The 124,337-nt window shown below is 45.2% G+C and overlaps 1 protein-coding gene and 1 pseudogene across 2 annotated transcripts; one reads left to right on the top strand and one right to left on the bottom strand.

The window, feature by feature from the left end:
* Positions 1–11,640: 11,640 nt before the first annotated feature.
* On the bottom strand, positions 11,641–39,397 carry SLC1A4 (solute carrier family 1 member 4). 2 transcript variants are annotated; one of them, XM_037527495.2, is made up of 9 exons: positions 39,381–39,397; positions 38,291–38,863; positions 27,729–27,771; positions 26,404–26,466; positions 24,893–25,059; positions 19,814–20,047; positions 17,623–17,817; positions 17,214–17,348; positions 11,641–14,439 (listed from the first exon to the last, which is right to left on the bottom strand). In XM_037527495.2, the coding sequence occupies exons 2-9, from the start codon at positions 38,815–38,817 to the stop codon at positions 14,205–14,207; spliced, it is 1,599 nt and encodes a 532-aa protein (XP_037383392.1). In that variant the 5' UTR covers positions 38,818–38,863; positions 39,381–39,397; the 3' UTR covers positions 11,641–14,204. The 2 variants fall into 2 exon arrangements, with proteins under 2 accessions (XP_037383392.1, XP_054557639.1); XM_054701664.1 differs by lacking the exon at positions 39,381–39,397 and adding an exon at positions 28,017–28,132 and having other exon boundaries at positions 38,291–38,315.
* Positions 39,398–64,156: 24,759 nt separating this feature from the next.
* On the top strand, positions 64,157–122,624 carry LOC119258561 (GTP-binding nuclear protein Ran-like; annotated as a pseudogene).
* Positions 122,625–124,337: the final 1,713 nt, after the last annotated feature.

Genomic DNA, 124,337 nt, shown 5'->3' with positions numbered 1-124,337 from the left:
CTGAGTGTAGTTTGAAACTCATACCTGAGTTCCAAGTGGCTGAGATTGCCAGAAATCTGGCTGCTGAATTAAGTGGTTCTATTATATATTAAAATGTATTTTTGCAGCCACACATAATTGCTGTTAATTTGAACCACAGGAAGAACAAAAGTAGTAAATTGATAAAGAAGTTCTATTTCTACTTCTAATATGAGGAATAGTCCTTGATTTCCTTAAGTAGAAGAACCATGTCTTCGTTGTAGCTACCAGTGGATGAAAGCTACCTGTGAAATTCCAGGCTACTTGTTGAAATTTTCATGAAGGAAAATGAGTATTTTCACTGAAACAAAGAATTAGGCAAATTGAGTGGAAGGAAAAAACAATTCAGAATCTTAATTTAATTGGTTCTTCCTACTAACATTTATGAAACACAGTTAAGTATTCAATGTCAATAGGCTCTTGGAAACTGACTTTAAGCTTATACAACAAAACCAATTTTACCACAGCGTTGTTGGTATAAAGAACAGATAAATTCCTATGACATACTTCTGGTCACAAAAACATCACTAAATTTCCAAATAAAGAGGGCCTCCCTGGTGGTGCAAGGGGTTAAGATGCAACCTATGAAGCTGTCCACAGCCTCTGCCGCATGAGTTCAATACCAGGCCGGCCAGGGAGCTACCCACATGGTGCAGCAGACCTCTCCTGTCTTGCCTGCTGCTCCCCTCAGCAGTGTATTTCGGTCAATCTGCCTGTTCTATTCCCCACTCCATCTCTGGTGAATCCTCTCACCCTCCACACCTCTGGCCTGTACCCCAGTTCTGTATACATAAATAAATAAATCTTTTTAAAAAAGAGCCAAAACACTTCTAATATTAATCGATTTGTATTCATTCATCCATCCATTCATTATTTCCAGTTCAGGGTCTCGGTGCATGGAGCCAATCTCAGAAATGGGCGAATGCAGGACCATGCCTGGACTGGCCATCCTCTATCCCCGGGATATCCTCCATCCCAGGGACACTCCACACATACCCACTCACTCACTCACACAGGGAAAATTTAGACCAACAAACCTACCATGCAGACCTCTGGGAGGAAACCAAATGTAGGGTAAGGTAAAAAAGTATCAGGCTTTTCTGCCCTCCCAACATTAGGATGGATGACGGAATCCTGCAGTCCTGAATGTGTGCCTGATGGCGGGCACCTGGAGTAGGGTGTGGGCATGCGTAAGTGGGCACACCTGAGCTGAGAGACTGAGCTTATAAGGGTGGCGTTACGGGGACACCAATAGAGCAGAGAAGCGAGAGAATGAGAGCGAAAGAGAAGCAGAGACCGCCAGAGAACCCAGAAAGAGTGAAGACTTGCTGGGGCTGGGAGGTCTGCCAGTAAAATCCCAATAAAAGCCTGCAAAAGCCACCGAGGGCTCCAGGACTCTCCTCCTTTACCCCGTCTGCTCGGGTCATAGAGAACCTGCACTGTGCCCTTCCTGCCCTTACACCAAAGAACTAGACAAACCCAGGCCGACCTGGGGTGAAGGTGTGAACTCAGGCAGACAGTGGCACCAGCAGGGGTGTCTTTTTTCCCTCCTCAAGGTTGTAACTAAATTATGTCCATCAAAACAGCGTAGTTAGAGGCCCTGCTGTGTAACTTATGTGCAACCTTAAAATGCACTTAATTAGCTCTCATGAAATATAGCTTTGCTCAGGCACAAAACCTTAGTCATCCTAGATTCCTCCTGGTGGGTCCTTCAATCCTGCTGGCACCAACTTCCAAAGCTGCCCAGAAACCAGTTTTGTCAGCACCTTCACACTGTTACTCCCCAATCCAAATCCCCACTTTTTTTAAAGATTTATTTATGCATACAAGAGCTGGGGTACAGGCAAGAGGTGTGGGGGGTGAGAGGATTCACCAGAGACAGAGTGGGGAGCAGAACAGGTGGATTGACTGAAATACACTGCTGAGGGGAGCAGCAGGTGAGACAGGAGAGGTCTGCTGCACCATGTGGGTAGCTCCCTGGCCAGTCTGGTATTGAACCCGTGCCTCAGAGGCTGTGGACAGCTTCAAAGTCTGCATCTTAATCCCTTGTGCCTCCAGGGAGCCCCCGCAAGCTCCCACTTTCCCTTTGCTCAGCTTTAAGTTTCTATCTCTTTAGTTCCTGGTTCTGCCATTGCCTGTTCTCTATGCAGTAGTCAGAGGGATTATTTATCAGAAGTCAGTCTCATCGTCTCTTCCCTGCTCGGTTCCCTCCAGCGGTCGGCAAGGGACACCACCAGCCTTTGTCAGGGTCTACTTGTCCACACAACCCTGCCCTGGCCTACCTCTCAGAATTCATTACTCTCCCTCAGCCACGCTTCATCTAGGCTGCTTTTGCTTCTCCTTAAACAAATGATAAATATTTGTTGAATGAATGTATGACTTCTACAGTAACAATAATTACAGCGAATAACAATTAGCACCAGCTGTTTTGCTTATCCAACCCATGGAAGTGCTCTTTCTCTTTTACCTAATTGATTGAAATTGGTGGTTCTCAGACTACCTGGTATCAGAATCACCTGCAGGGCTTGTTAAAACTCAGGTGACTGGGCTGCTCCTCTAGAGATTCTGATTCAGGGGGCCTGCCCTGGTGGCGCAGCGGTTGAAGTGCTGGGCTGGGAAGGTGCCCACAGCCTCTGCAGCGCCGGTTAGATCCCCAGCCACCGGCAAGGGTCCCACATGGCGCGCAGACCTCTCCTGCAGACCTCTCCTACCACGCCCGCTGCTCCCCTCAGCAGTGTATTTCATCAGTCTGCCTGTTCTGTTCCCCGCTCTGGCTCTGGTGAATTCTCTCACCCTCCCACGTTTCTGACTGTACCCAGTGCCTGTATAAATAAATAAATAAATAAATAAATAAATAAATAAATAAATAAATAAATAAACAAACAAACAAACAAATAAATCTTTAGAGTTTCTGACTCAGTAAGTCCATGGTGGGCCTAAAAACGTGCATTTCTATTAAGTTCCTAAGTCTTGCTGATACTGTGGCTGCATATTCCAGCCTGGAAGGCCAATGGAGTGTTCTGAGCAGAAATTTGGCAATTTTTTTCCTGTGTTCCTGTCTGCTCTGTGGGTGAAAATATTTATTATGGAAATATTGAAACCTTCATGTTCTGACTCCTAGCCACAGGGTGGCCCCCTAGATCCAGTAATGATGCCATTGACCACAGTGGAAAACACCTTTTTTTGGAGAAGTTCCAAACCTTTTCTCTTTACCAGAGAATTTAGCTGTAGGACCAGTAGTCTGCTGTTTACAAGAGGCTGCTTCATGGGGCTTGCTGGTGGTTTCCTCAGCAATGTTTCTGTGATCTGCTGGAAGTCACTACTGTCACTCAGATGGACATGAACAGAGGAAAGTGGGTTTGTAAGTGCCAGAAGACATTATGTCAGAAGAATGGAGATTTCACTGTTGCCACATTGGATAACATCCACCTCTGTGCAGCTCATGGCACCCTGCATAGCACTGAGGAACCCCTCTGTAACAGCAGGAAGGGGCACAGTGCAGGTTCTCTATGACCCGAGCAGACGAGCAGACGGAGTGAAGGAGGGGAGTCCTGGAGCCCTCGGTGGCTTTTGCAGGCTTTTATTGGGATTTACCAGGTACACAGCAGGCAGGGGTGCTGGGGGGCCGGGAGGCTGGCAGGCCTCCCAGCCCCCAGCAAGTCTTCACTCTTTCTGGACTCTCTGGTGTTCTCTGCTTCTCTGCTCTCTGCTCTACTTGTGGTTCTTGTTCTCCTGGTTCTGCTCCTGCTGGAGTCTCCATGATGCTGCCCTTATAAGCCCAGTCTTAGCCCAGGTGAATCCCATCTACCTATGCCCACACCTTACTCTAGGTGCCCGCCATCAGGCATGCATTCGGGACCACAGGGTTCCATCATCTATCCTAATGGCGGGAGGGCAGAAAAGCCTGATACTTTTTTGCTTACCCTACACCCTCACAGCCCCCTCACAGCCCCATGTAATACGGAAGGCTATTCCGTATTGTGGTGAGGAGAAGGGGCCTTCCCTTCAGCTGCAGGCTGCCCTTCCCTTGGGTCTTCCCCAAGTGTGGGAGAAACAATGGGAGTTAAGAGCCTGGGCCTGCTGGCTCTCGGGGGATATGGCATTGGTACCTGAGGAGGGGCTTGGCTTGCAACTGGTGGGCCAGTGGGGTGAGTGCTGGGAGGACGCTGGGGCCAGGGAAGCAGCATGAGTGGACTTGATGACCAGCTCCTCCCTCCTCACCCCTGCATACCTGTTCTCCTGCTTCTTTCTTTGTAAAGTGAAACCTGATTTCATACATTAATGACATCTGCAAAATGCATCCAAGTAAGAATGTGCAAAAGTTAAAAAGAGCCTTCTATATTACGAGTATTACAAGGGGTGTTTCCATCCTCAGACAATCTTTATAAACAAGATTATAAAATTCCTAATGACACTTTAAACATTACAGTTTTTATTAGCTGTTTGAATGTGTTCTTTACATAGGGATAAGCTCTTGATCTTTTTTCCCCAATAAGGGTCTTATTGAGGTTGCAGATGGACTGTTTTGGGTATTACTGGTAAGTTTCATGTTTGCCTCAGTTTTATTAAATTTGTGAGACCTACAATTCTTATCATAAGTGTCTTTAGTTTCATTTCTCTATTTTCTATTCTCTTGCAAGAAAAAAAGAGAATAAGGCAAATGCAATAAAATGCTCAAATAGCTATAAAGCAAATATTATTGAACAAAGATGATGACACCACAGAAACAGATCCCCTGGCTGGTGGGCTGCAGAACCTGAGAGGGCTTGAAGCGTTCATTCTTCATGAAAGTCTGCATTTGTCATAGAACAGGCAGTTAGGGGAATCCAGACCTTGTCTGGACTAGGGGTGTGTGTCTTGGAAATGAGAGCTGTGGCAGAGCCTGCACAGGGGCCACTCCAGGCCCATTCTGACCTCTACCTTCATGAGTCATCCAGCTGAAAAACCAGAAAACACTTTCCTTGAAACTCTGCCAAGCAGAAGGTGCTCTTGGGAAGGGGAAGTGAGGAATTAGGGTAGTGTTACAATAAGAGGTCAGGTCGCAGTAGCTGGGGGGAGAGGGTGTCCCTTTGCCCAGCTCCTGGTGTCCCTGGTGGGCAGCAGCAGTGGAACTTCTCTTAGAAAATTTCTAGAGTTCTAGAAGAACTCATAGTTGCATTGTTCTTGGCTACCAGCAGCACACTTAGTTTCCTGTCCTCGGCAATTCTGTATACTCCATAATAGTGCCCCGTAATCCACACTTTGTGTAATTACAGACTGAGTTCTGTTGTCTGCAGCTTGGAATCCTCACCAAGAGATGACTGTCCAAATCAAAGCACTCCGGCCTGGGCTGGCGAGATATGTTGATTTTCTTTGACTCCCCTGGTGTCATGACAGAGCTCCCCTTACACTTTCTTCCACTTTTTACCATTGATCTCTTCCTGTCGTGGACTTTGATGTTGTTAGCTGGAGGGGTTCCAGCACCCCCTACCTGACTCCTGGTTTGGGCCCTCTCTTTCTTCAGCCACTTCCCTGAAGGTTCATTTTGACAGCCAGCCTGACCCTCTTTCTTGGCACTTTTGTGCCACCTCCACTACTGTCACCTGCACGTTACATCACAGCTATTACCATGAGAACACAAACACAGGGGAAGCAAACATTGACTTACATGGCTCAAAACGAAAAAGGAAAGCATGTGCACTCATTCATCAGAACTTACGGTACAGCACGCTGAGAGCTCTCTCCTAGAGGGCGTGTCATATCTCCCCAACTGCTGGTGATTGTTAAAAGAAAAAGAACAAAATCTATAATTCTCTTCTCCAGTGCTGGAATTGCTCATGTGAACAGCACTATTAGTTTAGCATAGAATAATACTATATGTAATATTCTTTCGTTTTACAAAAAGGCAGGTGGCAGGAAGTCGAATATAGGATCTGAAAGCTCCGTACAGATGCTTCATGCAAATTGCACTAAATAGACTGCGAGAGAAGGCACCTGTGCTGAAAAACCCAAGTGGCTACGATGCCAGCACCAGTTCCACTATGTGTATGTAGGGGGTAGGGGGGCTTCAATTACACCACCAAGCAGCTCTCCAGCACCAGCGAGCTGTCCTGCTATTCGACTCAACTCTGACAGGACATCCAATCCCACAGCTTATGGACTGACCACAAGCTGCCCACTGTTTCAGGAGCCAATCACAAATCCAGGTTGTTACCTGTGCTTCTCACCAACTGCCTATAAATCGGGGGGGGGGGGGGGCAACTGGCCAAGTTGCTGGCTCCTAGACTGGAGTGTCACACTTAGCCCCTGGCCATTGCCGACAGTGAAGCCCCAACATGACCAGAGTGGTCTTGGGCCAGGGGAAGATGTGGCCACTGGGCAGGGAGGCTGGTGCTGATAGTGGAGAGGGGACCAGGGCCAGGATGCCGTGTGACTCTCATGGACCTTTGTCACTTTTGCTTTCATGGGACTTTCCTCCATGAAAACATTTTAAAGATTGTATTTTTTTAAATTTTCTTTTTATTTATATATTTTTATATCATCATTCATTTTAAAAAAAGATTTATTGATTTATGCATACAAGAACTGGGGTACAGGCAGAGATGTGGGGGGTGAGAAGATTCACCAGAGACACAGTGGGGATCAGAACAGGCAGACTGACTGAAATACACTGCTGAGAGGTCTGCTACTCCATGTGGGTAGCTCCCTGGCTGGCTGGGGATTGATCTCGTCGTGCAGAGGCTGCGGATAGATTCACAGTACTGTGCTTAACTGCTTGCACCACCAGGGAGGCTCCATTGTTCATTTTTAAACAATATTTGCTTCCCCCCCTTAAAATTGTATTTTATAACTGAGTTTGTATTGAGACAAATATAATCCAGGCTAGATTATATTCTTGTCTGCTGATTTTAAAATATTTTTCAGGGTCCCTAAAAATTTTATGGGCCCTAGGTATAGTGTTTACTGAGTTTGATGAGTCAGTTCAGCCTGACAAGACAGAGGGAGACACTTCCAGTTGGTCTCCGTGGTTCTCCGTGCTAGAGCAGGCCCTGAGACCACACCAAATGTCGGGCTGGATTTGGCCTGCGCGCTGTGATTGGCTGACTCCTGCTTTCTAACACCAAGATGCTAAGAGAATTCCTGATGGCCCTAGGACTCCCAAGAAAAGACAGTCACCCAAAATGACTGGTCACTGCTACAAAGAGGTCATCTGCCAGGTCCTGCAAACTGCACCCTTTCCATTCCCCTCCCCCCCCAGGAAATATTACTCAAGGAAAAGTAGATAAAGTATACGTGGACAACTTAATGAATTATCACAAAGCATATCAAGAAGTAGAACATTGTCAGCATTTTTAAAGGCTCTGTTTGCCTCCCCCAATCCACCCTGCAAATCACACCTTCTGTCCACTTGAAAGAGGCCACTAAATTGATTTCCCAGCCTATAGATCCATCTTACTGGTATGAGTGGAGCATTACCACACAGCATTGCATTCTCTGGTGTCTGGACTCTCTCAGTCCTGGCTGCTGCCAGGATTCTGTTTCTGAAAGGCCCGAAGGTAGTGACTGCACCCAGCATTGTGGGGACTCTTCTGTCATGAGATTGTTCTCTTTTTTTTTTTTTTTTGTTTGTTTGTTTTGTTTTTATTTATTTATTTGTTTGTTTTTTGTTTATACAAGCACTGGGTACAGTCAGAAGCGCGGGAGGGTGAGAGAATTCACCAGAGCCAGAGCGGGGAGCAGAGCAGGCAGAAGGACCGAAGTACACTGCTGGGGGGAGCAGCGGGCGGCAGGAGAGGTCTGCGCGCCATGTAGGACCCTCCTCCGGTGGCCGGGGAGCAGCCGGGGATCGAACCGGCGCCGCAGAGGCCGCGGGCAGCTTCGCAACCCAGCGCTCAACCGCTGCGCCACCGGGGAGGCCCCATGAGATTGTTCTCTTATAAGAACCTGACTGGAGGTGAGGCGGGCCTGTGGGCTGTTCAGCCCACTCACCCAGGGTGCTGTATGGATTAGAGAGATTAAAAGTACTTAGGGGCCTCTCTGGTGGTGCAAGGGGTTAAGTCTTAGCACTATGAAGTCATCAGCAGCCATTGCAGCAAGATTTTGATCCCTGGCCAGGCAGGTGACCCACATGGCACAGACCTCTCCTGTCTTGCCTGCTGCTCCCCTCAGCAGCGTATTTCAGTAGATCTTCCTGTTATGCTCCCCACTCTGTCTCTGGTGAAACCTCTCACCATCCTCCCTCCTCCCCCGACCTCTGTCCTACACCTCAGCTCTTGCATGCATAAATGGATAAAATAAATTTAAAAAGAAAGTACCTGAAAGCTACAGAGTGCCTGGTGGCAGACTCAGATGCCCGACAGGCACATTAACAACTGGGAGAACCAACCTGCCAGTGAAGTTGATTTAGGACCTTACCCCTATTGCTTCTGAGACTCATTAGCCAACATAATAAACAGGCCAAAAAATTTTACAGGGTAGACCTATTCAAATGCTTTGAATGTGAATAAAATCTTTTTTGGGGGGGTAAGATTTTTTTCCCCCTCAAATTTTATTCTTTATTTTTTTTAAGATTTATTTATTATGCATACAAGAGCTGGAGTACAGGCCAGAGGTGTCGGGGGTGGGGTGGGGTGGGGTGAGAGGATTCACCAGAGACAGAGTGGGGAACAGAACAGCCAGATCGACCGAAGTACACTGCTGAGAGGAGCAGCGGGCAAGTCAAGAGAGGTCTGCTGTGCCAGGTGGATTGCTCCCTGGCCGGGGATCGAACTTGTGCTGCAGAGGCTGCAGACAGCTTCACAGGCTGTGTCTTAATCCTTGCGCCACCAGAGAGGCCCCCAACCTCAAATTTTATTAATGAATAAAATCTTTTGATGAAAACTTACCTCAAGTTCAAGATTGTTATGTATCATTGTGAAGCCAGAGCACTCACAATTCCAGGGAGTATCATTTATACAGAATCTGATGGAACTGCAAGCTGCAAGCTGAAATGTTGACAGAAGCAGTAGCCTGAGTCCCGACAACTTTTTAACTAAGCATGCCATTTAAAAATATAGACCTCTATCAGTCATACATGTTTGGGGAAGTGGTTCTTTATATAAGTTAATTGTTTTGGTTAATTCATTAATCAGAAATTCTTTTGTCCCAACAGGCTAAAATGACTGAGTCTGTATTTGATAATTAAGAGGGTCTTATAGGCTCCTTTGGGTACATGGTGGGGAGAATGACATGTAATTGGGAAGTGGGCAATGAATACATTTTGAACATCAATTCTTTTTATCTGAATATGTCCACAAAGGAAATATCTATTTCTCTATATAGCAAAAGTCCAGAATAGGCAAATCCAAACAGACAGAACATCTCTGTCCAGAGACAGAAAGTGGATTAGTGGTTGTTAAAGGTTATGGGTTTCTTTTTGGGATGATGAAAATCATCTAGAATTTGTGATGGCTGCACAACTCTGAAGAGATTTAAAACACCACTGAATCGTACACTGAAAAGGATTAATTTTATGGTATGCAGATTATAAATACTCAAAAAGCCCTTTTTTTTTAAATGAAGAGTCACTAAATCTTTACTGTCCTCAGGACACCCCTGAAACTTTTTTCCCAAGAAGGAACACTTTTGAGCTTTATGCATGGTTTATCTCCACAGCAGAGCTTGGAGACAGTTGTGTTTTGAGTCTTAGGGAAAGTTTATCTGTTCCAAATCACCCTAAGAATCTCCAGCTTATCTATTATCTGTCTCATGTCTTGCTCCAAATAATCCTAGATCTTCTAGAAATCCAATCCAACACTTTTTATATGCTGCTCCTGAGACAAAAAATGCAGGCTTGAGATTATGATTTGAGACATTTCATGATAATCGGTTCCAACTCTTTGACAATAAAAGTGAGGACTCACGACTGTCTGCCTTTGAGAGGGGAAAGTCTTTCAAAAGACTTCAGATCTTTGCTCCTGCTGTACACTCATTCACCCCTCACTCAATCACTGAAAACCCCAAGTAAAGGGGTCCACATATTGGGGGGCAGACCAGAGCCCTCATCCCTAGCCTGCCTTTTCCCTCCTGAGTATGATGAATATGCAGTCAAACTTGGGCCAGGAGAAAGAATTCCTGACTAGAATACAGGGAATTCTTGCTGGGAGATATCAGCCTCCAGAGCTGCAAAGCAGAGGGATGTAACTGAATCGAGGAGAGTATGCTTGGACATCTCCCTTTGTGAAAAGGGGGCATCTGAGTACAACTGCTAACTGACAATTGTTTACAAGGCCTGTTTTCAAATGTTTGTGGAACTAATGCTCAAAATATGCATAGTCGGTATTATATAGGCACGGATCACAGGGGCCCAGGAGGGCAATAGATTCTCTACTCCAAGGGAGATAAAGGTAAAACACGGCCTCTGTGCTTAGATGCAAAGGGACACAACAGGTGGGTTGGGAACCTTTCTTGCCCGCTGTCTGACTTGAGAGCCATCACTGACGAGCACCCGCCATATGCCAGCTTTTGGAGTTTTATGTGTGGAGCTTTATGTGTTAACTCTTCTCCTCTTTACGACAGCTCCTGCCGTTGGTGCAATTATCACCCCCATTTTAATGAGGAGCCTGAGACGACAAGGGGTTATCGTGCCAGGGCTCACACAGCAGGCAAGCAGCAGAGCCAGGAGATGGAGCAGCCAGCGCGGCCTCCTGCTCACCCCGGGGTTTATGCCACTTGGCTAAACTGGAACTGGGGTGGGCTCGGGTCACCCAGCAGCTCCCGCTCTTTCAGCTTTCCTGGGAAAAGGAAAAATTCTTTCATGGAATTGTTCCTTTAGATTTGGCTTCATTGAAAAGCTCAATTGCTGATTACTAACCTCAGCCTCCAAACACTCTCCACCATAGAGAAACAGGGCAGCCACATTCCAGGGTGATAATCCAAGTTATCATTATTAACAGGCTCCATCAGTCCCTTCACCTGTGCAAACTCTTCATCCCTTTGAACCTTGGCCAGAAATTAAAACCATTTTCACATGATACAAATTGGTGGAAATGTCCAGGTCAGAATGGGGACCTATTTCTTCAGAGGCCCCAGGGCCAGAAATCAAAGCTTCCAGTGTGAGCTTGTAGGGTAATCCTATTATGAGAGACTTCTAGATTCCTTAAGTGCACTGTAATGTGGTATCTCTGAAAACATGATTATATAAAAGAAAGGGCTGGGTGTGGTGATGGTATAGGCCTAGGCAACTGCCTTTTGCAGGAACTTTCTCAGTAATTCTACAGGCTGGGCATTCTTCCAGCCTGGCTCTCAGCTTACAGTGGGTGCTCAGCTGAAGCCTGTTCACTTAGTTGTTCTAACAAGACTTAGTTAGCTCTCTGGAGGTATGTGCAAAATCACTCAGGAGCCCTGTTGATGTTGAATGGGAGAAGCCTTGAAGCAGCAATGTGTTCACCAGCCTGTAGCGTGCCTGGGCCACAGAAGCTTCCATGATGCTCCATAGCAGCTGGGCCCAAGGGCCCACCCTGCATCAGGGGGTCATGCAGCTAAAAGCTGCAGGAAAACAAACAAGTTCATCCTCTGCAGGCCTCCTTTAAAAAAGCGATGGCTCCATCTGTAAATGCCACTTTAAAGCCAAGAAAGGAACAAAAGAACACACAGAGTCTAGTAGAAATACTGTATTTGTTTTTTAGGACAGCTGTTTTAAGGCAAGTATCACACATTCAAAACAGTGAGAGATGAACAGTATTTATGACAACACTCAGAAGAGAATGGCGGGGGCGCGGACGTCTTCAGAAATGAGGAAGTGGGGTTTTCCCAGCCACATCCCTCCTGGTCTCACTCCCCATGGACTGGACAACAGGGAGAAAGCCGGCACCTCTTCCCCCGCTCACCGACCGGGTTAGGGGGTCATCCATTGTGGGGACTTGGGTGAGAAGCTCCCTTCTCCAGATCACAGCACCCTCCTTACTGTATTTCCAGTTCCAAGATAGGCAATGCATAGTCCCTGGGTCCTACTGTCCAGCCCTCAACTAAGTTCCACATTTTGTGAAATTCATCCTTATACACAGGAAAATCAGGATGCCAAAGCCACACAACTAAGCAGAGGCTTAGTTCACCTCTGCTCAAACTCAAACTGCTTGAACTGGAGCTAAAAATAATGTACATAAATATATACATATATAAGCATTCATATATACCATATATATGTGGAAAGAAAGATATACTGAATTCTAAAAAGTAGTGAATGGTCATTTGCAGTTTGGAGTCAGACAATGATTGTTTCCTCTTTGAAAATGAAGGGCATGAGCCATGTGCTCTTGCCAGGAGAGACCCTCCAGGACCCTCAGCTCCAGTCCCTGTCACTCCTGGCTTTGTGGGAGATGGAAGTGGCTGAGCTGGGTTAGAAAGGGCTGCAGGGAGCCCAACCTCCCCCTGACCCAGTAGCTCTTCCCACACATTCTGCTCGGGCACACGGAGGGGCTTGACCTGCTCTGTCCTGCCTGCCATTCTCGTTCAGTGGGACACACACTACAATGGGGTGGTCCCCTTCTGCAGGGTCTGGGTGGCAGCAACCTCATGGAGACAGGGGAAAAATGCATGAGTGAGTCTCAAAGCTTAGGAGGCTTTAGTGGCCAGCGGCGGGGCAGTAGAAAATGCCAGGGAACCACAGGAAAGTCAGATATCCGGAAACGCTGTGGAAGGTGGGGTAGTTAATTCATGAAAACCTGAAGGACATCAGGAAGAGGCCGCACGGATGCTGTGGAAAGACTACAAAGAGAACAAGTGGCACGATGGGAGTCGCTAGAGCTCACGGAGAACAAAGCCCTGCTCACAAAAGCTGTCTCCACCAGGGGAACGAGGCCTCTATGACAAGGAATCACTTCGGTAAAAAATATAAGAACATAGCGGTGTCAGCACTTCATATCCAAGAAATGAAAAGGTGGTTTTCTCAGATTCACTCAGTCCGCCTCACCAAATCCCTCTGAGGTAGGTAAGAGGCAGGTGACATCAGTCCCAATTTACAAATGGGGTAAAGTGAGGCCTCAGGACTTGCTGCCTGCAGGTCACCACAGACACACGCCAAAGGCCACAGGGGAAACTGCGGCCATGAGCCTCCTCGGTCGTCCCTGTCAGTGCCACAGCCGTCTTCTCTATAAAGCGCGCTGTTACAGATTCCAAGCGCGCCAGCAGGTATCTGGAGGAAGGTGGCCATCTGGCTTATCATTTTAAACTCTGATTACTGCAGGAAAGGAAAACAGGTCCACGGAAATAGCCAAAGGTCTGGGGACCCAGGTGCCCCACGAGTGGCTTGTGGTTTTTAAATTGTGTTTAGTTTTGCCACCTTTTCTTAAAGGGAGGGTCTAGTTAAAGCGATATCTTGATCAATCAACAAGGGCCCTGACTGTGATGACCACCATATCCCCCTCCCTGGAGAAGGCAGCCCCACTCTGGCCTATTGCCAAGTCAGCATGGATGGGGATCAAGTTGCAGTGTTGCCAGAGGCCTCGGTCACCGGAGCAGAAAGCTTCCCCAGGATGGGGACTAGAAGGGGACTAATTTTGTGTGTCATGTCCCTACTAGGGTGCTTCCCTCCCCGAGCAGGCTGCACTTATCCCTCCTATCTTTGACCTCAGAATTTAAATGTTTACTGAGTGCCACTGACCAAGAACCCGGCATTGCTGACACCATCTGGAGTACATCTAACTTGACAATGTGCAGTGCCAGGTCGATGAACCAGCAGCCAGCCTACTTGAAGCATAAACTCTAAATATCTCGAGTTCTGCCTCAGCGAATTCCAGCTAAGGCTAAGAATTTTGGAATTCTTCCAATTACTTTGGCTCGTGAAACAATGTGACAGATAACTGCAAACCCCAGGTTTGCCGGGAAAGCACCCAATGCAGAGCTGACCCGGTGCAATGAAGAATACACCTGCATTTTTCCAAGCTTTAACCACCAGGTCCTGTGAGCCTGTTATTTCCCAAGCCTTGGCAGTAGGTTCCCAAACAGCCCTGGTGCACACGCAGTTGCACCTGGCATGGGTCAAGCCAAATGTCAGAGTGTCCTTGTTCTCAGTAACCAGTTCCTGCCGGGAAGCCCAATGCCGGTGCCGAGAAGGAGTTCTCAAGGCAGTAACTGGGCCAAAGCATTGCTCAGGAGGCTTAAGTCGGTAAGGCTGTGCCTGGTCTCACAAGGTAGGTGCTCCTAGCAGGCAAGCCTGAAGCCCAGGCCCTTCACAGAACCGACTCCTTGGATTCCAGTTCTGGGACACTGGCTGCAGGCCCGGCGGGGTTCGGGTGTGTCACCAAGGGGGATGTCTCCTCCTCTGACTTGCAGTTGGGGACAGCCTCCACCTTCACCTCGCTCAGCTCCTGCTCCCCTTTCTTCATTGCCTTCTGATTCAGGTGGTGGAGAATGCCGGCCCCCAGGGCATCCCCTTCCACATTCACCACCGTGGTGGTTCGGTCCCTGGTGGGAAACAAAAGGGCAGTGTTTTCCTGATGCTACAGGAGCTACTTCAAAAGGGGTGTACAGTGGTGGGGACAGGCTGAACTGCCTGGGAAGTGGTGACCCTGACCTGCTGCTTCCTAGCAAGTGGGCTGCTGAGGGCCTTAAGGCCTTATGTTACTCTAAACTGATTTTCTCTAAGTAGAGTTTATTTTTATGAAAGTAATAGACCTTCATTGTATGAAATTTGGAATTAAGTATAAAGAAGGTAATGAAAGTCACCTACCCACACTCTGTAAGTGTTAACATTTTGCTTAGTTTCCTTCCATTCACTTTTTTTAAAAATTAATTTATTTATTTATACAAGCACTGGGTACAGTCAGAAGTGCGGGAGGGTGAGAGAATTCACCAAAGCCAGAGCGGGGAACAGAACAGGCAGACTGACGAAATACACCGCTGAGGGGAACAGCAGGTGCAGCAGGAGAGGTCTGCTGCTCCATGTGGGACCCTCGCCGGTGGCCGGGGATTGAACCGGCGCTGCAGAGGCTGCGGGCGGCCTCGCAACCCAGCGCTCAACCGCTGCACCACAGGGGAGGCCCCCAGTCACCTTTCTTTTTAAGATTTATTTATTTATCCATATAAGAGCTGAGGTGCAGGTGAGGGCGGGGGAGGGGTGAAGGAGAGAGGATTCACCAGAGACAGAACGGGGCACAGAACAGGCAGACTGACTAAAGTACACTGCTGAGGGGAGCAGTGGGTGAGACAGGAGAGGTCTGCTGCGCCAAGTGGGTAGCTCCCTAGCCTCAGATGGACTCAGGCCCTAGTCATGATAGCGCTGATACTTAACCCCTAGGCCACCAGGGAGGCCCCCATGTCATCTTTCAAGGCCTGTATTTTATGTGTAATATACACAATCATATAAAATAACGTAAAACTGAGAAGATAATATAGACATGGCTTTGTGTCCATCTTTTCTTCCACTCAACATTACACTCTGAGCGTTTCCCTTCTTCTTCTCCTGAATCTCTAATGAATGTCGATTTGCATATGCTTTTTTGTTAGCCAACACCAGCTTTTGGAAAAATAGCACTGTCCTTCCCAGAGTCTTGTCTTCCCATAGATTAGCCCAAAAATCATTGCTCATTTGAGCTCAGGGGAAGCACTATGTTCATTTTGAAAAGTTTGGGGTCGGGGGCGCTTACCTGAGGGCACTGGAATCAGGGCCTTCTTATCTTCTTGAAACCCCAGACCCCTAACCCATCACTTAGCTTGGGATATATACCCCACATATTGCCTCATTGTTTTTGTAATCTACTTCTTTGTAGACTCCCCACATATATTTACCTAAATTTGTTATCCTTTATGATTGGCCTGGTATTAATTTGATTATTCCACTAATCTGAAAAGAACCTAGAGGCATGGGGGAGGGCTGCTTGTGTGACTTCGGTCTCTGCTGGGAAGGTCACCCTGGGGGCTGCTTCCCTCTTGCGGGCTGAGCACCTCTTATCAGATGGCCGACTTCCCATGTAGGGGAGACACCTGGGCAAGGAGGAAGAGTGGGCTTTGACACTGCTTTGGTTTTGTCCAACATTGGAGAGGCCTCCCTGGTGATGCAAGGGTTAAGTGTCAGCACTATGAAGCTATCCGCAGCCCTACAGCATGAGTTTGATCCCAGGCCAGGGAGTTGATCCACATGGCACAGCAGACCTCTCCTATCTCGTCCACTGCTCCCCTCAGCAGTGTATTTCAGCCAATCCACCTGTTCTGCTCCCCACTCTGTCTCAGGTGAATCCTCTCAACCCCTTAGCCTACACCCCCAGCTCTTGTATGCACAAATAAATCAATCTTTAAAAAATAATAATAAAGGTTGGAAACCACCATTCCAAGCCAGTGGGAGAGTCAGAAGGCCAGGCCAGGCTCCAGTGCTTAGGTCATCTCATACCTCTGACTACCTGGTAGGAGTAATTTTTTTCATAAGTATCGACTAAATGCTTTCCCATGTGCTTGTAGTTCTTTTATGTGCTGTGTATGTGATAACTGATTTCATCTCCACTACAGCTCTGGTCCATGTTCTATTATTATTCTCACTGGACAGATGCACAGATATAAGCACAGCACAGTTCATATCACACATCTGGTAAGTGGCAGGATTTGGATCCAGGCATCTTGATTTCTTATCCACATGCTCTGTTGTCCCAACATGAGTACCTTGGCTGATCTTCCCTCTAAAACAGGTGTTGTTTATACCTAAAAAAAGTATCATGTGACTCAAGAAATAAACACCAGGAAGCGTGGAGCTGGTGATCTGGATCACACCTCTTTCCCAGCTTTTCACCTGGCCCCTGCCCAAGACATCACACTAGCTGGGGTTATCTCTCCTTTTGCAGAAACCACCTTTTGGATATTTCCAAGCAAGGAAATCATTCCTGAAGGCTCACTGCTCCAACGGCTTTACTCCTATGCAGTCAACAATCTCCACAGACCCTTGTGTGCTCCCACTCCACTCCCACCTTCCGCCCCTTAAGCCTGTACCGGGGGCCCGGTCTGGGTCTTGGGCCTGATTTCTGATGCTATAAGCAAGTTTTTGGTCATCGTTATTCATGTTTGTTCATGGGTCTTTGACTCTGATAGGGTTTAATTTTCCTTCCTCTAAATCTTGTCTTGCCAACTTGACTCTAGAATCCTTCACAAGGCAGGGGACATACTTTACATTTCCCCGCATGCCCCAGACATAGCAAAGCTCCTAGGAGACTCTATAGACCTTTTTTTCAGTGACAATAGGACTTGCTACTTACACAATCCAGTCCACGGCCAAGATCAGAGAAAGGTCATGTGTGGGCAGCCCAATGGCCTCCAGGATAATGGCGATGGTGAGGACCCCTCCAGAGGGCACTCCGGCTGCTCCAACACTGGATGCTGTGGCTGTCACTCTAGGAAGTGGCAAAGCAGGTCAACCATCAGACAGAGCATGGAGTGGGCACACAGACATGCAAAATATGGCAGCCATGGTGTGCTAATGAAAAGCCACATAACCCTAGATTCTGCCAGCTGATTTGTCCTCTCCAAGCAATGAACTCAGGCCATTCTTATTTTCAACCAAGTCAAGGTAAAATTGGTTTTCAGGAGATGTTTCAAAGTAAATCACAAGAAAAGCCTGAAGTTTGAATGTAGACCTAGAGATAAAAGAAGGAATACAGAACTTACAGAATTGTGAAGATCTGCCCTGCGTTCAGCTCCACGTTGTTGAGCTGAGCGATGAACACTGCGGCCACACACTGGAAAATGGCCGCTCCATCCATGTTCACGGTGGCCCCAATGGGAAGAATGAACCTGCTGATCCTCTTGTCTACACCATTGTTTTCTTCAATGCACTTCATCATCGAGGGAAGAGTTGCTGAGCTAGAAATGGAAATCAGCAGCCAGACAGGCTGACACATTTCTCAGAATGCTCTACGGCCAGTCCACCCTCATATGGCCCATCTCATCCGATACCACTCAGATCAGACTCGGACAGTTTTCAGCAGGATCCTACCTTCTGACTTTCTCTTCTTGAAATAAGAAAAAAAATCAGAATTTTTTCGAAGTTTCTGTCACAACATAGGGTTTTGCCAACTCCTAAAGTATTCAAAATGTGACTCCCCAGATAGACCTGCTTTTGTCAATTCCAAATATCTTCATAGTGCCTCTTGGTGCATAATGTTCTCAAGAGAGGGCCTCCCTGGAGGTGCAGCGGGTTGAGCGCAGCGCTGTGAAGCTGTCCGCAGTTTCTGCAGCACGGGTTTGATTCCCAGCCGGCCAGGGAGATTCCACATGGCATAGCAGACCTCTCCTGTCTTGCCTGCTGCTCCTCTCAGCAGTCTTTTCGGTCTGTCTGCCTGTTCTGCTCCCTACTCTATCTCTGGTGAATCCTCTCACCCTCCCAAGCCTCTGGCCAGTACCCCAGCTATTGCATAAATAAAAAATAAATCTTAAAAAAAAAAAAAAACAACATTGTAATTAAAAAAAATGTTCTTAAGAGAACAAAGATCTGTTTACTCTGTGTGTATCTCTTCACTCTTTTTAAAAATTTATTATTTTTTAATTTTTGCTAGAAGATCTGGGATGTAGGCCAGAGGTGGGAGAGGGGAGTGGGGGAGGGTGAGAGGATTCACCAGAGACAGAGTGGGAAGCAGAACAGGCAGATGTACTTAAATACATTGCTGAGGGGAACAGTGGGTGAGTCAGGAGAGGCCTGCTGCGCCATATGTGGGTTAGCTCCTTGGCTGGGGATCGAACTCAGGCTACAGTGGTGATAGCACTGAGACTTAACCCCTAGGCCACCAGGGAGGCCCCTGCATCTCTCTTCTCTTGAATATTTCCCCCCCACAAAGTAAAAAGCAAACTACAATTTTTAAAATTTAGGCATGGTTTAATTTAATTAAACCATGAGAGTGCAGGGCACTCATCTGGGAGGGTGGTGATGCTGGGGCTGGGAAACACAGGCCCTTCCTGACATAGAATTCAGTGGGCTTCTTCATCTCTCCGTAGGATGACCCCGAGGAATGAGAGGATGGGAGAATGCCAGGTCCAAGAAGCAGAAGTGGCTCTGAGAGCTTGAAAAAGTAAATGTGAACACAGACACCTGCATGAGCAGGGCATGCTCACTCTAGCTGGCTCTGCAGAAGGTGGCTGGCACAGTTAGAAGTAGGTTTGTTTCCATCTATGCCAGAGAAACTTCCCTGATTCTCTTTAGCACCACTACCTTGTCCAAATAATCATTCAGGATGAGAGGAAACATGCAGTGGAGACATAAAAACTAAACATGTGAATGAAACAATATACTGTCATCCTTTGAAAGTTTTCTAGCAAATAATTGGAAAGCCATGATTTTTGAAGGAATGCCAATGAGTGACCAGGCGCATCTTTTGTGCTAAATTACATAATCCTATTATACTCTGGATGCCTACAGAGCTGAGCACAAATCCCTCATCACAGTGCCTTGCTCTTATTTTCTAATTCACACATCCAAAAGAATTGGGCAGGAATCATTCTAGAAACTTCCTGAAATGCATTTTTACTGAGGTGACTACCGTTTTTTACTTAAGCAATGTTTTTACTAATTCTGGTGAGGACCCACAGGTAGACCAATCAAAGGTGTCACTGACCTCTAAGAAGTAAGAAGAAAAAGGAAATGAGGCAACCTCAATAGATCCAGGGATGAAATAGAAGGCCACCCTACAAATTCACATTTGTAAGAGCTGTGGAGGTGGTAGTATAAAAAAATGAGGTGAGTGTTCTAGATTTAGTGTTCTAGAAATAAAATATGCCAAGATGCAGGCTGTGCTCTACCATTACACTCACTTGGTTCTATATTAATGGGGTTCAGAGCAGTGCAGGGTGCCCGAAACCTACTCACCTGGAACAGGTGGCAAACGCTGTTGCAAACGGTGTGAGAAGACCCAGGAGGAACCTGAATGGGTTTTTTCGTGTGAACACAAAATAAATAAGAGGCAGCACAATTCCTCCATGAATGAAATGGCCCAATATAGATGCGAAGATATATTTCCCCAGGCTGGTCACCAGCACGATGATGTCCTTCATTTCCACAATCTTGCTTCCAACGAGGAACATGATGCCCACAGGCACGTACCTAGGGCACAAGCGCAGGGCACTCATCAGGAAGGGGGGTTATGCTAGGGCTGGAAGACACAGGCCCTTCCTGACACAGAACTCTGGGACCTTCAATGTGGTGGCCTTCATCTCTGGTTAGGATGATCCCGAGGAATAAGAGGAGGTGGTAAATCAGGCCCATTTTACAGGTTGTGAAACTGAGTAAAAAGAATGGGATCACCCACTGTGGACAGTGGGATCAGTACTAGAACCCAGACCTTCCCCCCAGAATAGATTCCCTTCACAACAGATGAATGCCACCACCCATGACCGCTGCCAGGTGGAAAGCCAAGGGACTTCTCAAGATCAGAGCCTCTGGGACTCGAGTTTGACTTTCAGCTTTGCTCAGGCTTATCCTGAGAACTTAGAAACACAAAAGGCTAAACACCCACTTCTCACAACTGCTGTGATACAGAACTGAGCCAAAGCTGGAACTTCTGTGAAGTTTTAAATTCTTTGTGGTTTGGAAAACATGATTCCGTGGGAAAAAGTCATTAACAATGGCACTCTGGGAACACTTCTGGAGCGTGAAGATTTTTTTAATGGCAGAATGGGAAGTAGGAAGGGAAGGTATGAACTGTGGGATCTACAAAGAACTAAAGTCTATTGCTTTGAATTTAATGTAAATTGAGGAAGGGTGTAAAAAGTTATGACTTCATTTGTAAAATTTAATTATAGAGATAATAATGTCACATAACTCAAATTTCAAAGGTGAATAGTATAAAGCCTCCCAAGCTCTGGTTTCCTTCCATGCAGACAGTTAATGTCACTGGTTTGAATTTTCTTTCCAGAGATGATCTAAGCAGTATTATTAAATTAAAATCCCATAGTAATACATGGATACAACCTCCTCTCAAAAATGGAAACATTATCTATTAGGACAAAATTCCCCTTAGGCACCATCCTCAAGCCAGACCCTGCCTCAGATAACCACTGATACTTCCTACGCCCACAGGTACAGAGGCTCGCATGTAAATCTGGGCTTATTTTTAACATGATGTTGTGTCTTTGAGATTTTCTTATCAATACATAGAAATATACCTTGTTATGTTTTTTTCCCCTGTGATATAACATGCATCACATAAAATTTACCATTTTGACCATTTTTAAGTGTACAGTTTAGTGGCATTAAGCACATTCACGGTTGTGCAGGTATCTCCACCATCGTCTGCAGAACTTGCCCTCATCTCATACTGAAACTGTGCTCAAACAATCACCTCTTTCTCTCCCCCCACACCGCCCCAGCTCCTGGGGTCCATGGTTCTCCCTTCTGTCTCTATGGATTTGACTGCTGTTGCCTGCTTATCAGTGGAATATACAACACCTGTCCCTTTGTGTCTGGCTTGTCTCACTGAGTGTGATGTCTGCACGTCATCCATGCAGTGGCAGCAGGTATCAGATTTCATCCTTCTTCAAGCTGAGTGATAATCCACTATATGTGTGCACCACATTTGGTTTGTCCTTTCCTTTTTTGATGAACATAAGTTATTTCCATCTTTATCTCATGCTTTCTAAATATCATCCTCAGAACAAAGCACTGGAAGTTAATTTGCCACTGGACTTTTGATGGGGCCTTAAATCATTTCCAGGTTTTCATCATTGGAAACGCTGCAAATTGGCTCTCTGTGGCCCTGGCCTGCGCTCTCTAGGTAGAGGCACCGAGGAGTTACGGGTGTGCATAAGTGAAACTTTAGTAGATGCCAAGAATTGTTGCTAAAGTAGCTATTCCAATTTGCATTTCACCTGCATTCTAGGAGAATAAGCCTTTCTCTGTTCTAGTGGTACTTAACCAGGGATGATTTTACCTTTGGCAAGGTCTAGAGATATTTTTTTGTTTTTTATTTATTTACTTATTCATTCATTCATTTTAAAGATTTATTTATTTATGTATACAAGAACTGGGGTACAGGCCAGAGGTGCGGGGGGGTGAGAGGATTCACCAGAGACAGAGTGGGGAACAGAGCAGGCAGATTGACTAAAACACACTGCTAAAGGGTCAGTGGGCAAGATTGGAGAGGCCTGCTGCACCATGTGGGTAGTTCCCTGGCTGGGTATCGGCTGCGGATAGCTTCACAGTGCTGTGCTTAACCCCTTGTGCCACCAGGGAGGCCCATTTCTGGTTTAAATTTAAATTAAATCTAACTTAAATAAATATGTCCTCTTTTTTTTTGGGGGGGGGTTCATTGGCATCTAGTGGTGGGAGGCCAGGGATGACAGCTCCCACAACAAAGAGTGATCCAGCCAAAATGTCAATACTGCTAGAGAAACTCACCCTCACCTGTCAATGTCTGATAAAACTGGGCTTGTCATTTTCCTGATTCTAATAAGCTGGGCATTCCTTAAAATGCTTACTGGTCTTGTGGCTTTCCTCTTCTATGAAATGCCTGCTCACATATATGTCTGTTTTCTAATACTCAGTCTCTTTTCTTTTTCAGTAATCACAACTCTCTACACTAGTGTTTCTCAAATGGTCTTAGGTAGAAGACCAATTTATTTCTCTTTAGTTGATTATGGACCAATATTCTTCTAAAAGACAATAAAAAATAATATATAAGAAAAATGCTCAGTTCACAATGAGGTGCTTGGCTCATGCAACAATATCAAATGGGGAAAAAAAGGTTTTAAATACTCATTCTCAATTTTCCTATAAATCTTGTTGCTTGAACTGTTTGTGAACTGGTACTAGTCCTTTGGATCCTGATGCTTCCAGATTGTTCGTGTGTGTACCCACATATACTAACTATATGTAAATATATATTAATTTTTTCAATAAGTGTATTATCTTTTGACTTTGTTCAAGGCACATTTTGCATAAAAACATTTTATAATATATTGGTATAGTCAAACTAAGCATCTTTCTATGCCTTTTACTTTTGTATTTTGCTTAGGAAGATTTTCCCTAATCCTATATTTTCTTCTAAAACTTTTAGAGGACTCCCTTCTGTTTCTTCCTTTCTCCCTAGATAGTTTAATGCATGGGTTGTGACCATGGGTTTTACTGGAATATACCGTCACTCATTCATTTTCAGGTTGTCTATGGCTGCTTTTGTCCTTTGATGACAGAGGTGGGTGGTTGCAATAGACACCACTCATAAAATTTATGAGGGATTAGTACCACCTGTATTTAATCCATCAAGAAGTCATTTTTGTGTTTAGTAGAGGGTAGATAGGTGCTTTGATCTTAGTGTAGGAAATCAGAAGGAAAAAAAGCAGGAAGAACTACTCTGAAGATTCCTTACTACGCTTCATGGATTTCCTTTAACCAGAAGGCATTTTAAACCCTAGTACTGTGTGAGAAGCACTTTCTGGACCACATTTCCCCCATTGTACTTAGACACTCAGTAGGTGTGCCTTACCGAACACCTGTCTGTGCATAATAAGTACATAAAGTTGAAGAAGTGACTGCAAATTGGTTTTCAGATTGAAATAAATGTTCTAACACAGGAACATCACTTTCTTGCACACAGTGTTTCCTGTAATCTAAACTTCAAGAGGGATTTAGACTGAGAAAAAAAAAAAAAAAAAAACCCAGGAAAAGAACTTGACATGTGGTGGAAACACTTCTTCATGAAAATATTTCTCTCCCCAGAACAACAACAGTCAAATGAAGTGTCATGTTTGCGAAGACAAAGTCAGACTCTGCAATTCTTGGTTGAGCAAGAAAATTTTTTTGAATAAGATAAACCCTTCCAGTGGAGGCTCTGAACTTAGCCTCCCACTTAATTTCAAACTTTCCTCCCAAGTCCCAGGTTATTTGCCCAGCTGCCATGCCAATGCCATCTAAGAGAGAGAAGTTCTGGGAGACCTAAGGGTTCACAATGAGGAAAATACTTTGCGCATGAGAGGATAAACTAGTTTCTCAACAACAAATGTGTGGAAGCTAAGACCCACAAGGTTTGGCATGAGTAAAACAAAAGGGTAAAACTTTGTGAGGGATTAGCACTGAAATTGGTTTTATTTCTGAAAAGTTACTTTGAGGGATCTGGTCAAATTTTTACCTTTTAGCAGGAAATCAATCTAATAGTTTATATTTTAACAATTACCCCTTCATTGATATTACAAAGAAAGCTTTATGTGTAAAGGAAAAAAAAAAAACCCTTCCAAATTTATATATGCATTGGGTGAAGATGGATTTGATCTCCTGTTATGAACTACTCTATAGTAAGTGGCCTGTTTGGAGCTTGAAGTCTATCATTTTTTTTTAAAGATTTATTTATTCATGCATACAAGAACTGGGGTACAGGCCAGATACATGGGAGGGTGAGAGGATTCACCAGAGACAGAGTGGGGACAGAACAGGCAGACTGATGAAATACACTGCTGAGGAGAGCAGCGGGGGTGACAAGAGAGATCTGCCGTGCCATGTGGGATTCTCGCCGGCCGGCTGGGATGGAACCAGCGCTGCAGAGGCTGCGGACAGCTTCACAGCACTGCACTCAACTGCCTGCGCCACCAGGGGAGGCCCCTGAAGTCTATCATTTTAAGATAACTTAGTCTTATTTATGCAGCAAATAGTAATCTGATGGTAATACACTGCCCCCAAGATGACATAATGTATGGGATGATGGGCAGAACCTGTAAATATATCAATGGTAACAGGACCAGAGGGGTCACTTTAGGCACCAAGGGAGGTGATTATGGTCTGTGCCTGATTCTCTGAGGTGCTGAAATCAGGAGAAACTGTCTCCACCTCTACTATTCCTGTACTTGACTGGCCGAGGAGTGTCAACCACATAAAAAGCACTGGGCCAGGTGGTGACACAGAAGGGCACACTTTTTGAATGGCAGGAGCAGCAAGAAGGGAGCAGGCAATGAGGACACTCACCACATAATCCAGGACACTAGCACCATCGTCGCCTCATTGAGGCCATTGAAGAAGCGGATGAGCTCTTCTCCTTCAGAGCCCAGTTTCTTTAGGGCCACTCCCAACACCAAGGCAAAAAGAACCAATCCTAAAATGTTCATTCCTTCAATCTCAGTTCCAAAAGGGATCTGCAGGATCAGAGAGCACAGAGGGTCTAGGTTTACAACAGATGAGTCAGAACACAGATGCATTTCTGCCTCCACCAGACCGAAACACCCCTAGGGTGGGAAATGGTTCCTATTTTGTTTAACCCTCAGTGATTTCACAAAGGGTAGGAAGCCAAAGGGGAGATGAAGTTCACAAACATGGAAATCAACAAACAAGAATTCATCTAATTGTTCACTCTAAAAGCTGTTCAAAACTGGCACAGATTGAAGCATGAAGCAGTGAGCTCCCTGTCCTTGGATATATTCAAGCAGACGTTGAACAATCTCTTCAAAGGGCTGCTTTTAAAAGAAGAGCTAGTTGGTGAAAATTTCCTTTAGATAGAGTTGATGATTATATTGTACTGTGCTTCCTAAACGTGAAAAAGTTTTTTGTGGCTAGGTAACATCCTAGCTGACTAATTTCTCAAAAGATTTTCAGGATCAACATGGATATTTTCGGGATGTTTTTTCTTAAATCACTGGTTTAAACTGTATAGATAGACTATATCCTTTATTTTTTCTGGCAATGCTAAATCTCACTGCTGCAAGCATGCATTAGAGAGAATCTTTGTCCATCAAAACACATTATGAAATTCTGAGTGGGAAAATATGTTAGTATGGTAAAAACATATTTTTACTGTACAAATGAGCTCAAGTCCCAGCTCTGATATTAAATAACTGCTCTGAGCTTCAGGTTATTCATCCTTAGGATGAAGTGAATTTGACTAAATTAGTAGCTTTCTATTTTTTTTAAAATAGCACTTTTCTTTAAACAAAGAAAGGTTAGTAGAACTCAGAGTCCCTCAGCCCTGGGGATCGAGCGGCATAAATGTGTGTGCGGAGGAAGGGAGACACACCTCCTTCTTCCCGTGACAGTTCTGCAGCTGGAATGAACAGGCTGTGAGGTCCCTCATTCCACCCCCAGCTCTATCACAAAGGCTGGAACCCAGCCCAGGGCACAATAGGAATTGGGGAAAAAAAAAAAATGTGTGACAAAATGAATGCTGTGGTGAGGAAAGTTCCTAAAACAAGTCCTATGTGGTGGAGTCTGTGAAGTCATCTATTAGTTATATTTTCAGATAGCAGAAGGGGTGTGATAATCTATTTTTGAAGAAAGGAGACTTTAGTTCCCAACTGGTTAAACAAATCTGCTGAAGATTCCAGCGCTACAGATGCTAGCATTTGGCTATGTTGGTAAATAATCAAGGGAGCAGTCCTAACCTATGGGCTTCAAACCCCAAAGATTTCAACCCTGCTGAGAAAAAAACTAGAAACACTGCTGACTTTGTAAGTATTTTTCACAAGTGATCTTATAAAAACCTTTACCTTTTCGTGGGTTATGTTTCCAGAGCTCGTGTTGTAGGTTTCCTCTTTATAATCCGTTGCGTACTGTGAACAAGAGAAAGAAAAAGCCACAGTTAGTTTTCAGGTGAAGACCAAGATGCTGAGAGGACTTCTGGGCCTCTGGCTGCTCTGTCATCATTCCCTGTAGATGTCCTGGTCTCTTTTCACTGGACTGGCCTGACAAGACACTCTGAGGACTGTATAAAAGTTACATTAAGTCCCAGGCAGCATACATTCCCAGAAGCCTCTGGATTATTTAGAGAATTTCCTTGCGTCCCTTGAGCAATGGTTTGGAGGTCTGCACAATTTCCTGCTGAGATTTTGCTATTTAAAACAGCTGAAAGTTCTTATTACTTGGAGAACCTTGGTATAAATTCCATAAATACTAAAGTTCACTTTTTAGTGTGTCATTTTACTTTCATTTTTCTCCTACCTCATATAAGCCACAGCTGTGCTTATCTGCTGATTTTTCAAAAAACGAGAGAAGTTGTAAGTAAAAACAGAAAAGTCTGCTTGAAAAGCCAATCAGATTAATCCACGTAATCCAAATATTTCAATTCCTTCTCTGTGTAAAGCATGGCCATAAGGATATTACTGGTAGCATTCCTAAAATTAAGGGGAAACCAGAACAATGTGGATGTCCATCAGCAACTGACTGATAGAGTTAGGGTGCACTCACACAATGCGATACAGCCAAATGTTATGCAGAAGGGTATTTACCATCACAAGAAAATGTTTACAACACACTGTCTTCAAAAAGAGCAAGGTATACGACATTCTGTGTAGTGAGTGTACATCCTACCAATATGTGTGGCACAATTACATCACATGCATGTGCACTGTGCATAGAAAAAACATCTGAAGGATGCAGACCAAATATCAGTGGGTAGCTCCAGGCAGTGATTACAGATAATTTTTAATTTTTTTCCATTTTATGTATTATAATGTTTCTGCAATGAGCATGTATTACCTTTACAATCAGAAAAAAAAGGAGAGATAAATGTATTTTTAAAAAATTCTGAAATATTTAAGAGATCACTAAAATATGATTTGGGGCTATTCTCAGATGATATGAAAAGGTGGTTAAAACCAGTGGGATCAGAGGGCTATTTTAGAAAATATTTTTATGGGGTTTTTTGTTTGCTTGTTTGTTTTGATCCTATAAAGATTTAGACCAATGTTACCAATTTTGTTAACAAACTCTCCTTCTTTGTTTCACCTTATCTAACTCTGTAGCAGTTATTTGTACACCGCCCCCACCAACACCCCTCACCAAAGTCTCATTATTTTAGCAAAGCTCATCTTACCGTGCGGAAAGCTGCGACTACCAGATTGGAGGGAAACAGGTTTCTGTTGGAAAAGAAAGCATTTCATCAGCATTCTTAAAATTCAGTATTCAAAGTGTCCGCTCTAAGATGCCATCTGACAACCCAACACAGTGTTCCCTCCCTCCATCCCCAGAAGTTTCTGCCAATTTCAGCTTGATCCAAGCACCCAGCTGCTGGACCACAACAGGTATTTTGGGTGCACTGGACTTTTATCCTCATCTCCCTATGTCATGCTTTGATGTTTAGACTTAATTTTGTCCAACTCACCCATCACTTTCCTTTCCCTTAGAGGTTAAGCCCCACCCAGCGCTTTTCATGGGACAGTAGTGCTGCCCACTAGTAGAATCTAAGGGAGTATTTTTGTTGTCACAATCGGGGCGTTTCTGGAATTAGGAGAGTATGTGTAAGAAGAGCCAGGTCCCAGCCATTCGTGTTGCTGAAAGTGGCAAAGTCCTGTACAGTAAACTGTCTCAGGGCCTGCATGCTTCATACCTGCAGATGAAAACATTATTTGTAATTACCAAAGCCTAGACTAACTCCAAAATGATGTATTTTTTGCATGATTTGTACACTGAATTTTCCAGGAATGCAATTCCTGTAAAATGTGGGATGATTTTTGGTCTATTTCATTCATAATGTTTCCAAGAATTGTTCATTCTGGGAAATCATATCACCAATGGCAAACGGTGGGACCTTAATTTCACACAGCAGTATCAAGCGTCAGCCTGTATTACAGCTGTCTATTGATGGTAAATCTAAATTCATAAGTAAGTGCCTAGCCAGCTTGTTTTAGGGCAGTTACAGACTGAAGTACACTATTATTGTAAATTATTCTCCTTTTGTCTTTTGTATTACATTTATGTAATATTGATATCTTGAAATTATGTGAGCAGGTAAATTCTATTTATGGATTTCATCTCAGGGTGAAGGATATTATAAAATATTTGTTATAAAAGGAAAACAATAAAGCTGATTAAGTTAAGCTAAGTTTTGAAACCAAAATCTATTCATGCGATCAGTTTTTATTGAGGGTCATCTTTGGGTCAAACTGTGCAGGATGCTGCTCTTGATATGTAAGAAATTTCCACTGACAATCTATTTGTTCTACCCACTTTCTATAAGAAGAATAAATCTAGAAGAGTAAAAAAAACTCTGGATTACCCTCTACAATTTGTGCCAAATTTATTCACTATTTCTTGCTTCCGTGGTTGAGTCGGTCGCCTAGCATTAGAATCACCCAGCAACTATTTGCACTGTATTCAGTCTCAGAGGCTGGCACATCTAACTGCAGACCAACTTGGCAGGCAGAGCCTACAATGGCTTCCTGCCTACCAAGAGACCATCTTTGTGTAATACTCTCCCCTTGAGGGGGTGGAACCTATAACTTCCTTTCTAGATGGTAAAACACAGCAAAAGTGATGGGCTATCTCTTCTATGATTTGTTACATAAAGTTGTGGCTTCCATTTTGCTAGGAGACTCTACTGAGTCTGGGCTTGTGGGTTAGATGAAACAAGCTGCCATGTTGGAAAGGGTCAGATATGGCAAGAAACTGAGGGGGCCTCTGGCCAACAGCCAATTGGGAACTGAGACTCCCAGTCTAAACTTCGGGGAATTGAATTCTACTACCTACCAAGTGACCTAAGAAGTGAATCCATCCCCAGTTCCACCTTTGGATAGGACCCCAGGTGTAGCCCACACCTAGACTGCAGCCTTGCCAGGGACTCTTGGGACAGAACATCTAGCAAAGCCAAACTAGGATTCCTGACCCATAGATACTATGAGATAATAAATGTGTGTGACTTTTGCTGCTAGACTGGTGGTAATTTGTTCTACAACAACTGATAACTAATACTGCAGTCAACAGGGTTAATGAGATGCAAAAGTGATTTCATTGGACTACTTTGGGTGCTTCCACAAGACAGCCAGCATATAGAAATGGTAACACAGCATTTTCCAAACTTACTTGTCTATGAAATCTGAATTTCTTTTAACAAACCGAGAGAATATCAGCATTTACATGCCTGCATGTCAGCAGACAAAATGTAGAATTAACAATTACAACTTCAGTTGAATTAACCATTGCAAAATGGTGATCAAAAATTTGATTCCTGTCACAAACACATTTAGTTAAAAAAAAAAAAGTAGAAACAGACTAGCAGTTTGTATGGGCAGTTCTTTAGCATAAATGAACGGTGACTTACATTTGCCTATTATTTCCATTACAAAGCACCTTTCTTACATATTTCAGTCTCTCAGGGTAGTCCATTTCCATTTACTATACTAGTTAGAAGCAGAAATAGGCCCTGAGCCCAGATTTCCCTGTGCTACATGTAGCATGTGCCAACTCTCAGTAGCTCCCAGACTGAACTGGCCACTGACTTCTTTCCCTAAGAAGTTAGGGAAGTTAGGGAAAGAGCTGGGTTTGAAGCCCTCCAACTTCCCGTGGGAGCAATTTGCCCTGCAAATACCTCACATCCTTCAGGCTTAGTGGTTTCCTTTGTTGGTTCAAGCACAGCCTTGAAAGGAGCTCTCTTCCAAAGAGCACCTGTTATTTATTTAAATCCTTCAATTTGGCCTGCCTCGTCTCTTTAATATGAGCAGTAATCCAGTACGGTCTCACCCAGGATGGACCCTGACCCTAACCCTAACTAGACCAAACATTATCTAGTCTGCAAAATTCACTGGGAACAGTGGGTAGGTACAGACAATACTTGAGGCAAAATGGCAACTTCTACCCCCCCAAAAAAAAAATCGTTTCTCAGAAGAATGCAATGTGTTCTGGCAGTTTCTTATAAAGTTAAAAACAGACACTTACTATGTGAACCAACTCCACTCCTAGATCTTTATCCAAGTGAAATAAAAATATATGATTGTAAAAAATGACGTGTATACATAACAGAATTATTCAGTGACCCAAAACTCAAATTCAAATGGATAAACAGCTTCTGATAAATCTACACAATGGAATCCTGTCTGGCAGTGAAAAGGAACCAACCACTACACATCACAGATCTTTTCAACAACACTGTACTAAGCAAAAGAAGTCAAAGCAAAACACATGCTGAATGATTCCAGCGATAGCACACTCTAGAAAAAGCAAAACTAATTCATAGTGATAGGAGGCAAAACTTTCTATCCAAAGCTGCCTGGGGCCAGGGGTGGAAGATGGGGATTGGCAAGAAAGGTTACCAGAAATATTTCATCTAAATTGTGTGATAGTTACATGAGTTATTGTTTGTAAATTACCTCAAGATTATTATAAAGGTTAAAAAAGGATACAACAGGGCCTCCCTGGTGGTGCAAGGGGTTAAGCACTGCACTATGAAGCAATCTGCAGCCCCTGCAGCACGAGTTCGATCCCCGGCTGGCCAGAGAGAAACCCACATAGTGCAGCAGACCTCTCCTGTCTCGCTCGCTGCTCCCCTCTGCAGTGTATTTCAGTCAGTCTGCCTATTCTGTTCCCCACTCTGTCTCTGGTGAATTCTCTCAACCCCTCTTCCCCCCGCATCTCTGCCCTGTACCCCAGCTCTTGTATGCATAAATAAATAAACCTTAAAAAAAAAAAAAAAGGATACAACACTAACTACAAAGATTTTACCACAAAAAACATGGTGCTGAAGCTCAGGCACCCACAGAAAACATACTCCTTTCTCTTGGATCCTCTGATTGCCAAAGACCAGGGGCAATGCAGACCCCTCCAGCTCATACCGAGAGGCAAGATGAGGCTGCAGTACCAAGGCAGAATGTTTCTCTGCACTCTTCATGGACCGTGCCTGGAAAGTCATGGCCATAACCAAGGTCGTGTAGGTTTTCTCTTATATTATCTTCTGGGAGATTTATAGCTGTGTATTTTAGGCCTGTGATCCATTCTCAGTTAATTTTTGTGAAGACTGGTCTTGTCTAGATTCATATTTTTGCATGTGATTGTCCAGCTGTTCCAGTACCATTTGTTGAAAAGATTATCATTGTTCCATTGTATTGTCTTTGCTGTTTGTCAAAGATCATTGACTATATTCCCCAGGGTCTATTTCTAGGCTTTCTCCCCTCCATTAATCTGTCATTCTTCTCCCAATACCACACCATCTTGATTACTGGAGCTTTATAACAGTTTTACAGTTGGGTATGGTCAGTCCTCCGACTTTGTGTTTTTTGCTCTCTGCACTCTTACCCCTCTCTATAAACAAATATGGCTTTTAAATGCAGATGCTGCAGTGAACTCTGGCTTCTTCTCACTCCTGAGCTCTCCTGTATGCAGGGATCAGTTGCTCAGCATACAAGCTTTGGCCCCAGAGCCCTGTCTTCAGGCACTTTTCTCAACTCTGTCATATTCATGCAGCAACTTTATAGGCTTCAAAATGAGGAACCTTTGAATTGGAAGGAAATTTAAAAGTGATCGAGTTCAACCCTATCATTTAGTACATGGGGACACCAGGGCTACATCTTGCATGCAAGCTCCATCCAGCACTGTCCAGTAGAACTTTCTATATCAGTGCTGTCCAATATGGTAGTCATGAACACTGGAAATATCAGTAGTGCTACTGAGAAGCTGAACTTTTAATTTAATTTTTTTAAAGATTTAATTTACTTATGCATACAAGAGCTGGGGTACAGACCAGAGGTGCGGGGTGGGGGGTGGGGGGGCGGTAAGAGGATTCACCAGACAAGAGTGGGGAACAGAACAGGCAGACTGACCGAAATACACTGCTGAGGGGAGCAGCGAGCAAGACAGGAGAGGTCTGCTGCACCATATAGGTTGCTCCCTGGCTGGCCAGGTATCGAACCTGTGCTGCAGAGGCTGTGGTTTTCTTCATAGTGCAGTACTTAACCCCCTGTGCCACCAGGGAGGCCCCCGAACTTTTAATTTTATTTATATTAAATTAATTAAACTAAATAGGTGCTGGACGAGTGTCAGTGCAGATATACAGTTTTGAGATGCAGAGTCTGGAAATCAGTAGGAGCAAATGGCTTTCTTGTGCTCTCCTCTGCATAGCACTCACTGGGGAGTTAGGGTATTTCTCAAATATTTTCTTTTTCTGTTATTTGAGCCTAAGAAATTTACTTGAATTATCTAATACCTCATGCACATTAGACCAAAATTTTTCAAACATGAGTAGACCATGAAATCAATTTATTGGCACTAAATCAGCACTTTATAAAAGATGTAATACACTAGACAGAATGGAAAAATATCAGCGTGTGTCACATTAAAAATGTCTTGTGGGGTTTCAGGTTGTCTATATGGGGTGGATTTGTGTGGCTGCCACAATTCCAACTTTATTTCTAATGGTGGGTTGAAGTAAAAAACATTCACAAAACTGCTAAGACTGTACTATTAAATTCAGAGACCCATGTCAGACCAAACTTGTAGAGAATGAATGGCCCAGCATTTCAAGTGCTGTTAGAATCTTTGGATATATGACTCATAACAAATATAAAAGCTGGTATACACCAAGGTCCAACTGTGGAAAGCAGGACTCCTTTTTGGGGTGCTGTACAAAGGCATGCAGTTCACACACTGAGAAACTTCAAAAATGTTCCTTCTATATACACCTGGTGCTGTTTGTTCTTCTGATCCCATTGTCAAGGGTGGGGTGCATTTCCCTGTGCTATATGAGAAGAATGTAAAACAATTTACTTCTGCTTAGGTATATTTTTTGTTCCAGAAGTATTTCCTTTTATTTAAGTTTTAAAATTCTTTACCAAATTTATGAAAATTTCAAAGGCTCTGCAACAGGATATGGGATGGTATGTATACCTGATAAATATTTATCATCCCTGGTGTTTATTATTACAGAGTCAGTTAACAAGGATATGCCCCTTCAGATCTTGGTACCCCCTACCAGGCAGGGGGCAAAAGAAAGACTGGGAGTAGTAGGTTCACACTATGATGACAGTGGTGGGGGGTGGCTAGTAATCTACTCACTTTTTAAAGCCCACATCCAATTTTAGAAAGGTCAATGCTGAGCCTCTGGGGTGAGACTTTTGGAGAAATAAGCTAAGAGCACTACTCATTCTCTGCATTAAGTAGCCTTCACCTGTCCCTGAGAGGCAGACTACACCAGAATATTAACAAGAGATGCAAATATCAATTCATTTAATCCTCATGACATCTCTAGGTGGTAGATACTATTATTAGCCTCACCTACAGATAAGGAAACCGAGGCACAGAGAGACTAAATGATTTGTCCGTATTATTAGTAAATGTTAGAGCCGGATTCAAACCTAAATTGTTTGCTCTTAATCATGAAGTGTCTGAACTAGTTAAGGTGTTTCCCTGAGTAGTAGAAAGAATGGTGTCAAGTTAAAACATTTTTTCAAAATTACATTGTTTAAGTGTGGTTGTTTTCCTTTAGTGTCCAGTTAGGTTGAGAGTCTCCATTAATTCAAATCCTTGTTAGACTTGCTAAGTCTTCACCTTCAAACAACCTGCCACGTTTTTTAAACTCAGATTTAATTTAAGAAGTTTTACTACCTTCACTGTGATCTAGGGGCAAACATTAGATCTCAGTCTCTCATAAGTTTCCTTGCAGACAGCAAAGAAATGTTTTCTTTGCAGCTTGTGAGGCATCCTATTCACGGCCAGTCCTTCACACAAGCTTTACATCTCACCCTGCGAATGGAAGGCTTGTAGCACTGCCCGCTGTTGAGAAAATGAGCACAACCACAAACAAAGCTTAGAAAACTGGCAAGAGGTAAAATCTCATTTGTGGCTGCCAGGCACATGGCAGCGCCCTTCTGGAAAGACAGTGGCCCGGCGGCATTCTTCTGGCTGCCAGTGCAGACAGGAGCTGGGTCCAGGAGCTGCCTCTACCTGCCTCCTTGCAGATAAGCCTCTGCTTCTCCATTGGAAAACTACAAATTTAGCACCCAGAGGAATGATGGAAGCCAGATAACTCAATCCTTATCACGTATAGCTGCAGAAAACTGAGGTCAACTTTGGGTTTGTGAGGATTTCTCCCCATTTTAGAATGGAAGACTCTTCTGTTTAGTTTCCATTTTCCAAATTTCTCCTAGCGTTGATTCTATTAGTTGAAAACATAGTCACTTCTCACTTCTTTTTCGCTAGGTCCATGTGTTTCCCAACCAACCTAAGGACAGCCTCCACTTCCAGTCACCTCGAGCTTTTCCTGTTTACTTTTACTTCTTTCAGACTATGAAAAGAGGGCCATCTCCATTAGCTCATGTAAACTGGAAAAAATCCAATAGCTCTAGGATATTGCTCCACATATAACAAGAACAAGCATATAGCGGGCCAATCCTGTTCTAAGAGCTTTATAGACATAACTCATTTAACTCTGCAAACAGTCCTTTCATGCTGGTAATATGAAGACCCCCACTATAAAGAGGAGGAAACCAGGGCACAGCAGGTTACAGACACACCCTAGGATCCACAGCCAGTAACCATTGTCAGGGACCAAGAAGGTCCACAATGACTGGGTTCCTGATCACTTGTTTCTGTCTCTTTGGTGCCCAAATGATTTCACTTCAGATGAAAAGTCACAACTCAAAACTCAATCACTTGGGTCACTCCCAGGTCTGAGAGTTCTGTACTGTCCCAGGCTCCCAGGCATAGAGCTCGGGCTGCTGGGGAGAAGACTGACTCTGACCTGCGAGTTGCTATCAACAGGCACACTTCTCAGCGCTCCAAAGCCTCTGCTAGCGGCACCACACACCCACTCCCTGCCTACTTTATTTCTAGTGCATTGTGTTAGGAAATCAAACCTCTTGGCAACGGCATTCTGAATTTTCTAAAAGACATGACAAACACCTATTGGCTTCATTTCTCCCTGACTTGTAGTTGGAATAAAAATAAACAGGAAATCATGGCACAGAGATCCTGGAGGCGTTCTGGGGCACTCCACCACCGGACATGCCATGGACTTCAACAAAACCTTGGCAATAACTGCACTAAGTCATCAGAAGTCCCCACTCCTTCCAGGTGTTGATGTTCTGGGCAGTTACCAGGAGAGGGTCTGCTGGGTAGTTAGTTGGTCTTCACCGGCAGAGTTTCATTTCACGTGTCCACAAGCAGAAAGGACGGGGCCCTGCTTTGCCAGAGAATATGCTCAGACCCACATAAAACTGGCATCCATCAGGTTTCTCTGAAGAAAGCAATTCAAAAATTTTTACTCACAGATTCCCCAAACCCAAGAAGAATTTTCATGTGGCTTAGGACTCAAGTTTCCTCTCACAAGCTGCTCAACGTGAAAGCCACGTCTAAGCAGCGGCCCACGTGCCTTTCTCGACTGGAGGAGCTCAGCTTCTCTGTGAGAGAAGTGGGGATCTGCCCTGACACCACCATACTCTTCCCGGTTCCTCTTTTGGCCCAGAGCAAACATTTATTTCATTTTATTTTGTAATCATCCTTGTTTATTTTTTCACAATATAGGATTTGTCCCCTCAGGTGTAGTCACGACAGTTTCCCCACCACTGAAGTGCCCACAGTCAACTCCACTCCACCTGGCTCTCTGTCCCTCCTGGAACATACCCCCCTCACCCCAGCAAATATTGCTGAGACTGTTGGACTAGAACGGCAGCACAGCTTCAATGCTATGGCATAAGGAGGGAAGTGTGAGAGAAATAGGACTCTTAACTATGGGACATGAAACCATGGTTCTTCTAACCCATCTTTTGATGACTACTCTGTAACCTGAGAAAATCACTTGAACTGTGCCTCAAATTCTTCAGGCACAAAATAGGATCATTCTACCTGCCCTCGCTTTATTCAGGAGCTGCTGGGTTCAGTGAGGTCAGCCGCTGGAAGCATTATTCTCAACAAGCCACAGCAAAGTCCTTTCATCCTCTCCTATATCTTCAGCAAGTCCCTGAAAAGTCTGCACCGACACTGGTGCAGATGGTGGGTCACCATTCACCTCAGAAGCAGATGAAAGGGTGTGGAGCAAAAGTTAGAAAGCCATGATCTGGAAATAAAATATCCCTTCTGGGGCTGGTGGTAATAAGGTAATTCCCACCTTACAAAAGTTGCCTGCTATTTTTTTGACACTACCTTCCTCTTTTGGACTGCTGAGCCTCCCTATGGGGTACTAACAGATCAGTGCTGGGCACCCACACTCCTCAATGGACCACTGATCTCTGCAAAAAATTATCCTATAACCCCATATTCACCTTCCCTCCAGGGGAGAACTGACCAATATATTGCTATTGCTAACTGGTATAATAAGGCAAAGATACTCTTAACTTCAGTAAACTTTTTTCTTAAACACCCACCTAAAAGTTAGTACTCAAACTTTAAGATCTCTAAAGACTGCAAACACCAAGCTGCCAGACAATAAACAGGCTGTAAGTTCATCAAAGTCCTAGTAGGTCACCTCCACCTGCCTTTTTGGTAAGATATTTTGGTAAAAAAAAAATGTATTTTTCATCCTTCTCATCTCATCTAAGATTCTTTTCAATCTGAATGCCTTGGACTGTTTTTGCTGTTTTAGCAGATTTAAATGAGCACTCTCCTAAGAGGCAGACGATCATCATATTTTCCAGAGAGAGAAATGGAAACAGCAGGAAGGCAAGTCACTTTGCCCAGGGTCCGTGGTTTTTCACAGCATCAACAACAAGGAGCTTTGCTTCAGCCAACCATGACAAAACATATCTTCCAAGGTTCCAAAAGCAGCACAACCAGCATTTGGAGGGGGAGCCAGCTGACCACCCCATTCATCTGAGCCTGGCTGGGTCAGAAAATACTTCCAAGCTGCAGTTTCCCTATCTGCGAACCTGGGATAATGGAGAAACCAACAGAGCCTGCAGCTTCAACCAGTCCTCAGAAAGCTATACTACCTCTCATGGGATGAAGCACAACTTGTTTAAAGTGACAAAAGCAGGCAATGCTAAATGAAGCCACTTCTCTTTCCCTTCCCTCCAGAACTCGCTTTCCCCAAAATAAAGCCACTGAAACTCAGAACAGGCGACAGTGGTCCTGACTCTGGGGTGGGCAACAACCTGCCTTAGGTCCCCAGGAGAAGCACGTTTCTGGGCAATGGATCCGAACAACTAACCCTAGGCTTGTTATTCTTGGATCTACTAGTACCTCTTGAGAAAACAGACAGCTTCTTGCAGCCTGATGGCTGAAAGAGCAAAGGCCATCCAGCTATAATATAGTAAGAGCAAAGGCCATCCAGGACAGTGAAACAGGCAACGTTTAGCTGATGTTCCCAGAACTAAAGTAGAGAATGGCTGTAACATTTTTACTCCAGAGAGCATACCCTGAGTGTCAGGAGTAAAGTACAGGTGAGAAGACTGGCCTTTTCCTAACACACTCCCACCTGAGGGTTGGACCGGTTCTAGCTAAAAGTTGAGGCCCGGCTCCTTCAGCTTGTCGCGTGCGCACCGACTGATGTTTGCAAAGGTGTGGTTAGCATGCAGACTCCAGACAGTATCTTGATATTTAAGAAATGTTAAGCGCCACGAGCAGCCGATTAAGAATGAATGCTCTTAGGTGCACATGAGGTCGTGCGTGTGTGTAAACCAAGGAGCATTAGAGAGCGGGCATCTCCCATGTGCCCTCCGTGAGGTGGGGGAGCATTACCTGATCAGGTCGAGGAAAGAGTCGACTGTCTCTTTGGGCACCGGAGGAGGCCCCGACTGGTCCAGCCCCAGGTCGCTGGACTGAAGACTCTGCGCGCCAGACCCGGGCTTGATGATGAACGCCAACGCAACCGCGAGGGCCGAGGCGCCCAGCGTGGTGAGGCCGAAGTAGGCGACCGCGATGCCTCCCAGGCGCCCCAGAGAACTGGCGTCGAGGGAGGCGGCGCCGGACACCAGGCTGCAGACCACCAGCGGCAGGATGATCATGCGCAGCATGCGAAGCAGCATCTCGCCGGGAAAGGCCAGGTAGGTGACCTGCGTGCGACTCAGGCCGAACCCGCGCAGCGCGGCGCCCAGCCCCGCGCCCGCTATCACTCCGGACACGGTGAGCAGCACCAGCGCGTTGCGCCGCAGGAAGCTGGTGCAGCGGCGCGCGCGCCCCGCCGCGGTCCCCGGAGCGCCAGGCCCAGCCGCGGGCCCCGCCTGGACGCTGTCTAGGTAGCCGTTGGTCTCGCCGCTCTTCTCCATGGCGCTGACTCGGCTAATCGCTGGAAGGAGGCTGGGGACTTGGGCTCTGGGGAAAGACCAGGCTCTCAATGAATGGATCGGGCGGAGACGGCGAGGCCAGCCGCGGAGCAGGCGGGTTCCGAGAACCCACGCGCCGGGGCCGCGGCCAGGGCACCGGGCAGGTGCGGCGAGGACGAGGAGAGGCGCGGGGCTGCGGGCTGCACCGCCAGGCGGAGTGGCTCGCGCCGCGCCCAGTCTCCCCGAGGCGGCGGGGCTGGGGATGATGCAACGAGCGAGCGGCCGGGAGAGCGCGGGCCGGAGGAGGGAGGGCGGGAGGGGGCCGCCCCGCCCCCTCAACCCGCCGCCCCGCCCCCGCGGCTCCGCCCAATCAGCGCCCGCGAGCCGCCGGCGCCGCGCGCCCCTCGCCTCCGCCCCGGACCTCAGGAGCGGGGGAGGGGCGGTCGAGTGGGGCGCCGCCGGGAGCCCTGAACCCCGCGCCCGCAGCCTCCCGGCCCCGCTGACGCGCCCGGCTCCCGGGGACCGCGGGGGACGCGGCCAGCCGGACGGGCTGGGCTCGCTGGCACCTGCCGGGGCCGCTCGGGCCGGCCGGGGGCTGGGGCGAAGGGCCGGCAGAATTTGGAACGCTCCAGAGTTCCTCGTCCAGGGGGAGGGGAGGGTTTCCTTCAGGCTGGCTTTCGGCCCCGGGTCGGCCGTGGAGCTCTCGCGAAGGGGCGGCGCGTGGCGAGGGGGTCTAGAATCCAGCTCCTGCCGCGTTCTTCTCCCGCGTAAAATCCCCTCTTTCGGGAGTCTGTAGACTTGCGAGTGATAAGGCGCTCCAGGGTGCCCAGCCCCTGCGCTGCCGTCTCAGAGGATGAGATGTGCATGGATGAATGAGTGAATGGATTTGAAGCTTTATCACGTGCTCACTAAGGCCTCTGACAAGACTTCACCCATTAGTGAAACGAAGTCTGTGGTGACACCCAATCCAGCGAGCGCCAGGCCCTGCTGCTGTGTGGACCAGGGCGTTCCCGGCGCCTGGCTTGGGGCCCTGGGATAAGCCCTGGATGACATAGCCACTGTCTATGGCATGGGGGCTGAAGGCGCAAACTCTTCTAGAAGAAACAGAAGCCAATTACCACCACTTCCAGCTGCGTTCCTATTAGGCAACCTCTCACCACCGGACTTGAAATTCTTTCATGTCCCGAACCCCAGCCCCACGCAGGAAAACAGCGTGGACAGTCGTCTAATCAGCTGGTTCCTTAATGTTCACATTCGATTTTTTTTTCCTTGACATCTGCTCTGGTCAGGTGGATATAAGAGAAACCTCTGCAGTGTTTTCAGTCTTGTCACATTTATTAGATTTCTGTATCTCCTTATTCTGCCTTTGAAAGGGATTGTTCTTTTAAGACTTCTGTGAAAGGGGAATCTTACCTGTGGTTAGTCTGAATTAAGGAAAGAGTCAATTTACTATAGATTTCTTGCTGAAGGGGAGTCATCTTAAAACAAGTCATGACACATATTTGTGCAACTCAAAATGCCTTCATAAGCAACTTTGAGGAGCTGTCCAAATTTTGATAGAGTGAGGATTTTGTAGGTTGAAGCCAACCAGCCAATGGTTGGAGTTTGTTGTGTTTTGAGGGGAAGTAAGGTGAAGAGCTGTATATATTTTAATCTGGTTTTACTTTATTTTTCTGTGTGCATTGAAGAAAGTATTTTCTACACTTTTTTTTTTTTTGCCAACTAGCCACTCCCTTTGTTTTGATTGCACTTTTATGCAAAAGACTCAAATCATGCTCCAGAAATGAATTTCCAATTGCCTGCTTTTCTTATCCACCTGGATATCCTGCAGGCATCCCAGCTCAACATGTTCAAAATTGAATTCTTGATTGCCTTCCTCAGGTCTGCTGTTCGGATTCTCATATTTCTGTTACCAACATGATTAACCGCCTAGTCGCCTCTGCTTGAACTTTCCAAGTGATGGTTGCTTTTTCCTTCTCAAGTGTTTTCTCTCATCTGATCAATTGACATGTCCTAAAGACACACCTTTTGCAATATTTATTATATCCACCCCACCCATCCATTCTCACTGCTACCAATTCTTATTTCTTCATTTCTTGACTATCCAAATGTTCTCCTAATTAGTCTTTCCACTTTCAATACTCCTCTTATTCCAACCATCCTGTATTTTGCCTTGCCTTAGGCCAATCTTCCTAATGATAAATACACATGCTAGGATTAGATTCAACTTCCATGGGGGGGGGGGGGCAGGGGGAACCAATGCCCTTTCCTTTTAAAAGCACTTCCTAAAAGTTGCACACACTATTTCCTTTATATGTCATTCATCAGAATTGGGCCCGTGATCAGAGCTGGCTGGGAGAGAAGTGAGGAAATGTAATCTTTATTTTGTATAGGCATATGCCTAGTTAAAAATATCAGGGTTTCTATTACTAAAGAAGCAGGAAAGATGAAATTAAATATTAGAGGACAACTTCATATCACTCCTGTTGAAAAACTTAGAGTGGCTCTCATTGAAACAAAAATATGCTTTTCATTCTGCCGTTCAATACCTACCAAGATCTGGCATCAGTTCATTCTCTAGCCTTGTTTCTCTATCCATGCATTGAAAACAAGACTGTGTGCTGCTCCCACATTTTCTTGCCTCTTCCAGTCCCAGTTCAAATAACCCTTCTCTCCCAAAGCCTTTCTAAATTCCTCTTGCTTCGCTCTGCTTGTTGCCCGTGGCTTTTGGTGCTGTTACTGCGCACTGCACATCCGTGTTAATAGTCAGCCCTCAAGTGGGAATGGGGGACTCCCTGCATTACTGGCATTTTCATTGGTCATACGTGTGGTCTGAGTTGGACAGCAGTGTTTGGGGGTGCCTTATGCTATGCCAAATGCATCTGTCACTGAACTCCCAAAACCTCTTCAAAAGAAGGAGTTGGTTTCTTGCGACTGTTTTCCGGGGATGGGCTGCTGTCTACCTGTTCTACCTGCTGCAGTCAGGACAGCCGATGGAGTTCTCTGCCATTAACGAAGACTTGGAGTGTAAATGAATTTGCAGTGGGGGGAGGCTGGGAGAGTGCCATCGAGAGCAGCTCTGCCTTTCACTCTCCCAGCCCAAGCTTTTATTGAAGTTTTGAACAAAGGAACAAGTAAATAGCACACAAATGTGTTCTTGCTTGTACAGATTAATAAGTTACTGCTGAAAACAAGTTTTCCTGGTTAGTGGGGAACATGCGCACAGGCCAGCACATCCTCAGAGAACAGGATTCAATTCTGGGAAGAAGTTCTGTTTGCAGAACTTCTAACGTCCTGGAACTCATCTGCAGAGTAAACAGGTATTCTCCAAAAACTCCAGCTCCCTTTAGGGCAGCAGGCTCCCAACATCTACCTACATGTGAGGTAAATCAGGAAACCGTTTTCTTGACTGCTCCTGGCCTTCTCCATCACTGATAAAGAGTTTAATTTTTCTGCCTTCTTTTCCCCCCCTCTCCTTTCTGTTTAAAATCCTCTCCTTTTGTGCTTCCACTATGTTTATCTTTGTCTCTTCAATATTTTATACAACTTCTGCTTGTAAGTATTTCATACAAAAAATAATAGATTCCTGTATTTTGGCACCTGCCCCCATAACACCTTTTTCTGTTATCTTGGGTTCTGGATGCATAGATGCCAAATTATACAAATATCTTTATCTAATTTCATCTTTCCTGCTTCTTTAGTAATAGAAGCACTGATTTTTTTTTTAAGTACGCATATGCTTGTATAAAATAAAGATTACCTTTCCTAACTTCTCTCCCAGCCAGCTGTGGTCATGGGCCCAATTCTGGTGAATGACATGCAAAGGAAACATACAAAGGAAAGTGTGTACAACTTTAAGGAAGTGCTTTTAAAAAGAAAGGTCATTGCTCTTTCTACCCCCTGCCTGATGGCAGTTGAATCTGGCATCACTCACCATCTCTACCACCATCTGATGCGTGACTCTCTCAGTAGGTTGGAGTATGGCTCAGCAATACTCCCTTCTTCCTCCCACCTGAGTGGGAGTGTGCACCCTTTGACTTTGAGCTTGACAATGTGACCGACTTGGCCAGTGGAATAAATGGATGTGAAGTGAGCAGAGGTGCCAACATGTTTTTGTAGAGTTACGTTTAGATTTTATATACATGGCACCCAAATGCTCCAAGTAGATGGTGTTCCTAGCACCGGAATAAGTGACATATGAGTATGTCTGAATCCAGCCTGTAGCCTTTAACAAGCTCAGATGCTTCCCTGGGCACCCTGAAGAACACCCTGGGCAAGGCACAAACCTGCAAATGAAAATAATTAATGCTGTTGTTGAAACCCACCTGAGTTTTGAAGTCATATGTTATCCTGTATTATGATGACAATAGCTGAGTAATACAATTTTTCTCTGTTTCAGTTATCTATTATTGCATAACAAACTACTCCAAAATGTAGCAGCAGAAAGTCAGAACCATTTTCTTATGATCATGATTTTATAGGCCAGAAATTCAGACAAAACACAGCAGGGGGTCTTATCCCTGCTCTTTATAATGAGAGCCTTATTCTGGAGCTGGGTTGGATTATCAGCTGGGATAGCTCAACTGGGGCACAGGCCTGCAGCCTAGATTCTGGCTGTTTGCCGGGATTCTTGGTTCTTTTCCACATGTATTTACTGAGGCTGGAATGTTCAACATGATTTTTTTATACACATAACTGGTGCTAGGCTAGTGTGGCTGGGACAGCTGGGGCTGGCTGGGCATCCATCTCCCTCTTTCTCGGTATGTCTGCTTGGGCTTCCTCACAGCATGGCAATCTCAGTGTAGACGAACATCTTATAGAGTGGTGGACTTTCCTCAGGGTGAGTATTGTAAGGAATCTAGAAGTTGCAAGACTTCTAACTAGTCTCAAAAGTTCCAGAACACCCCTCCTGTCACATTCTGCTAGTGGAGCAGTCACAAAGTCCAAATCAAATCCATGGGAGGAGTATGAGTCTATAGCTCTGAAAGAGAAGAATTGCCAAGAACTTGCACCCCTCTTTAATCCATAGGAACAGCTTGGTGGGTTGGTGTACATGCAGTCTACACCAGAGTAGCACGTGTAAGTCACAGCCACTTGAAGTGCCCTTGCTCTCATGGTCCTTTGGACAGCTCTGTTAGAAAGTTTCTTTTGTCCTCATTTAGTCATGTTCTTATAGCCGTGACATACCAGTAGTGGAGAAGAGTCAGTTTCCCTCGTTAAAGCAGTGCTATGGATATGTTACCTACAAAGTGATAAGAATGGTGTTTTTCTTGTCTTATCAAATTGATTGCTTAGCACACCTGTTAAACTTATGTATCAGTGAATAGTTTGCATTATACACGCATGCTCTCTTCTGCCAGTTGAGGATTTCTTGGTTCTACCTTTGCATCTGATGCTGGTTCTGTATTTTCCACATTACTTTGCAACAGGGTGGTCCCCAGGAAAAGGGGAGGTTCCCTGCCCCACCCAAGGGAGGGTGGAGCTGAGCAGGAAGAGGAAAAGCTGCAGAAGAGACGGAGGAAGGAAGCAGGATGGAGAAGGAGACCTGGAGGAGGCGCATGGAGCCTAGAGACATGTGAAGAAACTGCGCTTGTCTTTTGGTCATGGACTGGGTGACACAGATGTGGGTGAGACCCGTGGGGAGGTGACAATGGCAGCTTTTATCTTGATGTTGATTTTGCTCTTTTCCTTCCGGGCTTGTCCGGTTGTTTGTGACCCTTTTCTGTGGGTCCCCACTGGAAGATGCTTTAGACTTGTAGCAGGCTTTGGGGCCTTGCTCTGGGCCAATCCCATATGGATGGACTTTTACCCATGAGGGGACGGGTAACTTTGGGTGCTTCATTTAGAAACTAGACTTTTTGCCTTACCTGTGTTGTTTCCTAGTTTAATTAAAGTTCCTTCCCATTAGAGTCTCATATGTTTTGTGTTGATGAGGCGAATGGCAGAACCCATTTAGAATAGGCAGGTTTGCGGGGTTTGGGCTGACCCTCTCCCTGTCCTATAACAACTTCACTAGAATTGTAGTGGTATTGTTATAGGACAGGGAGAGGGGCAGCCCAAGCCCCGCAAACCTGCCTATTCTAAATGGGTTCTGCCATCCGCCGCATCAATACAAAACATAGGAGACTTTAATGGGAAGGAACTTTAATTAAACTAGGAAACAATACAGGTAAGGCAAAGAGTCTAGTTTCTAAATCAAGCACCCAAAGTTACCCATCCCCTTGTGGGTAAAAGTCCATCCATATGGGATCGGCCCAGAACAAGGCCCCAAAGTCTACCACAAGTCTAAAACATCTTCCAGTGGGGACCCACAGAAAAGGGTCACAAACAACTGGACAAGCCCGGAAGGAAAAGAGCAAAATCAACATCAAGATAAAAGCTGCCATGGTCACCTCCCCACGGGTCTCACCCACATCTGTGTCACCCAGTCCACGACCAAAAGACAAGCGCAGTTTCTTCACGTGTCTCTAGGCTCCATGCGCCTCCTCCAGGTCTCCTTCTGGCTCCATCCTGCTTCCTTCCTTCCTTAGTCTCTTCCTGCAGCTTCTTCTCTTGCTGCTCAGCTCCACCCTCCCTTGGGTGGGGCAGGGAACCTCCCCCTTTCCTGGGGACCACCCTGTTGCAGTATCACTAGATCACACAGCCATGGACGGACTGCAAAAGGAAAGCTGTATCCTAATCTCTGGCAAATTTGGATCCTAGAGTACTTCCTTACCTTTACTGAGAGACACTAGATAGTTTACCTACTAATAATTATATTTAAAAAGGTTAAACTTCAGTTTAATTCTCCCTATGTCAGCAAAATACAACTGATATTTTAAAAAGAATTTTTAAAAAGAATATTTGCTTTTCAGATAGGTTAGATTACTTAGCAAACAGAGGACACAAGGCAAAAATCTGTATTAATAAGTTCTTTTTCTTCCACAATTGACAACCCACATGGCATGCTAGAATCAAAGTACTGGTGAGTTTTGAAGCTGTAACCATCCTTTAGGTTCTCTGCAGCATTATCCCTACCCACCACAAAAGAAAAAGGGGGGCTTAAAGATGCCCCTAGAACCACAAGGTCAGCCCTAGATAAACAATGTGTGTCAATACTAAAAGGGAATTTGGTCAGGGTAGGAGTCAAAGGCAGGATGAACCTGAGATACAATGTCTGTTTCCATGGTTTAGAGAATAACAAAAGCTGTGTTAGCTGATAATTTCTTCTTAGAGAGGATGGAGAAATAGGAACATTAAAACAGATGTGTTAAAAGATGGGGATATCAATTAATTTGGGGTCTGTGTTTTGTGGGGAAGGGTTTTAAGGGTAGGGATTTAATCCAACAATACAACCAGAATGTTTACTGAATTGCTTACCTGAGGTTCTGCTACTCCTAAGCAGCCTATTCGGCCACCATTTTGTCACCTAAACAAGGTCAAAGTGTTCTGGCCAGTTAGGAACAGGAGCCCAACCCTTAAGCCCTTCAAATCAAACAAGAGCACAAAGCTGGATCACACTGGGAAGGTTATGCATCACAAGGTATGTCCAAAATGCCCAGGGGGCTGAGGACTGATGCATAACATGTGCATAAGGAGGTATGTCCGCAATGCCCAGGGGGCTGAGGAACGATGCATAACGCATACTCCCGACTTATACATCGCGAGGTATGACCGGGAATGCCCCGGGGGGCAGAGGACCAATGTATGACAAGGGACCCCAGAAGCTGATCACTGGAGCACCTTGTTGATAAGATTAGAACCATGGCTGGGGATTAGGGTGTATCATCAAGTAGATTAGAAGCGCCTGGAGGGCAGACTCACAGTCCCTAATCTTCTACACCCTTTCCCTTTCTTTAATCTCCTTAATGTCCTTACAACCAATTACATGTGTAAATAAAAGGGCCAGGATCTTGCCCTTCAGCAGCATCCTGCATTGTGCAGCCTGCTCCATGATTCCCATTTGTCAGTGTGGTGTTGTCCGACACAACACTTACCGAGAGAAAATCATCCTGAGAAGTCCAGAGAGGGAACTATGAATCACTTAGGGGAGCTGTTGAAAATGCACATCCTTGACTGGAACCTACATTTGAACAGGTTATCTCCCTCTTGCACCTCATCAGACCCCAGATCAGTCAATAGAAGAGTAATTTACAAGATAATTGAATCAACAACATTTAGAATTAAAGAGAGGTCCAAGGTAAGGGCTGGGCCTAGGACTTCAAAGGCTGTAAATCAAGATCTTACTGAGTGCAATGTTAAGATGGAGAAGCAGGTGGGTTAGATGGGAGGGCCATTGAATTGAGTAGGGAAGAAATGACTACCAGTTAGAATGAGTTCTAGTTCTCCTAAGAAAGTATTATACCTGGCCCCAAAATTCACTGAAGCCTGTCTGGGGAACAGCTTTGGACTCCTGAAAAGATAACTAAGCTTACAAGTAGAACTCGTGGTTTCCCAAATGGACGCCCAGTAGAGTCATCTAGAGTTTAAAAAGGACAGATCTCAGGACTCCAACCTTGGAAATTTTGTTTTTTGTAGCCCTGGGGTAGGACCCAGGCATCTATATATTTTTTATTCTTCCAGTTGGTAGATGAATGAGATATAACAACCAAATCAATGGAATCTGGTTCAAAAGAAAATGAAAAAATAATTTTGAGAACAACAGGGAAAAGTCACATGAACTGACTGTTGAATATAGTATTAAATTTCTTTGGCATGACAACAGTGTTCTGGCAATAGGATAATGGCCTCGTTCTTGGGAGACTATAGAGTAGTATTTAGGGGTGGATTGTGGTGCCTGCACACCACTTGGATGGCTTGGCGAAAGAAAATTGTGTAGAGCGGACCTTCCCTGTGGCACAGGGGTTAAAGACACAGCACTATGAAGGTATCCGCAGCCACTGCAGCACGAGTTCAATCCCTGGCCAGGGAGCTAACCCACATGACTCAGCAGACCTCTCCTGTCTCGCCTGCTGCTCCCCTCAGCAGTGTATTTCAGTACATCTTCCTGTTCTGCCCCCCACTTTGTTTCCGGTGAATCTTCTCACACCCCACACCTTTGGCCTACACCCCAGTTCTTGTGTGCATAAATAAATAAATCTTTAAAAAAAAAAAAAGGAAAATGTGTGGAAACATGAAGAGAATGATGCTGTGGGGGAGGCAAGATTTAGTGGCTAGCAAAGCTAGATAATGAGTATACAGGTGTTCACTGCTTTGTTCTTGAGACTTTGCTGTAGTAAAAATTTCATCAACAATAGTAAATTTATTTTTTACAATAGAGAATAAATGGTGGGAGAAAGATTCCATCATTGATTTTGTTGCACAACAGATTTGTGTGACCTTAATGGAAAGGTGAGAGTTAAGGGAAATTGGAGAAGTGAGCTAGAACTGTGCTCTCTGCTCATTCCCCCGCTAGACATGCACAATAAATGATGCTTACTTGCAATGCCTGATAAATGATGCTAAGCTTAGGTGTAATTGCTGGCTGTCTACCTGGAACATACAGAATCTCCCACCCACTCCCCTTACAAAAGAATGTCGACCTGCAAGCAAGTGATGTTATTATAGCGATGACTTTGAATTCAAATGTATTTATAAACAGTGTCCCAACTTCTGTACTTCCGTGTGGAGAGGGTTTGGAAACTCAATAAGTCACTCTGATATTCAGAAAAAGTAGATTGCTTGCTAGCTGTAACTAATTTTTGTCATGCGCAGTCATGACTCTGGATCATTAGGGGGAGGAGAAAATGGCTTTAACTTGACAGTGACTCTATTGAAAGTAGTTTCCAGTTTAAATAGTCTCCTATGGATAATTCAGTCTTTTCATAAACACTCAGCATTTCAGGTTTCCTGTCTGTGAATAAGTAACCCTGAAAATTTTTGAGATGTTTAAATTTTTTTGAAAAACCCAGAAAGAGTTGTCTTCACTATTAAGAAAAATGCGTGGGAGAAATCGAATACTGTCCAAAAATTAACAATGATGTAAGAAAAGAAATACTTCATCTAAAAATAAACTAAAAAAAAAAATAATAACTTGCCGCAAAGAAAACAAAAAGTAAAAACTCAGGGACAGTCTTTACTTCTCCCTGAGTCTTGACGCTCTCTCATTTTGCTTTTTAGGGCCCTCTAACTCTGAATCTGAGCTCAGCCATATGGATATAGCTGACCCAATGCAAGCAGATGTTTGAAATAGGTTTGCACATTGGCCCTGTCTCTGGTGCCCATGCCACTGCCATCAGAACAAGTGTGGGCTGGGCTGATGGAAGATGAGACATGTGGGATGTAACTGAGCCCCTGTCATCACAGCAGAGGTCATCCTAGATCAATTATCAGCTAGATAGGGGAGCAAGCCTAGCCAAGAACAACAAATATTATATACGATAGAGATTTTGTGGTTCTTTTTTTTTTTTTTCCTGTGTTATTCCAAGTCCTCTAAGAAGCAGCTACCAAGAGGGATAAAATGTACACTGATTTTATTAGGGAAAATACCTATGTGAGAGAAAATAAAGAGGGGGCTACAAGCTCAGAGAGCTGTCAGAAGGCAATGCAAGTCTGACTCCAAGTGAAGGGAGAGGGAGGAAGGTTAGGGAAAATATATTAGACTTCTATGCAGTCCAAGGAAGGCTCAGCAGGGCTACTGGGAATCTCTAGTTAAAGTCAGCTGCCAGAGGAGTATGGAGACTTCCAGGAACAGGTTTGCTTGGTATCCCCACTATGCTCAGCCATTGGCTGGGAGTAGTGTGTGGGAAGTGTGACCTTGGTGCAAACATGGCAGTGGATTGCAGAGCACACTAATTGGCCAATTAGACTAGTAAGCCTACAAGGTTTTTCTCTCATGGCACCACAATTACACAGTGTTATTGAGGTAAGACTTATATGATAGAGACATGGAGACTCTACTTACTATAGAAGGCAATTTTTAATATGGGTGGTACAGTCTCCTGGGGGGCATTTTAAAAGTGTCTTGGGGTGTGGACTCCCTGGTGGTATAAAGGGTTAAGCATCAGCACTATGAAGCAATGGACAGCTACTACAGCATGAGTTCGATCCCGGCCAGGGAACTAGCCCTCATGGCACAGCAGACCTCACCTGTCTCACCCGCTGCTCCCCTCAGCAGTGTATTTCAGTAGATCTTCCTGTTCTGCTCCCCACTCTCTCTCTGGTGAAGCCTCTTACCTCTCCCCCTACCCACTGCACCTCTGGTCTGTACCCCAGTTCCTGTATGCATAAATAATAAATCTTTTTAAAAAAATTTTAAAAAGTATTTGGGGGCATTTCTTAGTTGTCATGATTGAGGGGGTGCTACTGGCATTTAGTGGGCATGAGCAAAAGACACCAAATATCCTGCAATACACTGGACCATCCTGCACAATAAATCATCCATGTCCTTCACAGATTTTCAGTGTCCTATAGGATATCTACAATAACCTGTTTTAAATGACCTGAACCAAGAATCTAATTTTGTTTTACATAGAAACAATTTTTTTGGGGCCTAATAACAATAATCACTGCTTTTCTAAAATGACAATTGTTGTGGATGTTGACACAAGATTGCTTTGTTTCAAGCTGCTAAGTGTTGGTTACCCATATTAGGAAATCATGCCACAAAGTAACACAACTTGAGGTATTTGAATCGTCAATATATTGATCTAGGATAGTCTACATTTATGACTGTGGCCACCCCGTGTAATGTGCAAATATTTGATTATTTCGTTATATCCCCCATGTGGTCATTCCCAGGTATTGACTCACAATGAAACAAACTATTTTATTATATTGGTTCCCTGAAATTATGTACTAGGTAGGCTTATTTATGAATTTCATTTTAGGATGAAAAGAGGTACTAGATCTGATATGGATAAGAACCACTCCTATAGACTGAGAGTCAAAAAATAGAAGGATTAAAAAAGAGAAGGGAAATGTATAGCCATGTTCATAGCAACATTATTCACAATAGTCATAAAAAGGAGATGCAACCCAGTATCCATTGACAAACGAATAAATAAACAAAATAAGGTATATGTACTATTATTTTATAGTCACACAATATACTACACACACACCAAAATATTTAAAAAATTCTGCCATAATGCACAACATGGCTGAATCTTGAAAACATTATGCCAAGTGAAATAAATCAGTTGTAAGACCAGAGACTGCAGAAAGAAGCTAGAAGCTGGAGCAAGAGCTAAAGCCCTCCTTTCCTTACTTCTGCCCTCCTATTTCGCACCTGGAAGCTGCTAGCCAGGACTATGGGCGATATGGCTCAGCAAAGACCAAATGATTCCACCTAGACAAGGTACTAGAGTAAGCAAATTTGTCGAGACAGAAAGTAGATAGCTGGTTGCCAGGTACTGGGGGAAAAGAGAATTGAGAACTATTTGGTTAACGAACACAGTGTTCCAGTTTTTGCAAGATAAAAAGAATTCTGGAGGTTGGTTGCATATTAATGTGAATCTACTTGACATTACTGAGCTGTGAGCTTAAAAATGACTAACATAGTAAATTTTATGTTTTGTTTTTTACCACAATTAAAAATAAAATTTTAAAGGTTAAAATGGTATATTGTATGGTACAAATATTTTGCCCATAGAGTGTGTGGGAGAAAGAGAGATGAGAATATATTTTAGCTTAGGTCAGATTGTGAGTAAAATGTAAATGGACACTAGTATGTATTAGTGTCCATCAATGTTATATTGAAACTCAGTACATATAAATGTGATGCATATATTAAAATTGATTTCATATTAAAATCAATATGAACTCATATTAAAATTAACAGACATTATATGACACAGAGGAATTGGAAACTCAAAAAATATCTGACACCAGAACAAGATTAAAAAAAAAAAAACTTATAGAAGTTGGGCGACTTCATCACCTTTGTGCCGTTTACCCACCTACTATGATTGCCCACTCTGGGCTACCCTTCTCCGCTCTGCGATATTGGGGCTGAGCCATATTGCCCATAGTCCTGGCTAGCAGCTTCCAAGTGGGAAATAGGAGGGCAGAAGTAAGGAGAGGAGGGCTTTAGCTCTAGCCCCAGCTTCTAGCTTCTTTCTGCTGTCTCTGAGCCAAGCTGTCACATCCCTCGGGCCTGCCAACATCTTCGGGCCTCACCTTCCTCAGCTGAGTGCTCCCACCAGTGGTGCTCCAGGGAACTGATCACAAGAGCTGTGAGGGTCTGGGCCTTGGCCCTGCACCTCCCTCCTAAAAATCCTCATTTGTAGCAGTACCACCTCCTCTCCTCAGCTCGCCAGCCCAGTGGTGCTCTTTTGGTTATTGCTTTCTGGTTTATCTCATGACTCTTCGCTTGCTCCACACCCCACATTTGCACACCTCTCATCTAATATCTTAAAATCAACTACCTGTATTATATGTTTTTGCTGGAAATTCCTAGTGTGATTTTTTTTCCTCACTGGATCCTAACTAGTGACTCTTTTCAAGATACACCACATGTAGCCGTCAGTAAAGCAGCCAGGTACTGGAGCTGCCTCCTCCATGTTTCTAGAGAATGAATCTGGCATGGATCTCCAGAGCAGCTACATTTTGATATGTAATTTTGTTTTCCACTAAAAGGAAACAGGGATCCATGGAGATTAAATGACTGGGGCAAAGTAATTAGAAGTGGGTTAAACAACCGTGTTGGTATGAAAAAGCAGAAATGCTTGCAAAGATCTCTGGGGTTCCCATTGGCCGGATTGTGACAACTTAAACAGTGGAAAAAGAAAAAAATGTTCTGTGCAAAACCTCATTATCACGCTCAAAAAAGCAACTAAAATGTAGTACATTTGATGAAAGGTAATTTAGAGATTCAAATAGTGCTTTTAGAAAATGTTCTTTCTGCTAATGCAAACTTGTATACCACAGTCAGTTAATACCTAAATACCATCAGTAGAAACTTGGCAACAGCCATTCAACTTAGCCCAACAAATACTTGGGACAAGATTATCCTGGAAAGAGAAGTCTGATCCTGTGTCCCAGTCCTAACAGTCATCCATATATTCAGTAATCAACCAATTATCTTAGTAACTGTTTAGTGGGTGCCTATTATGTGCACTTTTCATGGCACCTGAGAAACAACAGTGAAGAAAAATAGTCATAAAAAGATCTTTCTTCATGAAGCTTACATTTTGCCTAAGAGAGGTCAGTACACAATAGGCCACCTGAGTAGGCTATATTCTAGGCTAGAGGGTGATGAAAGCTATGGAAATTAGAAAAAGTAGACCAGGATTAGGAGATGTAGAGGGGCGCAGTTTTGCAAGACGAAATAGCTAAGCTTCATTGTGAAAGTGAGATTTGAGCAATAGCTTAGAGGAGATGAGGTTAACCAAGTGGGTATCTGGGAAAAGACTATTCCAGGCACAGAGAATATAGTTATAACTGAAACCCTATCTTGGAAATGTACTTGGTTTGTTTAAGGAATAATAAGTGGGCAGTGTCACTGGAGTGAAATGGGTCAAGGGGACAATAGCAGGAACTATGGTTGGAGACTTATCAAGGAAACCACATCACGCAGGTCATTACAGTGTGTAGGTCATTGTGAAGACTTCAGCTTTTATGGTGAGTAACATGAAGAGTTGCCGCGGGGCTGGGGAGAGGGGAAGTATGACTTGGCTGGTTTAATTGACCCACTGTGTAAGACTGTATGGAGGCATTATGGTAGAATAGAGCAGCGAGACCTAGTAGGGGGCTGTTGCAATTATCCCAGTGAGAGATGGCAGTCACTTAAGTCAGGATGGTGAAATAGGAGGTGGTGGAAAATGGTGGCATACTGAATATATTTTGAAGATAGCTAAAAATATTTGCTAATGAATTGGCTGTGAGAGAAACAAGAGACAAGGAAGACTCTGTGCCTGAAATGAAAAGCAAGAAATGGATATTCAGTTGAGATGGTTTGTTGAACTGTGGAAAGGTATAGAATAGTGATTTCTTGGGCCTCCATGGTGGCTCAAGGGGTTAAGCACCTCACTATGAAGCAATCTGAATTCTCTGCAGCACGAGTTCAATCCCCGCCTGGCCAGGGAGCATCCCACATGGTGCAGCAGACCTTTCCTGGCTCGCCCTCTGCTCCCCTCAGCAGTTTACTTCAATCAATCTGCCTGTTCTGTTTCCCATTCTGTCTCTGGTGAATCCTCTCACCCCCTGCATCTCTGGCCTGTACCCCAACTCTTGTGTGCATAAATAAATCTTTTTTAAAAAATTACAAAAAGAATAGTGATTTCTTGATTGATGTGGCACATGGAGTGAGGAGTCAGTCTATGGTTATATCCTTCCCTGCTACTTATTAGCTGTGTGATCTTGGGCAAGTAACTTAGCATTTCTGTGCCTTGTTTACTAATATAAAATTGAGTTACCAACCTCATTGCATTGCTGAGAATTGAAGGAGTTATATACATAAAATAATTCTCACAAATGCAGATACTTTATAAGTTTAATAGATGTTAACTAATAATTATATGATATGCTTTTATTTATGTGGTCTAGTATAAAAACTTAAACTAGTCAATATATCAAAATAAAGAAGAAAAACAACACCAACAAATTCCAATTCAATCCAAGAGAAAGACTTTGAACTCTTATCCTTGAAATATCTGAAGATTGCAAGGAAGGATCCAGCAAACTCTTGCAGTGTAACTGAGGGGTGGGTTACACATTAGACATTTCTGATAAACTCATCAGGTATAATTCCTTGTTTTCTTTTTCCTCTTCTTGTACTTTGACTTGGCTTTCTAGAACTTTTACTGCTTCTGAGAGTGCTGGGGAGTGAGATACCACCCCCAGAGAGGCCTGTGCTGAAGAGAGGGGGCTGGATCATGAAAGCTCATCACCAGGGACAGGAAGAGGACTCGGCAGCTGACCTTGGCCCTTGGCGAGCCTCCCCTGTGGGTTGGTATGTTGCAGGAGTCAGCTGGTCATCCTCACTTCTCTCCAACCTGCTCCCTCCTCCCGCACTGAGGGCCAGCGTGAAGGTCACACCTTTCTCTCTCTCTCTGTCTCTCTCATTTGCATTCTCTCCGTGTTTAGGTTGCCCAAGTCCAAGCAACTGGGGACATGAGCTGTTATAATCTGGAACTTAACAGGTTTCTGTCTAGACACAAAAGGCAGAGGGATCCCATTTAGCAGTACACGAGGTTGAATGTGCATAGGAGCCAAGGTCAGCATCAATAACGACAAGCCACATTGATAACACGTGCCCTTAAATGATATGATGAGGATGGCACATCACTTCTATGGATTTCCTCCCTCCAAACTTTGCAGTACAGCAGAGGGTCTCTGTCTAATCATGACAAGCGCAACAAACAAATTCCAGTAGAGAGGCTTTCTACAAAATACTTAACCAGTACTTCTCAAAACTGCCAAGGTCATCAAAACAAGGAAAATGTGGAAATTGCACAACCAAAAGGGGCCTAAAGAGACAGGTTGACTCTGTGTAGTGTTGTGCCCTGGGTGAGATCATGAACAAAAAAAAAAGTCATTAGGTAAAAGGAACTCTAAATAAAGGATCGCTATTGGTTCATTAATTGTGACAAATGGACAAAAATAAGATAATGGGGAAGAGGGTGGTGGTATTTGGGAGCTTTCTTTGTTGTCTTCACAATTTTTCTGGAAATCTGAGACCATTCTAAGATTAAAAGTTTACTTTTTAACTCTGCATGGGAGAGGTATCAAGGCAACACCTTGATCTGTTAAGCATGCAAAGACACTTAGAACCCCGACTATATGCAGGATTAGGGATTGGAGAGCCTAGAGCAGAGGAAATGGGCCCAGTGAACCCTGGCAGAGTTTATAGTCCAGTGAGAAGGACTTTGTACATGTCTGCATTTCTCTTAATGAACACGACCTAAAATCTGCTTTTGTTATGAATAAAAGAGTACAACAGAGAGCTAAATAAGAGTGATAAATAGCAGGTTGTCCTTATGAATATAAACCCAGATTTCCTAGGCTACATCAACACCCTATTCTTGGACTACGGTGTTGACACATTTTTTAGGTAAGACTGGAGATAGATCTGTTTAGGACAGTGTTTCCAAATTTAACTTTAACTTTGATCATGAATTGCTTTAAAAGTGATAAGTATCGCCAGGGCCTCCCGGGTGGCGTAGCAGGTTGAGTGCTGCGCTGTGAAGCTGTCCTCAACCTCTGCAGCATGGGTTCGATTCCTGGCCAGCCAGGGAGAAGCACACATGGCGTGGCAGACCTCTCCTGCCTCACCCACTGCTCCCCTCAACAGTGTCTTCGGTCCATCTGTTCTGCTCCCCGCTCTCTCTGGTGAATTCTCTCACCCTCCCCGCCTCTGACCTGTACCCCAGTTCTTGTATAAATAAATAAATCTTTAAAAAAAAAAAGTGATAAGTATCAACGGGACACCAAGTATCCACTATAAGGCAAATTGGTATTCTTATTCTTATTATCATTATTATTATTTTCGAGTTAAAATAATTTTAATTTTTTTCATTAAATGTAGTGCTTTTTCCTACATCATTGTTAATTTTTGGAGATGATGTGATTTGTGAGTTGGGATTACAAAAAGCGAGAGTAAAGTATCTTACAGATAAAATTCTTTAAGGTAGAAAAATGATAGCAAAACATCTTTTCATTTTATATGTTCTTGTAAGAACTTTAAAATGGTATTTATATGTTTTGTGTCTTTCATATATTTGTTTTACAATATTTTGAGTCTTTTTACAATCATCTGTCTCTGTATTAGAAATAGCCTTGCTGTGAATGGAAGAGACACTGCCCCAGCCTATGTGTCCGTGTGTGGTGAAAGGCCCCTGTGTCCAGATACTTTGGATCACAGAGGACAAGGGATAGAGGTGTAAGCTCAGGTGATATTTGTGTCCACTTAAGTCAGGCTACTCCAAATAATGTTCATTGTTTCATCTTAGGCAATATACATCTAGTTTTTTTTTTTCTTTTATAAAGTTAAAGCTCAGGGGCCCTCCCTGGTAGCCCAAGGTGTAAGTCTCAGCACTACCACCGCTAGGGCCTGAGTCCCTCTCCCCAGGGAGGTGACCCACATAAGGCACAGCAGACCTCTCCTGTCTTGCCCGCTGCTCCCCTCACCGGGAGTATTGCAGTAGATCCACCGGTTCTGCTCCTCACTCTGTCTCTGGTGAATCCTCTCACCTCCTGCACCTCTGGCCTACACCCCAGTTCTTCTATGAATTAAATAAATAAATATATATATTTTTTTTTAAAAAGGAAAGTTACAGCTCAGAGTGCTTATCTTCACTTTAAAGTATTCTAAATTTCATTGATTCAGATACTACTTAGTACCCCAGTACCCTTCTTTTCATTTAAATCTTTCTTATTTTAGCCATAGAGCAAAATAGAACAGTTAGTGGTATGAGTCCTTAATATTGAAAAAATATTGTTTAATATCCAAGATATATGCTCAAGTTATATGTCAAAATATGTGACAGTTTTGGTAATCAGTCAGTAGACAGTGCACCAGGATGTATAAGATTGCATCTGACTGCCTGTAAGAGGAATCTGACAACAATTTAACTATGTAGGATTTTCCCCCTATAACAAGAAATTTGAAGGGGAGCCGATTAGGGCTTATGCAGTGACTCTATGATATTATCAGGGACTTAACTTCATCTGGCTCCTTGGTGTACAATCACAACATGTGTCTTTTGTCCTGTGTTTCAGGCAGGAGCAAGGACAAAAAAGCAAAACATGCAATAAGCACCTAAGTCTTCCCTTACACCAGGAAAACAGTTTTCTAGAAACCCATTTAGTAAAGATCTCTGTACATATCTTAGACCCAGCCTCCTGTTACAGCCATTTCCCATGCTGCAGGAGCCCAGAAAAATCAACTCTTGTAGCTGGGCCTTGGGCACCCTGAACAAAATCATATTTATTAATGGCAGCCAAGATAGAAAAAAGAAATGCCTCTAATATCTGTTCCTTTTTTGAAAGCAAGGAAAATCTTCCTAGAAACACTCTTACAGACTTCTCTCACACTTCCTTTGCACGCCAATCCAATCCAGGTCTTTGCCTAAATGGTCACTTAGAAACCCAGGAATGAGGCAATGGATGTGCTCAGAGCAATCCAGAACCATCCCTCTGCTGGGAGGAGGAATAAGACCAAGTGGTGGGAGGAAGCTACCAGGTGAGGGTGAGTTGCAGCTGATGGGCAAGCAACCAGTAGAGTCTGCCAAAGCTAGGTAGTGCCTCAAATGTCATCGGTTTTTATTAGGGAATTGGAGACTCTCTCAAATGGTGTTTCAGCTATATTACGGTTTATGGGTTTAGCTTGATGGGGTACTGGGGTTTTCTTTTAAAAATTACTTTGGTTTGGTTGTTGCTTCTTTAAAATAAACAACATCCACTAATTAGTAGCAGAAGCTTTCTAAGCCTCAGTTTCTTTGACTGTAAAATGGGCCTACTAACCTGTCCTTTAAGGGTGCTGGGAGGACTACAGTGAGGCGCAAAAGCACTTACAACAGCTCCCGGCACTTTGTGAGCATTGTATAAATATTTGCCTTTCTTGTTTTTGATACAATTCCAAAATAAATTATCTGTTTTTCCTAAGTTGCACTTATTCAGATACAAAAAGCAGATTACAAAGTGTATTAACATCTTGTTGCTTTAAAGTTCATTCTGAAAGATGGTGGGCAGATAAGAACCATTTCACAAATGCCCAGAGAATGAGTGCTGCTGGGGCCAATTGTGGGTGGCCTGATTCGGCCCTTCTACTTTGCCTCCACATGTTTTCCATCTTATTTTTTTCTTAATAAAAAGACTCACTATAGAGTGCTCATCATAAAAGGGTGGACTGTGGTAGACTGAATATCTCCGAGTCTCAATCCCCAGAATCTGTGACTATATCAAGAGAAAATCAAGTAGCAGATGGACTTAGATTGCTAATTGACTCATCTCATAATTGGGAGATTATCCTGGATTATGGGGGGGTAGTGTGATCACAGGGGGCCCTCTGACCCTAGAAGACCTAGGGTCAAAGAGGGGTGATTTGAGCCAGGTCATTGCTGACTTGGGTGGAGAGTAGAAACAGGTCTGTGCACACCTCTAGAGACTGCAAAAGGCTAGAAGATGGAGTCTCGCCTTAAACCCGCAAAAGGGACACAGTCCTGCCAGTGGATTTCAGCTCAGTGAGGACCTGTTTCAGTCTTTTGACCTCCAGTACTGTAGGATAATAAGTTTTTGTTATTTTAAGGCACTGAATTTGTGGTAATTTGTTCCAGCAGCAATAGGAAACTAACACAGGGAAAGAATGTAATTTCAGCTGAGATAAAATGACATTTAGGAACCTCAGACATCCCTTCATGTCAAACTTTGCACACAAAAAGGTAAATACTAAACGGGTTCAAACTTCACTTCTACATCAGGATCCAAGGAATCTGTCATGATGTTGCCAATTGGGTGGGTTCTGTGTTCAAACTACTGAGGAATAACCACCGACACACCGGATAGAAGGTTAGCAAGCTCAGGTTTATTGCAAAAAACTCCTGAGGCAGGAGGGGATCTTGGGAGGAGCCTATTACTGTGAGGGTAGGTTTCCTTTTTTTTTTCCCCCCAAATTTTGTCTTTTTTTTTTTTTTTTAAAGATTTATTTATTTATTTATACAAGCACTGGTACAGTCAGAAGCGTGGGAAGGTGAGAGTTTTCACCAGAGCCAGAGGGGGGAGCAGAGCAGGCAGAAGGACTGAAGTACACTGCTGAGGGGAGCAGCGGGCAGCAGCAAAGATCTGCGCACCATGTGGGACCCTCACCTGGTGGCCGGGGATAGAACCGGCACTGCAGAGTCTGCAGGCAGCTTCGCAGCCCAGCGCTCAACTGCTGCGCCACCAGGGGAGGCCCAGGTTTACTTTTATAATCTCTCTTGAGGACTTCCCCCATTCTGGTGCTTTTCCACTACCCCCTTTGCCACATTGCCCCACTTTGGCCCCCAGAGGTGTGAAGCCACCACAAGCTACTGGGTGCCTCTATGTGCCTCTTGTGGTTACCAGCCTCTGCCTGCTAGCTCAGTGGCTAGCAGCCTTTGCCTGTCAGCTTTCTGCTCCTCAGGCACCCAGCCTCAGTTTGCTATCTTAGAACAAGCCCTGGCCAGCCAGCTTGCAGCCGGCTCTTGCAGGCCAGCCCTCTAGCCAGCTAGCGCTCTACTCCCTCAGTGGTCCTGAGAATACATGGACAATGAAGGGAAATCAAACAGGATGCCACCATTTTATTGGAACATGGAGAGGAGTAAAAGTATTAGCTCGGCAACTTAAAGAAAGCAGAAAAGAATAATGGGTGGGTGTCAGAAAGGAGGAAATGGTGAAACAGTAAACATAAACAAAAAAGGGAAAACTATCTCTGGCCAAACAGTATCCTGGGCCATTCCGTGTAAGGGAAAATAGCCCTGCCAGTCTCCTCTCCTAAGCAGATGCCATCTACTTTTGAGAAAGCATAATTAAGATGGGAAGAAAATAGGTGAGATACTTTAGGGAAAAATCATCCAAAATGATTGAATTTTCTTTTTGAGATTTAGGGCTTTCCAGGGACTGAACTTGATTATCCACATTACATTTGACATCAGTCCCCTCTGGAAATGTGAGGCAGATGAACCACGGCCCTGCAGGGTTGGGGTTGTGGTTCCATGCCTCAGTGGTTTCAAGCCCTTGCGGCATCAAGTCCTTGCTGCAACCCGACTGCTCTAGGCTCCGTGGGCCTTCCAGACACTTGTGTGGCCACCAGGTCAAGGCAGATGGAAGTCTTCCCAGTGGTGGGGAATGAAGAGAAATCTTCACATTTTGTTCCTTTCAAATAAAGCATTATCATTAATAATATCAGAATTCTTTGATGATGGGGTGTGATTCCAAGTGAAGTATTATGGTTTCTTACTTAGCAACTACAAAATGCTGACAGTGCTTTTAGCTAAATAGATTCTGTATTCTATTGTTGATATTATGGTTCTTAGTCCCTCTGAGGAATTGCTGCTGATCCATCTCTTAGTATATTTTTCAACTATCTAATTATTATTTAAGAAGATTTGAATAAATGTCCATCTTAACCTATTTTTCTTTGCTATTTAGCATCTTGCCATATTCATTATTTCATGTTAACATGGAGTCCCTAAAATAAATCTTAACCATTTTTTCAACATGCCCAACATATTACAGTTATTAATAATGATGACTAGCTCTCACTGAGTCTTTAAAATGTACACGGTCCTGAGTTTTATATGACTTTATATCTATGTGATAAACACCTTTATGACCACCATTTTACAGATGAGAAAACAGAATCTTAGAGATTAATTAATGAGATGAATCTTGGAGATTAATCAAAATAATTCATTAATTGGACATTAATGAACTTGTTTAAATCACAGAAAACCACAGCCCATAGCCAAATCTAGCCTCGCTGATTACAGCCAGCCAGCCCTGTGTCCCTTCTCTCTTCTGGTCTGCCAGCCTGGCTGCTGGCCCCCTCGCCACTGTCCAGGGCCCGCTGACCACTACCTACTTGTGGGGACTCTATTCTTTGTAATTGCTGACAACAATCAGTAGAATCACATCCCAGAAGTTGGTGAATGAGCAAGTCACCCTCAACTCCAACAAGGTGTCCCGGGGGACAAAACCAGATGGGTCTGGGAGAAATCTCTAGGCATGCTGGCCCTGGCCCCTTCTGTTTTGGTGACAGGCCTGTGTCCTGTGGGCATCTCTGCTGTGCAGTATGAAGTATGCCCCCTATTGGGTCTGGGAGGGCGCAGTATGTCTAATTCAGAGGTAAGGCTTCATAACCCACTGGGCCATATTTAACAGTTTTATAGATAGTAAGAGTGACACTTTCATTTCTCCCTGTCACATTCCTGTGTCTGCATCATGAATAGTTCAAAAATCAGAAGGGAAAAAAGCAGATTCTTTTTCTGATTTCCTAAAATCCCAATAATCCCCATCTATGTGTCAGAAATGTACCCCATCATTTAAGGCCCAGACCAAGTGCCATTTTGAGTATCCCCCGAGACCTGATGTGATCTGTCCTTGTGCCAGCCTCTCGCTGTCCTTCCTTGTCTTCCTTTCAGTCCCTTGTCAAATTCGGTTTCATTGCTAGCTGTGTACTAATTATACTTCATAGCTACATAGCATAAGTAGCTCTCAGCTTTTATGGTTGGGCTCTAAAACAATCTAAACTTCCCTTTTACTTTCTAACCAACAACCCCAAATGCTGGTTATGATTCCAAATTCACACTCTCTTGCATCAGTTGACAAAATGAGCGTTTCTAGCCACCTCACAGCAGAGTTGCCAGCTGCTCTGTGCTGCAGCTTCATCATTTTTGTCAGAATGACATTTGGGGGACAATTCTTTTAAATATTCTATTCTATTTGCAGTGATTACAAAACACATATAAAATGGAAAAATAAAAATGTTCATTCTCATGACAAAAAAGTGAAGCGCTCAAATTTGATTCATTTAAGGTAACAGTAGAAATTGTTAGACTTGCTGAATATTAGAGATATTTAGACTGGAGTTGACTACCTGTTTCATTTATGGTAATTGACTTTTGTATTTAACTGAGAAGGAAAAGAATAAAAAATGTGTAAAAGGAAAAGAAAAAAATGTATAATATGGTGTATGAGTCAGGATTCTCCAGAGAAACAGAACAAATAGAATGTGTACATATATGTATAAATAGAGAGATTTATTTTAAGGAATTCACTTATGAGATAAAGATTGGTAAATCCAAAATTTGCATAAGCCCAAATATGAGGGCTGGTGGGCTTGAGGCCCAGGAAGACATTCAAGTATGAAGACCATCTGCTGGCAGAATTCCCTAATGCTCCAGGAAGAGCAATCATTTGTTATACTCAGCCCTTCAACTGTTGCATGAGGCCTACCATTATTTTGGCAAGCAATCTGCTTTATTTAATGTTGACAGATTTCATTGTTAATGTCACCTAACAAGACCTTCACAGAAAAATCCAGAATAATATATGACTATGTATCTGGGCACGGTGGCCCATTCAAGTTGACACACTGATCATCACACATGGTAGAAATAGATCTTCAAAATTATGTTCAGAAGGGAGAGGATATTATATTTTTTAAATCTCTGGAAATGTTTAAATATTATTTGTGCATGTTATTTAGAAATCCTTGAAAGTATAAAAAGTTTGTGTATTTTAGGGCCTCCCCGGTGGCGCAGTGGTTGAACGCTGGGTTGCAAACCTGCCCGCAGGCTCCGCAGTGCCGGTTCAATCCCCGGCCACCGGGCGAGGGTCCCACATGGCGTGCAGACCTCTCCTGCCACCTGCTGCTCCCCTCATCAGCGTACTTCAGTCAGTCTACCGGTTTTGCTCCCCGCTCTGGTGAATTCGCTCACCCTCCCGCACTTCTGACTGTACCCAGTGCTTGTATAAATAAATAAATCTTTAAAAAAATAAATAAAAAGTTTTTGTATTTTAATATAGTTTTTAGAAGCAAAAAAATTTTTTATTTATTTATTTATTTTATTTATTTATACAAGCACTGGGTACAGTCAGAAGCGTGGGAGGGTGAGAGAATTCACCAGAGCCAGAGCGGGGAGCAGAGCAGGCAGAAGGACCAGAGTACACTGCTGAGGGGAGCAGCGGGCGGCAGGAGAGGTCTGCGCGCCATGTGGGACCCTCCTCCGGTGGCCGGGGAGCAGCCGGTTATCAAACCGGTGCTGCACAGCCTGCGGGCTGCTTCGCAAGCCAGCGCTCAACCGCTGCTCCACCGGGGAGGCCCTAGAAGCAAAAAATTAAGGAACTCCCTTTGGACTCTTTGAGGGAAGATGTTAGATAAAATGGGGTTTCTATGGATATAGATCGAGGCATGAAACTATATGTGATGTTCAGCATAAGGGCATTAAATCAAAATAATTGTCAACAAATTTTATCAAACAATAGGCAAACACTAAGTTACTGAAATCCTTAAGTAACCATGATTTTTTCCCCTAAATTCTAATATTATGAGGAAGAAACAAGTCAACAGACAGTAAACTGTTCATTAGGAATATTACTAAATTGAATGACCCCCAAAGTCATCTCACAGTGCTGGCATATAGCTCTGCCTTCACTGAAGCTCATAAACTGTGATGCCCAACCTTTTCATCATGACGGACCCTGACTAAGAAGATGGTGATTGTGATAAAACAGAGAAGTTGTGGGAATAGATAGGGGCGATCTTTGTAGAACAATGTGCTTGTGCTTAATGCCACAGATCTGTGCAGTTAAAAATGGCTAAAATGGGTGGTGAGAGACACACCCTGCTCTTGCCCTGACCCCCTCCAGTATTCAGATGTTGACTGCATCCTGGGCATTTGAAATGAGCTTCTACTATCTTTCCAGCAGATAGCTTGAAGACAGTTCTGAAAATAATATCACAATGACTACCCAAGGAGAACCCCAAGTTCAGTTCAAACTTGTGTCGGTTGGTGATGATGAACCGGAAAAACTACATTTGAGAAATACCAATTAGCTGATTTATTGGAGAACTACCTGGGTGCTGAGGCCCATCTCCTCGTGTTCCATACCAACGGAGGACCTATGAAGTTCAATGTATGGGATGCAGTTAGTTAGGCTTTCAGTGGACTGAGACATGGCTATAAGAGCCCAGCCCATTGTACCATTGTAGTGTTTAATGTGACATTGAGAGTTACTTATAAGAATGTGCTAACTGGCATAGAGATCTGGTAGGAGTATGTGAAAACACCTCGTTGTGTTATGTGACAACAGAGTAGATGTTAAGGACAGGAAACTTAGGTATGAATTTGTGTATTTCTTTATGTATTTCTGCCAAAAGTAACTACAACTTTGAAAACCCTTTCCTCTGGCTTGCTAGAAAACTAGCCAGAGACCCTAACTTGGAGTTCATTGCCATGCCTGGTCTTTTTTTTTTTTTTTTTTTTAAGATTTAATTATTTATGCGTACAAGAACTGGGGTACAGGCCAAAGGTGTGGGGGTGAGGGGGTTGTTGTTGGTGGTGGTGAGAAGATTCACCAGAGACAGAGTGGGGAACAAAACAGGCAGACTAATTGAAATACACTGCTGAGGGGAGCAGAGGGCGAGACAGGAGAGGTGGGTTAGCTCCCTGGCTGGGATGGAACTCATGCTGCAGTGGCTGTGGATAGCTTCATAGTGCTGAGACTTAGCCCCTTGTGTCACCAAGGAGGCCCTGTTTGCCACTGGATTATATAGCTAAGCAGCACATGTGTTTAGTCTTTGGGATGCTGAAGGAGATGAATGGACTTTGGAGTGAATGTGACAATTAAAAAAAAATCTTCAATTTTGGAACTTGCATATTTAACTATTTTGGATCACATTTGATTCTTGAGTTTCATATATAAAACTGCTATAGTTACATCACAAGATTCAGTGAAATCTTGTTAGTTACTACAGTTGCCTTTTCCTTTAGAATTCCTTTTCATTTAGCATCAGAAGAAGACTGTGTTTCAAATTAAAAAAATGACTAAAATGCTAAATATTATATGTGTTTTACCACAATTAAACAAAAAATAAATGGTGAGTCATGAGTTTTGATAGTTTGGTATACATTTAATCCAGGTACATGACAGAGTTACAACTCTTTAGTTTCAAATTATACAACCAGCGAGAGCCAGCTTGAGCAAGAGGGAGATAGATAATGGTACCAGGGTTTATCTCAGAACCCCAGGGCAGAAACAATAAGAGATCACAGGGAAGACTAGAATTAGAAACTTGGGCCCCCCTGGTGGCACAAGGGGTTGAGATGCAACTTATGAGCCTGTCCGTGGCCTCTGCAGCATGAGTTTGAAAACCCACCGGGGAACTACCAACATGGCGAGCAGACCGCTCCTGACTCACCTGCTGCTCCCCTCAGCAGTGTATTTCAGTCAATCTGCCTGTTCTGCTCCCCACTCTGTCTCTGGTGGATCCTCTCGCTCCCCCCCACCTCTCACCTGTACCCCAGTTCTTGTATGCATAAATAAATATATTTTAAGGGGAAAAAAAAGAAACTCGGAGGCTCCTCCTTGTCTCTGTGACTCTACTACATCCTCATTCTCTCAACCGCTTGGTTCCTCTTGTCTTTCTAGTCCATGGGGTGGACTAAGATCACTGCCTTCATTTCTCCACAGCTCGCAAGTTCATTTGGCATGTGACTCCCATGTCAAGAATAACTTGCAGTATCCCACTGCCCATCCGATATTCCCAAGGAAAGGAAGCAGACAGGCACAACTAGGTCAGGTGGCCTCCCCTGGTCTAATCATCCCTGGTGAAGGGATGGTACAAATATGGCCAGTTCAGAGTGGTTGTGCATATCTCTCCAACATCTTAATGTTTGGGTGTATCCATTCCACTAAACCAGATAATGTTCTTCCCTCAAGCTCTTAGCACACATGCTTCTATTCAGTTTAGTGGACATAAAAGAATATACTATGTCTCCTTATTGTGAGGTCAAATCTGCCCTTTAATCTTTAGCTTCACCTCACCCCTCTGTGGCCTTTGAGCTTGACTTTTAGAAAACAAAGGCCTATTAATTGCCCTGTAAGGGAGGGGGAGTAAGCGGAAAGGTGGGTACATTTATTTCTTGAATCCTGGATGCCAATAATTTATCAAGAGAAGTTGCCAAAGTCACCGACTTGCATATGCACCTCTAAGTTTTCCACCCCAAATAGGAGAGGAAGGCAACTCCCTAGACACAGACCACAGGTTTAGAATAAGAAGACCCCTGAGAGGTTGCCTGACAACAGCGGTGTCAGGATGAGGCCCCCCCTTACCATGAAGCTTCCTAAGGGAAGGAGTGAGTGTGGGAGTTTTGTTTGTTTGTTTGTTTGTTTTGACAAAGTAAGTGTTCTAAATATGCAATGCATTCTTTATAATGATCATTTGTAACGATTAAGCATTAAATCATGGTTATTATTTGCTTTAATATATAATAGAGGCATTACATGGTAGATACAGCCTTCCTCGGGAGACAAAGGACTTGAGTTACAGCTCCTCTAAATGGTAAGACCACGGAGATGAGTGACTGAAATCTTAATCTTCTCTGTCCTCCCTCCCTCAGATATTACAGGTCTTTGTAATGATTCAGTGATTAATTTCTTTTTGCTCCCAGTTCTTTTAAGCTCCCATATGAATGAAAAATGATAACACCCTTGCCTAACACTTCCCTGTGGGGAGGAAGGACTTTGATGCTTGCATCTGAAATAAGACTAGGGTAGCAACTGCCAGGCAAATTTTATGAACAAATGGGTTGGGAGTGTCTATAATCCTTCCAGGGAGTGGAAATTAGCTTATTAAAGGAAAATGCTGCACAAGGCATGTTCAGAACTGAGGCAGCATCTCTGTCTCAGGGGAAGCTATCCCTGTTGCTGAGCCCCATGGTCATGGACACGATTGCTTTCCAAATGCTTACTATCAAGACTTGACAGCACTCTTCCTCAGTGTTCTCCACATGAATCAAAACCTTGCTATTTTTTTAAAAGATTTATTTATTTACGCATACAAGAACTGGGGTACAGGACAGAGATGGGGGGATTGAGAGGACTCACCAGAGACAGAGTGGGGAGCAGAACAGGCAGACTGACTGAAATACACTGCTGAGGCGAGCAGCGGGCACGTCAGGAGAAGTCTGCTGCGCCATGTGGGTAGCTCCCTGACCAGCTGGGGATCGAACTCATGGCTGGCAGTAGCGCTGTCTTTAACCCCTGCACCACCAGGGAGGCCTTCACAACCTTGCTATTATAGAATTGTTGTTGCTCCAAAAACAACACTGAATCCCAGGTGGAGTGTGTGCCCAAATAGGCACGTCTCAGTTCCTCCTTGGAAGCTCCTCTCTGGCCTCTATTGTGAAGATGTCTTGTAAGAAAGTGGAAAAGCCTAGGAATTAATTTGTTGAGGCTAAGGCCTGAAAACCCATAACTTAGAAGAAAAGTTAAAAAGCGATACAATAAATTTATTTATTTTACTTATAAGACGGGAAAACACAAGGGACATAAATGTAGCCATGCACGCAGCCCAAATGTACCCTCTGTGCAATTTATTTCAGCGCATCCTATGCATTAATTTTGGATTTCTGACAGCTCATTACCTGTAGTAACAATCCATTGTTTTCATGGAGAAAGAAAATGTAATTCATATCTATTCTTTATGCTGTGCATACAAATGAGTTCATTAAATGTTAAATAACTAGATAATTGTTAAATGTTCTATGTCAGTGATTCCTAGACCTTAGCTGCATCAGAATCTCCTGGAGATGTTGCTAAACTCAGGTTGCTAGATCCCGTCCCAGAGTTTCCGATTTGGTAAGTTTAGAATTTACTAAGGTCAGAAGTTTAGAATTTACATTAAGTTCCCACATGGATGAATTCTGGAAAGATGGCAGAAGAATAAAAACACTGGGCTCACCACAGATAAAACAAAATAATATGCAGATCAAAACAACAGTCTCAAGGGCCTCCCCGGTGGCGCAGCGGTTGAGCGCTGGGCTGAGAGGCGGCCCACAGCCTCTGCAGCTCTGGTTCCATCCCTGGCCACCGGGCGAGGGTCCCACATGGCGCGCAGACCTCTCCTGTCGCGCCTGCTGCTCCCCTCAGCAGTGTCCTCTGTCTGTCTGCCTGTTCTGTTCCCCTCTCTGGCTCTGGTGGGTTCTCTCACCCTCCTGCGCTTCTGACTGTACCCAGTGCTTGTATAAATAAATAAATAAATAAATAAATAAATAAATAAATAAATCTTTTAAAAAAGAAAAACAGACTCAAAAGGACAACTGGAAGACCACAATTCTTACAAGGAAAAGTGATTTCCAGAGACGGTAGGAAAAGTTATAATATAATTTTGCTTGGAACACACCCAGGAAAGCGTGACCCAGGAGAGGAGGTATGACTGTGATTCAGGCCTTTTTTAGTTGGTGACTGAGGGTCATGCCCACACTGGGAGCTACACTGGAGAGGGGGTGGGGCACACACAATCAGGTGTGGAAAACAAGGGGCCCACCTCCAAATAATGTTAGGGTTTGGGGATCCAGAGATCGGAGGTTGAAGGCAGGGAGAACAGATAGATATGTTATGGGCAGATGCCATGCTGCAAGAAGAACCAGGGAATCAGGGCTGGAGGGCAAAACACCCAGCATTTCTGTTATTAGTGGTGCTGGAGGTCACTATATATCCTTGTGAAGGCCACTGTATGTTATCTAAGGTGGGGACTGTCAGCTAGAGTCTGCTACACCTGGATGCAGGCAGCTGGACATAGGCCTCTAAACATAGGCAGCTGGATGCAGGCTCTGGATGCAGGCAGCTGGACACAGGCAGCTGGACACAGGATGCAGGACACAGGCTGATGGACACAGGCAGCTGGACACAGGCCTCTGGATGCAGGCAGCTGGACATCGGCAGCTGGATACAGGCCTCTTGACACAGACTGTTGGACACAGGCCGCTAGAGCACTTACCTGCAAGAAAGGCCTGGATAGAGGAACTTGATGTGAGTGAGAAGAGGTCCACCTATGGTCCTGCAGTAAAAGGTTCCTCTCTACAAATGGTTTCTATGTTATACAAAATAGCCTCCCCACCCCTGCCTGGAGTCACTGCTCAGATGCTCACTGCCTGGAATCAGAGTTCAAAGCACCAAGGCACTGGCAGCAGAGCTAGTGCCTCCAGGGAAGACTGGATATGTGGAAGCCCGAGGGATAGACCCTGCCACAACTGTGCCCCATACCTGGTCTCACACCCTTGAGGAAGGAGAGGGCACTGTGAGAGTCATTCTTTTAGAGAAGGCACCTACAGACCCTGAGAAACACAGGGCCTCATCTACTTGTGAGCACATTTGGGACTGCGGCCTCTCCACTGTCCAAGCCCACAGTTCGATGATTACTTTGCTTAATTTATGGAAGTTGAAACTGTTATCAAAATTTTCTCGAAAAGCAAACTGGTAGAATAAGTGTATTCTACCAAACCTTCAAAGAACTTTTGCCTATTTTCCTCAAACTTTTTCTCTTTGAAAAAACTCTTCCATCCTGCTGATGCTACTCTCTCTTATTTCTTGTTCTTAGTTTTTCCATTTGGAAAATGGGTCTAGGAACACCTGTCCTTTCTACCAGCATGTGGGCATCTAGAAATCCTCATGCCTGGAACAATGAATGAGCGAAGTATCAGAACACTGACAAGAGGGAAGTCGGTGTTTTGAGATTATGTGTTAGTTCTGCACTCCATGAGGATGGGGTTTTTTTGATTCTTCACTGATTTTTTAAATCTTAGAACAATGGCTGACACATAGTAGGCCCTCAAAAAGTGTTGAACCAATAGGTGGAGAAAAAAACAGCAAAGAAGTGTATAGAATTTAACATCTGGGTCCTCAGGCTCAATCTCAAATCTTGATTTCCAAGCTCCAGCAAGTTTTCTCCTTCTCTCCGAGCTGTTGCCAGAGTGGAAAGCTGAGGAGGCCCCACAATGGAATGCCATCAAGTCTCATGTTAGGGTCTTTTACTGCTCTGCTGTATACAAAACTCATTTTGGAAACACGAACAAACATTAAATTCCAATTATTGTCTCTTTTTTTGGCAAGGAAAAGAATTCCAGTTCAGCTCAGAGCATGACATGCCTGATCCTATTCTCTTTTTAAAAGTTTAAAAAAAAAAAACAACAAAACAAAACTTGGAAGCTTTCTTGGCATTCTATGTTCTCATTCCAAGCCCATGAAGTGGTCAGAAAACATGTATCATCTGTGCAGCCTTCCGCGGTGCCAGTTACAGTCAGCATGGCCTCTCAAAGGGTGCCCAAAATCTTGAACCAACTAGTGGGTCAGCACTAGGCTAGAACAATCTGGGTGAGAATTTTCAATTGAAGGGGCCACAGAAGCCATCTTGTGGTTCTGTCATTACAGAGGCTATAAAGACATGGTCGCCCCGAGGGTCAGTGGCAGACTTGCCATATTTCAGCTCAAGGACATTTAATAGAAAGAACACTGCCCACCATCTGACCCTGCACAGCCTTCAGGCCACAGGGTCTGTGGTGAGACAGGTGTGGGCAGGGAGGCCGGCAGGCTGTGGGTTAACGGCCAGGGAAGTTGCACTTCTTCCTCTGCTCTGTTCCTCTCACTATGTGCAGGAGAGAAAACCTCTGTGGTGTGGCCACCCCTGGCTGCTTCCCTGGCTCTTCTCTGACAGTGGAGCTGTGTGTATTTGTGTGAGCAGAAGGAAAAGTGCAGAAAGATGTTTGTTATCAGCTCATGGGAACTACCCTGAGCCCTGGGATTGGAGGGGGCAGATAGGGATAATTAACTTTTCCTTTATCCTCTTCTGTGTTGCTTGAATTGTTACAATCAGTATTCATTAAACATGCAACTTTTAAAAGTCCCATAAAATTGAAAAGCAAGCTGCAAAGGGATGCATGCAATATGGCATCATGTATATAAAATCACAAACTGTAAAAGACAACACTATGTGTTCTTTATGGAGCTGTACCTAAGTCGTAGAAGTCCCAAACCTGCTCAAACACCACATTCCAGCTGGGGAGAGCTGTTGGAGAAGGAGGTGCTGTGGGGTCAAGGGAGGTAACTTTGGCTGGATCTGTGACATGGTTTCCTAAAAACAAAAACCAAACAAGGAAAAAAAAAAAAAAAACCTCAAAGTAAATATGGCAAAAGGTTAATGTTCACTGGGGCTAGTGATGGGTAGGTAGGTGACTCTTACATTACTCTCTGTAATTGTTCATATGGTTGATACAGCTCATAAGCTACAAAATTACCTATAATAAAGGTGAAAAGGGCTGCATTCAACTCACTGGTAACTTATCATCTTATAACAACTCCCTATTCATCCTCCAGATGTAAGAAAGTGAGGAAGAAAAGAGGGAGAAAGGAAGCAGCAAAGGATTTTGGCAAAGCTAGGTTACTCTTCTGATTTTCCTTATTCCTTGTTTTAGTCAGTTGGGGACACAATAGCAAAATACCATTGACTGGTGCATAAGCAACAAATATTTATTTCTCATAGTTTTGGGGCATTGAAGTAAAAATCAAGGTGCCAGAAGAATCCATGTCTGGTGAGGTTCCTCTCTGTGTCTGCAGGCAGCAAGCCCCCTACTGTATCTTCATGTTATGAGGGCACTGATCCCACCATAGAGCTCCTTCATCATCCCCCTAAATCTAACCAACACCCACAATCCTCACCTGCAGATGACATCATGTTAGGAATTAGGGCTTTGACATGTGACTTTTTCGGGGACACAAACATTCAGCACATAGTATTCTTCTACAATGTCTTATTTGACAATAAAGAAGGGAGAGAGGGGCCTCCCTGGTGGCGCAAGGGGTTAAGACCAGCACTATGAAACTGTCCGCAGCCACTGCAGCATGATTTCTATCCCCGGCCAGGGAGCAATCCACATGGCACAACAGACCTCTCCTGTCTTGCCCGCTGCTCCCCTCAGCAGTGTGTTTCAGTCAATCCATCTATTCTGTTTCCCACTCTGTCTCTGAATCTGGTGAATCTTCTCACCAGAAGACCTGTACCCCAGTTCTTGTATGCATAAATAAAAAAAATCTTTAAAAAAAAAAAAAAAAAGGGAGAGAGGCAAAATTAATGTCTCCTGGGTGGTGAATGGACGGATGCATGGACAGGTGAATGGGTGGATGGAAGGGTGAGTAGGTGAGTGTGTGAATGAAGGGTGGGTGAATGGGAGTTGAATGGGATGCATGGATGGATGAATGAACAATATAATGAACTAAATGCTGCTTGGTGTGGTTCTTGGTGTGGATTGGAGTCAGCCTTCACCATGAAGGCTCGCAGGGACCTCCCCACATTGCAGGCCAGCTTGCTGCTGCTCACCTCATGAGATCTGACCCCTTGTGCTCTTGCCTGTCAAACTACAAGTCCTTACATGTGTAATCAGTAGTTCGAACACAATGAAAACCTCCTGCAGATTACCGTTGTGTCAAGGTGTAACTATTTCTTATGTCCTTCCTTAGTCCTGAGATAAGATCAGCAACAGTGACTATAAGAATCCCAGAGACAGTGGTTACCCTGCTCTCAAGGGGTAGGAAATGATAATAAATTGTGTTCCATTGCAAATGTACTGCCTCAATTTTTTCTTGAAAAAAAAAATCCCTGATGGTGGGCAGTGCAGGTGTTCTACATTTTATGCCTTTTCTTGGGGTGTGTAACCTGAATCTGGAGTGTTGGGGGCCTGGTAGGAGGGCAGAGCAGAGCTCACACATCAGCCAGCACAGCAGGCTCTGTCAGGCTGGTGGGGACATGCCCAGGATGCCAGGTGCCAGTCATGTCTGCCTGCCTCTCCCTATGCTCCAGGTGCTGTGCACAGACACTACTTAGTTCTTTTTATTTTTCAGTTATTATTGATATGTTTGTATTATTAATATAATAAAAGGATGCAAATAATTCAGGGTTAGACTTCTGGATATTATTTAATTCTTTTTTTTTTTTTCTAAGATTTTTATTTATTTATACAAGCACTGGGTACAGTCAGAAGCGCGGGAGGGTGAGAGAATTCACCAGAGCCAGAGCGGGGAGCAGAGCAGGCAGAGGGACAGAGGCACACTGCTGAGGGGAGCAGAGGGCGGCAAGAGAGGTCTGCGCGCCATGTGGGACCCTCCTCGGGTGGCCAGGGAGCAGCCAGCGATCTAACCGGCGCTGCACAGGCTGCGGGCAGCTTCGCAACCCAGCGCTCAACCGCTGCGCAACTGGGGAGGCCCCTATTATTTAATTCTTGCAGCAGTCAAGAGTTGAGCTGTGTGGCTGGGGTGTCTGGTGTATAGAAGAGGTGTGCTGGGAATGAACCTGGACTGGAGAGGACCAAATGCTGTATTGAGGGCTCATCCATGGCTTGAAAGGGAATATCAGGGATTTTGAATAGAGGAGTAGATTAACCTGACTCAATTTTTTGGAAATATCTCTGGCTTCAGGGTGGAGAGTGGACTGGACGGGGAAGAGTAGAGGAGAGAGGCCCAGGGGAGTTGGGCATGGGTAATAGTGGATGGCACTAGTGTGGGGTCTCAGGCCAGGATGGGGGTAGGGGCTGCGGGGGTGGGGTGGAGGATGCCTCTCGCCTGCAGAGGGCAAAGCAGCATAGAAGAGAAGGGAGCCAGTGAGGTGGTAGCAGTCAGACAAGGAAGAAGAAACCACAGTGGAGGTCTTGCTTAGGCTGCACCTTCTGGAGACCTTGGGCGACTCACAATGTCTCTCTAGGATTCAGTTTCCACTGCTGTAATGTCGGGACTGATGCAGCGTCCCCTGCGCAATGACTCTGGGTCGTTTACACCTTGGCTAGTGCCGGTCACTGGCAACAACGCCAAAGAAGCTGCCAAAGTGGCAGGGAGTGGTGGGCACCTGGGAGCCAGTTGGCAACACAGCAAGCAAAAGGCCAGTGCTCAGGCAAAGAGCGGTCAAGCAGTGCCAGGCTGCCAGCCCGGCCGAGCGCTGACGTCACCGCTGCCCGGCTCCCGGGCGTGGGCAGCGCGGGGCCGTGAACCACATCCTCTCTTTGCTTAACAGTCTTTATAGCAATGTTTTCTCAGTCAGGCAGTGCCAGGTCTCTGATCAAATGACTTTTGCAATCCTCACTGTCAAGTTTAAGGTTGGGTTAGGGAAGAGCAAAGAGTAAACAGGAAGGTGTCCTCAAAATCACCCCAGCCCTCCTGCTTGGTCTCCTCCTCTGCAGGGGACCAGGTGGGATCTTGCAATGGGACCTCTGAGCCTGCTGGTCTCAGAGACTATGCTTAGAACCCGACCTTGGAAATCACCTTGAACTGAGTGCCTTACTGTGATTTTTTCTGGCACTGCCTCACATTAGAAATGGGAGGTGCCATTGTTGTGACAGCTAACTGCTCCCCTGGTTGGGTTCTAAACCTAACCCCCTTTTTTCCACTTTTTATACATTTCCAGCTGTAAAGCTATGGTAAGTCATAGAAACTCTGTTCCTGCCGAGAAAGTGTGATGGGGCCCACTGTGGCCCTAGACACTGGGGATGACAGTGCTACCCACTTTGCACTTAGCATTGTTAAGTAAGAAAATACCAGTGAAATCTTCAGCACAGAGCCCGGCGCACTGTAAGTGCTCAATTAACTGAGCACTTACCATAATTACGCATTTGATGTCAGTATTTTTTAGGAAACTTTGAGTGAGTTTCGAGTCTGGGGGCTATGATCTGCATGGCTCACTCCCTGCAGTGCTTTCCTGCAAGGAAGCTGCACCCCTGACCCCAGAGTTACTGTCTGCAGGGGAGGTTGACCAGTCAACCAGCGGGCACTGACTGTGCACATAGTCTGGAGGGATGCTGGAGGTACAGGAGCACATGGGGGGAGCACTTATAAGAGAGCTGGGGTCCTCAGACCTAGTAACTACCCTCCAGCTCACTGGAATGTGATCCTCTGGCTGGAAAGATCTTCCCCCAGATATTTGAGTGACTCACTCCCTGCAGTTATTCAGGGCTCTGCTCAAGTGTCACCTCTCCCTCCCTCCTCCACCCCAGCCTTCTCTGATCTTTCTGTCTAAAATAACCCGCCCACCTCATCCACTTCATTATTTTAAGATTTAACTATTTATTTATTTATACAAGCACTGGGTACAGTCACAAGCATGGGAGGGTGAGAGAATTCACCAGAGCCAGAGCAGGGAACAGAACAGGCAGACCGATGAAATACACTGCTGAGGGGAGCATCGGGCGGCAGGAGAGGTCTGCGCGCTGTGTGGGACCCTCGCCTGGCGTCTGGGGATAGAACCCACACTTGCAGAGGCTGCAGGCAGCTTCGCAGCCCAGCGCTCAATCGCTGCTCCACCAGGGGAGGCCCTTCATTATTTTAGATTCTTATTCTGCTTTCTTTTCTTTAGAGTACTTACATTCTGCACCGTTATACTATAGATCTGTTTGGAAAATTATGTTTCTTGGGCCTCCCCTGGTGGTGCAGGTGGTTGAGCACAGTGTTGTGAAGCTGTCCGCAGCCTCTGCAGCACGGGTTTGATCCAGGCCGGCCAGCGAGAATCCCACATGGCACAGCAGACCTCTCCTGTCTTGCCCGCTGCTCTCCTCAGCAGTGTATTTCAGTCAGTCTGCCTGTTCTGTTCCCCACTCTGTCTCTGGTGAATCCTCTCACCCTCCCGTGCATCTGGCCTGTGCGCCGGTTCTTGTATGCATGAATAAATAAATCTTAAAAAAAAAAAAGAAAATTATGTTTCTTGACCATTTACCTACTATAAGGTGAGCTTGACAAGAGCATGGACTTGCTCTGCCCACTGTATTTCTTACTGTGTCCTCAGCGTGGGGCTCTTTGCCTGGGCCACAGTGACCACCATGATGTCTGATGAATGACGTGACCTCTGAGCTGGATCCTGGAGATCTTCTATATGGAGGGAATAGCACATGCAAAAGCAGGTGGGGAGCCGAGCATTACAGCAACCAATTCAATGTGGCGAGCTTGCTTATTTTAGTCCCTGAGAAGCAAAAGTTAAGATAGGATCAGACATAAAAGTGATTTATTGGGGGCCTCCCCAGTGGCGCAGCGGTTGAGCGCTGGGTTGCCAAGCTGCCCGCAGCCTCTGCAGCTCCGGTTCCATCCCCGGCTGCTCCCCGGCCACCGGAGGAGGGTCCCACATGGCGCGCAGACCTCTCCTGCCGCCCACTGCTCCCCTCAGCAGTGTACTTCGGTCCTTCTGCCTGCTCTGCTCCCCGCTCTGGCTCTGGTGGATTCTCTCACCCTCCCGCGCTTCTGACTGTACCCAGTGCTTGTATAAATAAATAAATAAATCTTTAAAAAAAAAAGTGATTTATTGGGAGAAAAGTCTAATGAAGAATAAACAGGAAGCAGCAGAAGGAGACAAGGGGAGCTTTCAAACAGTGACGCAGGTCCGACCCCTGTAAAGGCACTGGGGAAGGAAGGAGGGCTGAGGAGAAGAGTTTCAAGCACAGCACAGTTGAAGAAATTTTCAGTCAGGCTGATGGGGAATCCCTGGGCCACAGCTGTCCCCCTGAGGAATCTCTCATGAGAAGGAATGAATCTGATCCAGAATCCTGCTGTGCTCAGTCCTGGCTGGGAGCTCAGGATATGTGTGGCCTAGTGTGAACAGGATCCAGTAGAGTGGGGCTGAGACTTCATCAGGTTGCTCCCTGAAGGGGCAGATCTCAGGGTTGTGATTGCCTAATTGCAGGATGGAGATTGTGGGATGAGGTGAGCATGAGAGCCACACAGGGGCCATCACGCAGGGTCCTCCAGGCCCATCAGAGAGCCAGGCTTTCTTCTGAGGACAGTGTTGGGGGCAGGCGCGGGGGCACTGGATAAAAGCCACAGGCTAGAAGAGCTCTCTCAGAAACCCCACTCTGTGACTTTAATTTGCATCTCAGTAGGCAGAACTATGTCACATGGACACCCAGCTGCAAGACAGTCCATTCACCTGCACCCCAAGCAAAATCAGGATTCTGTTAGTGCAGAGGTAAGAACAACACATGGTAGACAAAACAGAGGTTTTTAAACCTTAGCATGCTTGAGGATCATCTAGAGGGCCTTCTAAAACTCTGATTTCGTCCCCTCTTCCCCCATCAGTTTCCACCAGGCGTCAAAGTGTAAGAATGACTGCCACCCAGGCCCCAGCAGAGCAGGAGAGGTCGCCACTGAACTCTCATGGGGTCACTCCAGAGGGCTTGCATTTGGCTTTGGAGACAACCTCCCACTTTCGATGCCCTCCTGCCTTCCTTTAGTAGTAGCCCGTGCGAGAAACTGGCTTCTGAACCTCCTGGTGGACATGAGGGTGTTTGCACAGACTTTCAGTGGAGAGACCACTAACTCCGAGTCCCCAGTGTGTGAGGTCAGGATGGGTTGCTCCCCACAGAGCTTTTGTGACAGGCAGCTGATCATCCCATCATAGGTGTCTGCTGATGCTCCTGCTACACTTTGTTGGCAGCTGCTGAAGAGACACGCGGGGAATGTCTGAAGAGACACAGTGGGAATGTCTAAATATTAGCAGCAAGAAAAGCTCACACAGATGGTGATGCCTACACATGTTTTTGATGAGAAAGATGTTATTTTGTTTTTAATTGAGATAGAATTCACATACCTTTTAACATGCACAATTTAGTTGCTTTTAATATGTTCACAGTATTCTGTGATCATCACCACTAATTCAAAGAATATTTTCAGCACCCCATAAAGAAACCCCATGTATGCTTTTGCTGTTACCTACCCCTGATTATTCTGGACATTTTATTTCAGTGGAATCATACAGCACGGTAGTCTTTCACCTAGCATACTGTTTTCCTAGTTTATCCAGGTTGAAGCCCAGGAGAGCATTTCATTCCTTTTTTTTTTTTTTTAATATTTATTTATTTATTTATTTATACAAGCACTGGGTACAGTCAGAAGCGCGGGAGGGTGAGAGAATTCACCAGAGCCAGAGCAGGCAGAGCAGGCAGAAGGACCGAAGGACACTGCTGAGGGGAGCAGCGGGTGCTGCAGGAGAGGTCTGTGCGCCATGTGAAACCCTCCTCCGGTGGCCAGGAGCATCCGGGGATTGAACCGGCGCTGCAGAGGCTGCAGGCAGCTTCACAACCCAGCGCTCAACCGCTGCACCACCGGGGAGGCCCTCATTTCATTCTTTTTTATGGCCAAATAATATTCCTTTGTATGTATGGATGGATTTCATTTATCCGTTCATCAACTGAGGGACATTTGAGTTGTTTCTACCTTTTGGCTATTATGAATAATTCTGCCACAAATATATGTAGGGGTGTAATTGCTGGGTCAGGTAGTAACTCTATGTTTAATTTATTGAGGAAGTGGCTATTTGCCGAAACTATTGCACTATTGATTGTGCTCATCCTAGTAGAGGGGAAGTGGTAACTTTCGGTGGTTTTCATGGATGCTGTTATATTAGAAGAATATGACTGAGGGTATGTGCAAATTGTCTCCAAATATTTGAGGTCTTGTCAGTTTTAGGGGAGGATATATACATTGCTATGGATCCTGGCCCATGGTTAGAAGGCCCTGCTAGCCATAGGGAGGCACCTGTCAGGCAGTATTACTCACTGCTGGTGTGTTCAGCACTATTATAGTTCAATCATTAAGTTCTTATCATGTACAGGTTTCTTTCAAAATGCCAGAGGTGACACAGCTCTCAATCGACCAGCAATTCTGGGAGCTATAATTTGCTAATCCCATTTTAGAGACAAGGAAAGTGGAGGCCCTCTAGGTCACATCACATAATCAAGTTCACATGGAGCAGATCTGGGACTTGGAGCCAGTTCTGCTTGGTCCTAAAATCCATCACATGTAGCCTTTATACTCAACAATTATGAGAGATATAGAAATACAAAATGGGAGGCATGGTTTCAAACAAGTGGGGGGTTCAGTTGTAGGGGTATGCTTAAAATGCATTAAATAATGGCACATTGAAGGCAAACAGCATGCAGTCGAAGACTGAGCTGTGTGGTGGTACCAGTCTTGAAGTGATTAGGAGTTTGCCTCCATCAGGTCTCACCAATTATGCTGTGGTAATAAATACTCCCAGTATCATGTTGTTTAAAGGAGAAAAGGCTTATTTCTTGCTCATGCCTCATGTCTACCAGGGGCCAACAGGGGCTCTCTGCTACTAATGGTCACTCAGCAGTCCAGCCAGAGGGAGCTGCCTTTATCTTGGATGCTGACAGTCGCTTTGCTAGAGAAAAACTGAGCAATCCTGCAGTTCCTGCCTGGCATGGATAGACCTCAGTTCCATTTACTTTTGCCCACCAAAGCAAGGGACGTAGCCACACTCAACTTCAAGGGGCAAGGAAGTATCATCCTACTGCGGGCCAGCAGGAACACTGGAGGTGTTGGTCAACCCTACTATGACTTCACTGAGGTCTCAGACAGAAATAGGTGGAACTTATGGGTAGCACACAGCAGTAGACCAGAATAAAGTCTCCATTTTTTGTACAGAAAAAATCTAGGTCTGTGAATAAACAAGTCAGTGAAGCAGCAAAACAGGAGTCAGGCAGCCACTGACCCATGAGCTGGAAGACAAGCACATTACTCACGATTCTATCCGCACAAGAGAAGGTGCCCCAGGCCTCATGCCACGTTGGTGCCTCCCTGCTGAAGAACAGCCGTGCATTGGCGTGCATGGTGTTCCTGCTCAGCCTGACATCCCTGTGAATGGGTAGCAGAGCACACCTAGGCCTGAGCACCAAAATAGAGACTAAAGGAAAAAAGAGACACTGATTAAAATAAAACCTGACAATGATTGTGTATATGAGTGTTTCTTTAAAAAAAAAATGTGTCTTCCTGATATATTGAGAAGCTCCTCTTATCTGTGTCTCCCCATTGGTCAAAAACAGTTTATTGAATTTTATTTTCTGTATTTTTGTTATAATAATACATTTTCCAAGTGTAAAATTTTGTTAAAAACTTGAATTTTCCTTTAAAAATATCCATGATCTTGCACACCAAAAAGAGTAACTTCTGGAAAAGGAGTCCTGGTTGAAAATCTATGAACCTGAAGCTTGAACTCTGACAATTGGGCAATTCAGCATTTTGATTTAAGGCAAAAAATTGAAGTCCAGCAAACATAGGTTCAAATCCAGAAGCAGCTGTTCAATAACGTGTGGCCTGGGGCAACTTCCATAACCTTTCAGACCATGTTTTTCTTCATCTATACAATGGGGTCATCAGGAGAAACTAGCGCAGATAATGTGCGAAGAATTCTTCTCATCAAGCACGAACACTCAGCAAGTGGTGGCCACATCATAACTTGCTGACCAAAAGGGAATCAACCAGTAATTAGATGGAACTAAGAATTTTCACAATGTACTATTTTCACATCTTAATTTCTTTGGGCTTCTTTGTTTCTTCTTTTAAAAAAAGTCTTCCTACCCACTTGTTTTTCTGGACGAGAGTGACCATAGATCCAAAAGAACTTGACAGGTTTTGCATGAGCTCTTTGCTGAACTATAGCCAAGTCAAGAAAATACTATTTCAATTGAGAGAGTCACAAAATTATGGGATGTCAGATCTGTAAGACTCATGGAGAGACTGAGACTCTGAAGTCTGAAGGCATTTCATCAGCCTTTGGGCCCTTGCTAGACCAGGTTGCACCAAAGAAGTGTCTGGAAGGAAGAATTGGTATGTAGGTCAGCTGGGGAGGGAGAGACAGCTCAGGGAAGGAAAAATCCTTGAACCAAGACCTGACATACGATACTGTTGGGCAGGGTGGTGTTTGGGAAATTATATTGAAGTAAGTTTAGCTAGTATTTTGAGTACCTGAAAGAAGTAGTGGGAACAAACCGCCACTCTGTGTGGTTTGTTTTTTGTGTTGCAGATAATAAGGAGCAGAACTTTCAGACCTGGGTCTTCAATATGAGAGGAGAGATGGATGAGAATGAGAAAACTGTTTGGGCAGCTATTTGTAATCAGCAAAGCAAGAGAGAGTTCATGACTTCTGCATGACCAGCTGTCTTGGGTTGCCTGGGACTAGTGATTGTCAAGTGTTGAATGTGCGACAGTCATAGGCAAACTGGATGGTCGATCACCATAAAACATTACACAAAGGCATAAAGAAAAAGATTGAAAGATTTCATTGAGTAAAAATAACACGAATAAAGAGTAGAAAATAATTTAAATATATCTAAATCTTAGTGTTTTTCTCTGGAAGAAAATAAAAGTAAATGAATATTTCTTTGAGTCTCAAATCAGCACGCTATTTCCCAATTTCTATCATCCAACCTCCTTTGGCCCTGGACCCCACCAACACCAGGAAGTTCACCTCCTCTGAATCCCAAATTTCTACATCCCACTTTAAAAACAATTATCCATATTGTAAGCATTCTTTTGTGCTTTCAGAGTCCTCTGATCTCATGGAAATCTTTAAAACCTTCATTGTTTCTCTTTCTCCCCACTGTCTTCACCTCCTTCTCTATCCAGCCAAGACCACTTCATCCATCACTTCACCAACTCGAACCTTTTGGGCCTCTGAACTTGGCAAAACTTGGGACAATTCCAGATATACTCCCTTTCTACATAAATGTTGTAGAGAAGTCTTAGCTGAACTCCTACTGCTGCCCATTGAGACATCTTCACATTCCCCTCTGCCACTTAGCCACCCCATTCTTTGAGTCCTACTTTAACTCCAGACTGACTCTGAGCCGGGGCCAGTAATGAGGAAATAAATTAACATACACAACACACTTAGCACAGGGCTTATATGTAATAAGCACCTCGCAATTTTCCTGATACTGGGATTTGGACTGCAGGCTCAGAGAGGCAGAACCAATGTCTCAAGTAGCAAGATGATTTTGGACAAGTCAATCATGGGGACACCAGATCACTGAGCAAAATTTTATTTTTGTAAAGGTTTAAACAGACGATTCCTCAAGAATGATACAAATAAGCTCATGAGAGATGCTCAACATCATTAGTCACTAGGGGAATGCAAATTAAAACTATAATGATAAATGAGTACACACTTATGAAAATGTCTGAAAATTTTAAAACCAGCCTTACCAAGTTTGGTCAAGAATGTGAAGAAACTAGAACTTTCATTCATTGCTGGTATGAGTGTAAAATGTTTGGAAAAACTGTTTTGCAGTTTTCTTTTTCATTTTCTGGCAATTTCTTAAAATGTTAAATACATACCTACTAAAACACCCATCCACTGCACTGCTAGAAATTTAGCCAAAAATTTATACACAGATATTCATAGCAGCTTTAGTTAGCTATAACATCCCAAAGCAGGAAACAACCCAAATGACTGCTGCTGGGGAAACAGAAGGACAAACAAACTGAGATATATCCATCCATGTATAGAGTCCTCAGCAATGGACTATTGAAAAGCAATGAACTGTTGATACAACACAATAGCATGGATAATTCACAAGGTCATTATGTTGAGTGAAAAAAAGTCAGAAAAAAGGAGTGCAATACCATACGATTCCATTTATATAAAATTCTAGAGAATGCAAAACTAATTTATGACAGAAGCAAATCAGTTGTTGCTTGGGGAATGAGGAGGGAGATAGAGAGAAGCAGCAGTGAGAAATTACAAATGGCCTTGAAAAAACTCTTGGAGGTGATGGATATTGTGCGCATGGTTGTGTGGGTATTTATGTCAAAACTAACTGCACACTTTAACTATATGTGGTTTAATGCGTGTCACTTATTCTTCAATGCAGCTGTTAAAAATAACTTTTGCAGATAAAGAGTCTCAGCTTTTAGGAACACCAGTTGCAAAAAAGGGAACCTAGCTGACTTTGGATGTGAAATATTGTGGCTTAAACACCCCCAAATAGTGAAATAACGTAAAGAGATCTGACTCTAAGATTAATTACGACTGGGAATAAATGTACAACTACGTTATGGAACATATTTCTTGTAGTTGTTATTTTATAGTTATATCCAGAATAATAAATCCTTAAAAGATATAGAAATAGTTTCCAATGTTAATATATTTGCCTTTGAACAGTCTCAGATGGACTATTAATCATTTCAAACAGTAAGGACACATCACTTTAACAATAAACCTAGGATTAAAAGAAACATATCTCAGAAAGAAAGACATGAAGCAAACAGATGTTCACAGTAGCAATTAGCATAGATTCAGTAAAATGAGGCTTAGGAGAGTCTGTGAGTCCTTAGGTGGAAGCCAAGTCCTGGGGGTTCCCCCCACACCAGGTGGGGTGCTGCAGAGAGGACTTGGCATAGCAGGTCAGCTCCAGCTTTAGTCACCCCCGCTTCCACAGCAACTGCGAGGAGCTCCTGGCCACGTGAGACAAATTGTAAGTAGATCTGCTTGCTAAGAGGCTGTTTTCCCCAAAAGGAAGTGTGTCAAATCCGGGAGGGAGAGTGCCAGGCAGAGGGGAGTGTGAAGTAGAATAACAAAAGATGTGCCTGAGGAGAATAAACAACTTGGAACTGACCTCAGTGCTTCCTAAGGAAGGGGAGCGGGGAGCCCTCCCTGCTGGGAGTGCGGTCACCAGCCGGTCCTGTGGCCAGTGGGACACCTGGCCTCTCCGTGCCTCAGTTTCCTTGCCCACCAAACGGGAATGCTAACACCCACCTGCCAGGGCTGCTGAGACGCTAAAGGATACTAAGAACCCTGAAAGTGTTTTGAAAAAAAAAAAAAAATAGTTTATAAATACAAGGTATGTCGTGAAAATGAAACCATCTGGGTACCTATCAGAATCCGAGGGAGCTTGGAGAAAAGAAATAGACATCACAAATCTCCACACTTTCCCTCCCTGCCCCCCACCTACCCCACCGAAGGGGCCGGCCCATCTCTCCCGGCGACCCCATTCCAGGGCGCCCTGCCCGTCACGAGGCGCAGAGAACTCTCCGCAGAGCTCCCGCGGGCTTCTCCCGGATCCGCCTCTTTGCTCCGGACGCCTCCAGGGGCCCAGCCTCTGCCACTCCGGATTCCGGGATCTAACCCACTCTCCACAATTTTAAACAAGGTCTCAATGCCAACCGCGATTCGGCGTAGCTTTAATTTACGCCTTCGAGTTAGGAAAGCTAATAAGTACTTGTCTTACTACCCAATTATACAGACTCCGCTCCCTCCTGGAGGTCTTGATTTGATCCCCAGCATGTGTTTAAAGAGAGTCCAGTCCCACTGAGACCAGACTCAAGGGCCGAATTGTGGTTGGTTTAAGGTCTGATTGGAAACCGGGGGTCCTCCCTGGGGCCTTTCCCTTTTCCCTCTTCCCCAGAGCTGAAGTCATGGGACCCCACCTTTGATCCCAGCAAACCCCAACCTCGTCCGCCAGCCTGTCCCATTTCTAGCATTTGCCTGTCCCAGCTTCCTGTACAGTAGTGAAGTTAGCAAGCAAATGCCTGTCCAGCCTCCTTCCCTAGTCAATTAACATAATTTCCCAGGGGCTCCAGCCACTTAGGATGGGGTCCTACCGTGCCCTTATAAACAAGGCTCACTTCTCCTGCCCCAGATGTGGGAGACTGGCCTTAAATTCTGGTTCCTGGTCTGGGTTCTTGTCCTGTGGGGGCAGAGATGTCTGGTGAGCTGACATGACTTCTGAAAACAGCAGCTTCTCAACCTCAGCACTGTTGACATTTTGGCTGAAAGACTTCTTTGTTGAGGGAGGGGCTGTCCTATGTATGGCAGGTTGTTCCCCAGTGTCCCCGGCCTCTACCCACTAGATGCCACTAGCACCCCTGCCCTGAGTTGTGACAACCCCAAATATCTCCAGACATTGCCCAAACTGTCCCTGACTGGGAATCAGTGGTGTAAAGCGTCCTCTGGGGTGAGCTCCATAGTCCCTTGAATGCCTTCCACCTCTGGTCAGTGAGCACAGCCGTAGAGACCCACTGACCAGCCTCTAGCTCTAAGCAAGATTTGTTGAATTTTTGGTGGTCCAGCCTCTGTGCTCCCTTCCTGGGCCTGGGAACTCATCCAATATGAATGGAAGGCAAAGATCATTTGGTGGGAGGTAAAGCCCCCTGCTCAGGTCAGGCCATCCTAGCTTCTTTTGTGACTGGGGCAGTAGTTGACCTCCATGCCGCTCCAGGTCCTCTTTTCTCAAAAGAATGCCTGTTTCAACTATAGGTGTTAAAACCCTTCCAGAAGGTAGGCAGTTCCCAAACACCTGGCTTACAAGGATGCCAGTCTAGCCAGAAAGTGGATTGCCACACAAACTTCTGGAGGAGCCTGTGTGTTAATTTAGCCTGGAGTTTTGGAGGCCCTGTAGATCCAGAAAACGAAGAAGGGATCACACCTGTCCTCCCAGCCCCCACCCCAGGGGGAAACTGTTTTGCTTTGACCCAGTACTTTCCAACTACTGATGGAATAAATGCAGCAGAAGGGGAAGAGGAGGGAGAAACAGATTTACCACACAAAAATGAAAAATAACTGAACATGAAACAATGTCTTAAATGAAATGAAACTGTTCACAAACTGAGAAAAATAGTTGTAATAAATATGCGGGCTAAGGTTTCCTAGTCCTAATGTGTAAACAATTAGTCAACTCCCAAGAAAAAGATTAACTTCCTAATTAACAGAAGACACATCAGACAATTTGCTGAAAACCAACAAATATAGATGACTGGTAAACCTAAGAAAAATGCTTTGGTGCACTAGAAATCAAAGAAATGAGAATTCAAGCAATAATGAAGTTACATTTTTTAATGTATTGGATTAGAAAATATGAACAAATACAATATTCAATGTAGGCTGTGCTGGGGCCACCATCCCTTTGAATCTGAGAAAAAGCGTGAATCCCACCCCTCTCCAGAGACAAGGTTGGACACGCAGCTTAGTGCTGCTAGAAGAATGTGCATGATTTTTTTCATCTGAAAATCCCTCTTCCAAATAGAAGAAACAATCAGCAATGCATATATAAACCTTGCACGCCGATATGAGCAAAAGTGCCAAACTGTACAGTTCAAATCCTGACTCTGCCACTTGACCTCTCGGGGCCTCAGTTTCCCATTATAGACAATGACATTGTAAAATGTTTTAGGCCCCTTTTCTGGATGAAATATTTGTTGATACTCACAGAGTGCTTATAAGAGTGCCAATCATCTAGTGAGTAGTATTAGCTCTTAATAAAATATTATTTTTATTGAGGTATAATTGACATATCATATTATATTAGTTTCAGGTGTAAACAATGATGATTCAATATTTGTGTACATTGGGAAATGATGACAATAAGTCTAGCTAACACCTGTCATAATACATAGTTACAATATATTTTTTCTTGTCATGAGAACTTTTAAGATCTACTCCCTTAGCAACTTTCAAATATGCAATATAATATTAATTATAATCATCACTTATTTTATGAATAGAAGCTCATACCTCTGACTCCCATCACCCGTTTTACCCATCTCCCACACCACCCCTCACCTCTGGCAACCACCAATCTGTTCTCTATCTAGGAAACTGATTTTTAAAGTTGTTTTTTTAGATTCCACATATAAATGAGATCATATGCTATCTGTCTTAATCTAACTTATTTCATTTAGCATCATGCCCTTGAGATCCATCCATGCTGTCACAAATGGCAAGCTTTCGTTTTTTTATGACTATATGATATTCCATTGCATGTGTATGTATGTATGTGTGTGTGTATATATATATATATATATGCCTGTATGTACACACACACATTTTCTATATCCACTTATCCATCAAAGAATATTTACATTGTTTCTTATTTATGAAGCATTATTTATAATAGTAACACACACAGAGAAAATAAACTATATCCAAAACATGATAATAATTAAATGAATCATGTATATTTATCCATATTTTATGCAGGAATCAAAATATTATTTTAAAACATGGTGATTATGGAAATAAGTAAGTCCCTTAATTAAATAAGAACTTTACATCAGATATTCAAAAAGTTTAAAACTCTGAATGATGCCCCCTTTTTAATTTTTGTGAGCTGGGGTGTAGACCAGAGGTGTGGGGTAGTGAGAGGATTCACCATAGACAAAGCAGGGAGCAGAACAGGCAAGTGGACTGAAATACACTGTTGAGTGGAGCAGCGGGTGAGACAGGAGAGGTCTGCTGTGGCATGTGTATCACCTCCCTGGCTGGGGATCGAACTCATGTTGCAGTGGCTATAATAGTCTCATAGTGCCCCTTGCGTCACCAGGGAGTCCCCACCCCCTTTCTAATAGATTATTTTTTTAGGTTTTACAGCAAAGTTGAGGTGATGGTATAAAGAGTTTTGTGTGTCCCTGTCCTTATACATATGCAGTCTCCCCACTACCATTATACTCCTCCAGAGTGGTACATTTGTTACAATCAATGAACCAATATTAACACATAATCACCAGAAGTCCACAGTTTACATTAAGGTTCACTCTTGGTGTTGTGCATTCCATGGGTTTTGACAAATGGATAATGACATATAGCCACCAGTGTAGTGTCACGCACAATGGTTCCACTGCACTGAAAATCTGTGCTCCCTCCCTTCAATGCCTGGCAAGCACTAATCTCTCTATTGGCTCCATTGTTTTGCCTTTTCCAGAATGTCACATAGTTGGAATCATACAGTATGTGCTGTTTTCAGATTGGCTTCTTTCACTTAATAACATGACTTTAAGTTTCCCTCATGTCTTCTCATGGTTTGGCAGACACAACTGTAGAGCTGAATAATATCCCATTGTCTGCATATACCATAGCTTATTTCACCATTTCCTGAGGGCATCTTGGTTGCTTCCCACTTTTGGCAATTATAAACAAATTGGCTATGAACAAGTAGGTGCAAGTTTTTGTGTAGCCATAAATTTCCAATTTATTCGGGTAACAAGAAACACGATTGTGGATTATATGTTAAGAGTGTGGTTAATTTTATAAGAAACTGCTAAACTGGCTTCCAAAGCAGTTGTACCATTTTGCATTCCCAAGAGTAGTGAAAGAGTTTCTGTTGTTCCCATGCCTCATCGCATCTGATATCAGTATCAGGGTTTTTGTCCATGTACTAGGTGTGGTATATTGTTTCAATTTGCAATCTTCTAATGATTATGACCCCCTTTTAAAATTAAATTTATAATGTATCTCTGAACTCTTTCAGATACTCATTTTGCCTTGATTATTGAGATTTGCCCTGTTTGTCCAAGAATCTCTTTTCTAGAGAATATTTTACTTAGGTTACTGTGACTCCACCTGCTTTCAAAATATCTACTTGGATTGTATAATAACTATTTGCTTGTAAGGTACAAAGCTTTTTTCCCCTGTGAATCCCAACAGCATTTCTGGGAAAGCGGGTGTGATAGGTGGGGATCTCGGGTCTATGAGAACCTCTTATGTCAATGAGAACCTGAAACCTGGGGGGACAGGGTGACCTGGTTGGTGGGTCCTCACCTGTGCACCTCAGAATGTAGGACACAACACAAATAAAGACACTTGAGAGAAGTGAAAAGGGCAATTTACACAGGGAGTGAGGAAACGGGAGAATGGGGAAAGTGTGGGAAAAGAAAATTTATTGACTGCTTGCAGCCAGGCGACAAACATTCTTTCTATCCCAGCTAGGGTCCACTCAGCTGAGGCTGGGGTCCAGGAAGGAGCCACAGTCAGGAAGCCAGCCAGGAGAGCCCTAACCACAGGCCTGAAAAGCTTCAAACTCAGCCCAGCAGCTCTACCTTTTTTTTTTTTTTTTTTTTTTTTTGTGGGCCCCTGGCTGGCTGCCAGGGAAAAAACCAGCACTGCAGAGGCTGTGGGCAGCCTCGCAGCCCGGTGCTCAACCGCTGTGCCACCAGGGGAGGCCCTAGCAGCTCTACCTTTTAAAGTCCTCTGGCCAGCCTTGCTGAACCCCTCAGCCCCAGCAACTCACCCAGTCTCAGGCCCCACCTGGCCACCTGTCTTACCTCAGTATGTTCCATTCTGAACTCTGAGATGATGGACTCAAGAGAAACGCAGGAACCATCCCAGAACCACTAGGGTTTCTTTCCAGAAACTCCTGCTATGCTGAGCCCTCACTGGACCATGAGGACTAGCAAACAATTTAGTTAGAAGCGTTAAATGGTGTTTGAGGCTGGAAGAATTGATCTGGCTCAAATACCAGATAAAAGAGCCTCAGCTAAGTGTGTCTTTCCTTGTTTAGCCCTGACCTAGCTAACAAGACCATGAAAGACCTGGAGAGCCCTGCTTATGGTTTTGTTCCCTATATCACACAGTGGAACATGATCAATATTTGTTAACCGAGGGTTGAAGAAAAGGGAAAAATGAGGAACAAGTCTTTGACCAAGGCTCTGAGTCATTATCCATGTTAAATCACCCTGTGAAAGTTGCTGAGCCCTGAAACCTTGGGCTTTTAAGAGAAACACAAAGCTGAGTGGGTCAGGTCTGAGATTCTTTCTAGATGGAATTGAGTCTTCGGCAGTCATTCAGGAAAGCCACCTGATTTTGTAACTGGGGATTACTGGGAGATTGCAGAGCCAGCGGCCACTTGAAAGACTTGGAGGACAAAATCAATTTAGGCCCTGCCAGCCAAGATCTCACAGCAAGTTTCAGTTGTTGGTGGGTGCTGAACTGGAAACAGTTGTGAGGGGACCCAACTGCATCTGCAAGGTGAGGAGGAGGAGGCTGTTGCCAAAATCCAGCTGGTAGCCACTAGGAAAGCCCCCCAAGAGAGGGACCTAATCTTTCTAAGATCTGAGGTCAATGATTTCCACAGGAAGAAAGGACCAGGGTTCAAATAGGACAGAGGAAAATGATCGATTGTACAGATTTCCAGGCATTTGCATAAAGTTATTAACCTCTCAACAAGGCTGTGAACCCAGCAGGGGAGGTCATGTGGTTTGCCCAAGGTCACCCAGCAGGTCAAGCTAAAAGTTGATTCCAGCCCAGTGGGCCCCACTCCAGAGCTGTCTGTGCCTCAGCGCCCACTCCAGCGACAAGAACATGACCCAGGCTCTGTGTCAAGACAAAGGGAGCATCCTAGGTTCTCAGAACAGATTTCAAACATCCTACTGTGTCACTAAAAATGTTCTTTTTACCTTGGAAAACTGACACTGGCTCTACCTAGCCTGACCTGCCAGCCCCCCTGTGGCTGCTGAGGCTTCCCCAAATAGACTCCACAGCCCCAGTCCAGGAAATATTCATGGCCCCTCCCTGCATCATAGGAGCTGGTCACCAGGCCAACTCTCATTCTGAGGGAGACTCTAATAAAAGGGAGAGATGGATACTAAATTGTAACTTTTCCTTAAGAGTGTCCTGATTTGGCTTAGACCCAGACCAGTTTTCCCAATTTTACGCCATGGTGTGGGGATAGCTTCCTCATCTGGGTAACCTGGAAAGTGGACCGATAGCCACACCTGTCTGGTGGTGTTAAACTTTATTTCTCTGAGACCCTCACAGCACTGCACAAAAAAAGCAGTCACAAAACCTTATGTGTGAGATAATCCCGCTTCTGGAACACTACTAGCTCTGTGTAAGTTCATGTGTGTTCATAGGAAATAGTCTGAGAGGATGCCCAGTAAACTGTTCAGGATGGTTAGCTCTGGGGAGCAACCTCGGGTCTGTCTTCTGTTTGTGTAAAGGACTCTCACACTTCTTCCAATTCATATTTCTATATCATTTGATGTTTTCATGACAATATAAATTATATTTTAAATTTATCTGTAGCAAAATTCATTCTCTTGGTGTATAGGTCTATGAGTTTTGGCTAATGTATAGAATTGCGCAACCATCACTCATCAGGATATAGTTTTATCACATTTTTAAAAAAAATCCCTTGGAGCCTCCCTGGTGGTGCAAGGGGTTAAAACACAGCACTTTGAAGCTATCCGCAGCTACTGCAGCAAGAGTTCGATCCCCAGGCAGGGAAGTGACCCACATGGTGCAGCAGACCTCTCCTGGCTCGCCCGCTGCTTCCCTCAGCAGTGTACTTCGGTCAATCTGCCTGTTCTGTTCCCCACTCTGTCTCTGGTGAACCCTCTCTCTCACACACACATACACACACACACACCACCCCCTCTGGCCTGTACCCCAGCTCTTGTATGCATAAATAAATAAATCATTTAAAAAAATCCCTTTATAGTCAACCCTCTCTCTATTCCAACCCTGAGAAGCAGTGAGCTGGCCTCTGTCACTGTAGCCTTTGCCTTGAAGTCCGGCTTCTTTCACACAACGTGATTATTTTGAGATTTGTTTGTGGTGTTGCCTGTGACCATGTCCATTCTCTGACTGGAATTCGATTGTATGATGTATGCAGTTTATTTATTCATTTACCTCTTTTTTTTTTTTTTAAGATTTATTTATTTATTTATACAAGCACTGGGTACAGTCAGAAGCACGGGAGGGTGAGAGAATTCACCAGAGCCAGAGCGGGGAGCAGAACAGGCAGAAGGACTGAAGTACACCACTGAGGGGAGCAGCGGGCAGCAGGAGAGGTCTATCACGCCATGTGGGACCCTCGGCGGCAGCCTGGGATTGAACTGGCGCTGCAGAGGCTGCGGGCAGCTTTGTAGCCCAGCGTTCAACAGCTGCGCCACCGGGGAGGCCCCTTATTCATTCACCTCTTGAAAAATATTTGTTCACAGTTTTTGTCCATTATGACTAAAGCAGCATAAAAAATATAGGGGTTTTTTTTTGTAATTTATTTTTTGGTGAATTCCTAGGAGTAGGATGCTGATACGTGTTTAACTTTATATGAATTTGTGAAAGTGCTTTTCAAAGTGGTTGTCCTACTTTGCATTCTCATACACAAGTCCATCAAAGTTCCAGCAGCTCTGCAGCCTTTCTAGAAATTAAGCTTGATATGGTAAGTGATTTTGATTATGGTAAATGGTGATAGGTGAGTGATGATATCTTATTGTGGTTTTAATTTGCATTTCCCTAATGACGAATGGTTTTGAACATTGTTTCATGTGCTTAATATATTTGACAAAGTGTTCAAGTCTTTTGCACAACTGTATTTGATTATTTTGTTCTTGTTGAGTTGCATTACTATCTTTTATTTTTTTTAATAGATTTATCTATCCATGCATACAAGAACTGGGGTACAGGCCAGAGATGTGGGGGGTGAGAGCATTTGCCAGAGGCAGAGTGGGGAGCAGAACAGGCAGACTGACTGAAATACAATGCTGAGGGGAGCAGCGGCAAGTCAGGAGAGGTCTGCTGCACCATGTGTGTTGCTCCCTGGCCAGCCGGGGATCGAACTCGTACTGCAGTGGCTGCCGACAGCCCCACAGGCTGTGTCTCAACCCCTTGTGCCACCAGGGAGGCACTGCATTACTCTCTTTATGAACTTTACTGATATATAATTTACACATAATAAATTGCACATGTAAAATAAGCTGTTTGAGAATACAAAAACAAGGAGACATGACGAAATTCTGGAACGTGTTGAATGTATCTATTGTCTTGATTGTGGTAACAGCATCACAGTTATTTTTGCATATGTAGTTCTTTGTATATCAATTGCACCTCAATAAGGTTGTTAAGAATATATATAGAGAGACATATATGCACAGCTTGATAGCTTTAACAGAAAGATAAACCAATGAAACTACTGTCACAATCAAAATAATGACTATAGGGCCTCCCCTGGTGGCGCAGAGGTTGAACGCTGGCCTGCAAGGCTGCCCGCAGCCTCTGAAGGGCTGGTTAGTTCCCTGGCTGACGGAGAGGGTCCCACCAAAAAAAAAAAAAAAAAAAAAAAAGACTATATCCATCACCCCCCAGAGTTCCTTCATGTCTCTGGAAATCCTCCAATGACCCAATGCCCACCCAACCCCACCCCAACCAGTAATCTGTTTTCCTTCTTCAGTTAAACATAATCCTTATGCCAAGGTGGCATATTTTAGGGTATCATATTCTGATCCCCTTCAAAAGAAACTCAAAAGAGATGCAGAGTTAGGCAGCTACAATAGGGACCTCAGCAGCCAGAGGCAAGGAGCCCCCTGCATACGCACACTTGAACCTAGGTGTGTTTTCTCCATTATAAGATGTGGACTCCTGTGGCAAAAGGCCATGAGGTAGACCTTTCAGCTCTCCAGTCCATAAGACCTTGGTGCTGGACCTTGTACATCACAAGTACTCCCCTTGTCCTTCTGAAAAGAGCAGAGCTCACAACGCAGGACTTGGGCCTGGTTGCTCAGTGCCTTTGCAGAGATCATGAACCTAAGGAGCTCTGAGGAAGGACACTAGGTCTTTCTTGTGACTCCCCCCCACCAGGGACATCAGCCCATACCAACCCCTGGGGCCCAGCTGACATGTCTGAAGTCCCTCTGAAATGTTTAGCACTCCCCTCAAGATCCAGGCCTGTCATTGCCACCTATTTCTGGGCTGAGGTGACCCTGCCCGGGACTGCTTCAACCAGGCAAGGAAAGCAGCTGCTGCAGGTGCTGTGCCCAAAGTGAGGCTAAGCAGGGCTTTGGAAGCCTTGATCACACTCCTCAGGACACACCAAGGATTATGAGTTATGAGCCTCAGTGTAGGGATTGAGGTGGGTGCTGGCTTAGCTCTCTGACCACCTTCTCTGTCCATTCTGGGTTTCTGACTAACAGCTACTCCAGTGACATGAGGTTCCTGAGAAGCTGTCGTGGGGGCTAGGGGTGGGAGAGTATTTTCCTTTGGAGTACTTTTGGAGCCATGCCTTCTCTGAATTGGGATTGTATAATTTATTCCATGTGAATTTTTCAGGAGTTCAGGGTAGTAGTTTTCAAAGGTCAGTCTAGATTTACAGGTTTAGCATCATCTGAGAAATTGCTAGACATGCAAATTATGGGGCATCCCAAACCTCTCACTGAATTGAAAACCCTGGAGGTGGAGCTCAGCAACCTGTGTTTCAACAAGCCCTCAGAGACTGGCTTTGAGACAGTTTGTCAGTGAAAAGCCAAAATCCCATGGCCGGTTAAGCACGGCTATTGAGGAGCAAGTTCTTAGAGTCACCAGAGATAAGATACTCCAGTGTTGCCATCTTATTGTACAGAGGAGACTAGGCCCAGAGGGGCAAAGTGCCTTGTCCAGAGTCCCAGAGTTATCACAGCCTTCTTTCTGACAGTCCACAGGCCTGCTAAAGAAAAGTGTATCTTCCCAACTTCAAACTAAAGTCTGAAGGCTTGTTGTAGACTAAAGTCAATGTATGTATGTGTGTATGTATGCGTGCATCTATCTATCTATCTATCTGTCTATCTATCTATCTATCTATCTATCTATCTATCTATCTATCTATCTATCAATCATTTGTGGGTTGATGAGCCCAGGTCGTTCAGAAGCCCACTTAAAATCATAAGGATCCCCTCCCCCTAGTTTTGCAACAGTGGCCTCTTGCTTCCACGAGGATTTTCACACAGTCCTTATTCAACTTTGTGCTGACCTTAACTTTTACATTCGCACTGAGTACAAAGCAAAGGCTTGTGTTCCCATTATCTGTCAGATAAATGCTTGGATTGGTGTCCGGGCTGCCCAGTCATGCTTAATAATTCAAAACATGGACCTGGAAGTCTCAGGGCCAATTGTGGTTTCCTGTCTGAGAGTCAGGGTAGCCTCCTGGAGCTGAAAGGACACAGCGCCACCCTGTGGCGTAAAGGGGAACTGCCGCTTTGGGTCCCGTAGTCAGTTTTGGGCTTAGGGTGGGACCTTAAACCTAACAAAACCTAACAAGACGGTCGTTCAAAGAGCGTTCACTATGTGTTAGGCACCGTGATCATCGCTTTATCTTGTCATTTTCAGATTTTCCTGTGCGGCAGAATAGGTCATACAGCTCATAGGAGAGAGCCTGGCTATAGTCCCTGGAGTCTAAGCGGAGTCCACAAAAATAAGAGACTCGTCCTTCCAGCTGCTACTCTGCGTGGCACCTCAAACTCGCACATGCAGGCAGCACCAGGGGGTCTTGTTAACAGGCAAGTTCTGATTTCTCCCATCTGGGGTGGACTCCCGGGTGAATCTGATGCTGGGTTGGGACCACACTGAGTTGCAAGACCCTAGAGCAGTGCTGACACAGAACTTTCTGTGATGGAGGTGTTCTGCCTGTCTCCTGTCGCACACATGGGCCACTAGCCATCCACAGCTACCCAGCACTTGAAATGTGGCTACAGCAACTAAGTTTTAATTGTAAACTAAATTTTAATTGTAGTTAGTTTCAATTAGTTTGCATTTAATTAGTCCTCTACAGCTAGTGTTTCTCATACTGGACAGAGCAGGGTCCCTGAGGAAGGGGGCTGAGGCTGGTTTTCAGACAGTCAGTGAAAAGCCAAAATCCCGTGGCCAGTTTATCACGGCTATTGAGGAGCAAGTTCTTAGAGTCACGAGAGATAAGATACTCCAACATTGCCATTTTATTGTACAGAGGAGGAGACTAGGCCCAGAGGGGCAGAGTGCCTTGTCCGGAGTCCCAGAGTTATCGCAGCCTTCTTTCTGACAGTCCACAGGCCTGCTAAAGAAAAACATATCTTTCCAACTTCAGAAACTCTTCTGTAAGCCCCACGTAGCTAACACAGTGGAATCAACTGTTATTTTTTAATTTATACAATAGGTGATGCCATTAACCAAGTTTAAAAGTTATCCAGCTTCCCAGGGAAATGAACTGATTTTGAGCTATATGTGCAAAATCGGGGTCACATGAAAAGTGTCATTCCCCTTTATGGGATGTTTCCCAAGGCCAGGGTTCACAGCAAAACTAAAACTAAGGACAGTCCCTGTGCAGGCCCTACTGGTGGAACTGGTGTCTTCGTACATATGTGATGGAGTGCAGGTGGCAGGGCTGCTCGTGTCAGAGAGAAAGAGCCTGAGATGGAAGCCACAACCTTGTGTAACCTCAATAGGAAGTGCGGGTCTCCACCTGCCCTGGTCACACTGGGGGTGGGGGGGCTGCCTGTGAGTGCCAGGAGGTGTTGCCCCCGGGGCATTTTGGAGGCTGGCAGTCACAATAAGCAAGCAGAAGAGAAAAAACTCACCTGGACTCTCACCCTCCATAACTGATCGCTCTAACACTGGCCATCACCTCTCCTCATGTAAGTATATAGATGGCAGAGTTTTTCTTCTGACTCTTAAGTTATATATTACTTCTCTCTGTTTTACATTCATTTCCTTTTTCAGATGGAAATCCAGGTTTTATTTAACCTCCTTCCCCTGTGGGAGTTTTTATTATTTTAATAGAGACCCTAAATTTTGAAATACATACTTGGTGTTCAAAATTTAAAATGAATCGTTGTCTTTATTTCCCTCCTAAGCAATTCAATGACATTAAAACATGAAGTAAGATCATCACCCTCCCATTTTACGTATTGTTGGTGTCTAGTGTTTTAATCCCATATCCTCCTTATATATCCTGAATGTTTTATAAATTATTATTATTTTTAAATTTACTCCCTGCTTTACCTTTTTGTTAAACCGTTTCTTCTTGAACCCCAAAGCAAGAAGCAGCCCTGTCTCTACCCTTGGTACCTGGAGGTTGCTTTTCTATTGCCACCTGGCAGTTTTAGGAGTTCTTACTAGGAAAAAATTCAAATCACCTAGTTTCCTCATTGCTGGAATTCTTTATTCAAGTGTTGTAGCAGGGCTATTGTATTTCCATTTGAAAAAATGAACCCACTGAAGAGGTTATATGTCCTGAGGAGGGCAGGAGGGAGCAAGGCCTTGCAACAGCATCTGAGGATGCTAGACCCCGGGCTCCCTAAGATATCTGCAGCCAGGTCAGGCACTAAGGTCTGCAGGGACTGAGTGAACGAGGGGAGGCGATCACCCCAAATCACCCTAAATCAAATCAGGAGCATCCAGGTATTTTACTGCTATGCCAATTGTGGTTATGGGACCCCTAAGAATAACTGCAGGTAAATCCCCACCAGGAAAAGCAAGCACTTGGAGGCAGAATGAAGTTACTATAGTAAATAAAGGAACTTGCTATATCTTGCTCATGTTGTTTGTGGGCTGAGATTCATACCTGCTACACCACACACACACACACACACACACACACACACACACACACACACACACACACACACATACTTTCCATGTCCTGCTTTTTTCATTTAGCTTACCTTGTGGACATGAGGCAACACCATTAACTGCACTTCCCAACCAGGCCCTTGGCCACGCAGGGTGCCGCACATCGCATGTCCTCCTCACTGGCCGAGGGTGCAAATTGAGATTACAGTGTGTTCTCTCCTCAAAGCCCCCACCTCCAAGAACCCGTCAGGAGAACCCCTCCCCTCCTCTGCGGACGCCCAGGAGTCTGCTAGGCCCTCTATGACCCACCTCCTCAAACTGCCACAACTCAGAAACTCTCCCGGGGACCAGTTGCTTCTGGGCGGCCACAAGATGTCACCAGCAGCATGGGAGGTGGATGCGTTTCCTGTCCCTGGGATGGCAGCAAGCCAGGCTGTTTCCCCAGCCCTAAAATGGAGCAGTAATTACCATGTACTGGGATTGTGAGAATTCAATGAAGAAGAAAAATGGATTACAAGTGTTGCAGCCACCGTTGATGCTGGCACCCGGCGTCTTCTCCCCCTTCTGGAAACCTGGCAGTGCTGCGCTTTTCCACCCTCAGTGGGGCCATTTAGGTGAGTTCTGGAGGCCAAAGAAGAGCCGATGGGGTGACATGGGTCTCTTCCATGTGGCAGACTCTGTGAGACAATTCACAATTTGTCATATTTTCCTTCTTTCCGACACTGCTGCAGTCACCTTGACATATGGAAGCTCCTCCATCAGCTTGGGTCCTCCCCTGAGTGAGGACAATGGAGGAGCTTTAAACCACCCCAGGGTGAACATGTAGAATGAGTACAGGAGAAATCTTTGTTCTTAAGTCAACGAAGTTTTTTTTTTAAAAAGATTTATTTATTTATGTATACAAGAACTGGGGCACAGGCAGAAATGCTGGGGTTGGGGGTGAGAGGATTCACCAGAGACAGAGCAGGGAACAGAACAGGCAGACTGACTGAAATACACTGCTGAGGGGAACAGTGGGAGAGACAGGAGAGGTCTGCTGCGCCATGTGGGTTGCTCCCTGACTGGCCGGGGATCGAACTTATGCTGCAGAGACTGCAGACAGCGTCACAGTGCTGTGCTTAAACCCTTGTGCCACCAGGGAGGCCCAATCAACAGAGATTTTGATGCTGAAATTTTGATATCATTTGTTACTACAGCATAATGTAAACAAGATTGACTGATTGCATTTTGAGGGATGAACCTATCCAAGGTTCAAGGGGCAAATACTGAAACAGGAGGGAGGAGATCGTTCAGGACCATCTTAGGGTTCTTCCTCATTCCTCACTCACAGACAAAGGGTTACAGTTCCTTAAGACAGAACAACTTCAGCGCCTATGGATTGTACAGGATGCTTTCCTCTCTACCTTTGGTGAGTCCAGCCAGTTATTTTTAGGATATCTCTGTCAGGCCTCTGTCTTTCCTGTAAAATTTTATGGCCCGGATGGAGTGATACATCATTCTTGGGGAGTGTCACCCCTGGGTCTGTCTCCAGCCCAGGACCCAGAACCAGGAGAAGAAGCACATCAGGCAGCCACCTCCCAGTCTCCAAGGACTCCCCTAGTCCATGTACACCTGGCACCTGGGCCTGGTGACCCCAGCAGTGCCAGGGCAGGGCTCAGGGACAGCCCCACCAAGAGGAAGCAGCCCCAGGAGCTGTCACTAGGTCTCCAATGGACAGAATCATTGTTAAAGTAATGAAAGTACATTAAGTTTAATGTAACTTGTCAAGTAGTTCCTCTCAAGCTGTGACTTGGTTTGTCTGTGGCTTCCAGTCAGACTCATGGCAGGAAAGGCCACTCACTTCTCTATAATCAGATCACAGAGGCCGTGAGGGATCTGAAACAGGAAATGAGAACTTTCCAGAGTCTTCATCTTGTTTGCTGCACATTTCAGCACATTAAGCAGGTATACTTGGGATTTTTTCAGGACTTTTTTCTTCAGGCCAAAGGAATATTTTCATGAAGTTAAGATCTTTGTATAAAGTTTCTCCAAGCCCTGGTTAACTGAGTGCTAAAGAAGGGCACGTGCCTCTCGATGACCGGAAACAACTTGCTACATCAGAACACCAGAAAGAGGGAGCCAGCAACAGCATGGCCCTGGGGGGCGACTCTTTTTTTAAAAGATTTATTTATTTATTTATTTTTATTTTTTTTTTAAATGTCTTTTTTTTTTTTTTTAAGATTTTTATTTATTTATTTATTTATTTATTTATTTATTTATTTATTTATACAAGCACTGGGTACAGTCAGAAGCGCGGGAGGGTGAGAGAATTCACCAGAGCCAGAGCGGGGAGCAGAGCAGGCAGAAGGACCAGAGTACACTGCTGAGGGGAGCAGCGGGCGGCAGGAGAGGTCTGCGCGCCATGTGGGACCCTCCTCCAGTGGCCGGGGAGCAGCCGGGGATCGAACCAGCGCTGCAGAGGCTGCGGGCAGCTTCGCAACCCAGCACTCAACTGCTGCGCCACCGGGGAGGCCCTATTTATTTATTTTTTGATACAAGAGCTGGGGTACAGGCCAGAGGTGCGGGAGGGTGAGAAGATTCACCAGAAACAGAGCAGGGAGCAGAACAGGCAGACGACAGGGCGACTCTTGGACTGACTCTTGTGCTCTCGGGTGTTCCTGAGAGATTCCTCCAGACTGGGGACTTGCCCGCAGTCTCCAGGTCTGTCGCTGAGCAGACATGGAATCCCTTCTCTCTGTGAAGATTGCCTGCAGGCCCTTCCACCCAGGCCATACTGGGTGGGGCTTCACTGTTCACAGTTGGACATTTCCTTGCCGCTGCCTTTTCTACTGTCAGGCAGGCCTGGATCTGGCCTTGGTCCATCGAGCCCCCCAACTGCAGAGAGCCTGCATCAAGCTTAAGTGGCTGAAGCAGCAGGTTGAAGCCCAGTCCCTCTGGGTGGGCTTGAGGAAGTGACACCCCATTGGCTCTCACCTTCCCCTCTCCTCACCTTCTCCCAAGAAATCCCCCAGAAATCCTCTTCTGCATTTTGTAGTCCTAAAGTGAGCAAGGGAAGTCCTAAGTTCCTGAAACCTAAATTCTGCATATGATGATTGTAAGGGCAGGAAGGGCCAGAGCACGTTTTCTATGATTCCATGCAGACCGGGTAAAGGAGGAGAGAGTCCTGGAGCCCTCAGTGGCTTTTGCAGGCTTTTATTGGGATTTACCAGGTACACAGCAGGCAGGGGTGCTGGGGGGCCGGGAGGCTGGCAGGCCTCCCAGCCCCCAGAAAGTCTTTACGCTTTCTGGGCTCTCCGGTGTTCTCTCTGTTTCTCTTGTGATTCTGCTTCTCTCAGCTTCTCTCCTCTCTTCTATTCATTCCCGTGACGCCGCCCTTAAAAGCCCAGTCTTAGCCCAGGTGAATCCCATCTACCTATGCCCACACCCTACTCCAGGTGCCCGCCATCAGGCATGCATTCAGGACCGCAAGGATCCATCATCTATCCTGATGGCAGGAGGGCAGAAAAGCCTGATACTTTTACCTTACCCTACAATGATCTCTGTCAAACTCATATCTCTTTAACAAATTGTTAAAAACAATGCTGAAGAGCCCCATTTAACAGCCTGTTCTAATAACTAACAGGTGCACTTGGAAGGACACAGACAATCCTATTTTAAAGAAGATTTCTTCCACATGGGGAAAGAAGCATGCCTGGAGGACTGCTTGGAGGAAGGGCCTTTGAACTAGGCCTTGGATGTTTGGGCCAGGGATGAGGGCATTCCAGGTGAGGAAGTCACCACAGAGAAGGCTGGGTTTGTGCTGTACCAGTGGCATGTTAGTTAGGGGTATTTTCATTACTAAGAATAGATTCTAAATTATTCTAGAGAAAAGTCATTAAGCACAGAAAGGGTTCCTACCACCACCCCAGGACAGCCATTCTCCAAGTGTGGCTCCTGGGCTAGCAGAGCAGCACATCTGGGAACTTGTAAGAAATGCATATTCTCAAACTTTCTGAATCAGAAAAGCAGCTCCAGGGATGGGTTAGCTGTCTTGGGTTGAACAAGCCCTCTCAGTTCTCAGCCATAGAGCGGTTGAAAACCTCTGAGTATTTCAGATGAGCAAGAACTAATAAGAGAGGTTGCTTCTAGAAAAAATAATGGGGATTCTAGAGCACAAAGCCAGAGTGGATGGGGAAGATTTTTGTAACTGTGAACCTTGTGTGTGTGTGTGTATGTGTATATATGTGTGTATATATATATACACACGTATATATATATATATATATATAACCTATTCAAATAATAATAATTAAACAGTCCCTTCCCTCCTGTCTCCTCTCCTCCTACTCCATAGCTGCTCCCGTACCTGTACCTTCCTCCCCCAACTGCCTTCTCTCCCCAGGCAACCTGGCTTCCTGTTCTCCTCTCCCCATTCTTCTCTTGTTAGGTCTTTCTTGCTGCACCTGTTAAGCCTCTTCAGGGGAGTCTAGGGCGAGAGAAGCCAGCAGCAGCTGCAGAACTCTCCTTCAGGAGGGCAGCTCGCTGTGAACCCAACCACACTGGTCATTTCCGTTTGGTCAAACACACATGAGTTCCCTCTTTGTTTTACTTCTGTTTCTGTTTCGTCCTCAACCTGACTGGGCCTCAGAAGCCTGAACTCGCAGCCTAACTCCAGCAGCATGGAAACCACGGAGAGGTGGGTCCACCTGGGGGATGCTACTGCAGCAGAAGTAGGAACAAGGGGAACCTCCTCAAAGGCTACCCATGACCCCGAAGACAGACACATGGACACAAACAACGCTGCAGGGAACTATGTCCGGGGCAGTGGGGCAGGCACTCAAATGCGCGACTCTCACGCTGGCCCAGTGAGTGGTCCTCGACTTGTGATTTGAGACTGAACGTCCAGACACAACCTCAACCTAAGGGGTTCAGTGCACTCAGGGCAGTGATGGACTAGCAAATGAACTTCTTTAAATTCAAGTCCTGATTAGTAGTATTTGCCAATTCCTGTCAGGTAAATTCTCATGACATCCACACGACGGGGTTCTGGACCTCACAGTGCAGCGTGCCCACATGTGTGCCTAGGGGCCCAGAAATCAGCTGCTGGGCAGCACCAACCTGAACAGGGCTAAGGGAGCCGCCATCTGTGCCAACTCCCAGCCTTGCACATGACAAGCCTTCTCCACAGAATCTTTGGCATTTTTAAAATCTTGCATTCATGGGGTCAGCTGATTTCATTGATTTATCTGAGAGCTATAAAAGCAGCATTTATTGTGGATATTTCTCCTGCAGGATCAGCAATCCAGGGAAGCATCAGAAGAGGGGTCCTCTGTAGGAAACAGGGTAGCAGCAGCATTATTACTAAGGACCCTCTTAACTGTCAGCATTGTGACCACCCCATAAGTGTTTCACAATTGTCCCATCTGATCTTCTCCCTGGCTCCATGCCATGGAAAGTAGGCACAATTGTTCGTTATAACAAGTGCCATCATTATTTTTTTAAAGATTTATTTATTTATGCATACAAGAACGGGGGTACAAGCCAGAGGTATAGGGGTGAGAGGATTCACCAGAGACAGAGTGGGGAGCGGAACAGGCAGATTGACTGAAATACACTGCTGAGGGGAGCAGCAGGCAAGTCAGGACAGGTCTGCTGCTCCATGTGTGTAGCTCCCTGGCCAGGGATCAAACTCGTGCTTGCATTGACTGCAGATGGCTTCATAGCTTGAGTCTTAACTCCTTGCGTCACCAGGGAGGCCCAACATGTGCCATCATTTTATGTTCTCCTAAGAAAGAAAAAATAATGCCATTTGGCGAAGGGTTTCTCAGCACAAAGAATTTTTATTTGATACTTACCAAAAGATCTCTTTTAGATTTTCATAAAGAGATGTTTACCATACGTTAGTCTTGCACAGAGATAAAAAGAAAAATATAAGTGAAATAAATCAGTGAAGGGATTCCCAAACTTTTTTTCCCCTTTATTGAGGTAACTTTGGTTTATAACACTGTACATAGCTAGAGAACAAGGTTTGCAACTCCTCAGATTTTTATTTCTACATTACCCCCATCACCAAGTAGGCCTTACCCGAGGCCACTGGGCCTCCCTTCCTTTGTTCCCACCGCCACCCTGAACCCCCAGCAGCCTCCAATCTGCAGTCATATTTCTAGGGGTTTTTTCCTTCTATATTTCATACATGTGGAATCATTTGGTATTTGTCTTTCTCCTTCTGACTTATTTCACTTAGCATAACCCCCTCCAGTTCTACCCATGTTGTCACAAATGCCAAGAGTTCACCTTTTTTTAAATAGCTGAGTAGTATTCCTGTGTGTGTACACACAACATTTACTTAATCCGCTCATCTGACTCTGGGCACTGAGGTTGTTTCTGTAGCTAGGCTACTGTAAATAGTGCTGCAATGAACCTAGAAGTGTATGTAGCCCTTCAAATGAGTACATTTATAGTCTTCTGGTAGATACCTAGAGGTGGGATTGTTGGTCACATAGTAGATCTATTTTTAATATTTTGAGAAGAACCCTCCATGCTGTTTTCCCTAATGACTCAACCAGTCTACCATCCCCCCAACACTGTACAAGCGTTCCTTCTCCACCCCCTCATCAACACCGTTTTTTTCTGATCTTTCTGATGGGGCCATTCTCATGAAACTGAGGTGGCATCTCTTTATGGTTTTGATTTGCATTTCCCAGCTGATAAGCGATGTTGAACATGTTTTCATGTGCCTGCTGGACATCAGTATGTCTTCTTTGGAGTAGTGTCTGTTTAGCTCTTTTGCCCATTTTTTGATTGGATTTCCCAAGCTTTTTCACTTTGGGGATCCCTCTTCTGACCACTCTTTGACTCAGAATCACTGAGGCTGTAGCTTCCCCACACACTGTCCTGTATGCCAAGAGCACTGGTGATGTAGCTTAGCTAAAAAGAGGTACCACCATCGTCTTGGGGTTTCCTTCCAAGCAGCTGCCACCCGGTCATAAGCTGTGGTGTATAAGCTCAGCTTACACGGTGCCACTGTGTCGTTACTGCAGCTCGCCTGACATATATTTTAAGACGGAACCTGATTTCAGAGACTGCAAGGTGTGAAAGAAGTAATTCTTGGCGTCAATGAGACAGCAGCACTCACTGAAATAACTCCCATCTAGAGTCATGGCTTAGAAGTTTTGGGAGCTTACCCAGGGTCACTTGAGTCAGTCAGTTGCAAGCTAGGGTTTGGACCCCACTCACCTGGCTCCTGATAACCCCTTGCTGTGGTGCCCTGGGTCAGAAGGGAAACTCCAGGCCAGTTCCCGGAGGAGGGAACAGGAGCTCAGAGTCACAGACTATCTCCAGGAGCCTGATGCAGAGGAATCTACGTAATTCATCACAAAGCAAAGGCTAAGGCTTGCTATTTTCATGGCTGAAGATGTAACCACAATGAGGCACCACTTCTCACCCTTGGGGTGGCTGTGATAAAAAGCAACAGACAGTACCAAGTGTTGGTGAGGATGTGGAGAAATTGGAACACTCATGCCTTGGTTTTGGGGTTGTAAAATTGTGCAGCTGCTGTGGAAAGGTGTTCGGTTGTTCCTCAAAAGGTTAAATAGAGAGTTACCATGTGAGCCAGCAATTCCACTCCAGGTAAAGACCTGAGAGAATTACAAACATATGTTGAGACAAAAACTTGTAATTGAATGTTCATTGCATTGTTTATAATTGCTAAAAAGTGGAAACAACCCAAACGAAATGTGGCATCTCCAGACAACAGACTATTATTCCTTCATAAGGAATGAAGTACTGACACAAGCTGTAACATGAATGAACCTTGAAAAGATTCTAAGTAAAAGAAGCCACCACAGGGCCTCCCTGGTGGCACAAGGGGTTAAGATGCAACCTATGAAGCTGTCTGCAGCCTCTGCAGCACGAGTTTGAGCCCCTGACTGGTCAGGGAGCAACCCACATGGCGCAGCAGTCCTCTCCTGTCTCTCCCGTTGCTCCCCTCAGCAGTGTACTTTGGTCAATCTGCCTGTTCTGTTCCCCACTCTGTCTCCGGTGAATCTTCTCATCCCCCACACTTCTGGCCTGTACCCCAGCTCTTGTATGCATAAATAAATAAAATCTTTTTTAAAAAAAGAAGCCAATCACAAAAGACCAATTATTGTATGATTCTACTTGAACAAAATGTCCAGAATAGGTAAACTCGTAGAGGAAAAAAGTAGATTTAGTGTCTGCCTGTGACTGGGTGGAAGAGAATGGGGGGTGGCTGCTAATTTTTAGGTAGGTAGGGGTTTTCTTTTCGGGGTGAAGAAAATGTTCTGTAGTTGGATAGTGGTGATACTTGTGCAACATTGTGGATATACTATAAACCACTGAATTGTACCCTTTAATGTGGTGATTTTATTTGATGAGAATTGTATTGCAATAGAAAACCCACTTTTTTAAAAAGAACCAATTTACTTCTCCATCCACACTCCTGTGGGGTAATAAAAACATAAACTGGTTGCCCATCAAATGGAAGCCACTGATGGCGGACAGACCCCTCTGGCAGGGGTGGAACAAAGGCTGAGCTTTTAAGATTCACATTCTGGGTGATCAGCAAGGACCTCATGAAAGTGGTGTTTGTTTCCATTTCCTTACCTCCAGTCACTTGCCATAGTTTGATAATGCTCTAAATTACAGGACCCAGAACTGGTCTTTAATTACAGAGTGCTTTAATAGGGTTTGCTGGCAAATGCCATAGAATTAAGGGAGCCACTAATGAAATACAGCATCATTTTATCTGTTCTCCAGTGGCAGCTTTTAAAACGCAATTAGTACCATGCAAGATATTTATTTAGGATTTTATCTCATTTAGTCATCCCGTCTCCAAATGAGTGTCATACTCCCAGCTGCTTTTTTACTCCTTCACACCGGTATTTTCTCATTTTCAACCCTCTCTTTTCTTTCCTCTTAGACTCCAGGGAGCCAGAATGTCGTGCCTGGGGGAGCTGATTAAGGGAAAAAATCTTAAACATTTTCACCCCCCGGTCTTCCCTCGGGTGGATGGATTGGGGAATGGACACTGGAATCAAGCTAAAATCCTCGATGGGTGCCAAGCTGATACCTGCAGGACAGCAGCACTGCTCCAGGTGAGCCCGCCTAGTCCTGCCAGCCTGGTACCTCCCTCCTGCTCCGGCTCCAGGCACACTTCTGGAGCTGACTAGGTCCTTCCATACCTGCCTACTTTTGCCTCAAATGCCTACTCAGATGACATATCCTCTGCAGTGCCTTTCCTTGTCCTCTCACCATCCCACCCAAAATGGGACGCATTCCTTTTGGGGCGCCTTTATCATTGCTCTGCAGTTCTCGCCTCTGTCCATGGCTTGGCAGCTGGCAGCGTGTGTGTTCTCCTCGAGGGCAGAGTGATGAGTTCATCTGTGTGTGCCTCGTGCCACACCCTGTGCCGCAAACACCCTGAAGGTGCCAACAAGCACTTGCTTTGTGAAATCATTTCAGGTCTTTCCTCTGCCACGGAGCCATCAATGAACCGATGTCTCTAAACCGGCTCATCCTCCTGACAACTCCGGGGGTTTACCTGGGTTGCGGCCAGGCTGTGTCAAAACAAGTAGGACTTTGATCAGTGTCCCAAGATGTCCACATGTGCCAAGCATCATGCCAGCCATGGGGGGGTGTCACAAAGCACAAGACAATATGGCCCCTGCCTTCAAGGAACTTACAGGGACGAGACAAACATCCACATGCTTAGGTGGCAGGGGGACCTGGCATTCTGTATCCTGCCGGCCTCGTAGGGAGAGTAGCCCGTGCCAGGGGAGGCCCTGTGTGCCTGTGAGCTCCCTGATGGAAATGGAACCCCAGAGGTGCTTTCTCTTCTCTTTCCTTGTTCCAACGACCAAGTTTAGAGGGCCCTCGCTAGGAGCAGGATTTCCCTGACCTTCCCTGAGCGCAGCTCTCTTCCTCCCTCCTGGCAGCAGGCAGAAGCTGTAGTCCCTACAGGGCTGACGTACCAGGCCCTGGAGGAAACACATGCCCCTCCCAGCTCTGCTGGGGATCCTCTGGGTCAGGAGGCCCTGAGCATAGTGGTAAGATGGACACTCAAGGTGGGCACTAGAGCTGTGAAGTAGAAGACAGCTCTCCAGTTCCTTAGTTAGAAACCATCTAAGTGTTAACTGACTGAGGACAGGGAAGCCGAGCCAGGAATTAAATTCCAGCTTCCCAGAGTTCTCTGCAGGGGAGTAGGGTCTCGCGCCAGATAAGAAGCAGGGTTACCCTACCTGCCATTGGCTCCTTCTTGCCGTCTCGCCACGTGTGTTTCTTGGGACCCTCATGGGAACAAATTGCTTGGATTCAGATCCTGCTTCCTGGTCAGTTCTTTGGCTTTGGGCAAACCCCTAACCCCTCACTGCCTCAGTTTTCCTCCTCTGTAAAAAGGGGCTGTCACTGTGTTATTAAGTTTACACATGTAATGCTTTTTGGTTACTTTTATGGAGAGGGGTTGCTTTGTTCTTTGATTTTCATAAGTAACATTGGTTTCTAACATTACATAGGTTTCAAGCATATCGCACTATAACTTCAATCCATACATGCTACATTAGGATGGCCGTCAAAAGTCTAGTTTCCTTCTGCCACCTTACAATCCATCCCCTTTAATCGATTTGCTCACCCACCTCTCTTCTCTTGCTGGCTGCCATCCTGTTGGCAGGAGGGATATAAAGTGCTTTGAACCACTCTTGGCTCATGTTCGCTGTCATTTTTTCTACAGAACCCAATTCCTTCGGGAAGCTGTCTTTTCTCCTCCATGACAGCCCTGTCATGGCAGAAGCCCTCCAACTGAGCAAGCGAGGAACCTGGAGATCACCTTGACATTTCCTTCCCTTCCCCAGACAATCATCAAGGCTAATTAAACTTGTAATAACTTGTACTAACTTTCCACTGTTGCAGATTGAGACCATTAGGATGTGTTTGGCCCCGCGGACTAAAAAGTCCTACCAAAATGGACGTAACATACCTGGCATTTTATTAGCTTCCTGCTGGGTAACTGGTGGAGGGCAGATTATCAGGCCCTGCATGATCAGGATTCTGCAACATTCTCTGCTATTCTGTCAGGTCTGCCTTCCTTTCTAGCTTTACCTGTAGCCCAGCTGCCTCTTGATCTGCACTATTTTAACACTTTCAGAGAAAACAAAAGACTATCTTGTCCAGCTATGAAGTAAAATTCCTTCCCATCGGCCTGAGTGAGACAACTGAAGAAGCCATGTGTCCATTCACAGCCAAAAGTCCTGATGTGGGGGCCTCTCTGGTGGTCCAAGGGATTAAGCACAGCACTGTGAAGCTATCCGCAGCCTCTGCAGCAAGAGTTCAATCCCCAGCCGGCCAGGGAGCTACCCACATGGCGCAGCAGACCTCTCCTGTCTCACCCGCTGCTCTCCTCAGCAGTGTTTTCAATCAGTCTGCCTGTTCTATTCCCCGCTCTGTCTCTGGTGAATCCTCTCATCCCCCACACCTCTGGCCTGTACCCCAGTTCTTGTATGCATAAATAAATAAATCTTTAAAAAAAGAAATCCTGGTGCTACGCATACCAGGAACTGGGTTCTCCATCTTTTGTTTTCTCTGAAAGTGTTAAAATAGTGCAGATCAAAAGGCAGCTGGGCTACAGGTAAAGCTAGAAAAGCAGGGAACTGCATCCCACCATCCGCTGCCCGTGGTGGAAAATGGGCCTTTTAGCACAAAAACACATTCAAATCCTGCTGAAAATATAATTGGTATTAGAAACTGAAAGTTTTGCTTTAATGATCCTCAAATTTGAAAAATATGAATGAGCTAATTATCAACCTTGAAGTTCCCCACTGTCCTTCATGATGGATCTGGAAGCAGAGGTCCCCAGGGCTTTGGCATCATGGTAGTGGGCAGAGAGAATGGAAGGCAGCGGCGTGGAGGAGAGGAAGCAAAGCACTTTGCTGGCTTCACAGGAGATGGGCTCTGAATGGACTGGATGGAAGATAAGAAAATGCTGCTGCAGCATCTTTTGCACCCTGGGAAGGTTCTCGATCTGCTAATTATTTTCTTTCTAAAAACAAACTTAGCCATCCAAAGAATTGAACAGGAACTCTAGCTATTTGTATACTGGTGTTTACAATAGCACTAATCACATTAGCCAAAAAGTGGAAACAACCCAGAGTCATCAGTAGATGCCTGGATAAACAAAATGTGAGATATACATACATGGATTATATTATTCAGTCTTAAAAAGGAAGGCCATTCTAATATGTTTCGACACAGATGACCCTTGAAGATAGATTATGTAAAATAAGCCAGACACAAATGAACAAATACTCTATGATTCCACTTACATAAGGTTCCTAGAATAGCCAAATTCTAAAATAGTAGTTGCCAGGGCCTGGGGTTGGGGGTTGGTACAGATGGGGAGTTAGATGTGGGGTTTCAGAATATGGGATGAAAAAGAAACTCTGAAGATGGATGGTGGTCATAATTGCACAACAATGGGAATGTACTTCATGCTACTAAACGACACACTTAAAGTGGCTAAGCTGATCAATTTTATGATACAGATATATATGAAAATTATGTATATTTATGTGTGTGTGTGTCTGTATATGTGTGGCTCACTTTCCCGGACATTGAGGACACAAGTAGGGTGACAGGAGACTCTCAAAGAACCATTGTTGATGGACTGATCTGTCTGAAATGAAGACAAATGGTTAGTGCTACACTTTCACGCAGGTCTCAGAATGATGATGATGAGACTGGGTCTCCCAAGGACAGAGTGAGAAGGCAGCCACGTGTGAGCTGGGCCCCTCCCGCCCCTGCACAGACCACCAGCTCCTGGTAAGAGGGACACACACCCCTTCTCTTGTCTGCAGGGAGCAGGCTGCAGAGTGGTGGGAGGGGCCCATGCCCCTTCTCTTGTCTGCAGGGAGCAGGCTGAAGAGTGGTGGGAGGGAGGTGAGGAAGAGAGGCGAATTTCCCTGTTAGGCAGGAACATAGTATAGGAGAGGGAACTGTCTTTATTCTTTGAATGGAAAATGTCTCTTTCAGACCCGGTTTAGATCCTTGTCCCTCCCCATTCGTTTTGCCAGAGGGACGATGGAACAGCTGTCACCAGTTGGGTCTGACTCATTAGTTTATCATCTCTCCCATCCCTCTCCGTAACCCCCTCCCTACAAGCCCACCCACCCCTAAAATGCCCGAGCACAGTTGACTATTTTAAGAACTGAATTCCCTGTCGGCATGGCAACTTCCCGGCTGTACCTCTTGTCATAGCTGCCTGGATGGAAGAAAAGCCACCTTTCGCCAGGACTCCAGCCAGCCTGACAGCGGAGACGTTCACAGATCAGGCGTGACTGGAGGCTGGACACCTAGTCCCCGTGGCATATATTCTTTGTGTGTTGCTTGTTTTATAGACCTTTAAAAATGCAAATACTATACTTTGTGTGTGTGTGTGGCGGGGACCCTTGCCGGTGGCCGGGGATCGAACTGGCACTGGAGAGGCTGCAGGCAGCCTCGCAACACAGCGCTCAACCGCAAATACTATTCTTAACAGACTGGCCATACAACAGCAGGCCCAGGGCCAGAGCCTAGGATGGTTTACCCAACCCCTGCGGTGGGAGGCGAGCAGCAGGTGTTCACTCTGGCTGGGGTTCTCTCTGTGGAAGTCTGAAAGGTTTCTGAGGGGAAGGGGGCTAAGGGGTGTCATAGAAGATGGACAAGGTGATTAATTTAGTGTTAGCCCCCTTAAATTTCCTCTAAATATCTACATATTATTACACTTTAAGGATTTATCTGTATTCTTTTTGTGCTTCAAAATGAAAGACTTAGTGAAAGCGCAGGCACATCAGTAAAATACAACCTGAGAAAGATGACCTCCGCCCTGTGTCCCTCAAGAATGAGGAGCTGAATAAAACAGGAGAGATTTTAAAAACAAAAACCAGGAGAGATTTTGTAACTGTAAGGTTGAATATTTGCACCAAGACTGTGCCTCTTTCAGGAACGTGAGATAGGAGAACAGCAGCCACAGAACTGCACCAACTGGTTATTTCCAAGATGGAGACTAAGTGCCATGGGAGGGGGGAGGGGTGCCAAAGTGCCTGGTGCAGGAGACCTCCTGTGTCATGGTCAAGACTCTGCCCTTAATTCATGACATACCAGCCCCCCCCCCAATTAAAGGAGAAAAACTCCAGGTGAAAGTTTATGTGTGTGTAAATATATATATATATTTTTTTTTCCAATATGAGTTCCCTCTTCTCCATTGCTTGCTAGGCAATAAAGTTCTTGGTCTGTTAAACTGAACCTGGCTTCCAAATTTTTGGCTTTCAGCCACCACTTAATGTAGACCCTCATCTTACGAGGGTTTGATAACATCAGGATAAACCCTGGTCACCATAACCCAAATAAAGATTGAGGCTTATAGTCTGTGATTTCCTCTGTAACCTCTTTGCAAAGATCAGGTTCTCTTCAGAAATGTTGAAAGAAGAATGTTTCTGTTGTGTTTAAACCATTTTTAAAAAATTTAAGTATAAATAATTAGAAATTATTATGGAGATATGTAGGCATATACAAAAGTAAAAGGATTAATCAAACAAACTTGTATATATCTGGCATTACTGATTTATTATTAAAGGTTATTTCTGCGTAAATTAAAAAAAATGTAATTTCTTACAACATGGATGGAAAGGAGGAGAGAGGATACCTCTGTAAATACTATTTGCACTGAATCATGTTCTAGGGCACAGTTTGAAAGTGACTGGGGAGAAGGAAAAGAAGGAGAATATCTATAGGAAAGAAATGAGTATTTCTGATTGATGGTTACCATGGGAACTACAAAGTTAAAAAGGTTGAGTTTACTTATGGGGCAGTAAGTTTCCTGCAAATAGATTCTAGGTCAGAACTTTAGGAGAAACCCTAGGCTGGTCCCGGGATACCTGTTTCTGGTACTGCCTCCAACCCCCAATACTGTTCTTTTTTTTTTTAAGATTTATTTATTTATTTATACATGCACTGGGCACAGTCAGAAGCGCGGGAGGGTGAGAGAATTCACCAGAGCCAGAGCAGGGAGCAGAGCAGGCAGAAGGACCGAAGTACACTGCTGAGGGGAGCAGCGGGCGGCAGGAGAGGTCTGCGCGCCATGTGGGACCCTCCTCCGGTGGCCGGGGAGCAGCCGGGGGTGGAACCGGCGCTACAGAGGCTGCGGGCAGCTTCGCAGCCCCGGGCTCAACCTCTGCGCCACCAGGGGAGGCCCAACAATACTGTTCTTAGTTTGAGAATATTCTCATTCTGAATTTCTTGGGTTTGGTTGAGAGAGAAATATTTTAGTGTTTTGCTCCTCGGTTTCAGAACTGACTTTATTTTGTAACTCACTTGGAGGAGTTCTGGGTTTTTATAGCCAACCGCTCAGTCCTGTTCACAGTAACTGGAGGGCCTCTAGCTCCTGGGAGGAAAGCTTTGGGAGGACTGGTGGTGATCTGGGGTCTTGCTCCTCACACTAGAATGTGGAAAGTATAACCTTGGGCTCCAAAAGAGCAGGAATCCAATTTGAGCCAATCAGATTCTGAGGTTTGGATCTCACGTCCCTCCTCCTCACCCCCATCCATTAATGGCTAATGTGCAGGGCTGCTTTAGACATGGATTATTAGCTCTCAGGCATATCGGCAAAAAGTGGAACTTTGGCATCAAATTCCTTGACTTGGGTCCAATCTGTACCGCGTGTTATTTCTAGCGACACTCAATGTCACCCACCAGCAGGGTGGGGGGCGGGGAGAATACATAAGATGCCTAGCACCCATACAGGGCAGGCCCGGGGCAGGAACGGACTGGCACGAGTTATCAAGGGGTAACGTGAGCAGAGGGACAGGCAGAAGGCCGCCTCGGACAAGGACGGAGATAAAACCCCACAACGACAGGGCCGCAGGGCTGGGACCCTCAGGCTCGAGACCTTCGGTTTCATCCCGGAGACTGCACCGGCGGGACACGGTCACCAGGGGGCGCACGTGGCCGGGGTCTCGGGAATCGGGCTACGCAGGGAGAGAGGAGGGGTTGGTCAGGGGTGTCAGCGGGCAAACAGCAGTGACAGGCTTCTCATGACAGTTGCTCCCCTGTCTGTATCTCCTCAGAATCAAAAGGTCCTCGGAGACAGTGACTGTTTCCGTCCCCTTGCTTCTGCACCTGCACACGAGTCCCTTGCCCCGATTCTAGGTTAGTAGAGGGGATCCCCCTCACGGGAAGGTGATCCGGGAGAACCGGGAGGAAAGTGTAGGAACTTCCAGCAGCTATTCTGAAAAGGACGATGTCAGCCCACCACTGTTGGCAGGAGGGGGAGCGGGTACCCTTGAAAACTTAGGGGTGGAGCCTAAGGGACAACCTACAATTTGGAGAAGTAAGGCAATGCTCCACCTTCTTGATTTCAAGACTCTTATGCTCTTAAACATTATTAAGAACCTCAATAAAGAGGTGGGTTTTTTTTTTTTAGGTTATTGTATATTTATATGGGTGTCACCTAGCAATATTTACCACATTAGAAATTAAAACTGAAAATTTAAAGATATTTATTTATTTAAAATTACAATAATAAAACCACTCCATTAACATAATTTAAAAACAATTATATTTTCCAAAATAAAAATATTGTGAGAAATGTGGCACCATTTTACATTCCTGCAATTTGAAAAAATGTTTAACTTAATGAAAGACAGATGGAGTCTCATATCTGCTTTGGAACTCACTCGTGATATAAGGCTGAGTTTTCCCAAAGCACATAGCTTTTTACCTTGATGAGAAAATGAGAGTGAAAGGGGCAAATAATATCATATTATGAAAATAGTTTTGACCTTACAGAACCTCTTCACATTTGATATTGCATGGACTATAAATTGCATACAGTGCTATTTTTGGATAAGAATGGAGAGATTTCTTGCAAAAGGAGGGTTGCCTGTGGTAAGGGCTGAGGACTGAGGAACAAGTTACCCTGACAATCACCCACTGGCAAAGATGTGGCCTCTGTGGTTTGTGTTGCACATCTACTCACACCCAGTGAATCCATTGGGTGAGCACGAGTGAGCTGACTTCCTGCCTTCAGTTCTGAATTGCAGTGGGCAGAGTGGTGGACAGACTCCTGTTTAGAGATCAAAAGCACATTTAAAAGTTGATTCTGGGCCTCCCTGGTGCACAGCGGTTAAAGTCTCAGCGCTATCAAGCTATTGCCAATCACTGTAGCCTGAGTTCGTTCCTCTGCCGGGGAGATAAACCACATGGCACAGCAGACCTTTTGTGCCTCACCTGCTGCTCCTCTCAGCAGTGTATTTCACTCAGTCTGCCTGTTCTGCTCCCCACTCTGTGTCTGGTGAATCCTCTCACCCCCACACCTCTGGTCTATACCCCAGTTTTTCTATGCAAAAAAAGAAAGATAAAAATAAAATCTTTTTTTTTTAAAGATTTATTTATTTATTTATACAAGCACTGTGTACATAGAGCTTCCATATGATCCAGCAATTCCACTCCTAGGTATTTACCCAAAGGACACAGAAACATCAATTCCAAAGAGCACCTGCACCCCTATGTTTATAGCAGCACTATTTACAATAGCTAAGCTTTGGAAACAGCCCAAATGCCCAAAAATAGATGACTGGATCAAGAAGATGTGGTACATATACACCATGGAATATTACTCAGCATTCAAAAAAGATAAACACATGCAATTTGCAGCAACATGGATGGGGCTGGAAGGGATCATGCTCAGCGAACTAAGCCAGAAAGAAAAAGAAAAATACCGGATGGTCTCACTCATAGCAGGAATCTAGAAAACTTAAATAAGGGACCAGGAAAATGAATAACTATAAGAAAGTGAAAATCAAAATCAACAAAAAACTATGAACCAGAGAAACTCTATGGAGGGTGGGAGGCAGGGAGGGGAGGGATTGGTGTCAAAATAAGGGTGTTGCAATTGTATGGGGAATATAAAATAAAATTTATTAAAAAAAAAAAAAAGAAGCGCAGGAGGGTGAGAAGATTCACCAGAGCCAGAGCAGGGAGCAGAACAGGCAGACTGACGAAACACACTGCTGAGGGGAGCAGCGGTCACAGCACGAGAGGTCTGCGTGGGCCGTGTGGGACCTTCCCCGGCGAACCAGCGCTTCAGAGGCTGCAGGCAGCCGCGCAGCCCAGCGCTCAACCACTGCGCCACCGGGGAGGCCCAAAATCTTTTTTTTTTAAAAAGTTGATTCTCCTTTGGGGAAGTTCTCATTTATCTGACTCAGATACTCTGTTGACTTTGAACCTATCTTGTGGGTCTTTATCAATCGCCAAATATTTCAAAACAAAGGCCCCACTCACTCACATTTAATAGAATGGCTATCATCGCAAAGACCAGAGATCACAAGTGATGGGAAGGGCGTAGGGAGGGGATGCTGGTCCATTGTCAATGGGAAGGTCACTATGGAAAACAGCAGCAGAGCCCTCATAAAATTAGAACTACAACTACTGTGATCCAGCAATCCCATTTCTAAGTATATATCCAAAGGACATGAAAACAGAATTTTAAAGAGGTGCCTATACTGCTACGGTCATTGCAGCATTATTCACAATGGCCAAGAGATGGAAACAACCTAGATGAATGGATAAAGAAGATGTGATAAGGGGCCTCCCTGGTGGCACGAGGGGTTAAGACAAAACCTATGAAGTTCATCACAGCCACTACAGCACAAGTTCGATCCCTGGCCAGGGAGGTGACCCACATGGTGAAGCAGACCTCTCCTGACTCACCCGATGTTCCCCTCAGCAGTGTATTTCAGTCGATGTGCCTGTTCTGTTCCCTACTCTGTCTCTAATGAGTTCTCCCCCCCCCAAAACTCTGGCCTGTACCCCAGTTTTTGTGTGTGAAAATAAATAAATCTTTAAAAAAAAAAAAAGAAGATGTGATAAATATACATAATGAAACATTGTATTCAGGCAGGAGAAAGGAAGAAATTCTGCCACTTGGGACAACATGGATGTACCTGTAGGTCATGCTAGTAGGTCAGAGAAAGCCAACTGTTATATGCTGTCACTTATACATGGAATCTATAATAAAATAACCAAACTCACAGAGACAGCAGAGACAGAAAGTGTCAAGAGAATGATGGTTACAGGGACCAGAGGGTGAAAGGAATGTGGTGATGTTTGTTAAAGGGAACAAACTCTGAGTTGTAAGACAAATAAGCTCTGGGATGTGATGAACAGCACGACGATTACAGTTAATGATAGCGTGTCATAGACTTGAAAGTTGCTAAGAGAGTAGATCTTAAATATTCTCACCACAAAAAACAAATGGTAATTATGTGACATGGGCGATGTTAGCTGACTTACAGTGGCAGTCATTTTGCAATATGTAAATACATCAAATCAACACGGTTGTAGACCTTAAACTTATGCAATGTTAGATGTCAATTATATCTCAATGCACCTGGAAAACAAGGATGGCCCCAACATCTCCATGCCCCTAGGCCTCCTGGGGAGTCTGGGCAGCATGTCTGCCACTGAAGAGGTGATGTGGGGACACTCAGAATGGATGAACAGATCAGGGAAATTTCTTCACTATTAATTCCCTCTGAGGACCCCTAACCTGCGTGATTATTATAATTATCTGATGCATGGTGTAAGAATACTGATTCCTGGGTCCAATTTGGGTCCATCAGGGGTAGATATCAGCTTTAAATCCCTGGTTTCATGATCAAACCCCAAGTTTTGGGAACCACTGTTCTCTTCTCCTTCCAGCTCTACAAACACCCCTAGAGAGCCTCCCTGGTGGCACAAGGGGTTAAGCACAGCACTGTAAAGCTGTCTGTAGCCTCTATAGCACAAATTCAATCCCCAGATGGCCAGGGAGCTACCCACATGGCACAGCAAACCTCTCCTGACTCACCTGCTACTCCTCAGCAGTGTATTTCAATCAGTCTGCCTGTTCTGTTCCCCACTCTGTCTCTGGTGAATCCTCTCCCTGCCCCCACCCCGCATCTCTGGCCTGTACCCCAGCTGTTGTATGCATAAATAAATAAATCTTTAAAAAAAAAAAAAGGCCCCTAGAGAGCCCAGTACCTAGAGACTGGGTAGATAGGGATGGGCCTGGAATACATTCTGAAGATCAGCTCAGTTCATCCTGATATAAATGTCCCAGGACTACTCCGCCTCCAGGCCTGTTGTAGCCTGGTGGCACAGCCTGAGTGTCACAGAAACTTTGGGGCCCCACTCAGAAGTGGCACAACCTAGCCTTTCTTCCCTTAGCCTTTGAACAGTCAGAACTCCTCCATGGGGCCTAAAGTTAAAGTTCAGGGTTTACAAGTCCCATTTGATGAAGGTGAAGCCTTCTTTCCCAGTCCCAGAAGGAGGGAGGAGACCCCAAGTCTATCCCATCTTCTCAATCTCCAACCCAGCTCCCACCTGAGCTAGCCTACACCCACATTTGCCCACACATACCCCTCACCTGCTCTGCACTTTTCCAGCACCCTTCTGACATAGGTGTAGGTGTTTGTGGACAGAGACACATTCATCTTTCAAGAGCCAAGCTAAAGTGGGGTGGAGGTGGGTAGCAGAATTATGATCTCAGCTTTCTTCATACCAGAAGCCCTGCTCCAGCCTTCTCCAATTTTGGAGGGGATTCTTTAGTTCCACCATCGCAGGAGCTGCTCCTCTCTCTCCACCTGCCCTCCCAGGCCACTCATTTGAGTGGCTATCTGTTTGGCTCACAGACTTTTCCTAACTGGACGCCTAGACCCTGGCTCCCTAGGGAATAGTCAAGGGCCCCTTGGATCTTCCCTGCAGTCAGCCATCCTCACCCTCTGCTTTTGTCCCTGGCCTTCAAATTTACTCTGCATGGCACACGTTTGTGTGTTTCAAAATCAGCTCATTTTCATGAATCATTTGCAATATGGAGTCATGATGAGTGACTTCCCCCTTCCCCAGGACTATCCAGGCACACACAGACATGAGCTTAGGAAGAGAGTTAGCTTTATGGTGCCCTTTCCAATCCCTGCCCTCTTCCCTCGTTCATTCTCCAAGTGGCTGAACTCCATGGGAACCAGAATCGGGGGTTGTTTACTGTCAGCTTTGCAAGATGCCATTCTGGGAGAGGCTTGGTAAAATGAAGAGTGGGCAAATCAGGGCAATCTCCCAGTTCTGGCCACAGAGGCTGCTCCCATGTCAATCACACCCGAATCCCTGGGGGTGGCCCAGCCTCCCCACTGGCCGCACCTGGCAGCAGGCTGAGGACCACTACCTGCTCCCAGTTCTTGGGAACACCTTCCCTTACACCCTAGGACTGACTTAGTTTGGAAGCCATCTGAAACAATCCACCTTCACCCAGTGGGGGAGGGGGGAGGGAAACAAACTCAGAATGAAATGAAGAGCTTTAGGGAGTTTAGGACATGTCATCCCAAAATATGCTGTTTTGGTATATGGATTATTTTGAGTGAGGCACTTGAAGAATAGCAAATACAGAGAGAGGTTTACTCTGAACTCCCCTTATCTGCCTAATGACAGATCCTTTAAAGGACTCTGTTGTCCTAAATGCCCTCCTGGAGAGTTTCATTAACCTGGAAGACACACTTATCTCAAGAGAGGAGACTAGGAGTCCACACCAGACACAGACTTTGTCACAAACTATCTTACCTCCCATCTATTTTTCTAAGGGCACGTTCATCCTTCCTAAAAATCATTGACTCCCCCATAAATTGTCTATATCTCCTCCCTCCCTATTAGGCTGGTGTACAAATTCTCAAAGCTCACCTCTTTGTTACACATTCTTTTTTTTCTTCGTGTGACACCCTGTTCAAGTATTAATATATAATAAATTATTAAATAATAAATTAATAAATTTGTATACCTTTTCTCCTATTCATCTACCTGTTAATTTATTTCACAGACCCAGGTATTGAAGTTAGGAGGGTAAAGGAAATTCATTTACTCTTTCTTTCATCAAGCATTGATTGAGCATCTATCCTGTACAGCCGTGTGCTAAGTATTAGCATGTTTGGTTGAGAAGAAAACATAAGTACAGGTCTCTGCACTCCAGTTCTTCTATGCATAACTAAATAAAAATAAATCTTTTTAAAAACAAAAGAGTAGCAGAGAGGACACCGTAAGTTGGTTACTACAGGGACAGCTCAGCTTGCTCCCCAGGATCCTGGCCCACCTCGGTGGCCTGGGGCTTTATTAGTGACTAGGAATATTTTTGATGTTGTTGTTGTTTTTAAATGTAGGTTTGACTTTTTTTTTTAAGATTTATTTATTTATGCATACAAGAACTGGGGTACAGGCCAGAGATGTGGGGGTGAGAGGATTCTCCAGAGACAGAGTAGGGAACAGAACTGGCAGACTGATTACAGTACACTGCTGAGGGGAGCAGCAATGAGTCAGGAGAGGTCTGCTGTGCCATGTGGGTAGCTCCTTGGCTGGCCAGAGATAGAACTCATGCTGCAGTGGCTGCAGATAGCTTCATAGGTTGTGTCTTAACCCCTTGCGCCACCAGAGAGGCCCAACTAGGGATATTTTTGGAAAGAAGTTATTCATCCATGGCAATTCCTCAGCAGCTATGAGGGGAAATTCCACATACATCTCAGGATCTATGTTCCGTGAACACCTGTGTTTTAAAGCACAGACTCGTATGTTCTACATATTGATATTACGTTTTGTGAGCTCTGCGGGCAGCGCTATTACTCCCAAGGAAACGGAAACTCAGAGAAGGGAATTAGTTTGTCTAAATTTCTCAGGAAGAAGATTTGGGCGCAAACTTCAGGTCTGTCCGACTCCAGAGCTCTTTTTGTAGCAGCAAACCCGTCCCAGCTCTAGAAATAAGGGTTTCACTGAAGGAACTTGGTAAAAACTGGCAGGGCCATTTCAATGGCATCTAAGTGGGGCACTATAAATGCCAGGTGCCACCAGCAGAACAGAGGCTGGGGGCTGGCAGTGAGGGGAGGGTCTTGGGCACGGCTGTGGTGGGCAGCCAGCAGGCGCCTCACGCCACCACTGCCATTACTGTCAGTTAGACTGTGCCAGACACTCTCGCACGCATTACCTTATTTAATATTGACAACAACTCCCATTTTTACAGATTAGGAAACCAAGGGCCGGAGAGGCAAGGTCACGTTCCTTTTTCACACTCCTCCTCTGGTAAAGCTGAAGCCAAGACTGGAACCCAGCACTGACTCCTGGGTTGTGCCTTGCTGCACAGTGCTGTGCCTCCCGTGGAGGTGGGTACAGGGATGAGCCATCTGGAAATGCATTTACATTTTTGGTAGTGTGCTCCCCAAAGACGAGAACAGCATACAAGTTGACTACGATACTTTGCAGCTCCTCCCATCACTGAAGTCCACTCCTTCCACCCCCTTGAATTTGGCCTGGCTTTAAGACTTGCTTTGACTGAGAGTACATGATGGAAGCGAGGATGCACCTGTTCTGAGACTAGGTCTCAGCAGTTTGGCAGTGTTTGCTCTCCCCATCCCTGGGATGCTTCTGTCCCAGGAAGAAGTCTGGAGTGGCCAGCCTGAGGGATGAGAGCTGCATGGCCAGTGACCCTCTCACACCGCCAACAGCCTGCCAACCACCAGCCCTGTCATGTTGTGTCGTCCTGAACCAGCCAGCATCCTGCCAGCTCACCACAGTCACGCATACGTGAGCCCAGCAGAGCCAGAAATCTCCCCACTGACCCAGAGTTGTGAGCAAATTGAAGGATTACAGGTTTAAGCCACTGGGCGGTTTGTTATGTAGCAATAGCTATGGTAGGGAATAACCTCAAAGAAGAAAAAGGTGTGAAGTTGCAGAAATTCCCATCAGAGAGTATGGATAGGTAGAAACCCTTTGGGTGTGAAAAGAGGGATTCAGAAGAAAAAAGTGGGGGGATTGCAGGGTGCTCTCCTGGCTCCCTCAGAAACCTAGCACCCCCACCTCTTTGGGTGTCCATCAGATGGAGGAGTAGCTTATGTTTCTGGAGACAAACTGCAGACAAAGATGCTGAAAGTAAGAGCCCTCGGCCACCAGCAGGGCTGGCTGCCCCTGGCTGGATACAGGGGTCTTGCATGTTGAGCAGAAAGAGGACCTGAGAAGCTCCTGGACTCTCCCTGGGACCCTGTGTGCCGTGCAAGGGCACCAGCTCCCTCCCTGGGGCTACTGCAGCGTTCCAGACAATAAACTATATGGCCCTAAATTCAAGTAGTAGCTGTGATGAGGAGAAGACTGGAAAGAGAAATGTTTTATGCTACAAAGGACAAGAACACTTGGACTAACTGAAATGGAGGGAGTAGCCACTGGGGGTGGGACAATCTAAAACAGCAAGACCCTTCAGAGTACAAAAGAAGCCCCTGAAACTTAGAAAAGGGAGGAAGAAAAGGATTAGATGATACTTACTAAATGTCACCACCATATCAAATGTACACGTTATGGAATAGCCAGGTCTTTCTGATGGTGACACTGGTTCTTTTTGACATAACCTGCCAGCTTTCGTCTTTCAAAGGGTGTCCTTCCTTGAGGCATTTGAATGTTAAAGAGTCAAATCCCGCAGGTCCAGGGATGATGCTGTGGCGGTGGACTTTTAGGCTGTCACTGAACGGGGACCAAAGGTCTTTCTTTTACGCGGGCCTCCTCCCTGGGCTCTTGGCCTCAACGGTAGCTACGAAACCACCCAAAGCATTACCCAGGACGTCAGCGCCGAGCCCCTCTAATTTCCTCCAAAGTTGCTCCCCGGTTTCTCAGCCTTGAGCCACGGGGTGAGGGCGACGGGAGAGCCCGGCGCGGCCGCCAGAGGGCGCTGTGCCGCCGCCGGGCGCGCCGCGGCCGCCAGGGCGTGTGGCCTGGCCTGGGCATTTTGTGTTGTTTAATGCCAGCGTTTACTGCTTTTTCCTTTCCGGACGTGTTTCTAATTTACCAGGATAGCTCTTCTAGGTTAAAAAACAAAACAAAACAAACAACAACAACAAACAAACTTAAAAATGGGGGAGAAATGCATGCTTTAACTTTAATTCCGAGGTGGGCAAAATGTGTTAATGCCAAAGGCAGTTTTCTTCAGAAACCTCTGGGACTCGGGCAGGGCAGCCCCCAAAGCCTCCCCAGCAGCGACTCCCGGCGTGGGACCCCTGCACACGGCACGGAGCACACGGACCCAGCTCCTCGGAACCCTCTCGCTCAGAACCAGCAGCCCGCGGACGTCCCTCTGCGGCAGCGGGAGCGCTTCGGGCCGGCCGGGTCCAGACCTGGGCCCGGGAGGACCCTGCAGCGCGGAACCCACGAGGGGCCACGCGGCGACCCGAGCCCCGACTTCCCGCCGCGGCCGCGGCCGCGCGACGCCTGGGGTGGGGCGCTGGTGCGCGCGGGCCGGGCGCCGTCCCGGGGCTCCGGGGCAGCCGTGCGGGACCCGGTGCGGGGCCCACCGCGGGGGGCGGGCGGGGCGGCGGGCAAGGGGGACCGCGAGGGAGCGTCCTGTCAGATGGGGTGCCGGGAAGGTTCCCCCAGCCCCACCCCGGTTTGGGCGGAGGCTAACAAACCCGGTCACCACCCCTAGAACTCGGCGGAAAGACCTGAAGACCGGTTTGACTGCAACGCCTAATCACTGGGGTGGGGGCTCGGGTGGGGTTCGGGGTGAGTGTCTGATTGGCGACTGTGTTCTGTTTTTCAAGCCAGAAAAAAAAATCCCCTGTCCCTGGGGAGGCTTCCCAGCCACTTCTCCTGCAGGATGCTGCTTCTCCTAGGAGCCTCCTGGGATTGGCAGAGTTAAAATCCTTTAACCCAGGATGCCTTGGGCCTTTTGTTCAGCTCTGACAATGGAATGGGTGGAGGGGGCTGGGAAGGCAAGTAGCTGGGTCCCGGTTGTATCTGTGGGGTGGGGGTCTGGTGAAGCTTCAGTCACTGGCTGAAAAAACAAGCAATTTAGTCGGGGGGGGGGGGGGTGCGCGCGCGCTGGGGGAGGGTGTAAGGAAGCCCAAGGCACAGGGCAGCAGCTCGTTAACACGTGTGTGAGTGCCTGCTGTGCGCTCAGCAAACCCTTAATTACCCAGGGAGACCTTCCAAATCTGGGAACTCAATATTGGTCCTTAAAAGGATGGTTATTGGGTTTTTCTTGTATCTGGAAGCCAAGGGGACTGACTCCAACTCCCCTGGGTGCCCAGATCCTTCTAGATGTCTTTATCTTCTAAAATCCTGTGCTCCCATGGGATGGCACGCAATTATGGACACTCAGAAATGCATACACTTCCGTCATATTAGTATCCTAAAAACTTTACTTTGAATATAATCAGGTCTTTGATTCATGTTGTCATAATGAAGTACCCACTAACTCAGAGGACTTGGAGTGACAGCATTCAAATTCTCCCTCCATGCAGACACCCCCACCTCCCCACAGGCATTCACCTTTGTAGTTAACCTGGCCCTCATGTTCCCTTGGGTATGTCTTGAATTCTCCAACCTTCCTTTTCTGGCACTACAGTTGCCTTTCTGGGACATCATCCCCATTTTTACAATCTAGCCAATCACATCCCTTCTCCATTCTGTTTTATATCTGTCAGTCAGTCAACATGCATTACGGGAAGCCCCCTATGTGCAAGCCATGTTCTGGAACCTGGAATACACCCGAGACCAAGAAAATATCTGCTCTTAAGGATTTTATGCCTAATAAGAAGGAAGAGAAGAGACACAAAGCTAAATTAATGTGATAAAGTGGGGATAGCATGGAGCTGGTGGGCACTGCTTCATTCAGCCAGGGAAGGCCTTTGAGGAGGTGACATCTGAGACTTTATGGATGGTAAAGAAGCAGTCGCTGAAGATAGGGGAAGAGGGCTCCAAGCCCTCTGCAAAAACGCTGAGGCAGGAAGGAGCAGCTTGTGTTCAGGAGACAATGTGAAGACCATTGTCATGGAGCAATGTGAACGAGGAGATGGAGGGGCCCTGAGGACTGAGGCAGGGACACGGCCATCAAATCCTCATGGGCCTAGGTAAAGGATATGGGCTTTATATGGTTGCAATGGGAAGTCTTTGCAAGGGTCTGAAGCTGGATGTGAAGAGATTTTATCTACCCTTTAGAAAGCTGGCTCTGGCAGCTGGGTGGAGCAGGGAGCGGAGAGAGAACAGTGAGGATGTGACTGCAGAGTCCTGAGAGGAGATGGAGCCAGGAGTGCAGTGATGGAGGTGGTGAGGTGTGATTCTGGCCTTTGGACAGACTCTGGAGCTGTAGTGGGCAGGAGGGTTGGTCTGACCTATGATAGGAGAGGAACTGGGATTGAAGGCCCCATTTTTGGGCTAACTAGATGAGTGGGATGCCCACAGG

The sequence above is a fragment of the Talpa occidentalis genome, unplaced genomic scaffold (assembly GCF_014898055.3).
Source record: "Talpa occidentalis isolate TD23 unplaced genomic scaffold, MPIMG_talOcc4v2.1 talOcc4.5, whole genome shotgun sequence".
Classification (NCBI taxonomy): domain Eukaryota; kingdom Metazoa; phylum Chordata; class Mammalia; order Eulipotyphla; family Talpidae; genus Talpa; species Talpa occidentalis.
The sequence above is the reverse complement of the archived record's forward strand: the minus strand, read 5'-3'. Positions and strand labels throughout refer to the sequence as shown.

Coding starts and splice junctions, on each gene's coding strand:
- SLC1A4 (XM_037527495.2), bottom strand. CDS start 38,817: ATGGAGAAGAGCGGCGAGACCAACGGCTACCTAGACAGCGTCCAGGCG. Junction 20,048..24,892: donor CTAGTGTCCTGGATTATGTG/GTGAGTGTCCTC, acceptor CTTGTGCCCTAG/GTACGTGCCTGTGGGCATCA. Junction 17,818..19,813: donor GCGTTTGCCACCTGTTCCAG/GTGAGTAGGTTT, acceptor TTCCATTTCTAG/CTCAGCAACTCTTCCCTCGA.